This window comes from Mus musculus, chromosome 1 (genome assembly GCF_000001635.26).
Source record: "Mus musculus strain C57BL/6J chromosome 1, GRCm38.p6 C57BL/6J".
NCBI lineage: Eukaryota > Metazoa > Chordata > Mammalia > Rodentia > Muridae > Mus > Mus musculus.
The window spans coordinates 64331614-64475792 of NC_000067.6; the positions used below are offsets into that span (position 1 = coordinate 64331614).

Consider the following 144179-nt stretch of genomic DNA (forward strand, 5'->3'; position numbering starts at 1 on the left):
CTTCAAAATGCAGTAGCTGAGATCCTCTGGCACAGGGCTCCATACCCAAATAGCGACAGGAGGGAGCAAGCTTCCCAGGAGTGTGAATAGGCCTGTAAACACAAGTAAGACCACCACTTGTCTTCAAATTCCTGTCCCAATAGGGACCCTCTCAGAGCCATCAGGACACAGGAACCAAGAATCAGCAAGGGACAGGATTCTTCTGATCTCTGCCTGCACGCCAGAGCTGACCCTGTACTACAGCTCTCCATACCCAAATTCCTCCTAGAAAGAACTGCTCTCTCAGGAGTACTTACACACAGGCTTGCAGGAGGGACACACCAAAGTCCCAGACAGCAAGACCAGCAGACACCAGAGATAACAAGATGGCAAAAGGCAAGTGAAAGAACATAAGCAACAGAAACCAAGACTACATGGCATCATCAGAAACTGGTTCTCCCACCACATCGAACCCTGATTACCCCAACACATCAGAAAAGCAAGACTCTGATTTAAAATCACATCTCATGATGATGAGAGAGGAATTTAAGAAGGACATAAATAACTCCCTTAAAGAAATACAAGAGAACACAGGTAAACAGGTAGAAGCCCGTAAAGAGGAAACACAAAATTCCCTTAAAGAATTACAGGAAAACACAATCAAACAGGCAAAGGAAATGAACAAAACCATCCAAGATCTAAAAATGGAAATAGAAACAATAAAGAAATCACAAAGAGAAACAACACTGGAGATAGAAAACCTAGGAAAGAGATCAGGATTCATAGCAAGCATCACCAACAGAATACAAGAGAAAAAAGAGTCTCAGGTGCACAAGATATCATAGAAGACATTGACACAACAGTCAAAGAAAATGCAAAAAGCAAAAAGCTCCTATCCCAAAACATCCAAGAAATTCAGGACACAATGAGAAGACCAAACTTAAGGATAATAGGTATAGAAGAGAGTGAAGATTCCCAACTTAAAGGGCCAGTAAATAGCTTCAACAAAATGACAGAAGAAAACCTCCCTAACCTAAAGAAAGAGATGCCCATGAACTTACAAGATGCCTACAGAACTCCAAATAGACTGGACCAGAAAAGAAATTCCTCCTGTCACATAATAATCAAAACACCAAATACATTAAACAAAGAAAGAATACTGAAAGCAGTAAGGGGAAAAAATCAAGTAACATATAAAGGCAGACCTATCAGAATCACACCAGACTTCTCACCAGACACTATGAAAGCTAGAAGATCCTGGGCAGATGTCATACAGACCCTAAGGGAACAAAAATGCCAGCCCAGGCTACTATATCCAACAAAACTCTCAATTACCATAGCTGGAGAAAACAAGATATTCCATGACAAAACCAAATTTACACACTATCTTTCTACAAACCAGTCCTACAAAGAATAATAGATGGAAAACACCAACACAAGGAGAGATACTACACCCTAAAAAAGCAAGAATGTAATCTTCTTTCAACAAACCCAATAGAAGATAACCATACAAACATAAAAATAATATCAATAATAACATGGAGCAACAGTCACTATTCTTTAATATCTCTTAACATCAATGGACTCAATTCCCCAATTAAAAAAAATAAGCTAACAGACTGGATAAGTAAACAGGACCTAGCATTTTGCTGCATACCAGAAATGCACTTCAGTGTCAAATACAAACACTACCTCAGAGTAAAGGGCTGGAAAACAATTTTCCAAGCAAGTGGTCCCAAAAACCAAGCAGGAGTAGCCATTCTAATATAGGATAAAATCAACTTTCAACCAAAAGTCATCATAAAATAAAATAAAATAAAATAAAATAAGGAAGGACACTTCATACACATCAAAGAAAAAATCTACCAAGAAGAACTCTCAGTTCTGAACATCTATGCTCCAAATGCAGGTCACCCAGAATTCTCAACTGAGGGATACCGAACGGCTGAGAAGCACCTAAAGAAATGTTTAACATCCTTAGTCATCAGGGAAATGCAAATCAAAACAACCCTGAGATTCCACCTCACACCAGTCAGAATGGCTAAGATCAAAAACTCAGGTGACAGCAGATGCTGACAAGGATGTGGAGAAAGAGGAACACTCCTCCATTGTTGGTGGGATTGTAAGCTGGTACAACCACTCTGGAAATCAGTTTGGCGATTCCTCAGAAAATTGAACATAGTACTACCTGAGGACCCAGCAATACCACTCTTGGGTATATACCCAGAGATGCTCCAACATGTAAGAAGGACACATGCGCCACTATGTTCATAGCAGCCTTATTTATAATAGCCAGAAGCTGAAAAGAACCCAGATGTCCTTTAAGAGAGGAATGGATACAGAAAATGTGGTACATTTATACAATGGAGTACTACTCAGCTATTAAAAACAATGAATTTATGAAATTCTTAGGCAAATGGGTAGAACTAGAAATATCATCCTAAGTGAGATAACCCAATCACAAAAGAACACACATGGAATGTACTCATGATAAGTGGATATTCGCCCAGAAGCTCAGAATACCTAAGATACAATTCACAGACCACATGAAGCTCAAGAAGAAGGAAGACCAAAGTGTGGACCTTCCATCCAGGGGGGGACAAAATATCCATGGGAAGAAATACAGGGACAAAGTGTGGAGCAGAGACTGAAGGAAAAACCATCCAGAGACTGCCCCACCTGGGGATCGATCCCTTATACAGTCATCAAACCCAGACTCTATTGTGGATGTCAACAAGTACTTGCTAACAGGAGCCTGATATCACTATTTCCTGAGGGGCTCTGCCAATGCCTGACAAATACAGAAGTGGATGCTCACAGTCATCCATTGGATTGAGCATAGGGTCCTCAATGGAGGAGCTAGAGATATGCCCTAAGGAGCTGAAGGGGTTTGCAGCCCCATAGGAGGAACAACAATATGAACTAACCAGTTCCCCCAGAGCTCCCTGGGACTAAACCACCAAACCAAAGAATACACATGGAGGGGCCCATGGCTCTAGCTGTATATGTAGCAGAGGATGCTTTCATGCTGCTAAGCTCTCTACTGTGAAGCTAACAGACTCCCACCCTACATTCCAAACCTGCAAACATAAACCTCAATGGAAGGAGAGGCCCTTGGTCCAGTAAAGGCTCTATGCTCCAATGTAGGGGAATGCAGGGACTAGGAAGAGGAGTAGATGAGTTGGTGAGGAGGGGGATGGGGGAATGGATAGGGGGTTTTCAGAGGGGAAACAGGAAAGGGGAAAAGGGGATAACATTTGAAATGTAAATAAAGAAAATATCTGAGAGAGAGAGAGAGAGAGAGAGAGAGAGAGAGAGAGAGAGAGAGAAAGAGAGAGAGAAGAAAAACCCACAGTTGCCAATGACCTCTCCCAATCAAGTCCATGTGCCCATTCTCCAGGAATGCCTGATGCGTAGTGTAGTTGTGTTTTCAATAAAGATTGTTCCAGCATGTTGTAACCTTAAAAAGAGAATTCAGTGTTTGGTTCCAAGGGAACTGTGGCCATTAGGTCCCAGATTAAAGCAGCGGAGATAAGATGCTGGCAGATTGCAATTCAGCCCACAAATGCCATGGGAGAGTAGTAGTCACCAGCAAGTGTTCTCTCAGCAATCACTGAGTGGCTCCTTCTTTGCCATCAGTGCCCAGATCTCTTCTGTATTTAGGACACGATCCATGATACCTATGTAACTGGAAATGTGGCAGCTCGACCACTCTTTTGTAATGATATGTTCTCACAAGCAAAGCCTTCCACCATCTCAACAACCAAATCACCTCTTAGAGGTCCCACTTCCCAACACCACTATGACAGTGGTGTCACATCAGTGGAGTTCCAGAGGAAAGTCCATATGCAAACCACTGCATGAGGCTAAGCAGCAAGTGTCCATGGCCACCACAGGGAGCAAACAGGAAGCTGGGTTTATGCATTTATTCAAGAAACATTGTTTGGTTTTAACAGGTATGAAGTTGATGTATGGTTCAAGCAACTTTTCAGGATTATAACACAAAGAATTTTGAGACCTCTTTCTCACCCTAGTCAGAGGGTCATCCTTAACACAACAAATGACAGAAAATTCTGACAATGCTAGGGGGAAGAACACGTACTTGTTCATGGCTGGTGGGAATGTGAACTTGATGCAGCCTCTATGAAGACCTGCCTAGAAGTTCCACACACACAGCTAGAACCCTCATATGACTCAGCTACACCAGTTCTAGGCGTACACCCCAAGTCTCTAATCTACATGCCATAGAGGCACTTGCACATCCATGTCCGTGATTTCTCTATTCTCAATAGCTAAGACATGGAATCAGCCAAGTAAACGGATAAAGAAAATATGCTATATAAGAATGAAGGGTTTTTATAAGATACAATTTGCACAACACATGAAACTGAAGAATAATGAAGACCAAAGTGTGGACACTTTGCCCCTTCTTAGAATTGGAAACAATCACCCATGGAAGGAGTTACAGAGACAAAGTTTGGAGCTGAGACAAAAGGATGGACCATCTAAAGACTGCCATATCCAGGGATTCATCCCATAATTAGCCTCCAAACGATGACACCATTGCATACACTAGCAAGATTTTGCTGAAAGGACCCTGATATAGCTGTCTCTTGTGAGACTAGGCCGGGGCCTAGCAAACACAGAAGTGGATGCTCACAGTCAGCTATTGGATGGATCACAGGGCCCCCAATGGAGGAGCTAGAGAAAGTCTCCAAGGAGCTAAAGGGATCTGCAACCCTGTAGGTGCAACATTATAAACTAACCAGTACCCCGGAGCTCTTGACTAGCTGCATATGTATCAAAAGATGGCCTAGTCGGCCATCACTGGAAAGAGAGGCCCATTGGACTTGCAAACTTTATATGCCCCAGTACGGGGGAACGCCAGGGCCAAAAAGTGGGAATGGGTGGGTAGGGGAGTGGTGGGGAGGGTATGGGGAACTTTTGGGATAGCATTGGAAATGTAACTGAGGAAAATACGTAATAAAAAATATTAAAAAAAAAAAGAAAAAAAGAATGAAGGGTTTTATATAGCTGAAACAAAGGAGTGAAATTATAACATTCACAGGAAAGTGATGTATGTAGGTATAGCTTCATGTATATGTCAGACTCAGAAAGACAAACACCATGTTCTCTCTCATATGCAGTATATATGTATATATATATGTGTGTGTGTGTATATGTATATATGTGTATATATATGTATATATGTATATATATGTATATATGTGTATATATATGTATATATGTGTACATATATGTTGGAACAAGTAAATTCTAGACAAGTAATAGAATATATGTGAGATAAAAGCAGAAGAGAGGACTATTCTTCAGGGAGTAAGGGGACCCACAATAAGGGGAGAAAGGCAAGATGAGGGGAGAGGAAGGCAAAAAAAATACATGTATATCCGTTTATTATAGTCTAACTGTGGCTGTTTGAATAAGGATGGCCCCATAGCCTCACATGTGTGAATACTAGGTTCTCAATTGGCTGAAAGGTTTAGAAAGAATCAGGAGGTGTGGTCTTGTTGGAGGAGGTGTGTCACGGAGGCGGGCTTTGAGGTTTCAAATGATTTTGTGGACTGGGATGTGGGCTCTCAGCTGCTGCTCCAGTGTCCTGCTTGCTTCCATGCTGCTATACTCCCTGCCGTGAAGCTAACAGCTCCACCTCCACCTCCCAATTCTGCAAGCATAAACCGCAAGCAAGCCCTTCCTTCTCTAGTTGCCTTGTTCATAGTATTTTATCACAGCAATAGAAAAAAAATAGTAACACACTAACCAAAAGGCTAAAACAAGAACATACCTTCCCATCTCACAGAGAAGAAAACAGACAATAATGAAAAAGACTTAACTGGTGTTCTATACAAGCAAGTTCTCCTGCATTTGCAAAAACAAAGGTATCTCAAGAAACGATAAGAGACCTTGCCTAGAAAGACAGGCAATCATGAGGAAGGTGAAGGATGGACGGGAAAGGAGCATGCTAGTTAATGAAGAAAGCCCTAGAGCTGCGGTCTCTCCCCGTTGTAGCTGCTTTACAGATACTGGAGGGCAAGACATCGTCCATAAATTATACTCTGACCCCATTTTCTAAATTTCATTAAAAAACATTTTTTCCCTCTTTTATCTGAACATTCTCTTTCGACTTTCACAAAGACACTCCTGGGTCTGTGTTATTACCCAATAAGTTACCTGCTCCTGTGCGCGGTGACTGTAATCAAGCCTGTGCGGCTACTCTAACAATGCACCTAAGTGGGCCACAGACCTCGCTTGCTCGCCCTGTTGTGTCATTTCACTTAATTAATAAGCAGAACGAAGATTTCAGAAAAGGAGGAAATTTGATTACACAGCATTGTAATGGCACTCGAGTCTACAGTGAAGATGGAGTGGGGTCTGCCCCCTTAAAATTTCCATTTGCTTTACCATTGTACAGTGGAAATGTCAGCGTAGCTCCACTCCACAGCCCCTCCCAGGTGGCCTTTAGCCGCGTCTCTCGGTAATACTAAACCATTAGTCATGCCCGGGTCAGTGATGTGTCAATAACAGAATAATTATTAAAGGAAGCCTTAAGAGGAAGGACAGCAGCCTCAGTTTCAGAACTAGATAGACCACCCAGTCATGGCTGGTTGATTAAATGAATGGATGCTGAATAAAATGTCCCCTTTACATCTGGAGACCTAAGGACTGCTGATCCCATTATTCCAGGGTTTGTTTGTAGCTGCTAAACACCTTTTCAGACCAATAAGCCGCGCGGCTTTTACTCCTGATGATTGCAGCCCGCCCTTCCCAAGTAGAACAAATTTACCGGAGTTAATGGCTCTGCCGTTTTAAAGGAAGTCAGTCAGCGGAGCAATTCAGAGCGATTGAATCTTTGCAGAATGCAAGGTGCAGAGAAGACATGGACTTGAGAGCCTGAAATTGGGGATGCTCGCATCTTGGGCTAGACCTCTGAGAGAACCCAGCGAAATGCTAAGGAGAAACTCCGAGGGGGTGTTTCTGAAAGCCCTAAGCATTAAAATGAGGAACAGGGAAGAGAGGCGAGTATGCGCAGGACTCCCTGTGAGCATGGAGTCCCGCACCCAGGGCCAAGAAATTGTCACTCCAAGAGCAAGGCCTTCAGCAGAGCCCTTCTCAGGCCGTTCAGAGGAAGAACAACTCGGTTGACCTCTTTGATCTGAGACTTCCGGTCTTCAGACTTCAGAGAGAATGACTCTGGGCGGATTAGGCCATTTTCTTTTGTGGGTTTTATCATGACAATCCTAGCAGGCATGTGGGAAGCTCTAACCGCAATGTTTGCTGGTTGAGTAATCTTAGGCACGTTATTTAAACTTATGACCATTTACTTCTTGAAAAATGAGAACAAAAATGTATTGTTTATTATAGGAATCACATATTTATTATGGGAATTAAATCTGTATGTAAAGAATGGGCTTCAAATTCTAATAGAAGCCCAAAGGAGAGGGCTGGGCCAGGAAATGTAGGGGGATGTTCAGCAAGCCCTTTAGACAGTTTTCATCAAAAGCAACAATAAAATAGCATTTCTAATACTTCCTTTATGTGCATTGTGATTAGAATAAACCTTGTTGCCTTTCATCTCTCAAATTCAGTTGTGGCATAATTACATTTCAGACCAATAAATAAGTAAATAAATATCTAAGAAACAAATGTCTTTAAAGGGCAATTCCTTGATCTATACCATTGATGATGATATGCTGAAAAATGATACTTCCTGTCATGTTCTTCCTCCAATCATACAGCCTCCAGGTTAATCATAAGGAAAACATTGAATTTCCATGAAAGATTATCCTACAAAGTATCTCACTAGTGCCCTTAAAATTGGCAAGGTCACAAACAATAAGGAAAGCCTGAGTAACTGCCCCAGCCAAGCAGAAACCAGACCTATTGAGAACAACTGTAACAGAGATACACAAGTCCCCAGGAGAAGAGCCTAGAATACAAAGAAGGTCTGAAATAGAAACTACGGAAGTCTGAATTACTGGATGTTAATAATACACAGCATTGCTCCAGTAATGTTAACAAATGTGCCACACTAATGGTAAAGTGTTAACGACAGAGAAATCAGTAACTGGAGACTAGAGACAGGGAACCATCTTCTCATTATCCTGTAAGTCCAAAGCTAATCTGAAACACAAAGTCTTCTGAGGCTTGAGAGAGATGGCCTGTGTGGAAGCACCGGCCATGGAAATGTGGGGACCTGACTGTGGATCCCTGGGACCCATGCAATGTTCAGAGCATCAGTATTTTTATCCCAGTGCTACATTAGGGGAGATGGAAGGCAGAGCCAGAAACTCACCAGCCACTAGCCTGGCATACACAGCAGACAAACAAGAAAGATGCTGTCCCAAGCAACGTAGAAAACAAAGACTGATGCACTAAGGTTGGTCTCTGACCTCTACATGCTTGCATACCTTGGCACATGGGTACCCACATTCACATATAAGAATGCACACACATGTGTACATACACTTCATGTATACATGCCATTTACACAGTAAATAAATACATAAAATTAATTTTAAAAAGCCCAAATTTTCTGAAGAGTATTAGAGAAATTAAATACGTGACTCAAAAATACTTTATTCTAATGCTTTTTCCTCTTCACTGGAGGTGCTGCACCCATTGCACTATCACACCTCTACACACAAGTTCATATGTACACACACATACTCACACACACAATCACACACACAAGAACCGCCTTCTAGCCTCATTGATAGGGTGCCCTCCCCCACTGTCTCCGCACTTGACCCCAAGCCCTCCTTGACAAACGTCACTAACAACTACCAATCAGAGTAGTTTTCAACACCCAAATAACTCAAAAGTTCTTCCTTTGCTGCCCATAGAATAGCAGCATAAGACTCCCCTGAAGCAAGTATCCCTTCTCCAGCTCTGTTAGCATTGTCATAAGCAATCCTAGTAGGGAATTTATAATAGATAAAATTATCAGCCCCAATACATTATGACTATTTCAGAAATCAAAGTGTGTGTGCGTGTGTGTGTGTTCATTCTCTTGGTACTTAGATTTATACATTTATTTAATTTTAATCACAGTGGGCCATTGAGATGGTTCAGTAGACAAAGACACTTGCTGTCAACCCTGGCAATCTGAGTTCAATCCCTGGGACCTACATAGTAGAAAGAGAGAACCAAGTTCCTCAAGTTTTTTTTTAATCTCCACACACTTACCATAGCACAGTGGTGCATACATACTCTCTCACACACACAAATAAATGTAATAATTCTTTAAATGGCATTTGGGCCGGGCAGAGAGGCCAGTTGATAAAATGCTTGCCTTAAAAAGCCTGAGGTCCTGAGTTTGATCTCAAGAGCCTGCCTTTTAAAAAGTCAAGGTGGTATGTGTTTGCAATCCCAGTGTTGGGGAGAGAAAGACAAGCAAATCCCCAAAACTTGCTGATGAACTGGTTAGCCCACTTAGAAAGTGCTAGGTCACTGAGAAATCCTGTTTCAAAAAAGACAAAAAGGAGGAGGAAGAGGAAGACTATGAAGATAACGATGATGACAACACATGAGGAGTGAGACCCAAGACTGTTCTCTGGCTTCCAAATGATGGATGTATATACACATAAGCACAGACACACACACACATAAGCACACATACATACAAACCCACAAGCACACATACACACACACACACACACAGTGGCAATCTCAATACTACCTTCAAAACTTACACTATTTTGATGAATTACAAAGCACACAAAACTATGAATAGTAATGTTCAGACATGCCTGGATATGTAATGTGATAAAAATTGATTTTTTGAAAAGATAGAACAAGTAAGGAATGAACTCAAAATGTGTAAGCACTCATCTCCTGGAAAGCAGACGGGGTAGAAAGAAAGAGCACAATGCCTTTCAGTGGATGAGTGTATTTTACAACTTACTTGCATATCCCATGTTCTTTGGAATGTTATCAAATAAAACTATGGATTTTTAAAAGGATAATAAGAGCTTGTAATACTCGGTTCCAGCAGCCAAGGGCTCCAACTAGGGCTTATGTAAAGAGAAAAATAATTTATTAATATTTTTGGGTGACTCACAGACTAACCAGAAGGACCAAACAGCCAGGCTGCAGCTCAGCCAAGAACTCAGGCGTCAGAGCTGGGCCTCGGAAGACACCGTTGCATGCAGACACTGCGGCTTCCATCTCCAAAGCTACAAATAGTAGTGCTTTGCCAGGCTCCTTCTCGAGAGTGGACAGCTGCTGTCACAGGGTGTCCTTATGGCTCCCGTTTCTTCATGCTCCTAGCCTGGTTCCAGCTCTGAGTGGATAAGTCTGGTAGGGCCAAGTCATGTGCCTGTGTCCTTCCTCAGGAAGACTGGGAGAGTGTTGAGATTCTACCCTTTCCTCCAAGGATCATAGGGTTATAAATAGCTCACATGTAGCCAGAGACTTCATATGCTAAGGGTCCAAACAATTGATAAGTGTCCACTACAATCCACTTTTAACTGTTTAGCATCGACACACAGCCTTCCCCACATGCAGTTTTTTTTCCATTTTTTTCCAATTTTTTATTAGGTATTTTCTTCATTTACATTTCAAATGCTATCCCGAAAATCCCCCATACCCCCCCCCTCCTACCCACCCACTCCTACTTCTTGGCCCTGGTGTTCCCCTATACTGGGGCACACACATAAAGTTTGCAATACCAAAGGGTCTCTCTTTCCAATGATGGCCAACTAGGCCACCTTCTGCTACATATGCAGCTAGAGACACGAGCTCTGGGGGTACTGGTTAGTTCATATTGTTGTTCTACCTATAGGGTTGCAGACCCCTTTAGCTCCTTGGGTACTTTCTCTAGCTCCTCCATTGGGGGCCCTGTGTTCCATCCAATAGCTGACTGTGAGCATCCACTTCTGTGTTTGCCACATGCAGTTTTTTAAAAAGCATTTATACCTTACATACTTCAGCGACCCCTCACAGTGTTAATATGGTGGTATCCTTGTTGTCCCTAAACAGTGGGAACTCTCAAAGACCCAAGGTTTCAGGTCTCTACTCAGCTATACTCACGAGATCTCTGAGAATCCATTCTTCCATCAGAATCTATTCCTGATACTCTAGAGCTGCTAAACCAAAATACTATGCTGACTCCTCCCACCAAGTATTTTTTCTAGTAGAAACAGGGGGTAGGGAGAAATGAAAAAAAGAAAGGGGAAAGTTCAACTATAAAAATAGGTTCCATCCCACCAAAAATACTCAAGTGGCTATAAGTCAGTAGGTGACATCCATGGGTCCCTGATCCCATTCAGAGACCCTTCTGCCTTTGTCCAGAACCTCAGGGTTGACTCAATCTTATTCCTGGGAGATATGAACTGCTGGTAGAAAAAGGATCAGCCCCTCCACACACACATGACAGCTTATGTCCCAGGTGGGATGCTCTTCAAGACGCTCAACTATATTAAGGATTGATAAAGATTAATACTTCTATATTACTTATATTTGGAACAATTATTCTATTTTTACTTTAAAATAACTTTATTCTAATCCACTCACAAATAAAAACATCACTCCGCAAGATTAAGGTAGCTAGTCAAATAAAAAGTCACCCAGTCCCAAACTCTATGCACCTCAGTGAACTTTCATTCATTTAGAACAACCATTCTGAATGACTGCTTGGAATTAATACTTCGGTAATTTGTTGGAGACACAGGACTTTCAATGGGCTGGAGTATCCTCTAAATATCATTGACTACTTTGAAAATAAGCTTATGAATGGCTGAGGCCCTGTGTCAAGAACATGGATTTTCTGCTTCCAAATAAAACCTACTTCTATTACATCATATTAGTTCTCCAAATAGCCCCAGAGAAGGGGGGAAATGAAACCCGTCACAAAACTGTATGTAGGGTGACATATAAGTGTCACACGATGCACAGCGGACATGTTTAACCATACTCTTTGGTCACCCTCTTCCTTATACTCAGATTATTTAATTTTAGAAAGAAAAAATGAGACCAAGAGTAGGGCTGAGACCTTTTTTGTTCAATTACTCCTGAATCAGGAAGGCTTCACTGCCTGCCTCCTTTGTATTTCTTTCTTTCTTTTCCTAAGGAATTTGTCACTCATGCTGTTTCTCTGACAATCAATTCATTGATCTTCACCATTCCACTGTAGGAATATTTGAAATGCAAATGAGGTCACAGGTCTCTTTTCCATAAAGGAGGAGGGGTCAGTCATTGAGAAACAGTAAAATGGTATCACTCTAGAGATCCTCATCTTCCTATTATGTGAACAGAACAACCTTTCTCTCACATTATTATTTTTTTCTTTGTCAAAGCAGAAAAATAGATTACTTGCAAAAAGCACGCAGAAGTTAATTTTCCAAAACACAGGAAATCACTATATTGGAAGGATCTTTATTCATTTGACTGAAACCTGTCAATCCCTCAGACACTAAACATCAGCAGACTTAGCAAAGCTCTTTGTATCTATCATCTGCCTCATGCATTACTTGTGAAAAAGGTGACCTGCCTCCCATTAGTTGACTAGCTGATCTGAATCTTTGGGCTACTCAGATAAGTCATTTCCAGTGGCCCTCTTTTCAAAATTAATGAAATAGAAGAGAATACATTCTACTTAAAAAAAAAAAAAGCCCTGCTGGGAAATTCTCAGTGAACTAAGGCGAGTTCTTCTCTGTATTTCGCCTCTTTCTCACCCTTATTTTTGCTTTCATTCCAATGGACTGGGTTTCTGAATTTGTTTCAGATCCAGGAGACAGAAGATCAATGTCAAGGCCCCAGCTGGAACTAAACAGACATGAATCTCCGGTACAAAGCCACCTTCTTCCTTTTTGCTTCTAGACCTTGCTTAAGCCCATGAAAACAATGACCAAGTCACTCCTTGGAATATCTGTTGATCGGGGCCTATAGATAATCAAGACTTCCACCATAACACCCCACAGTGTTATTATGGTCATGGACTGTAACAGACATGAATAGTTGCTCATTTTCTTATTTTCCATACAACTATAGCTGATTTTAAGTACAGTTAGACCTTTATGTATGTGGGGGCTGGGGACTGTGTATTGAAAGACTTAACTCAGTGGTCACTATCTCATTTAAAAACTCCGCCCCACAAAGGTCAGCTCTATGTCTGGACACTGAAGCTAAACAAAGTCACCAGCAGGTCCAGCTGCCTTCCTTTCTGCCCTCATTTCCCACACTCTCTTCACGTTAATTTCTTTCCCCATACTGAGCAGCTTGACCTTTCTTACTGCAATATTTCTGATGTCTCTGATGCCTTCAGCCCTCCACCATCTCCATAACACGTTATCCTCCAACATCAGTTCAAACCTTACTGCCTGGGCTTCTTGCTGAGGCCCATCTCTTAACTAGATACATCTGTTCTTTATTCTCACCAGTACCTACCACACTGTCCCCCAGAAAATGCTAATTCCATCTCCTGTGTTCATTCAGAATATCTTCTTTCACGCATCAGTAAAAAAGTGTGAGGTTTGTTTATTTGTTTGCTTGCTTGCTTGTTTGCTTGCTTGTTTTTTTTCAGTTCAAATGTAACTGTCAAAGGAATGGCCATTTGCAACATCTAGCATTTAAATGAGGATGGCCAAGCTGATCAAGAATAGGAGTCGTATTTCTCAATACATGTCAAGTACTCCTTGTTCAAAATAGTTGGGGCCAGAGTGTATCACATTTTATATTTTTCCTAGTTTTGAATACTTGCATATAAATAATGAGATATGTTAGGTATAGAACCAAGTTTAGACGTGAAGCTCACTCATGTTGCATGTATGATTTATATACATAGCCTGAATGAAAATAACTTTATACGTTATTTTTAGTGGGCTTGGATTTTGACCATGGTCTACCATGTGAGGTAGTGGATTTCACCTATGCTGTCATGTTCACACTCCAACCCTTATGGCATTGTTTACATAGTACAGACTTTGGAATACATTAGATTTCAGTTTTGTTTTTTTTTTTTAAACGAAGATGTTCAATCTATACCCTCAATTACAGAACCTTTCAGTTTAAAGGGTTGATCATATGGTTTGGCCCTAAGACTAATCCACAGTTAAATTATTTATTTGTAAGATGCATGTCTTTCTGTATTATAGGTATAATGCTCCAACATGCATATTTTGGACTCTCAATTGAAGCTCTAACCAGATGCTCTTACCAGTGTTTCTATGTGAGCACTGCAGCCAAGTGCAGCACCATTGCCCTGCGGAGGGATTATTTCAGTATTCTTTGTTTCATGCTAAGATGTCTTTCTTATGTCTCTTGTCTCAACAGTATGCCTTGCTTCTAGCCCCCTCTACAACAGTGACCTTTCTCACCTCTACACTGGTTTCCTGCTCAATTTCCAACAGTCAGAATTCTGCTGCAACCATCAGAAAGCACACATCAAACACCTTACACATAGAAGCTATAAAAGAGTCAGGGGAGATTTTCCTGGGACATGGGACAAAAATTCAGGGCACAGCTAGCTGCCAGGAATAATGAAATGATGGCATCAGAAATCTGTCTCTACAGTCTTTGTTGACTTAGTGATAGGCAAGCTCTTTAACAAGAAGAGATGGCTCCATCCACTGCCCGGTCCCGACCTTGCTCCTTCAGCTGGAAAATTCCGTAATAACTGACCAGTTTCCTGACCAATAAAGCAAAAGAACTATGGGGAAGCTTACTGGCCCAGTTTGAGCTGCATGCCCTCCCTAAACCAATTGCTATGGCAAACAAAATGAGTTTCCCATTCAGACTGCTATTGGTGTGTCACCAGTGCCTGGCACAGAGAGTGCTCTGTCACATTAAAGATACAAGGCCAAACAAACATCACCACAAGACCGAGTTTCATTAGTAGAGAAAGGACAAGCTGCTGGTCAGACCAAAGCTAGACACAGATCCCATGTCTTCCTCCTCAGCAATGTTTGGAAAAACAAATATCTACTCCATAGAGCCATGCAAACATTTCTACTGAAAAGCTAATAAAATAAAGGTTTATCAGCTAGTATTCTAGTAAGATACACAACCAATCTATGGATATTACTAACATAATTGCATATACATATATAATATTCATATGTGAACATATGTAAATCACATGGATATACATTCATATTATAGAAAGAAAGAAAGATAGGTAGATAGACAGATAGATAGATAGATAGATAGATAGATAGGTAGGTAGGTAGGTAGTTTTAGTTAGAGTTACTGTTGCTGTGATGAAACACCATAACCAAAGAAACATGGGGAGAAAAGAGTTTATTTGTCTTATGGTTCCACATCACTGTTCATCACTGAAGCAAGTCAGGATAGGAACTCAAACAAGGCAGGAATCTGGAGGCAAGAGCTGATGCAAAAGGAGGGCCACTGAACTGGCTTTTTCTTTGTGGCTTGCTCTACCAGCATTTTTTATAGAACCCAGGCCTACCAGCCCAGAGCTCATAGGAATCATAGATAGTCATCTGCTGTACTACAATCCACCTACAATAGGCTGGACCCTCCCATACTAATTAAGAAAATGCCCTATAGACTTGCCAACAGCCCAATTTTATGGAGGCATTTTCTCAATTGAGGTTTCCTCTTCTCTGATGACTCTAGCTTGTGTCAAGTTGATGGAAAACTAGCCAGTACACTGTGAGTGTGTGTGTGTGTGTGTGTGTGTGTGTGTGTGTGTGTGTGAAACATAAATACGCACAGCTAGTTTTATTTTGGAAAATTGATGTACAAGCTGAGTATTGCCACATGAACTCTGTGAGTTGGACTGCTTTATGATAGAACTCCTAGATGAGAGATGGTCCTGAAATCCTTGAGAAGAAGAAACCTGCTTCACCCTTCAGTCCTTTCAATAGATTAACTAGAGCTCATAGGTATTATAGCTAGTCATCTGCTTTACCAAGTGTCAAATGATTATAGACAGTAGTTTCTCCCTCAGGGCTCGCCAGATGCTCAGTGTATACCTACTACCTGAAACCACAGGAAGTATAGAAGTCTAAATAGATTATGTTTTTTCCTATAAATATAGAACTATGATTAAAATTTTTATTTATAAATTATGTGCAGCAAGAAAGAAGCAAAAACAACTAATGAGTCAGAACGACTGGAACAATGCACTAAGATAGAAGTCATATGACCAAGGTTGCCCTCAATGTTAGGAGGTGATTCACAGAGAGAGTGGATACTCTTCACAGGGATGTAATGTGTGCTTGTGGTAGGACACATGGACGAGGGCAGTGTCTTATCACTGTGTCATGGCATGCAATTCACAACTGAAGAGTTCTTTTCTTCTGGAACATGCCGTTTAACATGGTCAGACTTCAATTAATTGCAAGTAACTAAAACCATGGAAAACAAAGCTAAGAAAAAGAGCGAGCTGCTGAATTAGCCTCTTCTACAAAAACCCTTTATAGCAACATGCAGGTTAGCGTTTAATTGCATAACTGAGTACCATTTCTTAGTCAGACTAACCAGCTCAGGGAATTATAACATAAACACTGGCATCTTTCAGGCCAGTTTGAACTTTTTTAAATTGTTAATTTTATCTTAATTTTTTGCATATTGACACACTTATTCGATAATATATCAATCTTGTTTTTCATAGGTAAACAGGGTGAAAGATTTCTTTACTCACTTCCCCACAGAATATTTTGAATAGAATTAATTATTTTTAGTACACTAATCAATGCTGTCCAGGTCTCTTCACTTCTGGCACTGCCCTTCCCAGACGCCCTCCCAGGGAGAGTGAGCCTGTGTCCCACAGTGAAAACTCTCAGCAATCTCTTTTATTTAGGTTTTTTTTTCCTTTTTCTTTTTTTCTTTGTTTTGTTTGGTTTTTTGTTTGTTTGTTTGTTTTTTCATTTTTCTTGCTCTCCATTCATTTCTGAGAAGACTGTCAAATATAAATAAATGTGTTATGCTTACACCTACAGCTGAGCAAAGGCCAAAGATAATGTGCATCTTGACTTGTGTCATCTGAACTTTTAGGCTGTGAAATTGCAGGAATTTAGAAACCTCCTCCCCAAACTGATCTTGAACTCCCAGGCAAGACTCAACTCTGATTTCAGTTGCAGTGCATAGAGGACCCAAGGTCAAGTTTAAAATATTTTCTGAGATAGTTAATGAAAAATAACCCCACATAGTCCACAGTTCTACTCAGCTTGATCATTAAGCTACCCACGCCAATTTACAGATTCTATATCCTTCCCAACCCACAGTTCTGCTGCTGCTATACCCACCCAAACACCTGCCAATCATTCCTGGACAGTCAGAAATTTTATATTTATCCTATAGTTCATGAGCCAATAGGAGAAATAAAACCAAAAGAAAAGCTATAGACAGGCAGGGACGGGGTTACATTAACCTGAAATATTACATTTTGTAAAATGATGCCAAAGCTGGGAAGCATGGCACAGACTTATACTCAGGACTCAAAGATGGAGGTAGGAGGGTAGTGGCTGGTTCAAAGCTAGCCTGTGATAAGCAGCAAGAACCTACCTCAATACCAAGTATTCAGCACTCTATAAAAGAATATGTCAGTCTATAATAGTATAGGCATTTCAGCAACTCATATGCTCAATATTATAGTCATAATTCCTATTTGAAATGAAGTTATGATTTTAATTAACCTGCAGACTTTCAGTAAGGTGCTCACTATGCAAATACTCTTCAAATAGTTTTATTAGAAGACTAGCGTAACAAGAAATGAAGACTGATTTAGTCTTGGTGCCCTGTAGGGTGGGTCATAGAAGGGCATGCATAAAAGCCAGCAGACGTTGGAAGTACTGTAACAGTCCAAGAATGAAGGAAGATGGTGATGCTGAAATTGGAAATGGAGAATGGATAAAAGGCGTTCTACGGAGGAGGTACAGAGACTTGGATTACCAGTTAGAATGTGTGTGAATGGTAAACAAGATAGTTCTCTACTAAGGCTGCACAGAGGACTAAGCTGAGAGGTTCTATGATGCACTGGCTCCGTGCACACCAAGCTCAAAGCTATGAAAACATCCAAGTTAGCAATGTCCACTAGGCAACTGAAAAGGGGGTCATGAGACTCAGAAATCATGACCAGAGAGTCAGACTCAGATGTAGCTCAGCGGGTATCAGCCAAAGTTCTGGTCTGCCCTGTGTGATTCTAGCTCTCTCCTAAACAGTTCCTCTGGCCTGTGTTCTTCTGGTTTACCTAAGAGACTGACTGTACTTCAACAAGGTGCAAATCAGGCAGACAGTAATTGTTCTTTTCTTTCTTTCTTTCTTTCTTTCTTTCTTTCTTTCTTTCTTTCTTTCTTTCTTTCTTTCTTTCTTTCTTTCTTCCTTTCTTCCTTCTTTCCTTCCTTCCTTCCTTTCTTTCTTTCTTTCTTTCTTTCTTTCTTTCTTTCTTCCTTTCTTCCTTCCTTTCTTCCTTTCTTCCTTTCTTCCTTCCTTCCTTCCTTTCATTTGTTTGTTTGTTTGTTTGTTTGTTTTTCAAGACAGGGTTTCTCTGTGTAGCCCTGGCTGTCCTGGAACTCACTCTGTAGACCAGGCTGGCCTCAAACTCAGAAATCTACCTGCCTCTACCTCCCAAGTGCTGGAATTAAGGGCGTGCGCCACCACGCCCGGCTTGTAATTGTTCTTTTCAAGACAACCTGTTTATTCACTTACCACTGTTTTGCACCTGCTGTTCAGCAGAGGAACATGTTCCTCTGTAGCCATGTCCACCTCATACATACACCATCTTCACCTCTATTCTAGCATGATGGATTCATTAAGTTGGGTCAATAGGCTATTTATTGAGCATATAATATGGTTCAGGAACTGCACTCACATGGCAGAAAAAAAGATGATTGAGATATGCTGTCTGCTCTAAAAGAATATGGTATTTATAAGGAAATCATAAATGGGTAGGTAAAAAAGTTATGGGATAAAGAATAAAAGATCTATAGACATGCCTGGGAGAGACCTATGAAATGCTCAGGTAGAGAACATGAGAAGAGTCATGCAGGCACAAGAGAGCCTAAGAAGGAGGCACAGGAGCTAATAACCACATGGTCAATGGTAAGGACCAAAAGAATTCAAACCTCAATTGGAGGTTTGCTTACATGTGTGATATAACACAGAAAATGGCTGGCGGTAAGGCTTAAGAGTGAAAATCAGAAGTGATGGTCTTGTTCTACTGAGATTTTGAATTGCAAGACATCTGCAGATGAGGCCAGCCCATCACCAGTAACTTTCACGTCTCTTAATGCAGGTTAAACTTGGAATAGCAATGCCTGTTTCTAAGCACTGGAGGTTTTTACAATTCTCGGGCCACAACTCATTCCCTCTAGACCAGTGGTCCTCCACCTTCCTAATGCTGTGACTCCCAATTTAGTTTCTCATGCTGTCATGACCCCAACCATGAAATTATTTCTAATGCTACTCCATAGCTGAAATTTTGCTAGTGCGATGAATTATAAATATCTGATAAGCAGGATCTGATATGTGACCCCTGTGAAAGGGTCACCTGACCCTCAAGGGGTCATAACCCACAGGTTGAGAACTTTGCTCTAGCCTAAGCCCTTGCAATGGCAATGACTATGGATCTCTTATTTATCTAATTACTCCCCTTCCCAATCAAGATTTCCTCAATTCTTGTGTGTTTCTTATATATCCAGAGACTCCCAACCAATATAAAGAGTAGTTAATAATCTGGGTGGCAAGACAAAATAGCAGATAAAAATACTTGCTATTCCAAGCTTGATGATCTGAGTGAAAAGGCGCCTTGACGTGCACACATCTATGTATATAATTCATACATGCATGCATACATACATACATACATACACACGTGTATCCCCCAAAGTCAAGTTTGTCATCATGTATCATGACCACTGTGTGTCATAATCACAAAAGAGAGTGGATCCAACAGATAGTCAGAATAATGTAGTAACAGCTATGATATATTTACTATCTTCAATATATTAGAAAAAAAGTTAATCTAAACAGCCTTGCTTTGCAACTTTAGAGTATATGACTCTATTTGTTACTTTTCCATTGCTATAATAAAATACCACAACCATGTCAACTTATAAAAGGAAGGGTTTATTAAGGGCATACAGCACATAAAGCTAAGAGCTCATCATCTTGGGGCAATGGGCAACAGGGCAGCAGGGCAGGAAGCAGCAAGCATGTTGATTGGAGCCGGAGAGCTGAGTGTTCATGTCTCAAAGCTCAAACATGAAGCAAAGAGCACACTGGGAATGTCAGGAGTCTTTTAAAACTTCAAACACACCCACCCCTACCTCCCCCACCCTCCCACCCCTCCCCACTCCCAGTGACATGCTTTCTCCAGTAAAGCCATGCTTGCTAACAGGGGATTCAAATGCACAGGTGCTTTTGGGACATCCCATTCAAATCACAATGATGACAGAGAAGAGATGTTCACCACACTCAAGGGGACCTTATTCTGCAGCAAGAACCTGACCTTTCTCTACCATTCTCAATTCCAAATCTACTAGGAAGTGACTTGGGTCCAGCCTGGGCTAAAGAAATTCTCCCTTGGAACAATCCCTATGACCTGAATGCCAAATGTTAGATGCCAACTGCACGCCATGGAAGGTGCATGCCTGTGGTCTCAGCACTTGAAAACAGAAGCAGGAGGATAAGAAGTTCAAGATCAGGCTAAGCAACACAAGAGAGACCCTGTCTCAACACAAAAGGAAAGAAGTACTACCATGAAGCCAGCCATTGTGACTGGGAGAGCTACTAGACAGGTCAGTCCTAAGCTGGGCAGATGTTAATGGAGGCATCCAGAATTGGGAACAATCCTGTTATCACTGTCACCTGAATAACCATTCAGGGAGATTCCCTAACTCCATCCCCTCAGACCTAGTTCTGAACAGATATCCTAACTTTCCTGAGCCTGCTCTGTCCTGCTAATTACTATGCCAAACAGGGTTTCTTAGTTTTCAACTTTAGCTGTCCACCTAATTGTGATCTTGACCTGAGGCCTTTGAGTTCCTACTCTGTTCTCTGTAGACCTTGTCCAGCCCAGAATTCTCATCCTCTATTATGTGTCTTCTTAGGCCAGCTGATACACACCTTTCATCCTAGGTGACAGGTTAGGATGTCTTAGAACATCCTGGGTACACCTTTTGCATTCATTTACCCATCAACTTTATTTTTCCCAAACAATCCAATGAATCTAAAGCTAACTCTAATTTGGAGGGAAAGAATCATTTTACAGCTGACTATGAGCTGTTCTCAAATTACATTGTTCTGTATTAATTGAGCGGCTCATATCAGAACCATGAACTTCCCCCTTCTTTTGTGCAGTTCCACAGTTGCAATCTCAGTTACCACTGAATGGAATAAAATGATAACATGGTTTCCATATATATACACAATTCGGTTAATACACACACATGTGTATGTGTATATATATATATATATCAAGTAAGAACTCCCTGCATTCTAATTGGATATTGCCCCATGTACTCATGCACTCATGCCTCCAACCACTTGAGTCCCCTGCTCCATTTCATTCCCATGGGGTTTTCAGCCCTTTCAGCCTCAGGACTCAGGCTGGTAGCCGGTGGGGCTAGGTGGTTTCCCAGCCTATCTTCCTTGCTCACTTACCCTGCCAATTTTCATTGTTACCCTTTTATTGTCATCAAGTTTATAGGAGAAAAAGATGGCATCGTATTAGGGCATAATTAGGATAATAAACGGGGGCTGCGGTTTGCTTTTGGCCTGCTTCCAGTCGGGTGGCATACATAACCACCTCTAGCCGCCTGTTCGATGGCTGTGACTTTGATAAAGTGGCATTATTTACTGCTAATGGATGAGATGATGATTTATTACTAATTACTCTCCCTTTCCACAAATTTTATATTATGTTAAATGAAGGATTACAGTGGGGGGTAATAAATATTCACTAGGAAAAATGTCTAACTACAAAGTTCATGAAACTAGAGTCTGGATAGAGGACTAGAGAGAGCTGTAAGCTGAAGAGTGACCACTACTCTCTGACCCGCCTCTGTGTGAATGACTCACTCCTGCCCCGAGCAGTCTCTGCGCACCTCCACTCCTTCAGAGCAAGCTCCATCTACCAACCCCTAGTTTCATCCTCCCTCCCTCTTGAAAACACACTATTAAAACCCCCAGGAGAGGAGCCCCAGTGGTAGCAAGACCTTACCCAGTCAATTTGGTCCTTAGGAGTCTCCTGGTGGTGGGGAGATGGAATCTCTGAAAACCGAGGATGACTTTAAAAACCAAGGATGTTTATACAAAAGATTCAAGTGACAGAAGGCATGTAAATGGATACAAATGTAGAATCCTAAGGCTATAAACAATGGTAATGCCTTTGGGGCAAAATAGAGTTTCCTTTACCAGTAAACACGTCCCTTTTAGAAGAGGCAAGACCTAGGGAGCCCTAACTGGAATCTTGGATGAGAGGAACAAATTTGAAAAGAAAAACTCAAGAGCTGTGTGGGTGTAGATGGATGTGTCAAAAGGAGGCCAGGAGGAAAGTCAGAGATGAACCAAAGTGAAGCTGGAGACACACTGGAAGACTCCCGAAGCCAGGGAAGTATGAAAATACCTTTCTAGACTTCTTTATACTTCTATAGTACCTGGTACTTAATGCTGAACAGAGGTATCTTCTGGTCTGGCTTGATGGCTGAGTTTTGGCAAATATACTAACAGAGGAGGAATCAACATTCTTCATATGTAGATCGACGAATGGCTAGTGTCTTTAAACCAACAACATTTATAAAAAGATGCTGTCTTATTATCAGGAGGTAAAGGATTATCAACCTAAACATTATTCTTTATTTCCATACCACCCGAGGTCTTTGCTGCAGGCTAAAATTTCATATCCTTCATTAAATAATGGACACAGAGCAGTATCTAATTTTAATGTATTTTTGATCAAATTTTATAGTTTAGTAAGTTGTTACTTAAATTAGTTTGTATTTTTTTCCTTCACTGAATTTGTAGACCTCTTCTTACACTCTGTGGTTTCTTCTAGCACTGGTTACAGTCTGGTTTGAATCCTATGTTCAGATTAACAATACAGAAATTGCCTTGTTGGTATAATATAAGTCAATGAATGGTGCTCGGCATTTCACAGAATGTGTTTGTGTTATCACTGAGCTGAGAGCAGAAGAACCCATCTTCTCTCACCCTTAGAAGCCACCAGACATGACTGTACTGCAACAACAAACATAACATTGAACCCTTGCCAATAGCTACCTGCTCTAAAGAAAATGGCCCATGGCATGTGTCCTTAAGGATGAGTTCAGCAGCAGAGGAGAGAGAGACGGATTTTCTAGATATAGAAAGTGACTTTTCAAGGTGTGAAGACTTACAGAAGACTGGAGAATGATAAAAATGTCAATGTAATAAGAATGGAAGGTGTGTAGAGTAGACAGGAAGAAACAGTAGCAAATGGGGTTGCTTAGAGATAAACTGTGCTGAGAATTTGCATAGACAAATTTTAACCTTTGAGAAATCGGAGGCTCTGAGGCACAGGAAGCAATGTACAGTCAGTCATTTATTGCTAACAAAATCTCTACCAGATGTCCAAATTCATTTATACTCGTTACCATAGATGACATATTAATAACTGATATACATCCTCCCATATACTTTAAATGATATGTTGATTGTTTATAATGCCTAATAGAATCTAGTCCTATGTAACTTTTTAAGCTTTGGATCATCATTGTGTTATCTTTCTCCTGTGAGATGAGCAACCGTCTATTCATTCCAGGCAAGAAATCAAGGACAAACGAAAGAAATCATTGCACCAAGTCTAACTTCCTGAATCAACAAGTATGACTAGGGCTACTTACAGAAGTGTGGGTGAGGGACTAGTCACAGGAACAACTGAATGAGTAGCCACACTGAAGAAAATATTTCCCAACAACCATAACAGCTTATAGCCTCAAGGAGAGACTGTGCTCTGGAAGTCCCTCCACCTCAGAAAGCATTCATTGTCTATATGTCCTAGGAAGAGGGCCTCATGAGCATGCTTCCACCCTTCCATGACTACTGAGCATTGGTGTGCCAAAACCAGTGTAGGTCTCTTGTGGATGATCAAAGCTGCCAAGAATTCACGACAATGACCATGCCAGGGGACAGCCTTTCACAATAGATGGCAGAGACATCTATGATACAGAACTTGCAGATAAAATACAGAGGATCGGCTTCTCTGTGATGTTTCTGAATTTTGGAAACCAAACGCTGACACTGGGTAAAGCATAGATGTAAGAGAAAACTAAAGGGCAGGTGGGGGAGGAACCCTGGGGAGAATGGAACAGTTGAGCTGTCCAGAGGGGACCGAGCAGCCTCCAAGTATAACTCAATAGACTCAGCATGGCTATGCTGATTAAATGAAAGGGAAAGAAAGACAGAGAAGACCTCAACTTTTTTATTTGACCCTGAGTATAGATGAAAAATTTTGAGTGAAAGTATTTCATAATTTTTTAACTATTGGCCCACTGGGCTTTCACTTCTAAAGAATTTTTTAACTAAATTGAATAGGAAAATACTTATTTGGCATAAAAGAAGAAAACCCAGCATCCTTTGAGTGCTGTTAAGTGTTAGATTTAGGCTAAGTTGTCATATTTAGTCTTTACAAAAGCCCTGTGATAAAGATATTACTTTCTTTTTGACAGAGTAAGAAGCAAAGGAGAAGAAAATATAATAACTGGCTCATGGTCACAGGATTATTAAATGGCAGACAAAAATATTTAAACTCAAGGTTTAGGGCTTTGAAAGAATTTTTTTCTACGTTCAAATACTGTCTCTTGGTAGAGTAAAATAATCTTCTGAGACTTCGTCCTGTGAGCCTTTTCAAGGCTTCAAATTTCCACACTGGAGACAGTAAAGAAGATAAATGGAGTAAGACATTCTGAAATGAAGATGCACAAACTCTAATATGGCAAATTCTCCATGAGAGTGAAGAATTTCTGGTAAGCCAGCCATGAGGACTGTCTGTGCTGACCCCTCTTCATTCCTCAATGGCACCTTGGTCTTAGTGTCTCTTCCCAGCAACAGAAAAGTAACTAAGACAAAGAGAGTAGCCAGGAAACACACTACTATGCACAGAATGGAGTTCCCTGAGTATGCATTGGGGTGGGGCAGAGAAGGTCCACAATCACCTGCAAAGATTCCTGGGAGAAACCCAGCATTTCAGCATTTCACCCAAAGATCCCTGACAGTCAATTACATGAGCAGCAGCCAAGTCAGAAGGTCTGCCTCCATCGAGCCCTCCTCCATAAGAGTTCAGAAGCCTGGTGAGCGGGATGAAAGGACAGTGAAGAAAACCAGACGGAAACTAGACCAGGCCTCCCTGTGCCCCAAGAGCTAGGATTCTGTGTACAAAATCTGCAGGGGAACTCGTCAGGGAAGGATCTTCAACTAAGTGGGCGATTGAAATTTTATATGGGACTGGTTTCTGATGGTGTATTTAATTCTCAAAAATGAACCTTTGGCTAATATTTTGAAGTTGCTTGAAAAGCTATGATGTCTACCGAAGTTGTCACCAACCAAGCAAGGAAGAAAAATCTCATCAAGTATTATGCACAGCAGATGTGGAAGACAAACCAAGGTCATTTCTTAGTTAACCTCTTCCAAGTCTAGCTCCTTAATAAACGACCTAGAGTTGAAATGATGGAAAATCTGCCAAAATGCTGAGTTCATCGTAAAGAATTTTGCAAGGTCAGAGCCCATACATCCAAGATTCCTTTCTACTCAAATCCACATCCAATATATCTGTGGGCGAAGTGAGCTTCTAAGATGGCCTGAGAATGGTTTCTAAACAATTTACATATTAATTATCAAAAATAAATTTGAGGAATTTTAGGGGACAGGGAGCTATTGCAAATGCAGCCTTGCCAAGACCAGGAGGCCGATGTTACAGGGAAAGCATATTTATGAGGTACCTTCAATGTGTTAAGTGGTGTGTAAAGCCATAAGACGAATTAGAAGATGTGCTTCCTATTCTTAGAACCAGCTGGATAAAATAAATCTGTGCTTAAAAGAAAACATGAGAAAAGAATAACAGGGCACCATAAGTCTAACGAAGCGCTGTAACGAGAGTGCAGGGAGATTGTCTCTGGCAGAAACATGCACAAAGTACAAGCAGAGGAAGAGGATTTGTGCAAAGACAAAAGCAAAGGATTTGGAAAGAGCTCTCCTCATATGGATGGCAAAGCTTGAATAGAGATCCACGGTTGCCAGTGGAGATTTCCACCCCACAATACCTGTCCGTAGTTTCACAGGGAATGCTCAAGTACCTCAGACATGGGTTAGTATATTCTTCCTGAGAATTTTGCTCCTGGAAAGCACTCCATGGGAAATGGTTCATAGCATCCTTTTTGTCCTGACCAGAAATGGAAATTCAGGTGATCATCATACCACAACAGGATGTTTCAGGGAAAGTGGTATTTAGGACTTCTAATAATGAGAGTTGATGGAGATAACCTGGGCTCTCAGGTCATCAGTATGCCTAAAGCTACATCCAAGAAACAGAGACTGAAAGGTAACAAATGCAGGCAAGCCCTTTATCTTGGCAAAGGATTTCTTTGAATTTAAACCTGACCAAGAGTCCCTTATGTCTCAGAACTTCAGTAGGTCCTCTGCTCTCAGCAGCAACACAAGGCATTGGTTTTCCATCTACTGATTAAGTCAGTCACTTGATCTGGAGTGCATGGATGAGTTTAGTGGTATGAATGGCACGTTTCTAAGACTGTCTGCCTATTCCTAGATGTAACTAATAACCCATCTGTCTGCTTGTCGCTGCCTGTGGAGAGGGGACCCTGAGTGTCTGAAGCACTTGAAAGGGAAGAAAATGTTCTGAGCATGGGGTTAGGGAAAGCCATCAGGTCAGAGTTTTGTCAGTAAGTGCACATTAAGATGTGCTGACCCAGATATTCGAACCTCGCTGTTTTCCACGTGCCCGAGAAAATCCTAAGCTCAGCAAGCGTGTGGTCTGGCAGGCTGGGAGGAGTAGCCTGCGGTCCCACCGGATTCTTCATCGTTTCAACACGGCCTTCTCTGTGGTTGGCAAAGCTGCACGGGTCTCTCGTTTCAGGCTGAGATTCTATTAGCCCTTCCACTTATGAGAGATGGACAAGATGCTCATAGCCAGGGGAAGACGGACTCTGACATGTTTGTTTATTTGTTTGTTCCATCTACAAATATTATTAAAATGTTTTGTCCTGTTTCACATGTGAAGGAGACAGGGTTGAGACATGAAGCGCTGTCCTCCATCTGACGCAAATAATATTGTTCCTCAGCAAAATTACTCTCTTCTTTTACCACAAGATGCAAGCTTTAGATTATCATGGACCAACAGTTTAAGCCAAAATTATAACTTCTGATTAAGCAGCATGGCCCAGCTGCTGGATCTCCAGTGCAAAAGCCTGACCCTGAAGAATGAGGTGCCTCTGATAGCAGCCATTGTTTGTAGACAGCCTATTTTATTTATTTTATTTTATTTTATTTTATTATTTTATTTTATTTTATTTTATTTTATTTTATTTTATTTTATTTCTCTTTATTGACTAACCTCATCCTCCAAGTTTCCCAGCTGAAGCCAAATCGAGGCAATCAAGGAGACAGGACCAGAGTCTGACAGCGACAGACAGCTTCTAGAACAATAGCCATCACTGTTTCATGGCAGAAGTGTTTGTGGCCACATTTGATGTGGCATGTGTTAAGAGAGCAGGACTGAGTTACACCTGAGCTAACCAAACTCGACAGGGGAATCTAATGTCTCTGGGACTGAAGTGCACTGACCCAGCTCCAGGATGACATCAGTGTTACCTCTATAATCACAAGACATTAACCCTTGAGTGACCTCCAATAATACAAAAAACGAATCAATGAATCACTTGGAATGATTTAGGCACTAGGTAATAGAAAGCCCGATTCAAACTACCATTATTAATAAGTTGAATTAATTGGTTTACATAATGGAAGGCTAAAAACGAAGTAGACTTTACCAAAAGTTTGGTTAGGACTCTGGCTCTAGTTTGTGCTGCTCTCTGGAATCTTCCTTTTGCCAAAAGCCAGTTTGACTTTCAGGCTGGCTTCCCTGTTAGTGAAAGATGAAAGCTACCCTATAGGGTTCACGTTCTTACAGCAAACCATGTGCACAAAGCAAAGGCATGACCTGAAGTTCCAGGGACAAAAGAAAAGGGATTTCACTGATGGGCTGAAGCCAGTCAGGATCCATGCCTGCACCTAGCAGTAAGGTATCTCAGCCAGACTTCTGCTCACTCTTCTAATGAAGAAATAAATACTGAAGGAGAAGCACAGCCCAGATTCAAGCACTCAGCTCAGCTATCCAAAATAGAAATGCAAGCTTCACCAAACACTTCATTTTTAGGCAGAGGAGTAGTGAACTGCAGAAGGCATACACTTATCATTGCTCACAAAAATAGCAAAATACAGAAACAGCTAAGGCGACACCCATTTCTCAATAACATTTCCCTGGGCATTTGGGGAAGGTGAGAGTTCTAAGACTTGTTTCCTAGAACCTCAAAGGGTTTTCCCACAGTCCCCCTTGATTGAGTTCTTCATTTGCAGGTTCTAATAATTTAATAAAGCAATCTTGAAAGTTCACCCATGGGAACGGTCCAAGCAAGAGGGTTCTGTTCTAAAATCAGCAATGAACTGCTTGGCCTGGGCTGCAGTCTAAGATGGCACTCAGCACTAAAAGTGCCCTCCATCCTGGGTAATGTCCAGTTAACCCTGTCTAACCTTTTTTTTTTTTTTTTTTGGAGTCTGAATGTAAGAACAGTGAAGAGATCTAATCTTTGTTGTAAACTAACAAATTATCCTGTCACAATTTAATGGATGCGAGTGCCACAAAATTCCCAGAATGGAGACAAATGACTTATGACATAGCAAACACAAGCTTCAAGTATGCCTGTTTCCCTTGTCTCCTCTCACACTGTTCCTAAGGGGTAACACTGACCAATCATGTGAGGTACTGCTGCATTTGCTGGACTTCATCTCTTTGGTGATACACTTGGTATGAATGACTTCAGGGAGGAAGGAGCTGAAGATGTCAAAGGTTCCAGTCTGTAACTGGCTGACTAGGATGTTATGGGTCTGAAGCAAGGCATGGTGGGAAGCATGTAATAAGGAAAAGCAGAACCTCATAACAAATAAATAAATAAATAAATAAAAATAAAAGAAAATCAAAGAACAGATAAAGGAACTAGGTTCTCAAAACATTCACCAAGGGTCTAACTTCTTCCAACAAAGCCCCACTTCCCCTAAAGAGATGAACTATGTATGCCTTAATAAGTAGGCAGGAACTTGACCTACACTTTATTTAAATGCTCCAAACTTTACCCCTTAAAGAGATGTTATCTTTATTATACATAACAATAAAATGGCTGCCCTTCACTCCGGAGGGTGATGTTATCATTATCTGCCAAGCCTGCTCGCAATGTAAGTACCCATGAACAGATAGTCCAGAGCAAAAATCTGTCAACTTCTTTGATCATTGTATATGCAGAAATGCAAGACACCCAAGGAGAATTGTCTTCCAACAACAGCAGACAGTAGAAAGTTACAGATACCAAGAGATGCATCTGGTGTTCACTAAATACTAACTGGAAGCAATAGAAATCACGAGGGAGAGAGAAGCAGAGGCACAAGGACTGCTTTATAGCAGTAGGAGGAATAAACAAAGAAGGATACCATGGTGGCAGAAGGGTATTGATATTTCTGAACCCATATAGAGAAGCATATTCATGCTTAGAAGAGGTTGCACAGTATTTACCTATACCTGAATTAACGAATGCGATATTATTTTGAGGGTGGACATTTCTCCCACAGCCCATTCCAGGCAAATGGGTTCTGTGAAAGATTTGTATTCTACAAACAAAGCTAAATGCTGCAGAGGCTCACCTCAGAGAGCAAGGTGTTCGGAAACTATCACTTCCACGATAGCCATTTCTGTTAAAGAAATTGATTTTGCAGTTTTTAGCTTCTTGTATATTCTCTCTCACTTTGTATCTCCACCCAACCTTCGTCTCCAGATAAGAGGTTGTTATTTATTGCCTCTTGCCAGCGATAATAATGGCAGATGATGCTGGATGTGCCCTTGTTAAAAGTCAACAGAACAATTAGCTCAAAGGGAATACACACTCATCTGAGAAGCTAACTTGGCCTCCATTTCCAGTATCTGGTTATAGTGAGTTCATTACCTTATCTCCAAAGAAATAAATATTCCAAGATTTTTTTTACATTAAGTATTCAGTCAAAGCAAGCGTCTTGTGATCACTACCTCGTATTTACATTGCATTAAGCATCTTATTCGTCCCTACAACAACAATGACTACAAAATAAAAGTCTTCATGCTCATTGATAATTAGATGTTTGCTTCATTTGGACTTCCTCCAACTCTCTTCTGCTCAGATACAGCTCTTTATAATTAATTATCCTCTTGCTGAACAACTCAAAGCTGAAGTCTGACCAAAGTACATCTCATCCCACACAGATGTCCTAGTTATTCCACAAAAGGTTAATTAATCATAAGAGGTGCTTCAGAGCAGGAGGCACTGGAAGAAATTCAGACCGAGTTGCTGGCAACGCAGAGAAACTACCAGCACGCCCCTAGTTATTGAGCTCACACTGAGAGACTCTTTCAGTGGAACAAAAATCCAACTGCACAGAATGGCTGGTGGGTATAATATCCTGCTCTACATAATGGAGCTTGCCACTTCCCAGTCACTGATGATTCAGAACCCCCAGCCTGCCCGTGGGGGAAGGTCAGCACTGTTTGTCCCCATTTAACAGAGGTGCCTGAAACTACCAAATCACAAGGGCAGAAGCAGTCTCCATTGTCCCCCTCCCTTTGGCTGTCTGTCATTTCATCACATGGATGAGCCCTCCTCTCCAACCAGCCAGTCTGCAGTCTGCCACCTCCCAAATGTTCCTTGTGCTCTCCCAACCTGGAGTTTCAGTCACCCTAGCCCCTATATCCTGGGACAGCCTTGCCTGCATTCACTGTTCAGCCAAAGCCTATAAGTCAGCCAAGACCAAGTTCCAATCACTTCATCCATAAGTCTGCATCCAGAACGCTTGAACTCACAGAAAGCATGTCTTCTTTTGATCAGGAACACTTCCTTGGAAAACAAAACCAGAGATGCTATTTGGCTCCTGTTGAATGTCTAACCTTGAGCAAGGTGTGTCGTGATTCCTGTGCACATCACTCCTTCCTGTTCAATACACCGTGAAGAATTTACTGAGTTTTGCTATGGATATTATCTAGAATGAGGTATGCAAATGCCTGTCACTTTGTTGCAACTTAACATATATTTCTTTGCTGAATAATTGGCTGCTCTTATGCTTCGGTTCTCCTTCCTTCTTCTTCTCTTAACAAAAGATGTGACAGTCACATCTGACTTGAAGTCATCGTTCTCTGAAGAGGAAGAAGGCAGTTCCATTTGTCCTAGAACAAGAGTGTCATAAATTGGGAATTTGAAAGATTTATACAGGGTTACGGCTGTGGCTCAGTGGTAGACTATATGCCAGGTGTGTACAAGGCCCTAGTTCAATTCTCAGGTGGGCAAAACTATAAAAATAAATAAATATAAATTAGTAAATAAGTAACTATCTATGACAAAATACAGGCTATGAGAAGAAAAATTTTGTGGGAGCAGATGACATCAGATATCAGATTCTCAAGCCTTGGGGGTTCATTTGTGGTCCTGGAGGTGGCTATGAATTGAACAATATATATATATCTAGCACACTGGTCCTTACTACCACATGTGGGTCTCCAGGAGATTGCTCTAGTTCTGGCTGCTCTCCCTAAGGCCGGGTGTCCCTCTATTGCCTGCATGATTTCTCAGACACTAAGACTACTCATCAGAGTCTCTCTACTCTGGAGATGGGTGGAGGTGATGTAGTGACTGCCAAAAGATTGCCTAAGTATAAAGTCTTACCATGGTCTTTCTACCCAACAGACTGTATAATCTGAGAGGACAAAAACTAAATAGAATTTTATAGTTCTCTTAGGAACAGACACTGTGGTTTGTGTCCATACATTTCAGCAGACGAACTTCTGTGTGTACATGTGTGCTTGCGTGCCTGCATGTGTGCATGGAGAGGCCAGATGACAACTTTAGATTTTGTTCCTCAGAGGAAATCAACCTCATTTTGTTTCTTGTTTGTTTGTTTGTTTGTTTGTTTTTTCCACTTTCTCTGAAATAGGATTTGTCACTGGCCTGGAATTTGTCAAGTAGACAAGGCTTACTGGAGAGCAAGTCCTGGGGATCCTCCCATCTCTGCTTCCTCAAGGGTAGTATTTTAAGTGCATGCCACCACACCAACTTTTTTATATGGGTCCTGGGGATTGAACCCAAGTCCTCACCCTTAGATGGCAAGTGGTTTGCCAACTGAGCGTCTCCCTGAGCCCTCCATTTTCTATTTTCTTTTTTGGTTTGTTTGTTTGTTTGTTTGTGTTTTGAAACAAGGTCTCATTAGGTAGCTCTAGCTGTCTTGGAATTCACCGTTTAGGCCAGACTGCCCTCAAACTCACACAGATCTGCCTGTCTCTGCCTCCCAGGTCCTGGGACTAAAAGCATGCACGACTATGCTGGTGTATGGAAATAAAGTTTAGTCAATGTTGAAAATCTCTCCTGGTTGAATGACTTGCTCAATTTCTCTTGGAATCCCTACTGAGAACAGAATTAGCAACCTTGTGGGAAGGAGACAGTGGGGAGGGAAGAGCCAAAATGTTAGGCTATGTGGCTGTGTTTCAGGAGCAGGATGTATAGCTTGCCTTTCAAGTCTAAGTTTCTGTGAGAAAGTCAAAAGTTCTAATTCAGGAAGACAGGCAGATAGAGATGGAGAGTCAAACCTTCCCACTGTCTAGAAGAAAAAAAATGAGACAAGATCACACAAGGTAGCCTAGGCTGGCCTGCAAATCACAGTCCTCCTGCCTCAATCCCTCAAGCTCTTGGATTACAGGTGTGCACCACCATGCCTGGCTCTCCCCAGCTTTCTGGTTTAACATGTTTACTTTTTCATTTGTAGTCTGTCAATATATATGAAAGTTTTTCTTCCCATTAAAGATATGAACCTATGAGAAGTAGAGAAATATAAGTAGTGATTTGCATTGGAAACACATTTATTCAAGGATTTAAATCCCTTTTAAGCCTGATTGCGTCCAGTCTTCAGAGATGATAAGGTACTTATCAAAATCATCTTCAAGATGGCAGCCTGAGTCATCGAGGCCAAGTAACAAGTGGAACAGAATTGGAACTTAATTCCATCTTGTTCTATATGGAATCGTTCTTATTATTATCATTCAATAGCATTTCTGATGCTGACACAACACACTGTGCAGAACTCAGGCAATGCCTGAAATAAAGCCACACTAGACGAAAGAATGGTTAGTAAGAACTAACCCTGAGACCACAGCACTCCTAGCCTTGAAAGCTTCATATCAATGCCAAATATATTCATAATGGAAATAAATTACAGAATCCATACAAAGTTGGATCTATGATTGCCCCAGCAAAACACTATCAATAGGCCTTGTCAACGTCTGATGATCCAGCCTACTTGGGTAAAGCTAATAGTGGTACTTAGTGTATTATCTACTTTCTTATTAGGAGGTGTTTGGAGCCCTGAAAAACAAAGTTCTCGAAGTTCTAATCTTATAGTGAGTGCTACACATGCAAGCTGTAGTCTACAGGGGACAGAGATAGACATGGGCCTTATTCATCTCTGTAACTAGATAGCGAAGTTGCTTGTGGAGTCTCACACACTAAAACAGTGGTTTACAACTTTCCTAATACTCCAACCCTTTTTAATACAGTTCCTCACGTTGTAGTGACACCCAACCATAAAATTATTTTGTTGCTACTTTAAACTGTAATGATGCTACTGTTTTGAATTGTAATGTAAATATCTGATATGCAGGACATCTGATACTCAACCACTGTGAATGTGGACTCCAAGAGGGTCACGTCCCACAGGTTGAGAACCCTGCACTCAAGTCTTCCCATACATAGTGACTTTCCAAATAGAATACCAGAGTGGGCGTTCTAATCACAGTGGTGTATTTTATAGCAGTTCTAGAGTTTAACACACCAAGACAGAAGGTGCGGTGCTTAGTTTTTTCTAAGGTCTTATGGCGCACGTAGATGACATCTTCTTGCTGTGTCTTCCATGATCTTTTCTCTGTGTGCTCACATTCATGACCTAATACCTCTTCTCTCAATAAAGGACATCAGACATGTTATATTAAAGTCACCCGTTATGGACTCATTTAACCTTGGTTACCATCCCCCCCCCCCCACGAAAGCCCTGTCCCCAAAACAGCCCATTCTGAGCTAGAGATTATGTCTCTAATGTGTCCACTTTGAAGGCATCATAATTCAGCACCTAACACTGCATTGCACAGATAGGTAATACTCATGGAGTGGTCAAGGAGAGGCCACCATATATACACATAATTGATGACTTAATATAAAGATACAAACTGATTCTGGGTGGGAGGAGAATAAGGGTTGGTGAAAACTCACCCCACCCCCACTCAGCAGCTCACCTTCCTGAGGCTCTGGCAAAGCCTCCCTGCTGCTGCCACTTCTGCCTCACAGGGAAGCAAGGCCTGAAGACCTGAGGGAGACTTCACTGAAGCGCCTGAGAGGTAATCAAAAGGGCAGGCAAAGGAGCAAGAGAAAAAAAAAATACTACTGTACTAACCTGCAAAGTATCGCCACAGCCCACAGTAAACGAGTAGGTGGGCTTTCTTCCTGAGTTTGTTGGTATTATGTGCCCTGGATGCTGCTTGACAGGCGCCTGTGTTGCGCTTCTGTCTCTCCTCATGTGTGTGAATTTAAGCACATTATTAAATCTCTCTAATTCTCACCTTCCTCATCTGTAAAATAGATGGATAGCAACTTTGTTGTGAGAATTGGATATGTTAATTCACTCCAAGTGGCCTGGCATTAATTGAGCATTGAATTAATGTTAATTTCTTTCCCTTTCAGACTTCCTGCTCCATCATAAAACTGCAGACTGGATAGATCACTAAATGACCCTGTCTCTCTGTGTTACAGTATACCTCCACTTATAAAAATTCGCCTACCTCCTTCGTTGTACAAAGGTTTGACATCCATATCTTGTTGAGATTTACAGCTTTGACCTCTAAGATGGTTTGGAATATTAAATAGACAATGCATGGATACTCCCCAGTCTCCAGGCCAAGGAGAGCACCGAGGAGCCCACATGTCTGGGGTTTGGGGGTCAGAGAGGAATTTTCATTTGCTGCTGTGTGGATACTTAGTTCCCACTGCAAGAATTAAATTATTCCCAGAGGTCACAGGCAAGGCAAGTCAGCTGTTTTATTTAAAGACACAAGATACAAGCTAAACCCACAAATGGATGACTGAGAAGAGAAGATGCCGTTGAAGGGACTGAACAATCACTGAAGTTCTTGTCAGAGTAGCAAGACAGGTCCTCACTGCCTGATTAGCTTCCAAGAAGAAATGCAAATGATCTCTCCATTTGTTTTGTAATTTATCTGCCAGCCATCTTGTTCAGTGCTTGCAAGCCTCTGCATTTGACTATTTGGCCAGTGTTAAAGTCCAGGGAGGAAGTGAAAGAAACATCCTTCATACTCCCTTAGCTACTGAGTCTGCCTGCATCCTGGCAGAAACCCACTAGGCCTTTATTTAAACGCATTACCTGTTTGTCAGACAAAGGGAGCCATGGCTGCTCCAGGCCCTGGGTATTGCACTATGTTAAGCAATAATAGGAGAACATTTCTACAATTATCTTTTAGTCTAGATAGACAAAAAGGAGCCAGCAAAGTTTGTGTGTAGCTTCCCTCCAAAGCAATCTCAATGGGAGATGCGGGGAGGCGGAATAAAAAACAGGATATGCTATGCAAAAAAGATTTTTTTCCTAAATGCAAAATAATTCCAGATCTCTGCAACCTGCTGTAGCTGCCTCTCCTGGGCTACCCCTTTCATATTCTGCAATTTTACTTGCTTGATCTAAGCTACATTCTTCTAAGTCAGTTTTGTCCAATGCCAATCACATAAATGCATGCATACAGCCACATCCAACGAGATTGAGAAATCTTTACAGTCAAATAAGATCTGGGCTAGTAGTGCACAGACTTCTGGGGGCAGCGCTCTAGGATTTACTACTTTCCTCTTTCTGAGATGTGCCATTATGACACACATAGGTCATTCTCTGGCAGAGAAAGCCGAGCTCAGCAAGGGCTTCGTCAGATGTCACAGTCATCAATTCTAGCGGCTCTAACCTATCCTAGGGTACCAAAGCAGTGCATCCAGACTTGCAGACGACACACTCATGTGAGTGCACACATAAACACATACTTTAGGATTCTGCTCTGTCAGCCTCCTCAGCCTCAGATCATCTGTGATTGTTTCTCGGGAAGAAAATAAATGACTCCATCTACATTCAGATTTTTCTGTCCCCTGAACAGTTCATGGGAACCAGAGTCTTGAATGTGCCTGTTATCCTAACACTGGGGGAGTAGAGGCAGGGGGCTCACCCCATGTTCAAGGCCACTTTGGGATACATAATGAGCCTTTTGCTTAACCTTCCTCCCTCCCCAGAGAATACAACAATTTCAATTGCTATGTTGTTTTTTGAAATGTCTTCCAAAGGACATCTTCCAGAAAGACATTTTACCTAGCGAGGGAAATGTAGAACAATGGCCAGAAGCAGATGCAGAGACCAAGTGAACAACACTCACCTTTAACCTAAGTTAAAGACAACAATAAGCAAAACTGCACAACAGAATGACTCCCTGTCACGGCCATGTCACCTCTCCATATTAAATGCTAAGAACAAACAGGACAGGCTCAGTCTTGCTCTCACAGAACTTACAAGACAGTGGCTATAATAAGGCTATATATACATATGGAAATATCACCAAACACTACTGGTAAGCACATTAAATATGTTAATAATAAAAAAGGCCATTTTGACCCTCAAGAGACTAGAGGCCTGAGGGAGTTTAGAAGTCAGGTGGGGTAGGGTGCAGAAGAGGCGTGGGATGTGGAACAGTCAGAGGGTGGGTGGGGAGGGGCAGGGAATGGAATATGGAATGTAAAAAATGAATTACAAATAAAATTAAATTAGAAAAATAAAAAGCAGAAGGCCATTTTGAGACAGGTTGATGACGGCTTGTGGAACCATTTGTCATATGGCACTTGTTTAGCCATGATAACAATTTGGGGAGCAAAAAGTCTTTAGAAGTGGAAGGTGAAATGATCAGATTGATTGTTTAAGAGATCCGTTCAGCTAGAGAAGAGAGAATGGATTTGGGGAGCAGTAGTTACTAGCAGGCAGATCTATTTTGAGGCAGTTGAAGTATCCAGCAGAGATACACCATGGTCTGGTTTACTTACCTATCAGTGGAGTAGAAGACAGAGGATTCAGTAGCTAGCTAAGAAACAGAATATGTCCTTCTCTTCCCAAGAGAGAACATGAATGGTACACCCAAGGTGGAGGGGGCAGACATTTTGCCTAATGCTCTTCAAATACAAATCTCATCCATGTTTTTTTTTTTTTTTTTTTTTTTTTTTTTTTTGTTCTCTTAAGAAATTGCCATCTGTCATGTATCTTCAATGAAATCCTTGGTAATTGAAAGAAATCCCAAATGTAGCATTTGTATTGAACCCAGAAATGTCAGACAGTTGTCCTGTATAACACAAACAGCTCCTTTTGAAACCACACACAGGACCTGCACGGACCCTGCCTTGCTGCTGGCACCCATTCATCCTTCCACTCTCTCCAACTGAATGAGTGAGCAAGTAGCAATCAATGCTCACAATAAAAATTTTAGGAGATAATTACAGCGATGGGAATAATGGATATAATAGTCTACTGGGTTTGTAGGAATGCTACTCATCAAACCAAGTTTCCCAATCTGTGTACACTACAGGTACCTCAACTCCTGTAGCAATCTATTAATAGATGATGTCATTATCCAAATAGCTTCTTCAAGTGTCATTTAAGAATTGCAAGTGATCTAAATCAGATATTTTAAAATATTAAAATAGCATAAAAGATATGAACCAAAAAATTATATCTTATTATATTTAAGGAAAATAATTTTAAATAAAACACTTGCAATTTACCCATTAAAAAGATGATACAAACTTCCAGAAGAAGCTCCATTCCCAGGCACTCTAACATGCCCAGGATCATAGGATCAGAGGTGAGAAGAACACAACATCTGTCCCAATACCACCAGGAGTAACTGGGACCAGTGGGATCCAGGGACACAGGAACCTTGACCAAACAGTGGCATGATTCCTTCTGGTCTGGGCAGGTGTCCTGAGCAGACCTTGGGCAACCAGTCCCACAACACCCAGAGGAAGCTCCACTCCCAGGAGCTCTAAAACTGCCAGGATCACAGGATCTCAGGATCCCAGGGGCTTGGTCACACCAGGATCTTAGGGTCCCAGAAACAGTTTTATACCCCTAGAAGCTTTGAGATACCCAGGATCTCAGGATCACAGAGTCACCAGGATCATAGGAAGGATAGGGTCCAATCAGATATATCAAGGGCAGGTAGCACTAGAGATAATAAGATGGCAGGAGGCAAGTCTAAGAACATAAGCAACAGAAACCAAGGTTACTTGGCATCATCAGAACCTAATTCTCCAACCATAGCAATTCCTGGATACACTATCACACTGGAAAAGCAAGATTCAGATATAAAATCACTTTTCATGATGGTGATAGAGGGCTTTAAGAAGGACATAAATAACTCCCTTAAAGAAATACAGGAGAACATAGGCAAATAGCTATAAACCCTTAAAGAAGAAATACAAAAATCCCTTAAAGAATTACAGGAAAACACAATCAAAGAGGTGAAGGAAATGAACAAAATCATCGAAGATCTAAAAAATGGAAATAAAAACAATAAAAAAAAATCACAAAGGGAAACAGCCCTGGAGATAGAAAACCTAAAAAAGATATAAGGAGTCATAGATGCAAGCATCACCAACGGAATACAAGAAATAGAAGAGGAAATCTCCGGTGCAGAAGATACCATAGAAAATATTGACACAACAGTCAAAGAAAATGCAAAAGGCTAAAAGTTCCTAACCCAAAACATCCAGGAAATCCAGGACACAATGAGAAGACCAAACTTAAGGATAATAGGTATAGAAGAGAGTGAAGATTCCCAACTTAAAGGGCCAGTAAATATCTTCAATAAAATTATAGAAGAAAACCTCCCTAACCTAAAGAAAGAGATGCCCATGAACATACAAGATGCCTACAGAACTCCAAATAGACTGGACCAGAAAAGAAATTCCTCCCATCACATAATAATCAAAACACCAAATGCACTAAACAAAGAAAGAATAATAAAAGCACTAAAGGAAAAAGGTCAAGTAACATATAAAGGCAGACCTGTCAGAATTACACCAGAATTTTCACCAGAGACTAGGAAAGCTAGAAGATCCTGGATAGATGTCACACAGACCTTAAGAGAACACAAATACCAGCCCAGGCTACTATACCCAGCAAAACTCTCAATTACCATAGATGGAGAAACCAAGATTTTTCCATGTCAAAAACAAATTTACACAGCATCTTTCCATAAATCCAGCCCTACAAAGGATAATAGATGAAAAACACCAACACAAGGAGGGAAACTACACCCTAGAAAAAGCAAGAAAGTAATCTTTCAACAAACCCAGAAGTAGATAGTCACACAAATATAATTCCATCTCTAACATCAAAAATGACAGGATATAACAATCACTTTCCCTTAATATCTCTTAACATCAATGGATTCAACTCCCCAATTTAAACAAACAAACAAACATAGACTAACAGAATGGATACATTTTGCTGCATACAGGAAACACACCTCAGTGACAAAGACAGACACTACCTCAGAGTAAAAGCTTGGAAAACAATTTTCCAAGCAAATGGTCCCAAGAAACAAGCTGGAGCAGCCATTCTAATATTGAACAAAACTGAATGAATGGAAACATGTATAAAAGTTGGGGTCATAGACAGATGCACTTAGCACTTAAAATGCACAGAATGCATAGAAACAAACACTTGTCTAGGACTAATTGGCTATTCTGTGTCTTTTGTTGTTCCATATCAAATTGAGGATTTTCTTTCTATTTACGTGAAGAATGAGATGAGGATGTTGATTGTGATTTCATTGAATCAGTAAACTGTTTTGTTAGGAAGCTCTTTTTTCACAATGTTAATTCTACCAAGATATATACTTAGGTGGTGTTCAAATTCTAGTATGTTTCTTAATCTCTTTCTTCCCACATTTAAAGTTTTCATTGTAGAGTTTTTTTTTACTTCCTTTGTTATGTATATTCTAAATATTTTTTTGAGAAACTGGGAAGAGGAGCGTGTCCATGATGTCTTTCTCAGCATGCTTGTTACTCATATATAGTAAGACTGGTAAATTTTGTAAGTCAATTGTGTATCATAACACTTTGCTGAAATTATTGATAATTTCGACAATTTTTCTAGTCAAATTTTGGGAACATTGGATATAAGATAATATAGTCTTCAATTGAGAATAATTTGGCTTAATATTTTTTCATTTGTATCCCTTCTCTTGCCTTATTGCTCCAGCTAATGCTTCAATTACATTATGGATGAGCAGTAGGGACAGTGGACAGTCCTCTCCCATTCCTGATGTTAAAGAGGCTTATTAATGGTTTTATTCATTTAGGATGTTATTGGCCATGGGTTTGCCATACATAACCTTTATTATGCTAAAATATGCTTCCTACAGTCCTACTTGTTCTAGGGCTTTTATTAAGAAGGCATGTTGAATCTTATCAAAGACTTTTTCTTTACTTTTTTTTTTTTTTGCTTCCATTGAGATGATCATATGATTCTTATATTTATTGTCCATGTATTTGGTTTATTACATTAATTTCTTATATATGCTAAAAATAAAAATAAAACAATGAAAAAAAACTAAAACAACTGTGGCTAAATGATTAAATATATGCATGTTTTCAGTTGTCCAATAAAATAGACATTTAAAATGCCCCATCATCTGAGATCCCATGCCTTCTTATCCCATGGATGCTTACACACACACACACTATCATGCTAGAATCCTCTTGTATGCCACCACTTATTCATCCTGCAAATATATGAATTTGCTGAACTTTACTAATCATCTACCTTGTGGTCAACAGTATGCTAGACCTCATGTACCCAAAACAATAGACCAAAGCTCATAGGATAGAAGGGATAGCAAAAATTCAAACAAGCTGGGCGTGGTGGTGCACGCCTTTAATCTCAGCACTCGGGAGCAGAGGCAGGCAGATTTCTGAGTTCAAGGCCAGCCTGGTCTACAAAGAGAGTTCCAGGACAGCCAGGGCTATACAGAGAAACCCTGTCTCAAAACAAACAAACAAACAAAATTCAAACAAATATGATACTGAATTCTCTGCCACATGCAGATAAATATAAGGCACTTTGGTGCTTTTAACACAATCCCAGAGGGCCTCCTAGAGGAGATGACTTTTAAGGTAGATATGATCAGAAAAGCAAAGTGTGGCAGACAATCTTAGTAAGCATGAAGATAATCTAGAAATAAAGGGTCAGTGACGACATAGGACATGGTATGATATGGGTGCCACCAGGCTGGAGCACAAGCTCCATCAAGGGAAGAATGAAAGAATGCACAAGTTTCAGTAGACTTCAGGAAGCCTGCTGATGCGTGGAAGAAACACAGATACATTACCTTTGGCTCATTCTTCAGAGAAAACTGCTAGGAAAACATCTTTGTGTTCAGTGTGTTGATGATAAAGTAACCAGGTTGTACAAACCATGACATGGACTCAGGTATTCCATCATAAACTAAAAACTGTGTCTCTCTGGTCCCTCCACCACTAGCAGCTTCAGAGTCACATACTAAAGCTTATGTCCCAATGGGATAGAATCTGGGAGGTAATTATGCCTAGATATAGTCTCGGATATAAGACTCCAGTGTGCGAATAAGACTCTGATAAAAAGAGGAAAGGCCAGGAAGATGGCTCAGTCAGTAAAGTGCTTACTTGCCTTGTAAGCATAAGGACCTTAGGTCAAATAATCCAGAACTCAGTCCAGTTATGGGGGTCAGAGAGAAGCAGGTTTCTTCGCTCTCTGGCCAGCTAACTTGGCCATGGTAAAGTTCCAGACCAATCAGAAACCTTGTCTCAAAAGGTAGAAGATGATGCAGAAGCAATACCTGAAGTTTCCCTTCAACCTGTGTACATGTACATACACACACACACACACACACACACACACACACACATATGCGCACACATTATACACAGATGGGAAGAGATACCAAAGCTTCCTCTTCTGCCATGTGATCATATATTGAGAAGGTAAGCCAGAAACCAAATGAGATAGCAGCTGATCTGAGACTTTCAGACTCCACAACTTGAGAGAATGTTTCTGTTGTTTAAGCCTAATCTCCAGGGGGTTGTTGCCATGCTGTGAGACTACTAAAGTGCTTCTCTTTCACTCCCGTTAGTCTTAATGTGGTGACTCAGGCTGGTCCTTCTGTCTGTGGCTTCAGCCTTCTTACTCTATTTGATGACCCCACATCCTTGCTTACATAAGTCATCCCAGCCATTACTAATGGCTTGGTCAGTGGCATCCTGAGTGACCTGGAAGATTATGATTAGGACATAGTAAGTCCAGGACTAACAAAGTCAGGGCTCTTCATAGTCTATTTGACTGATCTGGTGGAAGAAGGCTAGTAAGGATGTTGTCAGTAACAAAGCAGGAATAAAGCACGCAGGGAGTGGTGTTCATGGACAGACAGTGGGAAGAAGGGGAGGAAGCCCCACCCACAGAGCAGGAAGGTCAGAGATGAGAACAGAACGGATGGCACAGAATATCACCTTCACGGGTGAAGTGTTCCAGAGCCAATCTGACAAAATAATGCCCGAGAATTTCCTGTTTGAATCTGAGCTGCTCGGCTCCAGCAGGAAGCAGCACCCTATTTTCATATAGTCACATTTCTGCCACCCACGTGGCCTGTCAACCCTTGAAAGTAATACTTCCCACCCACCCACCCTGTGGAAATCTGCAGACTTCCCACAGGGCAGTTTCCAAATACCCAAAGCCCCACTCAATCAGAGTAGCACATGGCCATACATATTTAGGGATTTTAATCTTTCCACATAAATCACTCCCTCTGGCTACTTAATCATGTGTGACAACTTGCAGTGACTGCATCTCGTGCTCTGACTTCCCTGAAAGGTCTTGCAAGCTAAGCAGGGTTAAGCTGAGTCAGTAACTTGAATGAAAGGCACAAGATCCACACCGGAAATGCACGGAACGAGTCAACAAGCAGCACATCTTTCAGAACTGTGACCTCTCGCCACCAGGAAGTGGAGCTCTGGGTGACTCTAGAAACTATGTGACAACAGCTCACGGTGTCCTCCTCGCCTGTGGAAACTGGCCTCTCAGCATTAGCCCACTCTGTGGGTCTGTGCTCCTGTACTGGCTAGTTTTGTGTCAACTTGACACAGCTGGAGTTATCACAGAGAAAGGAGCTTCAGTTGAGGAAATGTCTCCATGAGATCCAGCTGTGGGGTATTTTCTCAATTAGTGATAAAGGGGGAAAGGCCCCTTGTGGGTGGTGCCATCTCTGGGCTGGTAGTCTTGGTTCTATAAGAGAGCAGGCTGAGTAAGCCAGGGGAAGCAAGCCAGTAAAGAACATCCCTCCATGGCCTCTGCATCAGCTCCTGCTCCCTGCCCTGCTTGAGTTCCAGTCCTGACTTCCCTGGTGATGAACAGCAGCATGGAAGTGTAAGCTGAATAAACCCTTTCCACCCTAACTTGCTTCTTGGTCATGATGTTTGTGCAGGAATAGAAACCCTGACTAAGCTCCCAACTCTTTTTGGAGGCAATTTGCCTTAATCGGAGGTATCGTAAAGCCAATCAAGCAAGGATGGCCCAAGGACTTTGAATCCAACCAAGAATTCTCAGACTTTAAGATTCCCAGGCCATAGCTGCTGGGAATATAGCAATGTCTCAGTTCTTTATTTTAACACTACCATAACCTCAAACTTTGAAGATCTCGATTGGTTAGACTCTGTTAATGATGCCAAGGTCCATGTAATTGTGTGTGTTGTGTGTGTGTGTGTATGAGAGAGAGGGGGAGAGTCGGCATACGTTATGAATAGGTGAGCATGTGGTCGTGGGTGCATATATGTAACTGTGCACATTAATGTTTATACATATGAGTATGGGAGCTAAAGGACCATTTCTGGTGGTATCCTCAAGACTAACTCTGGTGGTATCTATCTCCTTTGAGATACAGCCTTTTATTGGCCTGAAACCCACCAATTAGCCTAAACTAGCTATCCAGTGAGCCCCAGGGATGCACCTGCCTCTGGATCCCCAGCCCCAGGATTATAAGCACACAGCACATTACCCAGCCTTTCATGTGACTTCTGGAGATCAAACCCAGGCCCACATCTCTATTTTATCATCAACTGAGTTATCTCCCCAGCTCTCTTCTAGGCACTTTTCTCATAATGAATTATTCATTTCAACCCTATAACAAGAGAGTAAAAGCTTTGCCCATGGTCCTACAGAGAGTAAGAGGCAAGGTTGAGTTTTGACCCGTTTATCTGATTCCAGAATCACTTAAATAGCCTAATAAACACTTTGAAATTAGAGACATTTCTTCCACTTAAGGAAAATCAGGGCCTAGCAAGAATTTACAGGGAAGCTATGTTTTTCTTCCACGGGACCTCAGAAGAGCCTTCCTTCCTCCAGGCATCCAAGAGGAAGGAAGGCTATGACAACTAGCTGTTTACTTCCCAGTATGGAAGGAAATGGCTCTTTAAAAACCAAACAATGGAAAGGAAGTCATGCCATTGGCTAGAGAGCAGTTGGAGTGAGGTTTATGAAGTTAAGCTGGTTAAGGGGAGAGGATGGAGAAAGTCGGTGTCACAGGAAAGTAGAGAAATCAAGTGAGTGAGTGACCCTTACCCAGGATTATGTCACCTTGTCCTATGCATTAGAGGATTGAGGAAGTTAAGTAACTTTCCCAAGTTCACAGTGTACAACACAGTTCCTGCCCAATTGTCAACTTGACACAGTCTAGGGTAATATGTGAAAAAGTTTTGATTGTGAAAGCAGCTAAATCAGCCTGGCCTGTGGGCATGTCTGTGGAGTACCACTTGATTGTTAATTGATAATAGGAGGCCCCAGCCCACATCACTAAGCAAGTGATTCTTAACCTGTGAAGAAACCAGAGAGCCAGGCATGAAGTGGCTACCTTCATGAAATGGGCACACCGTAGGGCAGCCTGATCCAGAGACTGAGCTCCTAGCTAGGGCAACACTCTCTTGAAGCCTCCCTGCAGGGATACGTGGAAAGGAAAGAGATTCCAGGTATGGGTGACACCAGAAGTAGCTGGGAGCCTAAAGAAGGAAGAAGCTACTGAGTCTGGGTATGGTGTTAGCTTAAAGAAAGGTTGGGGTTTATGTTCCCCCTAAGATCTGAGAGAAAGAATAAAGCTGGGGGAGGCACACAAGGTCACTCTAGTAATAAAGAAGAGGGGAGGTGCTTGTGTTATAAGGTCACATTTTTTCTCAGCAAAAGACAAGCCATCCACCAAGTGTCAAAGCCTGTGTTGTGGGAGGGTAGGGCCAGAGGCAGAACTTAAAGCTTGCCATGTCTGGCACAGCTATTGTCATGGATTCTTCTCCAAGAAGAGCAAGCACCACCCTGTTTCCAGGGTCTTTTCTGAGCCTCAGTTGCTTGCCTTTGCAGTGGTTCCATTTGAGCTGATTTTGAGTCTTCTCTTGTAATGGCTAAAGTTTAAGAATAGGAACAAAAATGACATCTGGGGTTGGTCTTATACTCAGTAATAGAGACTTCCTACAAACCAGTAGAGAGTTCTGATTATTAAAATCTGCTTCTCCTAAGAAGAATGAAAAGAATTGAAGGCTGATGACCCATGCAGTAGAAGATCAAGGAATACTGGACATGTGCTCACCCTGATGGTTAACAGTCTAGAATTTGGCATCAGGCCATATAGATTCAGCTCCCATCAGTACTTGCAAACTTTGTTTTTTTCCTACAAAGGAGCATCTTATTTGAACTCACCTCGTATGGATGCTGTAAGAACTAAACAAAGTAGATAAAGCACTTGCCAGAGTATCTAAGGTATAACAAACGGTCAAACGAGGCCCTTCCTGATACTTCCCAGCTATTGAAAGTCTTTAGCAACCAGCATTCACCAGTAGAAGCATGGCCCCCAGCACATACCTACTCATGTGGCTGATTCCCAGGAGCAACTACAGTCTCCCAGCCATTGGTGGTGGCTCTCGACTGCCCAGCTGTAGAAATAGTGACTGGTTCCTGTTTCCAGAAACAAGCCAAGTGCTGCAGTAATGAACTCTGAGTTTGCTCCTGGCTAGAGTAGCCAACTCTTCCTTATTTAATGCCAACAAGAACCTGACCTTTCCCGCTTCCCATGTCAGCCTTTCGCTCATAAAGTAAACCCAGACCACAAGTCTAGCCAGAGAGTCGATATTAAATTAAACTTTGGATTTTAAGACACTGCCCATGTCTTTTTCAAACATCACAATCATCTTCACGCATGAGATTTCCTGCATAGGCCCCTGAAGAGCTGCAGACTACACCCTGATCCTGCAGTCCTCCCTCCACATCTCCAGGCTCCTCAGCATCATTTCTCTTTATATTCTCCCAAGGGTGACTAATGTCTGTCGCCTGGGATTGGCTCTTTAGTCTGCATAACAAAAAGATTGTCTTGGAAATATGAGCAGAATACAGATGTCTTATACACTTAGATGTGTTAAGTTGCTATCTTCTCAACCTCCTAAGAAGGCTCCTTCCTTAAACTATTTCTTTTATTTTTTCCTGAAAAAAAAAAGAATAGAACTAATAAAATTCAGAAATCTATGACTGAAAATGCTAGCGGCATTCTTGTTTCTGAATTCTTGGGTTGGTTTCTGTTTTCTTTCCAGAAAAGCACTCTGATTATTGAATGTCTCTCTCTTATCCTCCCTCCTCCTCCCCATCCTCTCTTCCTCTCCTACCCCTTTGTGGGTAAGAATATTTTTTGCTTCTTTCTGTGTACCTAACAAGTCCACAGAGATGGGGCAGTGACCTGATTTTTTTTTCATTAACTGATGTACTTAAAAAATATTTCTGCTTAACTGAGTTGTGTAGACTGGAGAGCTGAGCAGGTGACCAAATGATGATGCATGCTGGTTGTGAGACATTATGGAATCTTATAGACTGCTGTTATATGAAAAATGTGTGTCCCATTGTAGAACATAACAGAAACTCAGCTCCTACTCACTGTCTCCGTAGAGCACTGGCACGTGGTTAGCCATTCCAAGTTTTAAACATACTATGGACTTTTAAAATATGAATTCCTCACCTTTCATATGCTGGCAAATTATCAAAGAATAAAATTTTAAGACAAAATAAAATTTTTAATTAATACAGACCCAGTGTGGTATATAGTTCGAGCAGGTCAGCCAGGGACCGACCGTGCTCAGCCTCTTCCTAAAACATCATAGTGAGTAATCCAACATCTCTTTTATCCATCCTTTGCACTAGTCCCACCATGCTGATCTGTTGTGTTCTACTGTGGCAGAGGATGTGATACCAGCGTAATTTGGACCAAAGAGACATCTGTTGGTTCACCTGGAAGCAGAAGTTTGACATCAAAGCAGTGTTATCTAGTGACAGCCTTCTTGCTCTATTAAAATGGGGCAGGAGGAACCACAAGGCCAAAGGGCAAGAGAAGAGAAAGCACAAGAAGGGTGCAGCCTCCATGGCCTGAGCATCTCTTAAAACTCTCACCTATCAATACTGCCAAAATAGCAATTAATTTTCCAATGTGAGACTTGGAGGAGACATACATTCAAATCATGTAACCCACCTTCTAACAGCCTGGTGACCAAAGTCCACAATCCGGGTCTCTGCTTCTTGTCACAGCTAGAGTAGCATTCATAACCAGATTTGTGTCTAAGCCCATTAATAACATAATTGATAATACTGTGTAAAACTAAAGTGATCATCTAGAAATATATCCAATTTACAAACCTTTTTTTTAAGGTCTGAAAGATTTCATGATTCTATCAGAGCCAGGGACAAAGCTATTTGAGGACACAGTGTGGTAGGCTGGGAATAGGGCTGGGTAACAGAGTACTTACCTAGCTTGCATATGCCTCCTTCAACCCCTGACACCAGAAACAAATGAAAACAAAAGTGGATAATCAGGCATGCTCGTCAGATGTCAGCTGATTACCTACAGCCATAAGCACAGAAAGGGGCAGAAGGAATCTTCAGTGTTCCTCCCCCACCCCCTACCAGCCACACGTTAAACAGTGCTCACTTTGCCCTGAAACAGCAGAGACTATCAAATTCAGCAGTGGGTCTCCATTCCTGTCAGAATTTGTACATTCTTCCTTGTTATAAAACTTTTTCTTCATTTTTGGAGCCTGTATAAGGCCCCATGGTTTTCCCCTCCTAAAACAGAATATTACAAGAATTTCCTGAAGATGAATCCTGCCTGTATCATATTACCTTTTCTATCCCAAAACCTAACATAATACTGTTAATGAAGACCCAACAAATATTTTATTGGATTAATTAGTGATCAAATGATTAAAGTCAATCTGTGCTTCAAATGCTCTTGCTTTTATGCTAATGCAGGGGTGAAGTCGATCAGCATCTTTAAATGCAACACACAGTGTTGGTGTTTTAAAAGATACTTCAGAGAATCGCATGGTAATTTATCTAATCCACCCTGGCAGAGAGAATCTGAAGACAGAATCTCTTCTTCCCCGCTAAGTCTTAGCATGTGCTGATTTGAGGCGACTCCAGAAGTGAAGCTAAACAATTAATTGCACTATTAAATAAACACTTTATGTTCCCTTGAAAACCTTTAAAGAGGGCCTCTGTGTCACAAGAAAAGATGCTGAGACATCAGAATGGTGAGAGAGACATTAAATTTCTCCTGCCTGCAGCCCTATGGAAGCTGCGTCTGCTCCTCCTCCCTGCTAAGTTCATGGTCTTTAACATGACACTGAACTTGACAGAGAAATTGCAGGTCCTTGACTATGTATCTGCATTGCAACAGATGTCAGCCTCACGTTTAGAGGAAAATTGAATTACAGATGGAAGGAGCCGGGGAATAGAAAGCATCTGTTAGAAGAATCTGGATTCAAGACACGACATTTGACAAATAAGTCTCAACTTCCGAATGAACTGAAATTGTTTGTGATTCTCCCTGAGATCCTCTCTCCCTTCCTCCTGCCTCGTACAAGGACTGAGAAGAAAATGAAGTTCTTCTACACCTGCAAGGGGAAGATGAGCAGAAAACACTTCAGGGAACCATGGGTCCCCTGTGTCGACAGCACAATATCTATTGAAATGCTAGGATAGTCCAAAAATCCCTCACAAATAAGCCAGTGTCCTCAGGCTGATGGAAAGGCATGTTATCTGGGTAACCTGCCATCTTTGGTTTGTATAAAACATCTGGGACCTGCATGTGACCTTCCATGTTGTCCTTGTCACTTTGTTTTAGCTAACGTAAAGAGGGACCATTCAATCCAAGGAGTTACAATCATTTACTTCAGCAAAGAATTTGCTCTTTGAGCCAAAGAGCCTCAGAGGATGGTTTATGGTCTTAAGTAAAGTCATTCCTGATAAATATGGCTCTTAAACTACCCACAGGACACGGCTCACTCCTTCCCAATCAAGTTCTAACAATGGCTCAACTCACACCTGACAGAACCAGTTACAGTGATGGGGGCTGAAGGGCTGCAGGAGGGGGAGGGGAGTGCGTGCACACCCTCATTTACACAGCTCCACATACCAGCTGCCGGGCTCTCACGCCGTCAGTTATCTGCAGCCTAATCTGCACTGAGGAAGACAGATGATTTAAAGATTTAAATTGGTGGGACAGTGATCATCTGTGACCTTAGTGTTACCCTGGAGACCAGCTGGTGCCTGGACTGGGGTAGCTGAGCCTAGGAGCCCTTGCATGGTCACAGGACTTTAGTCCAGCTGCCCTGCACGCAGCTCTTCATCAGGAGTTTCCAGTTATTAACCCCTCAATGTCCTCTAAAACCTCACAGAGAAAAAAAGCCCCACCCCCCTGCCTCTGCATAGTTCTCAACGATGGCTGATGCCTGGCCCAAATGGAGATGAAGTGAGATAGGAGAAAAGTAACCTTACTTTCAAAGAGAAAGTCTTTGAGCAAGCAAAATTTTGGCCCCCAAGAGCAGGGTAGCTACAAGACTAGGGGTGGATGTCTAAATGTGGCAAGGCCAAGCCCTTTTTAAAGGACTTCCTAGAGGTGACAGGAAGCTAGTGTTTGGGTCAATTCTCCATTTAAAAATGAAAATCATGCTTCCTTGTACAGGACTTTGTAAAAGCCTTCACCATTACTCTCTTCCCTATAAGCAGACACTTTACTTAGGAGGGAAATTTCCTTAAATGCAAGAGCCAAGAAGCAGGATTGCTGGGGATGTGACATGGGACACTTTGCCACCACCTCAGCTCTAATGATGATGAATGTGATGGTTTGGGTACATCTGCCTAAAGTCAGAAGTCTGAGGCAGCCACATCTGGAGCCTGGTGCTATTTCATCTCTAATTTAATAGCCGTCTTCCCAGTTCTGAAGCTGACAAAGGACTTGAGAAGAGAAAAATGTAAGGATGATCACTAAACTTTGTTGGCTTCCAAGCACTCCCTCTTGCCTTGGGGAAATTTATATCCTATTCCACTGAAGACTCTGCTGAGGAAACAGTCATAACTCAATGATAGTGCTCACAAGATTTTCCAAAGATTGACGTTCTTCCTATTCCTTTGACCCGTGGTTTGGGTCAAACTTGTACTATGTATGGGAGTTTCTCTTTATGCTGCCAGTTCAAGGTCCGCAGGTCATCCAGGGGGTTAAGGCAAACACTGGCTGCCACGTTCAGATCTAATTCACTTCTGTCCCCTTTGTCTTTGTTGATTTTGCTGAGCCTCTCACATCACTGCACCAATCCCAAGTCATTGGTTTAAAAGTTATACCTATTTAGATCCTTTTTAAATCATCATTTTCACATAGCTGCTACCATTCAACACTTTTCTTGTTCCCATCTCTTTTGAACAATGTTGTCTACAAATGGGTCTTTGCTTCATGTATAACCCATATAAACATCTAAGGGACTCCTACCACGTTCAAATTAAGAGGCAAGGTACCAATGGCCTAAACAGGGACCTAGAGACATTCCTTGCTCTGTTAGTTAGCTTTTCCTGTGGTTAGAACCAAAATGCCTGACACCAATAACTCAATGAAAGAAAGCATTTGGGGAGGCAGGTGTGGTTTCTGAGAATTCAGGCTCTGGTTACTTGTTCACCTAGGCAAAATCTTGGCAAAAGAAACATGCTACTGAGTGGAGCTGACTGTTTACTTCCTAGCCAACAGAGCTCAGAAGAGTAAAACAGAAAGCTGTCAGGGATTATGTGGGAAGCCGCCCCCACATTCGCCGTCACAAGATGGCGCTGACATCCTGTGTTCTAAGTTGGTAAACAAATAATTTGCGCATGAGCCAAGGGTATTTACGACTACTTGTACTCTGTTTTTCCCGTGAACGTCAGCTCGGCCATGGGCTGCAGCCAATCAGGGAGTGATGCGTCCTAGGCAATTGTTGTTCTCTTTTAAATAGAAGGGGTTTCGTTTTTCTCTCTCTCTTGCTTCTTACACTCTGGCCCCAAAAAGATGTAAGCAATAAAGCTTTGCCGTAGAAGATTCTGGTTGTTGTGTTCTTCCTGGCCGGTCGTGAGAACGCGACGAATAACAATTGGTGCCGAAACCCGGGATGAGAAAAAACTCCGGACTGGCGCAGGAGGGATACTTCATTTCAGAACCAGAACTGCGGATCACGTTTATAAAGGTTCCCGTAACACAGACTGTTGAGAAGGATTCAACTGCCGAATTCAGAACTCATCAGCTGGGGAACGACGGTGATAAAGGTTCCCGTAAAGCAGACTGTTAAGAAGGATTCAACTGTATGAATTCAGAACTTTTCAGCTGGGGAACGAGAGTACCAGTGAGTATGTTTGGCCTTGAATTTTTTCTGGTGTTAGGAGCCCTTTTGTTCTTTTTCACATGCTATCAAGTGATTAAGATAGGGCTGAAAATTCTAGAGGAAATTCAGGACAATCTATCAGAAGTAAAGCGGGGAGAGAGAGTAGGAACAAAGAGGAAGTATGGTACACAAAATAAGTATACAGGCCTTTCCAAGGGTCTTGAACCCGAGGAAAAGTTAAGGTTAGGTAGGAATACCTGGAGAGAGATTAGAAGAAAAAGAGGAAAAAGGGAGAAGAAAAAAGATCGATTAGCGGAGGTCTCTAGGAGATACTCGTCACTAGATGAGCTCAGGAAGCCAGCTCTTAGTAGCTCTGAAGCAAGTGAAGAATCCTCCTCTGAGGAAACAGACTGGGAGGAAGAAGCAGCCCATTACCAGCCAGCTAATTGGTCAAGAAAAAAGCCAAAAGCGGCTGGCGAAAGTCAGCGTACTGTTCAACCTCCCGGCAGTCGGTTTCAAGGTCCGCCCTATGCGGAGCCCCCGCCCTGCGTAGTGCGTCAGCAATGCGCAGAGGGGCAATGCGCAGAGAGGTGCGCAGAGAGGCAGTGCGCAGAGAGGTGCGCAGAGAGGCAGTGCGCAGAGAGGCAGTGCGCAGACTCATTCATTCCCCGAGAGGAACAAAAGAAAATACAACAGGCATTTCCAGTCTTTGAAGGAGCCGAGGGTGGGCGTGTCCACGCTCCGGTAGAATACGTACAGATTAAGGAAATTGCCGAGTCGGTTCGTAAATACGGAACCAATGCTAATTTTACCTTGGCGTAGTTAGACAGGCTCGCTGGTATGGCACTAACGCCTGCTGATTGGCAGACGGTTGTAAAAGCCGCTCTCCCTAGTATGGGCAAATATATGGAATGGAAAGCGCTTTGGCACGAAGCTGCACAGGCGCAGGCCCGAGCAAACGCAGCTGCTTTGACTCCAGAGCAGAGAGATTGGACTTTTGACTTGTTAACGGGTCAGGGAGCTTATTCTGCTGATCAGACAAACTACCATTGGGGAGCTTATGCCCAGATTTCTTCCACGGCTATTAGGGCCTGGAAGGCGCTCTCTCGAGCAGGTGAAACCACTGGTCAGTTAACAAAGATAATCCAGGGACCTCAGGAATCTTTCTCAGATTTTGTGGCCAGAATGACAGAGGCAGCAGAGCGTATTTTTGGAGAGTCAGAGCAAGCTGCGCCTCTCATAGAACAGCTAATCTACGAGCAAGCCACAAAGGAGTGCCGAGCGGCCATAGCCCCAAGAAAGAACAAAGGCTTACAAGACTGGCTCAGGGTCTGTCGAGAGCTTGGGGGACCCCTCAGCAATGCAGGTTTAGCGGCTGCCATCCTTCAATCCCAAAACCGCTCCATGGGCAGAAATAATCAGAGGACATGTTTTAATTGCGGAAAGCCTGGGCATTTTAAGAAAGATTGCAGAGCTCCAGATAAACAGGGAGGGACTCTCACTCTTTGCTCTAAGTGTGGCAAGGGTTATCATAGAGCTGACCAGTGTCGCTCTGTGAGGGATATAAAGGGCAGAATTCTTCCCCCACCTGATAGTCAATCAACTGATGTGCCAAAAAACGGGTCATCGGGCCCTCGGTCCCAGGGCCCTCAAAGATATGGGAACCGGTTTGTCAGGACCCAGGAAGCAGTCAGAGAGGCGACCCAGGAAGACCCACAAGGGTGGACCTGCGTGCCGCCTCCGACTTCCTATTAATGCCTCAAATGAGTATTCAGCCGGTGCCGGTGGAGCCTATACCATCCTTGCCCCCGGGAACCATGGGCCTTATTCTCGGCCGAGGTTCACTCACCTTGCAGGGCTTAGTAGTCCACCCTGGAATTATGGATTGTCAACATTCCCCTGAAATACAGGTCCTGTGCTCAAGCCCTAAAGGCGTTTTTTCTATTAGTAAAGGAGATAGGATAGCTCAGCTGCTGCTCCTCCCTGATAATACCAGGGAGAAATCTGCAGGACCTGAGATAAAGAAAATGGGCTCCTCAGGAAATGATTCTGCCTATTTGGTTGTATCTTTAAATGATAGACCTAAGCTCCGCCTTAAGATTAATGGAAAAGAGTTTGAAGGCATCCTTGATACCGGAGCAGATAAAAGTATAATTTCTACACATTGGTGGCCCAAAGCATGGCCCACCACAGAGTCATCTCATTCATTACAGGGCCTAGGATATCAATCATGTCCCACTATAAGCTCCGTTGCCTTGACGTGGGAATCCTCTGAAGGGCAGCAAGGGAAATTCATACCTTATGTGCTCCCACTCCCGGTTAACCTCTGGGGAAGGGATATTATGCAGCATTTGGGCCTTATTTTGTCCAATGAAAACACCCCATCAGGAGGGTATTCAGCTAAAGCAAAAAATATCATGGCAAAGATGGGTTATAAAGAAGGAAAAGGGTTAGGACATCAAGAACAGGGAAGGATAGAGCCCATCTCACCTAATGGAAACCAAGACAGACAGGGTCTGGGTTTTCCTTAGCGGCCATTGGGGCAGCACGACCCATACCATGGAAAACAGGGGACCCAGTGTGGGTTCCTCAATGGCACCTATCCTCTGAAAAACTAGAAGCTGTGATTCAACTGGTAGAGGAACAATTAAAATTAGGCCATATTGAACCCTCTACCTCACCTTGGAATACTCCAATTTTTGTAATTAAGAAAAAGTCAGGAAAGTGGAGACTGCTCCATGACCTCAGAGCCATTAATGAGCAAATGAACTTATTTGGCCCAGTACAGAGGGGTCTCCCTGTACTTTCCGCCTTACCACGTGGCTGGAATTTAATCATTATAGATATTAAAGATTGTTTCTTTTCTATACCTTTGTGTCCAAGGGATAGGCCCAGATTTGCCTTTACCATCCCCTCTATTAATCACATGGAACCTGATAAGAGGTATCAATGGAAGGTCTTACCACAGGGAATGTCCAATAGTCCTACTATGTGTCAACTTTATGTACAAGAAGCTCTTTTGCCAGTGAGGAAACAATTCCCCTCTTTAATTTTGCTCCTTTACATGGATGACATCCTCCTGTGCCATAAAGACCTTACCATGCTACAAAAGGCATATCCTTTTCTACTTAAAACTTTAAGTCAGTGGGGTTTACAGATAGCCACAGAAAAGGTCCAAATTTCTGATACAGGACAATTCTTGGGCTCTGTGGTGTCCCCAGATAAGATTGTGCCCCAAAAGGTAGAGATAAGAAGAGATCACCTCCATACCTTAAATGATTTTCAAAAGCTGTTGGGAGATATTAATTGGCTCAGACCTTTTTTAAAGATTCCTTCCGCTGAGTTAAGGCCTTTGTTTAGTATTTTAGAAGGAGATCCTCATATCTCCTCCCCTAGGACTCTTACTCTAGCTGCTAACCAGGCCTTACAAAAGGTAGAAAAGGCCTTACAGAATGCACAATTACAACGTATTGAGGATTCGCAGCCTTTCAGTTTGTGTGTCTTTAAGACAGCACAATTGCCAACTGCAGTTTTGTGGCAGAATGGGCCATTGTTGTGGATCCATCCAAACGTATCCCCAGCTAAAATAATAGATTGGTATCCTGATGCAATTGCACAGCTTGCCCTTAAAGGCCTAAAAGCAGCAATCACCCACTTTGGGCAAAGTCCATATCTTTTAATTGTACCTTATACCGCTGCACAGGTTCAAACCTTGGCAGCCGCATCTAATGATTGGGCAGTTTTAGTTACCTCCTTTTCAGGAAAAATAGATAACCATTATCCAAAACATCCAATCTTACAGTTTGCCCAAAATCAATCTGTTGTGTTTCCACAAATAACAGTAAGAAACCCACTTAAAAATGGGATTGTGGTATATACTGATGGATCAAAAACTGGCATAGGTGCCTATGTGGCTAATGGTAAAGTGGTATCCAAACAATATAATGAAAATTCACCTCAAGTGGTAGAATGTTTAGTGGTCTTAGAAGTTTTAAAAACCTTTTTAAAACCCCTTAATATTGTGTCAGATTCCTATTATGTGGTTAATGCAGTAAATCTTTTAGAAGTGGCTGGAGTGATTAAGCCTTCCAGTAGAGTTGCCAATATTTTTCAGCAGATACAATTAGTTTTGTTATCTAGAAGATCTCCTGTTTATATTACTCATGTTAGAGCCCATTCAGGCCTACCTGGCCCCATGGCTCTGGGAAATGATTTGGCAGATAAGGCCACTAAAGTGGTGGCTGCTGCCCTATCATCCCCGGTAGAGGCTGCAAGAAATTTTCATAATAATTTTCATGTGACGGCTGAAACATTACGCAGTCGTTTCTCCTTGACAAGAAAAGAAGCCCGTGACATTGTTACTCAATGTCAAAGCTGCTGTGAGTTCTTGCCAGTTCCTCATGTGGGAATTAACCCACGCGGTATTCGACCTCTACAGGTCTGGCAAATGGATGTTACACATGTTTCTTCCTTTGGAAAATTTCAATATCTCCATGTGTCCATTGACACATGTTCTGGCATCATGTTTGCTTCTCCGTTAACCGGAGTAAAAGCCTCACATGTGATTCAACATTGTCTTGAGGCATGGAGTGCTTGGGGGAAACCCAGACTCCTTAAGACTGATAATGGACCAGCTTACACGTCTCAAAAATTTCAGCAGTTCTGCCGTCAGATGGACGTAACCCACCTGACTGGACTTCCGTACAACCCTCAAGGACAGGGTATTGTTGAGCGTGCGCATCGCACCCTCAAAGCCTATCTTATAAAACAGAAGAGGGGAACTTTTGAGGAGACTGTACCCCGAGCACCAAGAGTGTCGGTGTCTTTGGCACTCTTTACACTCAATTTTTTAAATATTGATGCTCATGGCCATACTGCGGCTGAACGTCATTGTTCAGAGCCAGATAGGCCCAATGAGATGGTTAAATGGAAAAATGTCCTTGATAATAAATGGTATGGCCCGGATCCTATCTTGATAAGATCCAGGGGAGCTATCTGTGTTTTCCCACAGAATGAAGACAACCCATTTTGGGTACCGGAAAGACTCACCCGAAAAATCCAGACTGACCAAGGGAATACTAATGTCCCTCGTCTTGGTGATGTCCAGGGCGTCAATAATAAAGAGAGAGCAGCGTTGGGGGATAATGTCGACATTTCCACTCCCAATGACGGTGATGTATAATGCTCAAGTATTCTCCTGCTTTTTTACCACTAACTAGGAACTGGGTTTGGCCTTAATTCAGACAGCCTTGGCTCTGTCTGGACAGGTCCAGATGACTGACACCATTAACACTTTGTCAGCCTCAGTGACTACAGTCATAGATGAACAGGCCTCAGCTAATGTCAAGATACAGAGAGGTCTCATGCTGGTTAATCAACTCATAGATCTTGTCCAGATACAACTAGATGTATTATGACAAATAACTCAGCAGGGATGTGAACAAAAGTTTCCGGGATTGTGTGTTATTTCCATTCAGTATGTTAAATTTACTAGGGCAGCTAATTTGTCAAAAAGTCTTTTTCAGTATATGTTACAGAATTGGATGGCTGAATTTAAACAGATCCTTCGGGAATTGAGACTTCAGGTCAACTCCACGCGCTTGGACCTGTCGCTGACCAAAGGATTACCCAATTGGATCTCCTCAGCATTTTCTTTCTTTAAAAAAATGGGTGGGATTAATATTATTTGGAGATACACTTTGCTGTGGATTAGTGTTGCTTCTTTGATTGGTCTGTAAGCTTAAGGCCTAAACTAAGAGAGACAAGGTGGTTATTGCCCAGGCGCTTGCAGGACTAGAACATGGAGCTTCCCCTGATATATCTATGCTTAGGCAATAGGTCGCTGGCCACTCAGCTCTTATATCTCACGAGGCTAGTCTCATTGCACGAGATAGAGTGAGTGTGCTTCAGCAGCCCGAGAGAGTTGCAAGGCTAAGCACTGCAATGGAAAGGCTCTGCGGCATATATGAGCCTATTCTAGGGAGACATGTCATCTTTCATGAAGGTTCAGTGTCCTAGTTCCCTTCCCCCAGGCAAAACGACACGGGAGCAGGTCAGGGTTGCTCTGGGTAAAAGCCTGTAAGCCTAAGAGCTAATCCTGTACATGGCTCCTTTACCTACACACTGGGGATTTGACCTCTATCTCCACTCTCATTAATATGGGTGGCCTATTTGCTCTTATTAAAAGAAAAAGGGGGAACTGTGGGAAGCCGCCCCCACATTCGCCGTCACAAGATGGCGCTGACATCCTGTGTTCTAAGTTGGTAAACAAATAATTTGCGCATGAGCCAAGGGTATTTACGACTACTTGTACTCTGTTTTTCCCGTGAACGTCAGCTCGGCCATGGGCTGCAGCCAATCAGGGAGTGATGCGTCCTAGGCAATTGTTGTTCTCTTTTAAATAGAAGGGGTTTCGTTTTTCTCTCTCTCTTGCTTCTTACACTCTGGCCCCAAAAAGATGTAAGCAATAAAGCTTTGCCGTAGAAGATTCTGGTTGTTGTGTTCTTCCTGGCCGGTCGTGAGAACGCGACGAATAACAGGATTATATACCCCAAGAACCTGCCCTAGTTACCTACTTCCTTCAGCTATACCCCAGTTCCCATGTTTCTACAACCTCTCAAAAATAACACCTGTGAACTAGGGACTAATGTCTTGAGACCCAGCCTCTAGAAGATAAGATTCAAACTACAACATGGTTGTGGTGCTCATGGGTGCTCATCATCAAGGGAAGAGCCGACGACACATCAAAAAGTATCAAAAAGCAGAACCAAGGCCAGAAGGAACTGGGTGGAGGTTAAGAGGGTGGCAGACTCTAAGAAATCAGAATGTAATGTAGAAGAAGATTGTATTGGGTGTGACTGCTCCAGCTACTGCCCCTAGAACCCATAGCCAGAGGAGCTTCCCACAGGCCTAAAGGTAGGAATAGTGAGCTGTTGGCTATTCTATCCCTATTTACCATATTAATTCTCCCTGGGAGAGAAGGAAATGCAGGCCACTCCTAGAAATTGCAGAAGAGCTCCTCCAAAGTCTACAAAATGCTCTGAAGACTCGGGGAACATTGCAGAAGTGGTAAGGGGGTGTAAGAGCCAGAGGCTCAGGAAATGGTGAGACTGAATTCCCTACCACCTACACCCATAAAATCTCACCAATGTGACTGCCCGAACATGAGCTAAACCAAAGATGCACTGAAAAGCAGGCCAAAATGAATGGAGAAAAGCCCTCAAGGACTCAACCCTACACAGAGAACCACAGGCTACTGAGTAAATCTGTGGAGCAAGAGAGATGGTCCTTCCCATGGAAGAACACACCAAGTGGTTATCCAATGCCAAATGATCTGCCCTAAAACATATATACAAACATTATTATATGGAATCAACAGGTTATATCTAGGAATGTATGTGCATATATGTACAAATATCCAACAACAATGAAAAAAGAGGCTATGAACTTGAAGGAGACTGGAGAGGGGTATATGGGAGGACTTAGAGGCATAAGGGAAGGAATAAACATTGTAATTAAATCACAATCTCAAAAATCAACAGCCACAACAAAAACCACCAACAAACAGAAATCAACTGGAAAATCAATGAGTGCAATTGCTGACACTTGCATTTTGCAAAACATCCAAGACTAAGTATCTGTCAATGTGTATGCAGTTTCACACATTCACACACATAATAAGGGGTGCTGGGGGCTCCTAGATCTGGGTATGGCTTGTGAAGAGTCAGGGATCCAGGAAGTCATGTGCCACACTATACAGGTGAGTAGATGAACAAGAGGCACCACAGGATCAGAAACCCACAGGCATCGCTAGTGACCTCCATAAAAGGCCCCAGTCCCCAATGGTCACTTTTCAGATACACCAACCCCTCCTGCAGCATCTCTAGCAATCCACTTCCGACTGCCTTTTTATGACTTAACAACACAGTTTTTCCTCGAATTTTATGGCATTTCATTAAAGCCGCCAGAAGGTGATACTGCCCCTTTTTCTAGGAGTGAAATAAATTCCAGTTTTATCGCTTCTGGAAATGCCGGAGCAGCTGTCAGGACATTTGATAGATTTTCTCAATTACATCTCTTGTGGAGCATTTTATACTTACATCTGCACCTCAGCCCCACGCGGAACATGCGCAGCTTTGCTCCTCTCTCTTGTGTCTTGTGCATCTTTTTTTGGTTTAATGACCAATTTATTATTTTTCCCTTTTATTTCTCTTTACTCCTTTTTTTTCTGCATTCTGTTTCTCTTTTTTGCTGTTTGGATTAGAGAATGTTATATTTCTCATAGAAATTAACATTCCTCATAGAAGAGAAGGGATGGAGAACTAACAAGAACCTATAGAAGAAAAGAAGAAAATCTGTTAAAATTTAAAAGCAAATCAATTTTCCCTTTGGGGAGTTTACTGTTAATGTAGAGCCCAGTTTGCACATGCAGTATTTATTAACGTGACATGACATATGTTGGGGTTTTCCCTCCTAATGGGATAGAAAACTCTGGTTGTGTGACTTTTCACACTAATAAAGCTCTTCGTTGGTGGCTTCATTATCAAAACAGAGACTATCATCTGTCTCAGATAACTTCGTGGATTATTCAGTACTGCAGAAGCATAGTCCTGGTGGATGTTAAATAAATAAAAGAGGTTAATGTGCAACAAAGACCAAACCAGTAGAATGTGCAGCCGGGCTATGGATGGGGTAGGAACCACTTCTTTGATCTAAGTGTATCTTTTGTGGTTGTTGGTGGTGATGGTGTTATTTTTGTTGTTGCTGCTGCTGCTGCTGGTGGGGAGTTTTAATTTGTTAGACATAGTTCCTTTTTGGTGCACTTTTGGTTTTGTTGTTGGGGATGATAAGTGTTCATGTGAGTACTAGTGTATGTGTGAGTGCTAGTGTGTTTGGAGGCCAGAGATAAACTTCAGAAGTTGCTTTTCAGTAGCTATCCACCTTGTTTATAGAGACAGGACCTCTCACTGTTAAGAGAGTCTCACTAATTAGGCTACTCTTACTGACCAGTGAGCTCCAGAATTATACCCGTCTCCTCAACTAAACCCACTCAGCATGGGTATTACAAATGCACACCATTATGCCAGGTTGTTTGGGGTTTGTTTGTTTGTTTGTTTGTTTTTGTTTTTTGGTGTTTTGTTTTGTTTAACATTGGTGCTGGAAATCAAAGTCACAACCTTAGGCATGGACAGCAAGCATGTTGTTAACAAAGCCATTTCTTGACTACCTGGTTTGGGTTTTTGACATGGAATTTTTGACAGCTATGTTGCCCCAGCTGGCCTAGAACTCACATGATGCCCTCAAACTCGTGGCAATCCTCCTGCTGTCACCCTATGAGCAAGAGTTACTGGTGAATAACAAAATCTTACTATACATGGTCTTGCCTGCATAGCATACCTACACTCAGAGGGCTGAATCAGGGACAAACCATGAGTTTGAAGCCAACTAGGGCCAACAGTCCTCCTGTATCAGAGGGAGAGGGAGAGAAGGAGAGGGAAAGGGAAAGGGAAAGGGAAAGGGAAAGGGAAAGGGAAAGGGAAAGGGAAAGGGAAAGGGAAAGGGAAAGGGAAAGGGAAAGGGAAAGGGAAAGGGAAAGGGGAAGGAAGAGGGAAAGGGAAAGGGAAAGGGAAAGGGGAAGGAAGAGGGAGAGAGAAAGGGAGAGGGAGAGAGGGAGAGAGAAAGGGAGAGGGAGAGAGGGAGAGGGAGAGAGGGAGAGAGGGAAAGAGAGAGAGAACTTAATAAATATGTGCTGAATGAATGCCCAGAACACAATGCAGTACTTAGGACCAGCTTCATTAAGTTTGCTGTCTTTTTTATTGAAAGAAGTCTAACCTCTCAGGTCCTTCTGGTCATTGACTCTTTTAAAAAGACAACAAATGACCTGACTTCTTCTACTATGAATTAGTTTAATCTGTTCCTGATCTTACATATCGACAGAGTCATGGGATGCTGGCTTACGTTATGACTTCTCAGAACCATCACTGTTGTAAGGTCAACACATGCTGTTACATGATGCTACAGTTTCTCATCTTGCTGTATAATATTCAGTAACACAAACACACCATCACAGTTAGTTATCCTACTTTTGATGGACACTGGGTTCTTTCTAAGCTGGAGCCAAATGAACACTTATTATGAAACTATATGTTTGTGATGTGAGAAGAATTCCACATGTCCTTTGTGTATGTCTTCTGTAATTGGAATGGTAACAAAAGGATAAGCAAATACACAGCTTAGAAAGTTTTACCAAACAACATCAGCAGCAATATTTAGATTCAGCCCCATGTCTTCATGATCATTATTGTTCTCCTTTTAGCATTCGGAAACAGGTGGAGAAATTCCACCATTGCCTTAATTTGCTTGTCTTCAATGGTTAATCAAGGTGATTTATTTTCTCTACTCTGGTTGCTCTGACAGCAACAGAAATTCATTCCTCATGGTTCTTGGTACTAGAATTCTGAACTCAGGGGTTAGCAGAGTTGTGTTCATTTCATAGGGTGTAGGAACAAATCCATTCCTTGACTCTTCTGGGCCCTGGAGACTGTTGGTTTTCCTTGGTCTGCGTTTGTGTTATTGATTTCTTATGACTTCCTTTATTAACCTTAATACAGATACATTGCCAGAGATACTTTCTGCAGTTCTTTGGTCTCTCTCTAACTTGACTTTCAACTCTTGTAATTGTCCCTGGCTCTCACATTTTAATCGATCAATTGGTAGGTTCAGGGAAATCCAGTGACTTTTCCAGATGTGTATCTAATTAGAAAAGAGGACATGTTCTCAACCTTACATTCATTTCCCAAAGTTTTTAAGTGAATGAATGAGCACCCATGGTGCTATAGAACCACTGGACATATGTCCTTTAGCACGAGAAATTTACATTAAAAATATTATTTAAAGGTTAAATCACTTAAGGGATAGCTCAGTTGGTAAAATGTGTGCCTTGAAATCACTAAGACCTGAGTTTGATCATCAAAGCACAAATGAAAATGTCAGACATGATAGCAAACCAGCAATCCCAGCAGTGGGAAGACAGAAACAGGAAGATTTCTGGGGTTTCGCAGATAACTAGTTCTTCCTAACCAGTGATCTCCTTTCTCAAAGGAAGTGAATGGCATTCCTGAGGATAACACCAAAAAGTTATTCTCCTACCCTTATGTACTCGTGTCTATGCAACTGCACATATACATACATAAAATGATGATAATTATAAATAAATAATACATTGTAATAGTTAATGACAATAAATTAAGATAATAAAATATCTTCAATAAGTGGTCAAAACCTGACTTCTCAAATTTCAGCTGACCTACTTTCAAAAAATTGATAATCTAGTCCAAAAATGTACATAAAATTCCAACGAACAGCACAAAGTGATTTTGAAATGAACAAAAAATTTAAAAAGAAATTACACTTCCTAGTCAGACTTAGTACAATATACAGGGCAATATAGGAAAAAACCATACAGATAAGTAAAATTAGAGTGCAGAAACTAAGCTACAGTTCTTGGCCAATTAATTTTGAACAAGGGCGCCAAGACCGTTCAAAGGGGAAAGAATAGGCTTTGAACAAACATTGCCAAGATACTTCTAGAGTCATGTGCAGAAAAGTGAAGAAAGATCACTACGTCACATCATACTCAAAAGCTAATTCAAAGAGGAGGGAAGGTTCAGATGTAAGATCTGAAACCATAAAATGCTTAGGAGATGCAGCATGCACATCTTCAAAAGCTTGCATGCAATAATGGCTTCTTATATAAGACCCTAAACAAACACAGTGAAATAATACACTGGGATTCTTTAAATATTCAAAAAGAGAGAGCTGGAGAGATGGCTCTGTGGTTGAGTGCCTACTGCTCTTGTGGAGGACACAGGTACAGGTGCCTAGACCGATAACTCCCTGTAACTCCAGCTCCAGAGATTCTGACGTCATCATCTGGCTTCCTCAAACACCTGTTCATAATGCATATACTATCCACACTGAGACATACATATACACATAAATAAAAGATAAAATAATTTTTAAGAGAGGATTTTTTTTCCAAAAATTGTACCTCGGAGGATACCATAAAGACAGCCCACAAAACAGGGCAAAATATTTGATAAGAGATATATAGGGAATAGGTAAAAGAATTCTCTCAGCCACAGAAGAAATATTCATTTTTCCAAAAGTTTTTCCAAAACTATTTTATTTCCCTCCCTCTTCTCCTCCCAGTCCTCCCCACCTCCCCTCCCCCATCTATTCCTCCTTTTCTCTTTGGAAAAGAGGAGGTCTCATGGGCATACATATGCATCCATCAAAAACACACCACTAAGATTTTTTTGTGTGGAGAAGAGATTTGTACATAGAATATAGAAAGAGTTCATATGACTCAGCAATGAAAAGACAAACTGGCCCCATCCAGCAATGGGCAAAGGATTAGAACAGGCATTTTCCCAAAGAAAATATGCAAATGCAAAAAAAAATTTATGGAAAGGTCACCAACACTACCAGGGGAGTGTAAATCAAAACTACATAGAGATATCCCTTCTTTCCCACCAGGACTGCAAGAATCAAGAGGCAGAAAGTAATGAGTATCAAGCAGTTCATGGAGAATGTGGACAATGAACACCATGTTGATAGAAATATAAAATTACAGCTGCCTTGGAAAAGACCCCAAGCACAGCTGTGCAGCTCGGGCTTCATGAGGGACTCCTAACAGCAGGAGCAGGGGCTGTGTCTGATTCTATTGCCTGCCTTTGGATCCCTTTCCCCTAACAGGGCTGCCTTGCCTAGATACAATGGAGAGAGGATACTGCCTAGGCCTGTTGCAACTTGATACACCAAGATGGGTTGACATCCATGGAAGGCCTCCCCTTTTCTGAGAAGAAGGAGGAGGACAGACAGGAGGATAGAAGGAGGGTCTGGGAGGAGAGAAGAGAGAGGAAGATACTATTGGGATATAAAGTCAATTTCAAATAATTTTAATGTGAAAAAAATCAAATCACATTTTGCTGTGACATGTTATTTAAAGGTAGTTTAAGTGGATATTAACCCAGAAACTTAGTATAGCGAGATATAAGGTACAATATATGAAACTGAAGAAGAACGAAGACCAAAGTGTAGACACTTTGCTCATTCTTAGAATTGGAAACAATCACCCATGGAAGGAGTTACAGAGACAAAGTTTGGAGCTGAGACAAAAGGATGGTCCATCTAGAGACTGCCATATCCAGGGATCCATCCCATAATTAGCCTCCAAGCGATAACACCATTGCATACACTAGCAAGCCTTTGTTGCAAGGACGGTGATATAGCTGTCCCTTGTGAGACTAGGCCGGGGCCTAGCAAACACAGAAGTGGATGCTCACAGTCAACTATTGGATGGATCACAGGGCCCCCAATGGAGGAGCTAGAGAAAGTATCCAAGGAGCTAAAGAGATCTGCAACCCTATCGGAGGAACAACATTATGAACTAACCAGTACCCCAGAGCTCTTGACTCTAGCTGCATATGTATCAAAAGATGACCTAGTCGGCCATCACTGGAAAGAGAGGCCCATTGGTCAGGCAAATGTTATATGCCCCAGTACAGGGGAATGCCAGGGCCAAAAAATGGGAATGGGTGGGTAGGGGAGTGGGGGGGGGGACTTTTGGGATAGCATTGGAAATGTAATTGAAGAAAATACGTAATAAAAAAAAAAGAAAAAAAAAGTAAAAAAAAAAATCTTAGTTGTGTGTTTTTGATGTATGCATATGTATGCATATGAGACCTTCCCTTTTCCAAAGAGAAAGGGAGGACGGGATGGGGAAGGGGAGGTGGAGGAGGACTGGGAAGAGAAGAGGAAGGGGAAACTGCAGTCAATATGTAAAATTAATTAATTAGTTAATTAATTAAAATATTTTTAAAAGACCCCAGCCATTCCTCAAAAGGTTGGTAATAGCAGGAATGTGTTCCAGCAATTTCAGCTGTAAGTGCACACCCAAGAGAAACGTGTCACACAGAACTTGCATATGAATGTCCATAGGTTTCTTATTAATAATACTTAAAGGGGGAAAACACCCATCGACTGATGTAGGGATTAATAAAACATGCTACAACCAGCCCATGAAGAGCTGCTCCTCTAGGAAGAAAGAAGGGACTGACATATTGGAGGATACTGATAAACTTTGAAAACACATTCATGAAATGGACAGTCACACAAGACCATGTCTAGAAGATTCCATGGATGTAAAATACCCAAGCAGACAAATGTGTGTATGGAGAGAGAGAGAGAGAGAGAGAGAGAGAGAGAGAGAGAGAGAGAGCACTCTGGCTACCTATGGCTAGAAGTTTCTAGAAGGAAATAAAAAGTGACAGCTACTAAGTATGGGGCTTTTGGTTAGGATGATCACAAATTTCTAAGGTTGATGATGGTGATGATTTTAAAAATCCATAAATAGACTCAAAAGTTACACGCTCTCAATACATAAATTACATGATGTGTGAATTCTATCTCAATTAAGCTATGTTGGAGGTAAAAGCTGAATTTTAATCTAACTGAAGGGTATTTTACTCTGTTTATTAATTCCTTAATTCTAGCTCCATGGTATTTTCTGACAAAGGAGAAAGCACTTCATGTATCTGAGTAGCCCTGAGAACATTATTCTGGGCATCTGGTATATTCCAGATAATGTTAGCGTAGTGCAACAGAAACAAAGCTCATAGCACATTGAAAGAGTGAACCATGGACTTGAGTTGATATTTAATAGCCAGGTACTTTAATAAATGGTTCAGCGTCTCTAGGCCTCTGTCTAAATAAAATAAAATAAACAATTAAAAAATAAATATCTTCCAAAGTTGCAAATTAAATGAGAAAATTACACATATCCAGTGAGAAAGCAGTAAGGGGAGTTTCAGGACGAAAGAAATGAGGGGTTAACTCCAGGCACCACTTTCTTACTCACTGGGACTTCAGCTGAGTTGTTTACCAGCTCTGGACCTTCATTTCAATTGTGTATGAAATGAAGATGGCAAGAGCTGCATGTGAGGCTTGTTAGAAAGACTGCCGTGTGTCTTTTAAGAGTCAGAGGAGAAGATGGCAGCAGTGAAACAGAGCTGGAAGGACATGGCAGTGAGGTTACTGAAGAATGGATACACAAAAAGTAACTCATTTACACAGTGGAGTACTATTCAGCTATCAAAAGCAAGGACATTAGGAATTTTGCAGGCAAGTGGATGGAACTTCAAAATCTCATCCTGAGTGAGGTAACCCAGACCCAAAAAGACATGTATAATATGCACTCATTGATAAGTGGATATTCGTCAAATATTACAGGATACACACACTACACCCCACAGACCCAAAGAAGTTAAACAAGAAAGAAGGCCCAAGCGAAGATGCTTGAATCTTAGAAAGGGGAATAAAATAGTCAGAGTAGGCAGAGAGAGGGAGGGAACTGGTGGGGAGGTGAAAGGGGGAGGGGATGGATGGGGCAGGATCAGGTGTGGGGAGAGACAGGGGAGAGGCCAGAGGGCCAGAAGAATGAATGAAAATCTGCAGCTGCCAGCGGTGGGGGAAATCTCTAGGAAGTCCCAGAGACCTGGGATGTAGGAAGTTCCCAGGAGTCAATGTGGGTGACCTTAGTGGAGATGCCTAATAATGGGGACATGAAACCTGAAGAGGCTACCTCCTGTAATCAGGCAGGACCCCCAGTGAGACCAACCAACCCATAAAACTTTTGACTCAAAATTTGTCCCATCTAAAAGAAATGAAGGGACAAAGATGGAACAGAGACTGAAGGAATGGCCAACCAGAACCCAGCTCAACTTGAGACTCATCCCACTGGCAAATATCAATCCCTGACACTATTAATAATACTCTGTTAGGCTTGCAGAGAGGAGCCTAGCATAACTGTCCTCTTAAAGGCTCTACCCAGCAGCTGACTCCCACAGCCAAGCATTGGATAAAGGTTGGGGTCTCTTGTGGAAGAGTTGGGGGAAGGATGGAAGACCCTGAGGTGAAAGGAACTCCACAAGAAAACCCATAGAGTCAACTAACCTGGACCCCTGGGAGCTCTCAGAGACTGAGCCATCCACCAATGAGCATATGTAGGTTAGACCAAGGCCCCTGGTACACATGTAGCATATGTGCAGCTCAATTTCCATGTGGGTCCCCCAACAACTGGAGCAGTCTCTCCCTTAAAGCTGTAGCCTGACTGTGGTATCCTTTCCCCAACAGAGCTGCCTTGTCAGGCCTCAGTGGGAGAGGATGTGCCTAGTCCTGCGGAGGCTTTATATACCAGAGTTGGGGAATACTTAGGGGGCCCCACCCTCTCAGAGGAGAAGGGGTCAGAGAGGGAGGGACGGACTCTGTGAGATGGGGAACCTGAAGGGAAGTGGCATTTGGGATGTAAATAAAGTAACCAATTAATTAGTCCATTAATGTTTCAAAGGACATGGTGCGGTTACATACATAAACTCCCAGCAACTGTGACTATGTGCACAAGACCTGAAGAAGATGATGCCAGCCAAAATCCAACCAGGAACAGGGAAGGGCTTCACAAAATCTCACCTTGGCTGAAGAACTATTGGCAACTGATGACTGTCAGGAGACAGAGAGTCAGTTTTCCTCTGGGAGCACTCCAGTCGATGGTTCCGCAGACATCCATGCACATCCTGGCAGCGCTAAGTGGGTTCAAAAAAAGCCAAGCACGTGAAGCTGGTAGTGAATCATGGTAGGGTGGGACTGGAGAGAAATTAGAGGGTAAAATACTGGAAGAGGTCGATTTAACCAAAATACATTCTATGCATGAATGAAATTCTTAAACAGTAAGAACAAAGGTTATGTCTCCAAGCCAGTACAGATTTTAGCTTTGGTAGAGATCAATGATTATTATCAAAAGTATTAGAACTCATAAAATAATGGTAACATGCATTGCTCTTCTGAGTCATCAAGGTGAGAGTGTGATGCCATAATCCTACCAAACTGCAATAGAGAATCCCTCTGCCATGTGGAGGGGTAAAGGATGCTCTGCTTGGCCTGGGGCCATGGTTTGCGGTTGGGCATGGGGGAAATTTAATTTTGCAATTTAAAGTGGTTTTTTTTTTTTTATGAATAAGAGTACACCAGAGCTGTCTTCAGACACACCAGAAGGGAGCATCATATCTCATTACAGATGGTTGTAAGACACCATGTGGTTGCTGGGTATTGAACTCAGGACCTCTGGAAGAGCATCCAATGCTCTTAACCACTGAGCCATCTTTCCAGCCCCAGTGTCTTTAAAAAAAAAAAAAGAAAGAAACAAACAAACAAACAAACAAACATCCGGTCCATGATATCTCTATTATTAAAACCCAAATACCCTACCTCCTTTTTCTCCCTTTCTTGAGACCAGATCTCAGCATACCCAGTCTGGCTGTGAATGGGCAGCCTATGCCTGAGCTTTCCGAGTGTAGAGCAACTGTAGTATCACCATGACTAATTTACTCCACCCCTTTTATCACACTGTATCAGTAATTATCTCATACTTATTAAATGGCATTTATAATGGAGTGGGGTTCTCAAGAAATTTGGTCCTGAAACTAGACAGACACATCCTGTCTTTGTTATTCTACACAACACCATCATTAAGTCGCAGTATACATGTTTGAAATTTACATTAGCAGTAGGACATTATCTGAGATAAAATATCACATTAATGAATTCTGTAAACATAGTTTGAAGAACCCTATTTATGAGCTTTCAGGATCTGTATCCTCTTGTACAGTTTACTCTTAGGTTCTATGGTAACCACCCATCCTTGTGTCTTCTCCCCTACATAGATCCCTTTTCCACAGAGAGCTCTGAAGTTACTTATTTTCATGTCTAGGGCCTACTGCAGGGCCTGCCATACCATATTCATTCATTCAATAATTATTTATCAAAGGCTTGCAGTTTCAAAGGACTGTACTCTGACTCTTTCTGAATCCATTTACTTAAAAGCAGCTAGCATGCACATCAAAAAATATTCTTTTCCATTTGATTTTTTAAAACAACTTTATTAAGAAAATCTTGCCGACTTTATTCTAGTTATATTTCTGTAAGCAATTAAATGTCACATCTGTAGTTCTTTACAAAATGTAGCATAATTTAGACTTTTCACTAACTCAGTCCTTTCCACAACACAGCCCAAACTAGTGAAGCCTCTTTGTGCTCTGAGACTCCACCTCTGGACTGGGCATTCTGATCCCAGAAAGCTCTTGAGATGGAAGCAAATTCAAGTAAACTATGGTTAAACTTAATGCTAGTGCTGCTTCTTCACAGAGAGAAGGCAGATGTTGCAAGTCTGTTTCTCCTGCACATTAGTTACTTTTTGAAAATTAGGAAAAGGAACATACAGATGAACCTTGGTGGTGATACCGAGGTGTACTGCACCCCATGGTGATGCTTATGGGGCAGTGGCCAGGAAAGTGAAGGACGTCTAGATCAAAGTCCAGAGAAGAAATCACAGAAACTGTGGTGGAATGAGCTGCATAAAGGCAGCTTTGAGCGTGCCTCTGAACTACCTGTCATAGGGCATTGCGATATTCTTCATCTGAATATCAGATGCAATCCTCCTTGTACTTTCTGAGAAATGACCAGAAATAACTCTTCAACCCAGTCTTGTATACATTCTCTCTTGTTTTCAACAGTCACAGATTTATTTATTTTTGTAGTAAGGCATGTAGGACATTTTATTAAGTAATGACTTTTATTGGATATTTTATTTGTTTACATTTCAAATGTTATCCCCTTTCCCCAATTTCCCTCCTCAAACCCTCTGTCCCATCTCCCCTCCCCCTGTTTCTATGAGGATGCTCACCCACCCACCCACCCACTCCTACCTCGCCGCCTTGGCATTCCCCTACACTGGGGCATTGAGCCTTCACAGAACCAAGGGCTTCTCTTCCCATTGATGCCAGATAAGGCCATTCTCTGCTACATATGCAACTAGAGCCATGGGTCCCTCCATGTGTACTCTTTGTTCAGTGGTTTAGTCCCTGGGAGCTCTGGAGGGTCTGATTGGTTGATATTGTTTTTCTTCCTATGGAGTTGCAAATCCCTTCAGCTCCTTAAGTCCTTCTCCTAACTCCTCCATTGGGGTCCCCATGCTCAGTCCCATGGTTGGCTGTGAACATCCATATCTGTATTTGTCAGGCTCTGGCAGAGCCTCTCAGGAGACAGCTGTATCAGGCTCCTGTCAGCAAGCACTTCTTGGCATCAGCAATAGTTTCTGGGTTTTGTGTCTGTATATGGGATGGATCCCCAGGTGAGGCAGTCTCTGGATGGCCTTTCCTTCAGTTTCTGCTCCACACTTTGTCCCTGTATTTCCTATAGACAGGAGAAATTCTGGGTTAAAATTTTGGAGATTGGGTGGCCCCATCTCTCAACCAGGGGGGGCCATGCCTAACCTGTGGATATGGTCTCAACAGGATCTTCCTCCCCTTTGTTGGGTATTTAAGCTAATGTCATCCCCATTGGGTCCTAGAAAAGTCTATACTCAACAAAACCAGAAAATCTGGATGAAATGGACAATTTTCTAGACAGATACCAGGTATCAAAGTTAAATCAGGATCAGATAAAACATCTAAACAGTCCCATAACCTCTAAAGAAATAGAAGCAGTCATTAAAAGTCTCCCAACCAAAAAAAGGCCAGGGCCAGATGGGTTTAGTGCTGAATTCTATCAGACCTTCAAAGAAGACCTAATATAAATACTCTTCAAACTATTCCACAAAATAGAAATAGAAGGAACACTACCTAATTTGTTCTATGAAGCCACAGTTACACACTGATACCTAAACCACACGAAGACCCAACAAAGAAAGAGAACTTCAGATCAATTTCCCTTATAATGAGTATACATTCTCTTAACAAAATAACAGACATGGGGGGGGGGGTAAAGAGGTGGCTCAGCTCTGAAGAGTTTGTTGATCTTACAGAGGACCAGGGTCAGTTGCCAGCACCACATGGTGGATCACAACTCTTGGTCACTGCAGTTCCAGGGATCTCATAGTTCCAAAAGATCCTGGGATCTTATACCCTCTGCAAGTACACACATTTTACACATACACACTTGCAGGCAAAATATTCATACACATTAAAAATAAAATAAATCTTTAGAATGAACAATAATCCCACCACCTTAGAAGCAGAAGCAAGCTGATCGCCCTGATTTCCAGTCCAGCCAGATCTACATATCGAGTCCCAGGCCAGCCTAGGCTATTAACTGAGTTTCAGTCTAGTAGACGACAACAACAACAAAAAAGTCAGACATGTTCATTAGATGGTCAGCTTTCCATACACCAAGCTAGAATTCATTCAAGCATTCCAAAACTTCATTCGCACCTGTGTTTCTTAAACCTTTCTGATGATACATTCTAAAACATTTACTCTGTTGAAGAAAAAAAACAGAAATTTCTATAATAGGCAGATAGACAGGACAATAACAAGCTAAGAGACAGAGGAAAAAATCCTTTCTGCTGTAATTAGTTTTTGTTCTTCACACACGATTGTATTACCCTTCTCTTGGCAGGCAGAGACTGCCCTTGTTCATAAATGTTATCCGACCCTCAGACAAATCCAGCTCTGGTAAGTAATTTGCTCCTTTCACAGTTCTGCTTTTTCCAACCTGCTCATTATTTTCATTTTCTATATTTTTTGCAATAAGCATTACAGAATCGCAAGTCTCATTACAAATTCAACATCTCTGTAAATGATACATCACTCACTCAATTCCTTGCCCACCCTGCATCAAAAGTGCTATCTCCCTCTGTCTTTCAGGCCATAAAATCTCTATTCAATAAAGAGTCGTTAATTTTTGATCAGCCAAGTGGGGGTTGTAATATTTTTACAACACTGGCAATATTACAGAAACAGAAAAAGCAATATTTTATTTGTCAATGTGGAAGGAAGGGGAAAGCAGCAGACTGGAGATCCGCAGAATTGGTAGCTATGTGACCTTGGCATGACCATTTTATCTTTCTGAGCTTGGGGCATTCATTAAATATCATCCAAATTCCCAGGTTATCTTGAAGACCAAAAAAAAAAAAAAAAGATCATAATGTAAATATTTGTAAATTGTAAAGAGATAGTAGGTGTGGGGTATTATTCTTTAAGATAGTACATATTTTAGAAGACCCACCTTACACTGTAAGCATGTATATAGGAAACATGCAAGAGCCTATACTATGGCCCCAAAGTATATCTTCCTTCTAGATCTTTGTGTCTTGCGGGAAAGGTTTTTATTGTTGTTTTGTTTTTGCTGAATTATTGATTTTTGTAGTTTTTCTCTCAATAAGAATAAGTGAAAAGTTTCATAGGTGGAAATTAATCTCCATACACGCTCTCATTCCATCGCCTCCTTGCGCTAACGGAGACAGCCTACAGAACCTTAAACCTGTTTTTAAAGACCTCAGTGATATATGGACATTCATTTCCAAGTGTTCCCACTGGAGTCATTCTAATCTGGGGAACTCTGGGGACTGTTTGAACGTGGTGTATATGAAGTCGTTTCTCAGGCACTTCTTCTCAATGTCATGTAGCCAACAGGCTGAATCAACCACATACAGTAATGAAAACATCCTGTATTTATAGCAGTATTTCTCCACGGAGCATCCTTCAGCAGGAGTGCCTGAGAGAGGTCTAAGAATTGAAGGACATATTTCAGACATGTCTAACCTGTCTCCGAACCCCTATAAAAATGGTCAGGATACCAAATTGTGCCTTTCCCTGCCTCGTGCTATAAAATGAAATGGGAGAGTTGTTTGGCTTTATGACTCTCCGTGTCATTGTGTCTTTTTGCTATTACATGGGTGTAAAAAATAAATAAAAATAAGCTATATTAAGCACTATGCTATGTCACCCTCTCACCAAGCAGCAACATAGCATTGGCTGTGAATTTTGCTTCACATTAAGAGAACTTTGGAACTATTGGTCTGTTAAAAAAAAAAATCTACAAGGAAATAAGTTTAGGTCTCCCCATATCCCTCCACCCCAGACAAACCTCATAACATCAAGAAATACTAGAAAATTCCTTTATGAGGAGGATCCCGCAATACCTCTCCTGGGCATATATCCAGAAGATGTCCCAACCGGTAAGAAGAACACATGCTCCACTATGTTCATAGCAGCCTTGTTTATAATAGCCAGAAGCTGGAAAGAACCCAGATGCCCCTCAACAGAGGAATGGATACAGAAAATGTGGTACATTTACACAATGGAATACTACTCAGCTATTAAAAAAATGAATTTATGAAATTCCTAGGCAAATGGATGGACCTGGAGGGTATCATCCTGAGTGAAGTAACCCAATCACAAAGGAACTTGCACAATATGTACTCACTGATAAGTGGATAATAGCCCAGAAACTTAGGATACCCAAGATATAAGATACAACTTGCAAAACGCATGAAATTCAAGAAGAACGAAGACCAAAGTGTGGACACTTTACCCTTTCTTAGAAATGGGAACAAAACACCCATAGAAGGAGTTACAGAGACAAAATTTGGAGCTGTGACAAAAGGATGGACCATCTAGTGATTGCCATATGCAGGGATCCATCCCATAATCAGCTTCCAAATGCTGACACCATTGCATACACTAGCAAGATTTCGCTGAAAGGACCCAGTTATAGCTCTCTCTTGTGAGACTATGCCGGGGCCTAGCAAACACAGAAGTGGATGATCACAGTCAGCTATTGGATGGGTCACACGGCCCCTAATGGAGGAGCTAGAGAAATTACCCAAGGAGCTAAAGGGAACTGCAACCCTATAGGTGGAACAACAATATGAACTAACCAGTACCCCTGAGCTCTTGTCTCTAGCTGCATATGCATCTAGTCGGCCATCACTAAAAAGAGAGGCCCATTGGACTTGCAAACTTTATATGCCCCAGTACAGGGGAACGCCAGGGCCAAAAAGGGGGAGTGGGTGGGTAGGGGATTGGGGGGTGGGTATGGGGGACCTTTGGGATAGCATTGAAAATGTAAATGAGGAAAATACCTAATTAAAAAAAATCTACAAGGAAATAAGTTTAGGTCTCCCCATATCCCTCCACCCCAGACAAACCTCATAACATCAAGAAATACTAGAAAATTCCTTTATGAGGTCAAAAAACATGTACGGTAAACTAAAGTTTATATTTTATTTTCCTTAAGATCTTTGAAGAGGAGTCTACCCAGATGCACCCAGGACACTAGAGATGTAGAAACAAAGAGCAGAGCAAACGCTTAAGTGTTTATGCTGGAAGACAAAGCATCTGCTCACTGGAGCTTTTCATCCCAGTCCATATTCAAAGTGACCTAAAAGCAGAAAGTTTCCCAGGACTTCTGGGATGCAGAATTATTGATTATTTTCTTAGTCATTGAAGGGGAAAAATAGAGGAACTCTCCCCAGAGGGAAGTGTTCAGACATCAATGGCCATTTTACAGGCCCGTATTTCAAGAAGTGGGCTACAACATCACACCCCACCTGGAGGTTTACACCGGCAGCTTCAATCCACTGGCCAAGGATATTTGGTCTAAGGATTTGTGTGGACCCAAATGATGGGATTTTTCAGCCATCACTTTTGCTGTTGTAGCAGGCTTAGAAATTCATAACTCTGAATTGTTTATTTACACATTACATTTAGGTTTTGGATGGTGCACACTTTTTCATCCCAGCACTCAGGAGGCAGAAACAAATGGATCTCTCTGAGTTCAAGGCCGGTCTGGTCTACATGGAGAGTTACAAGCCAGACAGAGCTTTTAGGTGGGAAAGCAAGTAGAGATAAGAAATGTCCTGAGGTCACTATCTGACACCATGAAGCACTCTGACTTGAGAACCTACTGTGTGACATACCAGAAACCCAAATGACACGTACTATCTTACTATATAAGCAGCAGAAAATGACTCATCTCTCTATCCCCTTATCCCTTCCTACCCTCACCAGGAGATGACTTCATCTCAGTTACTCAAAGTGATATTACAAGAAGCCGCAAAAAAGACAAAAGTTTGTCCTACAGATGCTCTCCTTAGAAGAATCTAGAATCTTCATGCTTAAGCCATGGAGAAGTGAAGAGTCAGCATCTGCATCTTTCCCAATGTCCCCCCATTTTCACCTGCTAAAATGAAGATGGGGCAAGGGGTTCTCCAACCTTGGACAAAACTTGTAATAACACAGCACTTGGCAGAGGCAGAGGCAGAGGCAGAGGCAGAGGCAGAGGCAGAGGCAGAGGCAGAGGCAGAGGCAGAGGCAGAGGCAGAGGCAGAGGCAGAGGCAGAGGCAGAGAGGCAGAGGCAGGTGGATTTCTGAGTTCGAGGCCAGCCTGGTCTACAGAGTGAGTCCCAGGACAGCCAGGGCTACACAGAGAAACCCTGTCTCGAAAACAAAACAAAACAAAAACAAACAAACAAACAACAAAAAAAAACCTTGTATATTGCAAATGGAGCCAGGACATAGAGGGGTGGATCATAAAGGCAGGAAAGGGGTATGTGAAATAAAATGTTGCTTGGATATTCATCAAAAGCTGGCATAAGAGACCTAAAGAGAACTTGATAGAGAACTTTTGCACGTCACTCTAGACTTTTGGATGCCAGTGGCCAGCTTTGGCTGAGTGCTGCTACACTCACACAGTTTCTCAAAGCTTCTTGGAGGTTTCTAGGTTATATGGTCTTTGCTGAAAATTACAAAATCCAAAAGAAGCAGCTGAAGACCAGGAAAGGGAAGTAACTTACAGCCAAGTACATAAAGCTCCCTAACGAGAGAGCAGAGCCAAGACTCCAGCCTTGTACTACCTGACTCCAGAGCCTGTGTTGTGGTTCTCATCACACACAAGCCTCACCAGTTCAAATCTGCTGTCCTTTCTCCATAATCTGCACCAATCACTTTATGTAGTTTTGTGTATATGAACATGGTCAACATCAGTAGTCACTCTGCTTTATATTTCGAGACAATGGAGCTTGCTGATTCTTCTAGTCTGGCTGGCCAGCAAGCCTCAGGGACTGTGCCTCCCTCCCACTTTGGGATTCGAGCTGTACACCCATGTACCTGGCCTTTCTTACCTTGAATTCTGACATCCAAAAAGGCCCTCCAGCTTGCACAGCAAACAGTTTACTGACTGAGCCAACTCCCCTGCCCTTTTTATATATTTTCATATCATACACGTACTGTATAAAAAGTCAATAGAATCCATTGCATTTAGGCAGTTCTTTGGGCTGATAGTGCACATATTCAGCTACCTCTGGGCTTATAGTATATGAATAACTATTCGCTCTACAATCTATTCAATGTTCCTGAGTTCCTACACCAAGCCAAGCATTGTGCTGCATGCCTCAGAAAGTCACAGCCCACTGGAAGAGATCCCATTAAAATGAAAATAAGCGCTTGGTTTCCCGTGGTACAGTAAGGCATAACCAAGAGATTAGAGCTTGCTTATTGAGCTGCAATCCAAAACCACATTATTGAGCTATAATTTCCTATTTGATTGACATGAAAGGACTGAGCAACTGGCCCAAGGTCAAGTCTCCAGTCAGTAGCAGTTCATTTCACTTATTTTATTGTCTCTGACATACCATGTTCTCAAGATCTGCTCTCTCTTAATAGTCTTATGTAATGTTCAAAACATATTTTATGTTTTACAGACATTTTAAAAAATTTAAGGCCAAAGAAGCAAATGTGTCAGCATTCATGTTGGGCTAGAACACATTTTGGCTGCCAACTCTCAGGACAGCAGAGCTCCTCCAAGGTCTGGCTTCCCCCCAAGCCTGTTTCCAGGCTATGGAAGCCGTTAATTCTGCCCTAAATGCATGCTGTCTCCTCATCTCCTCTGTAGCCTTCTAGCTGGGCTGAGACTTAATTGGTTTGGGTTGGATAATTCATAGTGCCTCATTAGGGCATCAAAACACATACTAGGCTCTCTAGTAATTTTCTCCCCTGAAAGAACATTGATTGGCTCCTTCACTGGGAAAAGAATTAGCTAAAGGATTCTTGGGTTTGTGAAGAAAAAAAAAAAAAAAAGAGAGAAAGAGAAAAGAAAGAGTCCACAACAGATAATTTCAAAGTGTATTGTGCAATCAGATTTCTTTGAGGCTATCTGTCGATCAGGTACCTCTGCTCTTGCAAAAGATAAAAATTAAAAAAAAAAAAATTCTCAAACCACACCAAGGGTAGCTACCAGTTAACTTGCAGAATTTATAGAAAAACTGGCTGTTCTAAAGTTCCCACTTGCTGGCTTCCCACTGTTTTCTCTTGCCTGGAGATACTCTTTATTAACACACTAAGAGGGAAACCCTGAAAGATGGCTTCTTTGCACATCTGACCGGCTGGCTACTCCACCTCCCACTCTCCCACTGTAACAGGTTAGGGCAGTGTCCCCTCCCCTCCCACTCCTCCTTAAGCAAGAAAGCATGCTAACTGTGAATACCTATGGTTCTTGGCTCTGCTGCTTCTCTGACTACGAGAGCCCACTTCGGATGGATGGATGGATGTTCTGCAGCAGGCAGAGGGATTGTGCAACCAAATAGCCCAGCTCCAGCCAGGTGTGGTGATACATACCTATAATTGCAGCACTCAGGACACTGAAGCAAGAGGATCTTCAAGGTGAGCCTGTACTACTTGAGTCTTAGGTTAGCCTCAGAAATGTACAAAGACTCTGTCTCACAAAAGAAAAAAACAAACAAACATTTCTTCTTTCTCACCTCTGAGTTGGAATAAGCCTGAGCTATGTATGGGTTTTGTTTTGGACTTTTAAAGACTTATTTATTTTATTTTATGGGCATGGGTATTTTGCCTGCATGCACATTTATGTGTACCATGTATATGCCTGGTGCCATACATGATCCCCTAGAACTGGAGTTACAGATAATGTGAGCTACCATATGGGTGCTAAAAATTGAACACAGGGCCTCTAGAGGTACAGTAAGTGCTCTTAAACACTGAGCCACCTCTCCAGCCCCTGACTTGTGTCTTACCCTCTCTCCCAGAGAGTCTAGGAAGAATGAATAAGAACATCTGGGTAATGTAATCTTTGTTAGCCTCCTCTTCTTCCTTATCCCATTTCCCAATTCCATTATGAGGATTTCTTGTCGCCTCCAAAATATGATGCTTCCATTTTACCCTCCCCCTCCCCCACCCCTTATCCCAGAGGAGCCTAAAGAAAAACATAGTTCAGTCAACCTTTAATCTTCACTGGAGCTTGGTCTTAGCCCTCAAGGTCACTCAACTTCCCATCATTACTGCGATCCGGAAACCTCTATCGTTAGGTCTGGGGGCCAATGACATGGACTTACCAAAAGTCTTAGTTCATCAAGCTTTAAAGACCTTCATCAGATGGCACTTATTATAAAAGAAGAAAAAAGGGAGACCTACCAACTTGGCCCAAGGACTTCAAACTGGTATTCATAGGAGAAAAAAAAATGTTTAGGGGAAACACTCAGTGATGATTCAGTTTGTCTTCCACATGATCTTATGCAAGACATCCTCATGCCACTGGGAGGGTCTTTTGAAGGTTCTCTAGTGTAGAATGGTGGGGCTGAGGGACAGGAGAACAATGAGACAGAAATAGTGATAAATCAATCAGGATAAATTCAGCAAGTGCTTCTTACAGACACCAAGAAGAACAAGACAAAGATTTGCTGTAGCTTTGCTCTTTACTCTTATTTTCAGACCGGTCTGTCATGAGGAAACAAGCTCAGTCTCACCAGCATCTCAGACAGATGCAGGCCTTCCTTGGTTCAGTCAAGAACTCTCCAGGCACGGTGCTACTGCGAGTCGTGGGGTGGGGGTGGGGGTGCTGACTTATCACTTTCTTTCAAATGTGATAGGACCCTTAGCGTCAGCATGAATGAAACTGTGCATGGGACCTCCTTGGAGGAGTATGGATTCTGAATCCTCCAGGACTGTCCCATAATGCCCCTGTCAGTCGGTTTTGCCTTTGGGCATCTAATTTAACTGACAAATCTGGGGAATCACACAGAGGCAGCCACCTCCCCAGTGACTTCACAGATGGGAGTCCCGCAGTGAGTAAGTTATTTCAGCAAGTTTGATGTTACCTTATGTTGAACATTCTCCTGACAGGTCTGCTCATTTGTTAATGGCATAAAAAAACTCACCGTTATTAGGCACGATTTTCCTGACTTGATAAATACCACAGCCTCCTTTTTGGCTGTTTTAATGGATGTCCTAAAGGCATCTGAATATGGCATTTTGTTTGATAGAAGCATATCAACAGCAATGTTTTTGTAATTAGTTTTGGAAGCCCCAGCCTTCAACATACAAGGTGAAGTATTCCAACGAGCAAAATATACCCACTGCAAGGACAATCATCTTTTGAGAGTCAATTGAGTCTGGGTGGGAACTTGTGCTGCCTAGTGTATGTGAGTATACTTTGCAAAATCAACTTAGCTGCATATATAAGCAGAAGTCAAATCATATCTTGGCGTGATGCCTAGCAGCCATTATATATTCGTTAGCTTCAGTCACAAGAACAATTAGTTCAAATTTTCATACAGACCAGTTTTTAAAGTCCTCAGGACAGCAAATTCTTCCTGGGATACTGCTAGCTACAAAAATCAGTACACAAAGGAAGTATATACTTTATATCTTCATCTTTTATTAATATTTTGTCAGTCAATTTGACCATAGTCAGAGACCTGGCACTACACCAAACACCATGTGTATGGTGCCAAGAGAGCACAAATTAGTGAAAAAGACATGACCCATAGGTTCAGAAAATTTGAAGTCTACAAGGAAAGTCAGACTATATTAAATAATGCCCCAAACTGAAGAGAAAATACAGGCTTGCACATAAAGAAGAGATTATACATGTGAAGCACTTGGCTCCATAGCAAGGAAGCCTGCGGTGGACATTAAATAAGGAGCAACCATCACAGCCTTACTAGAGAATTTACATTCATAAACACACAAATACTGAAAGGGAAGAAACTCATGTTGGGGGGAGCTGAGTTCTGCGTTCAGTTATAAAGGTTTTCAGAGTGAGGTTGAAGCAGAGAAGCACAGGGACCATCGCCATCAGAGAGCGGTACTGAAGCCACAACCCAGTGGCAGAAGTAGGTCAATTTCACGCAAGAGAAGCAGGCCTGGCCAGCTTAAACAAAGACTCCATCAAAGAGAGATCAAAGGAAGAGGCTGTTGAGATGGGGAGGCACACATTCACCTTAGTTGCCTGCCAGAGAAGTTTAGATTTAATAACCTACTGTTAGCTCTTTAAGAGGTATAGCTGCATAATTGGCAGGAACCATGGAACAACAAACATTCGGGCTCTTTTTTAATTATTAATAATTTTAAGACAGTGATGGAGAAACATGGGGTCAATTCTGAAGACAGGGCCCTGTGGAAATGCATAAGCCAGATGCTCGTGGGATCCGCCCTGCTCTCTCTCGGAGTGTGCTGGAGAAAGCGCTTCCTGCCGGCTATGTCTGGCACCAGCTCATGAGATGTACTGAAATGCCAAATATTTGGAGAAAAAGATCCACACAATAACTCTTTATGATAATTTGCCAAGAGATATTCCTAAAAAAAAAATTGAGAAGCAAGCCATATCTGAGATGTAAAACATCAGGGAGAAAGCATTTCGGAAGACGTCAGGCAAGCAAAGAGGTTTTAAGATGGGAAAAGGGAGTAAGAATTCTTTGAAATGACCATCTCATTTCATTAACTGATGGTGTTATTCCCTCTGCAATATGTGCTGACTGGTATCCCAGTGCTGAAGTGCGCCAGGACCAGATGGGGGCTCCAGAAGGACAAAGGTTTTTGTCAGTCTTGTGCATTTCTATATACCCAGGTCCCAAACAGTGTCTGGCATATAGTAGTCACTAAATAAATAATGAACGTGTGCATGCATGAATGAATGAATAACCTTGCATCAGTAGGTTCCCAAGATCCTCTGTGATTCTCTTCCCATAAACTGAGTTCTTTAAAAAAAAAAAAGTATATAAACCAACATGAAGGGTAATTTTTTTTAATTAAAATTTGGTTGAATCCTTGCAAAGACTTAACAGTGAGTTATTGGGAGAAATGATATCAACTAGATGTGGATAAGATAATGTAAAGAATTAGGCAGAGTAAATAAAATCCCTCACTCAAATTGCTTTGCAAGTGTCTTTAAGCTCTTATTGCACTTTCAACAGACTAAAAATGAACGCTGTGGACTGTAATTGATGTGTTTCATGTAGGAACCGTGACACAGACTTCACAAGGCAGACCCATGCATAAAGAGAAGGCCTCAAATCTACATCAGGAGATAGATGAAGGACTATCATTCATGTGACAGAATCCATTCATCACTTTCATATAACTTCTTCTTTGACTGAATATTTTAATGAAGTGACCAACCACAAGATCTAACTAAGAATGAACTAGAGTAAAATTCAGTAAATTAATGGATGCATGAACCAAAGTGAAGGAAATCTAAAATGTCAGCAAGTTAGGCCATTGATTTCACTACAGATTATAATTAGAGGTAGCAGATATATACATTATATAGTTTTGTTTCATATTAAATTACATTTAATTTTTTCAAGTTTCAATCATTCCAACTATTTGTATTTCTTATCCTATGAAGGCCTTTCCTCATATTGCCTAGGGAAGTAAGTTACTCTGTGTGTGTGTCTGTCTGTGTGTGTGTGTGTGTGTGTGTGTGTGTGTGTGTGTATACACCTTGACACACATCTGGAGGTCAACTTGTGAGAGTCAGAGTCAGAGTCAGTTTGGTCCTACCACTGTGTGGCTTCCAGGGATAGAGCTCAGGTCTTTGGGCTTCAGGTGGTAGCAGACAACACCCTTACCCGCTGAGACATCTCATCTACCTAAGAACTAAATTTTAATCAGGATGTTGGTTGTGATCAGAGAGTAAAAATTTATTTGGGAGGATGTTTTATGTAAGCCTTAGAAAACTTCCTCAAAATATCCCCCAACCAAAGAGATCTAGTATCTAATCTCAGATCCTAGAGTCCCCAGCAGCAGTGTTCTTTAACACCCAAACCGTTCATGTCTCTGGGGCAGAGACAGCAATGAGAAATGAGATTGATGAGCTCTTTGTGATGGGCCAACTGGCCCTCAGAGATGTCCAAGCCTTTATCCCAGGAACCTGTGAGGATGTCACCTTGCATGTCAGAATGCACACTGCAGATGCAATTAAGGTGATGGAATTAGATTATCCAGGTGGACCTAATCTAATCACATGAACTCTTAGAAGCAATGAATTGTATTTCCTGTCGACTATCCCTGACAGCAGGGTTTAGGCCACTGGATGCCAAAATACAGTATCTTGGCATTTGAAGAAAAAAAAAAAAAAAAACAGACTCTTCCTTTTTTTATGGGGGTTGGGGGAAGGGTGTTTGAGACAGGGTTTCTCTGTGTAGCCCTGGCTGTCCTGGAACTCACTCTGTAGACCAGGCTGGCCTTGACCTCAGAAATCTGCCTGCCTCTGCCTCCCAAGTGCTGGGATTAAAGGTGTGCGTCCCAACTGCCCCACTCAGACTCTTCCTAAAGCAGGTCATAAAAGCTAACTATCCTTTCCCTGGACAGAGCATCCTATCCCTGAGGAATGAAGTACTTTTATCTTAGAAGGCACAGGATCACAGAAACCAAGCAAATGTGCCTACCTAATGTTGCCCACCTGGTTTCCAGTTATTCTTCCCCACCACTAGCCACTAATGCATCAAACAGCATAAAAACATACAAATGCCCCATTCTTTAGTCCTCCTTTCTGAAGGCTCCTATGTCACATAAGATTTATAATCATCAAATATATGGATTTTTTTTCTTACGTGAGGAGGAAAAGATTCCCTAAGCTGGACATGGTTGTACACATCTATAGTCCTAAGTGCTTAGAAGGATGAAATGAAGTGGATTGATTTTGCTCAGGAGTTCCAGACCAGCCGAGCCAGCAAACTGAAAAAGTACAAAGGAAAACTTTCTTCCTAAACTTTCCCAATATCTATAACCTTGTTCATCTATTATAGACTACTCTGTACATTGACATATGACACACACATGCATTTTACTGTCCCAGGAATGTGAGAAGAACTCTCACAATGTATAAGTAAACTAGCACGTGTGGGAGTCAGCACTGCATAAACTCTGCCCCGGGCAGCAGCCAGCGGTTGAGAACAGGTGAGCAATAAGCATCAATAGACTCAGAGAAAAGCCTCCTCTTCCTTCCTTCACCATCTCCCAGTGTGTAAGCATGGCTGTTCACTGCCTCCCTTGTCACCATAGCATAAGGAGCAGCTCCGTGTCCTAGATCTCTGACACCTGGACAGTTCTTCCCTGATGAAAACCCTAATGACGTTGATTTTCCTCCAAATGTGTGCAAAGCATATTACACTACTCTGATCAAAATTATGCAAAAAGCCAGATGTTTGCTTTCATTATGTCCTACGGACAACAGTTGGTGTTGGATGACCTAGCTCAAGCGTTCGAGCCTTCCTGTCCTTTGAATTCTGTGTGCCTTAGAGAAAGATGCATGACAAAGGTGTATTTTCCTTGTTTGAATCTTTTCTTAGGCTGAACAGGAACCTACAAAGATTGCATTTCGATTCTACTTCAAGGCTGAAAGCCACGCCTGTCTAGTGTTTTGTCCCATCCACGTGTCAAAAGAGCCTGGCTCCACCATTCCATGTCCCCAAATACCAAATCAAAGTTGCTGGCAGAGCTATGTTCTGGTTTTGGAGATACTGGGAAAGAATTTGTTCAGAGGTCATGGAGGCTGTTGGCAGAATTTCCCTCTTGTGCTCATACATTGACATTTCTGTTCTTGCTAGTTCTCAACAGAGTAAAGCCCATCACTCCTAAAGGGCTCTTGTCAGACCTTGCAGGTGGCTGACATCTCCAAGCAGATGTTTTAAATCCTTCTCACTATTGGGTTTCTCTGATTCCCTCTCTGCCTCCTGATCTCTCCCTGGCTCCAACAAAAGGAGGATCTCTGTTTCGAAGGGCGTGCGTGCTTAAATTGACCTTGCCTGGATAATACAACCTGCCGTCCAATGTTGCATTTCCAACATGCAAAGTCACAAGTGCACAGGTTCCAGAGGTCAGGACTTGAGCAGTTTGGGGACACCAGCCTGTCCCCATAGTCAGCTATGAGTCTTGCTCCTTCCCTGTCACTGTCTCTGTTCCAATACAACCCATGCTAGCCATGGTTTTACAACCTAAACTTTCCCAAATACTTATAACTTTAAACTTGGGGACTCTAGTATCTTGGCCATTAGTGTAACCTATTCAGCCTTGGAGCATTTTATTAGGCTTGTATTTTCTTTCTTTCTTTCTTTCTTTCTTTTTTTTTTTTTTTTTTTTTTTTGGTTTTTTTTTTTTTTTTTTTTTTTTTTTTTTTTTGGTTTTTCAAGACAGGGTTTCTCTGTATAGCCCTGGCTGTCCTGGAACTCACTTTGTAGACCAGGCTGGCCTCAAACTCAGAAATCCGCCTGCCTCTGCCTCCCGAGTGCTGGGATTAAAGGCGTGTGCCACCACGCCTGGCTTTATTAGGCTTTTCTAAAGTTTACATAAAACTTCCTCCCAATAAGGTTTTTTAAACTCTTTGTTTACCAAACAAGATTTGGATAAAAATTCACCTCTTGTATAGCCTAATATCAGGAAGGGATTGAAAATAATGGGCAATACAATCTAGAGGATGGTGGTTTGGCTCTGAAGTTAAGAGTATTTACAGCTCTTGCAGCACACACAGGTTCAGTTCCCAGCACCCACATCAGGCAGCTTTACAACTACCAATAACTCCAGTTCCAGGGGCTCCAACACTTCCTGGCTTCCACAGGCACCTGTACACATGTGGTGCACATAAAATCATGCTGGCACATACATGCAACATAATATGAGGATAAATAAATATATAAAATAATTTATTTGTATATATATAATATAGATATTACATATATATGAACTTCTCAACCTGTGAATCACAACCCCTTCAAGAGCCAAACAACCCTTTCACAGGGGTCACCTAAGACCATCAGAAAACACAGACATTTATATTACAAATCATAACAGTAACGAAATTACAGTTATGAAGTAGCAACAAAAATAGCTTCATGGTTGGGGGGGGGGGTCACCACAACATGAATAACTATACTAAGGGTGGCAGCATTAGGAAGGTTGAGAACCACTGCTCTACACTAAATATAAGTATGTCTTAGCCCATGTTTGATGCTATGACAAAATACCTGACATTAGGTCATTTTAAATACTATGATTTTATTATTAGTTTTCAGGGGGCTAGGAAGTCCAAGATCTGGTAGTTGTTGTCTACTGAGTATCTTCTTGCTATGTCTTCCATGGCACAGACAGAAAGGCAAAAAGGGGGGTGGGGGAGAAGATAGATAGTAGCAACAACTGTTTAAGAACATCCATTCATGAGGGCAGAATTTTCTAACCATCTCCTAAAGGACACACTTCTCGATATTGCATGTGCTTTGGATGGGCAACCAACAGTCAAAATCATAGGAATTAACTAACAAATTAAATTTATATTAACATAGATACTAATTAAATTTAGATAGGTAGGTAGGTAGGTAGATAGATAGATAGATAGATAGATAACATAAAAGCATCCTTTCTTGGGCAATGTTTGATTCTCTGAACCTTCTATTTTCTGACCACTCCATGGTGGCTGTTTAAGGTTAATTCAGTTATTCCATGTGTCTGCACCATATTCCCCCTCCCTGTAAAATCATGGAAAAGTGGATATTGGAAAATCATTTTATATAATTGCTAATTCATATAACACAAGCATATGAGCTTTTCAAGACTGCCTATCAGGACAGAAGCTTGAATTCCAGGATCCTGTGAGAGGATAGCAGTAATTAATAGACCCACACAAAGAGAAGGAAAATGAGCCAGGAAGGAATAAGCCATCTTACAAGAGGTACCACTCGTATCCTGCCTCTCAGCATCTTGACTTGCAACTGTTTATGAGATTCACTCAGCATCTCAATTTCCAGAGGCATTTTTTAATTATGGATGTTACAGGATAGGTAAAGGCTCTAACATGGTGGGGCTGGAGAAATGGCCCAGCAGTGAAGAGTGCCTGCTTCTCTACCAGAAGACTTGAGTTTGGCTGCCAGCACCCATGTCAGGCAGTTTACAACCACCTATAATTCTAACTCTGGAAGATATGGTGCCCTCTTCTGGCCTCCCCAGGCATTGCACAGACCCATACACAGACACACACAAATATCATTAAGAATAAAACAGATTTTAGAAAAAAATTCAAGCACTGTGAAATGAGAGCCATACCTATAAACCCATATTTACCTATACACACACATACTATACATATGCACATATTAAATCTGTGTGGGCTTAGTGGACTGCATACTAATGCTGGCATATGTTTACTGGGTTATTGTTTGAGCCACCATAATTTTATAATATCTTCTGACACATACCACCCGTCCTTCTTCTTGCTGAAATAGCTGCCTGCCTGCGTCCACTGTTCCACTGCCTGACATCAGGAGTCTCAGAATTATCCTTTTATTTATACACTACATCCTTCTTACTTTGTCCGTTATTATTACTGTGTCACTTTGGTCACTCTGCTAGGATGTGTATCGCCTCCACAACTCCTTAAATTACCAGTGTAGGAAAAGAACTTGAGATCAGTGAGGAATGAGGAAGCTACTCATCACATTCCAGTCTGGGCTAGACACCATGAATACATTATAGAACAGGTCAATTGCTCAGGACTTCCATGAAAGTTTGATTGCCATTAGATTCCCTTTCAACGGTCTCATAATCTCGGCTCTCTGCCCTATGTTGATTAGGTTTCTGACCCAAAACCAACAAGCTAAGAGGCTACATGTTGAGATGGAAAATTCACTGGACCAGATGCCAGAAATTGTGAGATTCTGGGCCAACTCTGGAGCAAACCAGCTGTGTGACCTTGAACAAGTCACAGCATCCCCCACAACCATTTCCCCCTCTTCTTCAGCTGATAAGATTATGTCTGCGATTTCTCCCAGGCCCCTGTCATGTCATTCTTCCACCATGGCTTGCTTTCTTCTCACAAGTGATATACTATGCATGATGACGTAGCTGACAATTCTTATGAACCCACTGTTTTTATTATCCCTGCTTATTAATGTAAATTGCTACTCGGGAGCTACGTAAATACCGAACATGAACGCTATATGCAATTTCAAAAACAATTTGGTTAAATTATTTGAGGTATGATACAGCAAATGGGGGTATTTAACACTTCGCTGTGCGAGTAAGCCTTGGCTCTAAAACGTAACAAATAAAACTTGGAAATGAGCTACGATTGGCTGGGATCCATCATCTTCATGAGGGTACAGGGATTTAAAAATATGCCATTTGTCTGAGAACTGACCACATGATCTGGAACAAGAGGGCAGGGGGTGGTAAATTGGTGGGAAAATTAAAGATCCATTTTCCTCAGCTATTTGGCTTTCCATGCTGCTGAATTTTGAGGTTAGAGCATGTAACCAGAATATGAAACATCAGAAGGAAGGGAAAACTCATTTAATATTATGTTAGTTGTAGAATTATAACTAGGTGCAAAGCAAAGAAAGTAGTTATCTATTATTCATTCCTTCTGAATAGACGTTTCCTGTCTGTGAATACAGAGCATGATTGGAATTCACTTGCTGACACTCACAGATGCTCAGAGAGAACATTTCATTTCCATTTGATCTGACCTTGTGTATGATAATGGATCCTCTTTAAAGCAGGGACACTTGTCGTCCTCCTTAGACTGCACCCCTGAGAACTAGTCCCACAGGGTTTTAGTGCCTTGCCAAAGGTCACCCCAAGGTCTCTTTCAGCAATCCTAAACAGATCTGATCACATCATTTGTAGAGTGTGCTATCTTTGTATCTATATATGACTCCACATATTCTATGAAGGATTTTTCTTACTGTTACCTGAGCATCCTAAACTCAGCATATGAGACTGACCAGACAGGAACATGCATCCTTATTCATTCCAAGTGACTCCAGCTGCTGAGTGGAAATGCTGGTTTCTTGGCATGGTAACAGGGGAAAACAAAACAAAACGCAGATATGTTAGATATAGGTGGGATGTGAATGGGTCACCCTTGTCCTCCACAGCCATTTGCTTTGCTTCTGAGGCTGGTTTCTTTGCCCCAAACTAAAGCCTGAACAGAATCAACTTCAAAATTCAGACAAATTTGAAATAAACTCTATTCACTTTCCAAAAGTACTGAATCAGAACATCCTGATATATTGATATATCACTTAGTCCCAGCCCTCTAAAAGTTGCTAAGTACATGGATGGGCAGCTGAAAGGGGACAAGAAGCATGCATTTCTCTGGATTAGAATCACTGGCTCCAAGCTATAAACTACCTCACACAGACCTTCACCTAAATATCCCTTGCTGAACCCCCTGCACTGACTCAAAGTGAACTTAAGAAAATTTCTCTGATGAGCTTTTTATCACATTCACAAGAAGGCGCCATCTGATATAGAGTAGGAAAACAAAAATAAACAGACCTGTAATTCTGAGTTACAGCTCCAGGGACAATAACAAGGTTTTCCAATCTCCCAGGTCATAATTAACCATGTAAAGAATTAAAGAGAGGTCCTGGAGGGAGTGCTTAAACCTTTTTGTAAATTTTTAAAACAAGTAATGATCTCCATCGCTGCTCTCCAGGTTTATTCAAATTTGGACAATTAGGAAAATTAAACATAAAACAGAGACAGTTCTGAAGGAGGAGCCGCCACAAAGCAGAGTAATTGCTGGTACAGGCTATCAAATTTACATTTAAAAAGATTTTTAAAAACTGATTTGCATTTAAAAACCAAGATCGGGCAATATCTAAAATAGATAACACAAGCCGAGGAGTAAAGCTTTTCATCAATAAAGGCGAAGCAAAGGTGATTCTAAGAAAGAAAACTAATCTGCAAGATTGCCTTAATCACCTAAAGCCACTTCCACTGCTTACTCGGGAACTGTTACTTCTTTTCTTTTCTTTCTTTCTTTCTTTCCCTTTTTCAGGTTGCCTTTAAAATGTCTACTCTTCACACTGCAATAAAACATCACCATGAAGACCATCAAGACTGTCCTCACTGGGGCCCTCTTCTCCACATCTGGACTCGTCTGAGGTCAAACTCCTCGGGAATGGCAACCCCATCCATTCTGAAACATGAAACTGTGCTGCATCGTTGATATTTGCTCCAGGACTGAGGTTTTCTTTACTATGACATTTCACACACATGTTCTCCCAAAGCTGATTGCAAAATCTTTTCTAGTTAGAGGATGATTTTAATTTTGTTTTGGGCTTTTTTATTTGTTTTGGTTTATTTCCCCAAACAGAAAAAGAGCATAATAGCCTGATTTTTACTTTTGGTTTTTAACATTTATAGTAGGAAAGGAAAAACATGCTCCTCCCTCTATGCACCTCAGGTTCCCCAGATGGGACCCCTCATGGTAGGTTGATAGATTAGCAAAGTGGGGGAGAGGGCATGCACAGATTTATTTGCTAAGTACTATGTGATACCAAACTTCATTCAAAAAAAATGTTTTGGTTTTTTTTTTTTTTAATGGCTAAACCTACATGGTTTTGTAGGTTTAATAAAGATCATTGGAAAACATAATTGGCCCGTAGAGTATGAACTAAGAATAGCAAGTGCAAAAAGTTTTATTAAAAACCCCATTCACTCCTCTCAGTATCACCCCAGCTTTGCAAATAAGCATGTTTTCCCTCTAAGTAAAGGAATAGACACCACCTGGAGAGAAGAAAGTAAACAGAACTTGGACTTAAGACCCACTCTTGGGACTTTTACTCCATAATAAAGCTCAACAGAGAGTTGGTAGGTTGACCACTGAGCCCTCGTGGGTAGCAAAAGGGAACTGGTACCCAGAAAAAGAAGCCTCAACCCATTGCAGCTCAACAACAGGGAAACTGGACTCCATATAACCTACAAGGACAGGAAGAACTCAGAAGACAGGGGCTTACACTCAACCTAACACAGTGCCAGCCCTGATGGCTGAATGATTGCAGCCTAACACCCATGAAGTCTCACCAATGTGATTGCCTAAACATGAGCTGAGCAAAGGCAATAGTCATGCCAAAGTCTCTGAGTCCTGCATGGTCATGGAAGGGACATGGTTCCCACTCATGGAACAGAACCAGCAGCTGGGTATGAGGCTTGTTTGTGTTATTTTTTTTCTTCATGTTCCTCATTTGGAAATATTCTCCCTGCTAATGTTATTAGAAAATGTCCTCTCTGACAAGGTTAATGAGTCCATAAAAATTCGAGACAGCACAAGTCTAGGAGGCTAAGGTGAGTCTGTGTCCTTAGCAAAAATGGTAAACACGTTGACCTTCAGGACAGTCCTTAAGGCTGTGGGGAAAAACTCTGAAACTCTGAGTGTAAGAATATATCATTTCCGGGAGGCAGAGGCAGGCAGATTTCTGAGTTCAAGGCCAGCCTGGTCTACAAAGTGAGTTCCAGGACAGCCAGGGCTACACAGAGAAACCCTGTCTCTAAAAACCAAAAACCAAAAAAAAAAAAAAAAAAAAAAAAAAAAAAATATATATATATATATATATATATATATAATTTCTCAACTATGCAAAATATAAGGATACAATATGAATTATATGAGAGGCTTCAGGGACTTAAAAGAACAAAGGCAGTTATACAATAAGCCACTTCATCAGAAAGATACAAAGGCAGGCAGATTTGGCCAAGTTCAAGGTCAGCCTGGGACAGAGCAGATTTAGGCCCAGGCATGGTGGGAGTGGTGATCTCAGCCAGATCCCACCCAGCTAGTTCATAGTCTGTGCTTAGAAAGGCAGGCAGATCTCTGAATTCATCTGCAATGTTAATAAAAATGTGCTTGCTGCCTTTTGCTAAGAGTCAAGGGGCTAAGGTCAAAAAATGCTGATTTGTGGGATAATCAAAGGGGAACCTGGGATGGATTGATATGTAAATAAAAGACTGGGCTTTGATCTGCAAGAGCTGAGCTGTCTGGTGATCTTCAGAAAGCTCCTAGAGAAGAACACAGGTTCTCAGCTTGTACCCACGATTTGATTTCAAGTCCTTCTTTTTGCCACTCATGAATACCCCTTCCTCAGAGCCCTTCAACCTGAGGCTGGTCCTTGGCAAAAGTGGATAGGAAAAGAGCGAAAAGCTTCAGCCCCACACAGCTAAGGAGTGCTCAGAGCTAAATAAATAGTCTTTCCTAGAAAAAAAGCACACCAAGTGGTAAGCTCTGAAAATATACATACAAGTAGCATTATACATGAGCAGGTTATATTTAGGAATATATATATATGTTCATGTAACAATAATTTTTAAAAAGAAGCCATGAATTTAAAGTAGACAAAGGAGGGTATATGGACTGAAGGAAAGAGAAGGGAGAAATGAGATTATATTTTGATTATAATTATTATTTATTATTATTATTTATTTTTTATTAGGTATTTTCCTCATTTACATTTCCAATGCTATCCCAAAAGTTCCCCATACCCACCCACCCCCACTCCCCTACCCACCCACTCCCCCTTTTTGGCCCTGGCGTTCCCCTGTACTGGGGCATATAAAGTTTGCAAATCCAATGGGCCTCTCTTTCCAATGATGGCCGACTAGGCCATCTTTTGATACATATGCAGCTAGAGTCAAGAGCTCCGGGGTACTGGTTAGTTCATATTGTTGTTCCACCTATAGGGTTGCAGTTCCCTTTAGCTCCTTGGGTGCTTTCTCTAGCTCCTCCATTGGGAACCCTGTGATCCATTCAATAGCTGACTGTGAGCATCCACTTCTGTGCTTGCTAGGCCCCGCCATAGCCTCACAAGAGACAACTATATCTGGGTCCTTTCAGCAAAATCTTGCTAGTGTATGCAATGGTGTCAGCGTTTGGATGCTGATTATGGGGTGGATCCCTGGATATGGCAATCACTAGATGGTCCATCCTTTCGTCACAGCTCCAAACTTTGTCTCTGTAACTCCTTCCATGGGTGTTTTGTTCCCAGTTCTAAGAAGGGGCAAAGTGTCCACACTTTGGTCTTCATTCTTCTTGAGTTTCGTGCGTTTAGCAAATTGTATCTTATATCTTGGGTATCCTAAGTTTCTGGGCTAATATCCACTTATCAGTGAGTACATATTGTGTGAGTTCCTTTGTGATTGGGTGATTATATTATTAATTACATTGAGATTATATTATAATCTCAAATTCTAAATAATTGAGACGAAGATGAAGGAGAAGGAGGAGGAGGAGAAGGAAAAGGAGAAGAAAGAGGAGAAGGAGGAGGAGGAGGAGAAGAAGAAGAAGAAGCAGGAGGAAGAAGGAGAAGAAGAAGGAGAAGGAGGAGGAGGAGAAGAAGAAGAAGAAGCAGGAGGAAGAAGGAGAAGAAGAAGGAGAAGGAGGAGGAGGAGGAGAAGAAGAAGAAGAGATTCTAGCCTAGTACAGTTCCCACTATGGCTTAGGACACCCCTAGCACTATAACATTTACAGGGATCAAGGGCCTCTGAACCACAACAGATGCTGTAATAGCTAATCACAATTATCAACTTAATGAGATCTAGAACTACCTAGAACACAGGTCCCAGAATATGTCTGTGGGTGTCTTAGTCAGGGTTTCTATTCCTGCACAAACGTCATGACCAAGAAGCAGTTGGGGAGGAAAGGGTTTATTTGGCTTGCACTTCCATACTGCTGTTCATCATCAAGGAAGTCAGGCCTGGAACTCAAGCAGGTCACGAAGCAGGAGCTGATTCAGAGGCCATGGCTTGCTTCCCCTGGCTTGCTCAGCCTGCTCTCTTATAGAACCCAAGACTACCAGCCCAGGGATGGTCCCACCCACAAGGGGCCTTTCCCCCTTGATCACTAATTGAGGAAATGCTTTACAGTTGGATCTCATGGAGGCATTTCCTCAACTGAAGCTCCTTTTTTTTTTTTTTTTTGATAACTCCAGCTGTGTCAAAACTAGCCAGTATAGTGGGGGATCATCTTGATTAGGTCAATTGAAATGGGAATGCCACTTGAGTTGTCATTTCTTGGAATTGGATTCTAGACTGCATAAAAGGGAGGAGGAGAGGTAGGCACAGGCATTAACCACTCTCTGTCTCCTACTTCCAAATGCAGTGTGAAAAGCTGTTTCCTTTCCCTCCTCACCTTGACTTCTCTCCCATGATGGACTTTATCCTCCAACTATGAGCCAAAGTAAGTCCTTACTCCCTTAAGTTGTCTTTGTCAGGGCATTTTGCCACAGCAATAAGAAAAGAAATTAGCACAGAAGCCCTGCCTAGAATTTCTCAATGGGCTTACTTCTGGAATAGATTCCCAGATGAAACCAGACTGCAAAGTAGTTCTTCAGTGTACAGACACTGATGCATGGCCATCCGTATTAGAACAATAAAACGTGTTGTTGCTAAAGACAAATCAAGGTACCATTGACTGCCAGTAAGTGGACGGAGTCATATGAACTCTCAGATGAACAAAGAATTCAAGATAGTTATTTTGGAAAGCTCAGCAAGCTTCACCAAGAAATATTTAGACACTTACAGTGAAATTGAAGTAATACTTAAAACACAAGTAGGAACTGTGGAACTGAAAATTATAATGGGCCAATATAAAATGTGACACAGAACATTGACAATGGAACTGATCAAGTAGAAGACTCTATGAACTTTAAGACAGGGTACTTAAAAATATATGTGCATGAAAGTGTAATGGATAAGAGGTAATGAAGAAAGCTTACAGGACTCCAGGGATGATGTCAAGAGAGTAGCTATATATGTCACCAGTAAACAATAGGAAGTAGAGGTAGAAAAATGAGGATTTAAGAAATAATATGAGAAGGTTTTCCAAACCTGGAGAAAGATATAAATATCCAAGACAAAGGCAGAAGAAGGACACCAGCAAGAATGAATTGAGGGAGGGCTACCAGACACATAGTGTAAACCATCAAAAATGAAAGACCAAGAAAGGAAAGCAAGAGGGGAAGAGGAGCGACTCCCGTATGACAGAACTTCAGGATGTCTCCCTGCAGACTTCTAACAGAAACCCACACATCAGAAGAGAGCTGAAGAAATCTGCCTGCAGAGGACACTGCACTCAACAGAGCTGCCCCAGCACTGAAGAAGGCATGCCCAGACAAACAAAACAGCCAGGACCTCCTTACAGCCAGACATGCCTTACAAGAACTACTCAAGAGAGCCAGTGCTTCCCTGTGAGAGAAAAGGACACAAAAAAAGGCAGCATAAAAATGTCTGAAAGTCACCTCACACCAGTCAGAATGGCTAAGATCAAAAATTCAGGTGACAGCAGATGCTGGCGAGGATGTGGAGAAAGAGGAACACTCCTCCATTGTTGGTGGGATTGCAGGCTTGTACAACCACTCTGGAAATCAATCTGACAGTTCCTCAGAAAATTGGACATAGTACTACTGGAGGATCCAGCAATACCTCTCCTGGGCATATATCCAGAAGATGCCCCAACCGGTAAGAAGGACACATGCTCCACTATGTTCATAGCAGCCTTATTTATAATAGCCAGAAGCTGGAAAGAACCCAGATGCCCCTCAACAGAGGAATGGATACAGAAAATGTGGTACATTTACACAATGGAGTACTACTCAGCTATTAAAAAGAATGAATTTATGAAATTCCTAGCCAAATGAATGGACCTGGAGCATCATCCTGAGTGAGGTAACACATTCACAAAGGAACTCACACAATATGTACTCACTGATAAGTGGATATTAGCCCAAAACCTAGGATACCCAAGATATAAGATACAATTTGCTAAACACATGAAACTCAAGAAGAATGAAGACTAAAGTGTGGACACTATGCCCCTCCTTAGAATTGGGAACAAAACACCCATGGAAGGAGTTACAGAGACAAAGTTTGGAGCTGAGACGAAAAGGATGGATCATCTAGAGACTGCCATATCCAGGGATCCACCCCATAATCAGCTTCCAAACGCTGACACCATTGCATACATTAGCAAGATTTTATCGAAAGGACCCAGATGTAGCTGTCTCTTGTGAGACTATGCCGGGGCCTAGCAAACACAGAAGTGGATGCTCACAGTCAGCTATTGGATGGATCACAGGGCTCCCAATGTAGGAGCTAGAGAAAGCACCCAAGGAGCTAAAGGGATCTGCAACCCTATAGGTGGAACAACATTATGAACTAACCAGTACCCTGGAGCTCTTGACTCTAGCTGCATATGTATCAAAAGATGGCCTAGTCTGCCATCACTGGAAAGAGAGGCCCATTGGACACGAAAACTGTATATGCCCCAGTACAGGGGAACGCCAGGGCCAAAAAAAAAAAAAAAAAAATGGGAATGGGTGGGTAGGGAAGTGGGGGGGAGGATATGGGGGACTTTTGGGATAGCATTGGAAATGTAATTGAGGAAAATATGTAATAAAAAATATTTTTTAAAATGTCTGAAAGTCATGATATGTACTCACTGATAAGTGGATATTAGCCCAGAAACTTAGAATACCCAAGATACAAGATACAATTTGCAAAACACATGAAACTCAAGAAGAACTAAGACCAAGTGTGGACACTTTGCCCCTTTTTAGAACTGGGAACAAAACACCCATAGAAGGAGTTACTGAGACAAAGTTTGGAGCTGAGGATGGACTATCTAGAGACTGCCATATCTGGGGATCCATCCCATAATCAGTCTCCAAACGCTGACACCATTGCATACACGTTTGCTGAAAGGACCCTGATATAGCTGTCTCTTGTGAGGCTATGGCGGGGCCTAGCAAACACAGAAGTAGATGCTCACAGTCAGCTATTGGATGGAACACAGGGCCCCCAATGGAGGAGCTAGAGAAAGTATCCAAGGAGTTAAAGGGGTCTGCAACCCTATAGGTGGAACAACAATATGAACTAACCAGTACCCCCCAGAGCTCGCGTCTCTAGCTGCATATGTATCTGAAGATGGCCTAGTCAGCCATCACTGGAAAGAGAGGCCCATTGGACGTGCAAACTTTATATGTCTCAGTACAGGGGAACACCAGGGCCAAGAACTGGGAGTGGGTGGGTAGGGCAGTGGCGGGGGGGGGGATGTTAAGGGGGGTTTTTGGAATAGCATTTGAAATGTAAATGAAGAAAACACCTAATTAAATTATAAAAAAAAGTCTGAAAGTATAAAGCTGAACCAGTCAAAGTAAGTATACAGTAAAATTCAGGATAATAAGAGATGGGATGTGTGTGTGTGTGTGTGTGTGTGTATTTACTTATATTTATATATAACATATAATTACATATAATATGTATATATGATATATATGTATACACACACACATATTATGTCCTTTTTTATTAGATATTTTCTTTATATACATTTCAAATGCTATCCTGAAAGTTCCCTATACCCTCCCTCTGCCCTGCTCCCCTACTCACCCACTCCCACTTCTTGGCCCTGGCATTCCCCTGTACTGAGGCATATAAAGTTTACAATACCAAGGGGCCTCTCTTCCCAGTGATGCCCGACTAGGCCATCTTCTACTACATATGCAGCTAAGAGATATGAGCTCTGGGGGTACTGGTTAGTTCATATTGTTGTTCCACCTATAGGGTTGCAGACCCCTTCAGCTCCTTGGGTGCTTTCTTTAGCTCCTCCATTGGGGGCCCTGTGTTCCATCTTAGAGATGACTGTGAGCATCCACTTCTGTATTTGCCAACATACTATGTCTTTAGCTAAACATTAAAAGACAAAACAAACCAAACAAAATACTCCAGCATCTGTTGGGATGCAATCATGGCCTAGGCCTTCAAAATGTGGAGGAGTGAAGTTCATTGTTAGAGTGTTGTGCTGGTGGGTTTTTTTGTTTTTTTTTTTAGGTTTTTTTTTTTTTTACAACTTAAGTTAATATTTATCAGCTTTAAATAATCTGCTATAACTATAGGATGTAATTTGTAAGCCTCAGGGTAACCACAAAGCAAAAGCCCATAATTGATGTGCTAAAAGGAAAAGAAAAAAAAAAAAACAAGACAAGAAATCAAAACATACCCCTGGAGAAACTTGCTTTAGTACAAAGGAAAATGATAAAAGAAAAAGAAATTATTGTTGTCTTTATATGACCTCAAAAGCCAAGGCAACAGAGGCAAAAACAGACAAATGGGGTCACATCAAACTAAGACATTTCTACACAAGAGAAACAACTAGAAACAACCAACAGAGTAAAGAGATGACCTATGGATAAGCAAAAATAGCTGCAAGCTACAAATCTGATAAAGGTTTAATTTCCCTAATTTATAAGGAATGTAAACAACTCAATAGCTAGGGATGAAATAACACTATCAAAAAAGAGACAAAATTCATGGATACATATTTTTCAAAAGAAGATATACAAATAGGCAATAAAGTATAAAACATCCCCAACCAGGAGAGAAACGTAAATCAAAACCACATTAAAATGTCCCCTCCTATTTGTTAGAATGTTTATTATCAAAAAGTCAGTTGATAACAAATGTAGACCAGAATGTGGGAAAGGGGAAACTTTACCCAGTACTAGAGAGAATACAAACTGGTACAAACATCTATTACACACACAAAATGGAAATTTGACAAAAATATTAAAATAAAGCTATCAGATGTCAAATAACCCCACTACTGTGTATCTATCCAAAGGAAATTTAATTAGTGTGTTGAGAAGATTATCTGAATTCTTGTATTCACTATAGTACTACTTACAAAAAAACAAGATATGCCTACATCAGTGAATAAAAGAAGGAAGGAAATGTGGTAGATACATATAATATTTACCATTATTCCATGGTTCTACATGTATACATATATTTGTATGCTAAATAGACATATGTACTATATATATGTATACATATATATTTATTTATATAGACACCATATATGTGTATACTTTACATATCAATAGAGTTCACTATTCAGATATGAAAAGAACAAAATCCTGGCATTTATGGACACATATGAGTGTTCTACTGAACATCATTTTAAGTGAAAAAAAACAAGTACAGAAGGATGGGTATAACCTAGAAGCTATAAAACTTGATCTCATGGAGTGAGAAAAGAATGGTGGTCACCAGATGCTAGGTGGTTAGGAGGGAGGAGAGGGGAAGACTGGTTAAGGGATACATAATTACAGCTGGGTAGAAGGAACATCTTTTAAATATCTAGAAGACAGAACGTAGGAAATCCATTGGAAGCAGCGTCGGGGAAGAAAGGATAGAAGCTACTGATATGTGTAACACTTCTTCTGGAGTCATGAAAATATCCTAACGTTGAGGAGGGACACAGGTCTGTGAGAGAACAGGAAGCCCTGGGCTTAGACATTTAGGGAAAGTGAATTGTATAATCTTAATTCAAGAAAGCTATTTTAGCAACAGCCATAAGAAGAAGCAAGCTATATCTATGTCACTCCGTGTGTAAGAAAGCAATGTGCTGGTGATACTAACCCCCTTCACTATACCAACTACAGATTACACAAAGAAACTGAAAACTCAGACTTGTAACAAACAAGGTGATCTTGAGTTCTTTTACAAATTATGTCACAATGTGTCCATATTCTTCTCTAGTGGCCATGTCTCTACATCTTCATGTAATCTTAGGGTTTCTATTCCTGCACAAACATCAACACCAAGAAGCAAGTTGAGGAGGAAAGGGTTTATTCAGCTTACATTTCCACATTACTATTCATCACCAAAGGAAGTCAGAACTAGAACTCAAGCAGGTCAGGAAGCAGGAGCTGATGCAGAAGCCATAGAGGGATGTTACTTACTGGCTTGCTTCCCCTGGCTTGCTCAGCCTGCTCTCTTGCTCTCTTATAGAACCCAAGACTACCAGCCCAGGGATGGCACCACCCACAATGAGCCCTCCCACCCTTGAGCACTAATTGAGAAAATGCCTTGCAGCTGGATCTCATGGAGACATTTCCTCAACGGAGGCTCCTTTCTCAGTGATAACTCCAGTTTGTGTCAAGTTGACACACAAAACCAGTCAGAACAATTGACCCCTTGTCAACTTGACACACAAACACATCACTATTAAGCTGCAACCCTTACTTTCTCATTTATTCCCAAGATCTAAATAACTTTAAAAGTCCCACAGTCTTTACATATTAAAAGTTCAATCCCTTTAAAATATCCAATATCTTTTAAAATTCAAAGTCTTTTTACAATTCAAAGTCTCTTAACTGTGGGCTGCACTAAAATACTTTCTTCCTTCAAGAGGGAAAAATATCAGGGCACAGTCACAATCAAAAGCAAAATCAAACTCTAACCATCCAATGTCTGGGATCCACTCACAATTTTTTGGGCTCCTCCAAGAGCTTCAGTCACTTCTCCAGCTCTGCTCTTTGTAGCACACACCTTGTCTTCTAGGCTCCAGTTGCCTGTACTCCACTGCTGCTGCTGCTGTTCTTGGTGGTCATCTCACAGTACTGGCATCTCCAAAACACTGCTGTCTTTCACTGCAACTAGGCTTCACCAATAGCCTCTCATAGGCTCTCTTCATGATGCCAAGCCTCAACTCCTTTGCATGACCCCTTCAGTCCTGGGCCATCAACTGCAACAGAGACTGCACCTTCACCAATGGCCTTCTATGGCCTCTCACAGTACCAAACCTCACCTACTCTTCATAACCCCTTCATTCCTTTAAAACTGGTACCACCTGGGTGACTCTTACACATTACCAAGTACAGCTGCAGCTCGAGGTACAACCTTGGCTATCTCTGGAACACAGCTTCTTTGTGTTCTCAGAAAACACATCCCAGAAGATTTCACTTCAGTGATGATGGTCTCTTCTTAATCGCTAATTTCTTAGATCATGCTAACCAGCATCAATAGTCCCAGTAATGCAAAGTTTTCGCTTTAGTAGTTCTAGTATCTTGTTAATTGCAGCTGATTCTTCAGTCCCAGCTAACCAAAACCACAGAATCTTCACAATCAAATCAGCAAAGGCCCTGAAAAGAATCTTTAATCTTCCCTCTGAAATTTCACAAGCCAGGTCTCCACCATTTTCACTGTTCTCAACATTATCTTCCAAGCTCCTACAGAACATCCAACAGAGGTCTTAACACCCAATGGCTCTTCTAGCCCAAAGTTCCACAGTCCTTCCCAAAATATGGCCAGGTTGTCATAGGAATACCCCACTATGGTGGTACTAATTTGTTTTAGTCAGGGTTTCTATTCCTGCACAAACATCAAGACCAAGAAGCAAGTTGGGGAGGGAAAGGACTTATTCAGCTTACATTTCCACATTACTGTTCATCATCAAAGGAAGTCAGGACTAGGACTTAAGCAGGTCAGGCGCTGATGCAGAGGCTGTGGAGGGATGTTAACTATTGGCTTGCTTCTCCTCGTTTGCTTAGCTTGCTTTCTTACAGGACCCAGGACTACCAGCCCAGAGATGGTAGTCCTACCACCCACAATGGGCCCTCCCCTCCCACCTTTGAGCACTAATTGAGAAAATGCCTTACAGCTGGATCTCATGGAGACATTTCCTCAAGAGAGGCTCCTTTCTCTGTGATAACTCCAGCTTGTGTCAAGCTGACACACAAAAATAGCCAGTACAGGTACCTACTGACTACTTATACAGAATGCTTCTAAATACATATGTTTAATAATCAACTGAATAGCTGGATCAACAGCTCAACAGTTAAGATAAAAGATCCAGGTTTAATTCCTACTACCCACATCGTGGCTCACAATGGTTTTTGACTCTAGCACAAAGGAGTCCATTGTCTTCTTTGGGCTTCTGGGGACACTGTCTGTATGTGGTGGACAGACATACAGGCAGGCAAAACACCCATGTTCACAAAATAATAAAATACAAATTTAAAAATAAAGAGAATCAAGTCAAGGGCTAGGGAGAGTAAAGGCTACTGCAGCCAATACTAACAACCCGAGTTCAAGTCTCCCATGGTAGAATAGGGAGCCAACTCTAGCAAGTTGTCCTCTGACATGTGTGGCTACACACACACACACACACACACACACACACACCTAATAATAAGTAATCAGTAAAATATAATAAATTTTAAAACAAAAAAAATTAAAAAAAATATTTGAATACTTCTATATCCTAGGAGACCAAATATCTGGACAAGTTCAACCTTATTTTTTTTCCTTTTTAATAAAATCAATCCTGTTTTGTCATGCATTTCTATCACATTTCAGAAATGTCCTCACATAGAAAGCAAAACTAAGAGCTTATGAAATTCAAGAAAAAAATAAAATAAAATGGTAAGGGAACAGTACTGTGACTTTTCTAGACTTGTTTGTTGACCCTATATGCTGAGATCCCCAGAAACTCAAGCTGCCACAGGCCTGTCCTGTGGGAAGGCATTCTTTAGTACTCTGCTTATCATGTCCGAGCATGCTCAACCTCCTACTTAAAAGTAACACCTACAAGAAGTTTCATAAAAGACAGGCAATAAGATGCATGCGACAATGAACTCTTAGCCCTTCCATGCACATAACCCTGCACACACAGAATCACACACCATCCCAGGAAGGAGTCACACACTTGGGAGTCCCAGATTCCCACCCTCCTAATACTTGAGGCTGTACTATCACATCTTACTCCACAGGAGTGATCCTTAAGTGCTTCGTAGCGGTGAGACCAGTCTGGGATTGGATCCAAGAGAAAGATCAAGCTAAAACCACAATGCATCTCCAAGGTTGCCACTAGAACTTGGGGTCAATGGCTTCTCCTCAGAATGTCTTCACTTCCCCAGTAGCAAAAGCTAAGCTTTTGATGCCTCTCCTACCAAGAACAAAGAGAAAAATGAAAAGATGAGTTAGAAAACTGAAAGTCACTCAGAATCCATTTATCTATTAGGTTAAGAGTCCTAAATATCTATTACTGTGGCTATCGTGCTGGTAAAACAAGCTGTCACCCTGCAGATGTATGTGTGTATATATAAATATTTGTATTTATAATAATTTTTTATACTTCTTTGTTTATATTATTTTTAGAAAGGAAGGAAGGAACTGAAGTGGTTGGCAACACTTAAGCACTTAAGGATCACTCCTGTGGAGGAAGATGTGTTAGTACAACCTCAAGTTTTAGGAGGGTGGAAATCTGGGACTCCTTCCTGGGCTGTTGTGCGATTCTGTGTGTGGAGGCTGTGTGTACAGAAGGGCTAAGAGCTAACTGTTACATTGTTGGTGGAAGACCAACAGTGTCAGTCAATCTCCAGGAGCTCTCCGAGACTGAACCACCACTAAAGAGCGTACACTACTCAGGCTGATCCCTGGCTCCGTGGCACATATGTAGCAGAGAGATGCCTTGTCCTGCCTCAGGGGGAAAGGATGTGCCTAATCCTGTAGACTTGATGCACCGGAGGAGGGGAGGAGATATCTGGGGGGCACCCTCCAAAGGCAAAGGGAAGTGGGGAAAAACTTTGTGATGGGAACTGGGAGGTGGGGCATGTAAATTTTGGTAATTAATTACCAAAAAAGATCCACCCGCAGCATAACCAGGAGAGGAGGTGGAAGCTCCCTTAGGTATGAACTGCAGTCTAGTCAGCACCCACCTGTGGAGTAGATAACTACAATAAGTTACTATGTGAAACACACACAGAAGCCTGTACCTGAACAAGTATTCAAGGCAAAAACGGGGCTGGGCAAGAGCATACATGATCATTGAGAAAATACATAACAATAAATACTCTCTCCCTAACAAAATACAAAATATCTAGAGATAAGAATGACTCGTGTGCATGAAGCTTGCAGACATCACAATGAACCAAGGATGGAAAATAAGAAAGGAATGTGTGTCAGCCAGGCCTGGTGACTCAAGCCTTTAATTCCAGCACTCAGGAAATGGAGCCAGGTGGATCTCTGAGTTCGAGGCCAGTCTGGTCTTGAGAGAAAGTTCCAAGACAGCCAGGGCTACATGAAGAGATCCTGCTGGCAAAATGAAATAAATTTTAAAAATGACGTCTGCTGTATGATTCCATTCATAGGATAAAGAATGTAGACCCTGAGATCTGGAAAACCTACTGTTAGGCTTCTGCTTGGTGAATAGACAGGCCTTTAAAAGCAGGGTTGGGCAAAAGGCATGAAACAATCCTAACAGCCTGAGAGACCGGTTCACACTCTTCCCAGACTCTGTTTGGAGCATTCCTTTGGAATGAAGGCATTTAAGGGAAAAAAAACGAGAAGAGAGAACATAACGTTTCTAGGTTTTGTGGCTTGCTTTTATGGGTAGAAGGGCTCAAGTGTCCATCTCACCTTGAGGAAGATGAATTCTGGCTTGAAGGACCCTACAGTGGGGAGAAAGGGGTAGAACTAGAGAGTCAGGCAGGAAGGCAGGAAAACAGGGAGGCCTTGCTTCTGAGGCCTCCTGGTCTCCTTCAGCTCAGAGTACTCAGGACACCAAAGGGTCTCACATCATGTGCTGCCCTGACAGACCAAACACAGCTCTGTGGAACTGTAATGGCTGAAGGTCAGAGGGTTGCAAAGATGATTGGAGCAGCCAGAGAATAGAGGTTCCCTCAGAGAATTTTCCAGGAGGGGTGCACGTGGAAGAGAAAAATTATTTCCCCACAAATGAATAGAAATTGTCACCATATTGTCACCAAGCTGCTTCCAAACTCTCAAAATCAACAGGAACTGCTCCAGCAGGCTCAAGGATGGAAAAGCTTGGGGGGGGGAGATTGGAGGGTGCTCCCTGCAGAACAATCACACATATTGTCTACGTCCCGAGAACCCTGGAACCCCTTATACATAAGTGACTCTGAGACTGTTTCAGGTCAGCATATCCAGCATCTTTTCACGAGTGGTAAATGTCAGAACGCAGAGGACCATTCACATCATTCAGCCATATCCCCTTATTCCAGGAAGGCCTGGGAATCCACCACAGACACATCAACTTCATGTAAACAAAGGAACTACATCAGTCTGTCTGCCTCGCACTGAGTATTTCAAGGGTATTGTAGTGGCTATTCCTGGTTGTCAACTTGACAATATTTGAAATGAACTACAATCCGGAATTGGAAGGCTCACCAGTGACCCTTATCTGGAGGCTTGGAGATCCTTATCTGGATCTTGGTTTGAAGATCTTGAGCCATAGTGGCTATGGATTCCAGAAGATTGAATCTCCGAGTTTAAGGAACACACCTTTAATCTGGGCTACGCCTTTCATCTGGGATTAAAGGTGTGGTGGAACACACCTTTAATCTGGGCTACACTTTCTGCTGGAGACAATATAAGGACATTGGAAGAAGGGAGTCTAGCTCTTGCTCTAGCTCTTGCTCTTGCTCCTTCGCCTGCTTGCCGTGTGAGACTGAGTAACTGCTAGATCCTTGGACTTCCATTCACAGCTGCGACTGAACAATTGTAAGGAATTGGGCTGCCGACTGTAAGTCATCAATAAATTCCTTTACTATCTAGAGACTGTCCATAAGTTCTGTGACTCTAGAGAACAGGTATCAAAGTGGGAAGGTATCAAAGTGGGAAGGGCCAGGATCCACAGAAGCAAAGCCTGAGATAGGGGTTCAGAACACATAGTTTATTAGGGGACATTCCAAAGAACAGAGGGGTAGGGACTGTAAGAAGGTAAAGGAAATAGGCTGATGAAGAAGAGAGGATCCAGAGGAAACTCCACTTCCAAGTGATCTAACACACCAGGATCATAGGATCAGAGTCAGTCCCACAACACCCAGAGAAAGATCCACTCCCAGGATCTCTAATGCTCCCAGGACCACGGGATCCCAGGTTCCCAGTGTCTCAGAATCCCAGGACACCAGTTGCTTGGTCGCACCAGGATCTCAGGGTTCCAAACACAGCTTGACTCCCAGGAGCTCTGACACACCCAGGAGCTCAGACATACCCAGGATCTCAGGATCACAGGATCACAGAATCAAAGGATCACAGAGACGCTGAACTCCGAGGAGTTCTGACACAACAGGATCACAGGAAGGACAGACCCCAACCAAATATATCAAGGACATGTAGCACTAAAGATAATAAGATGGCAGGAGGCAAGTCTAAGAACATAAGCAACAGAAATCAAGGTTACTTGGCATCATCAGAGCCCAATTCTCCCACCATAGCAATTCCTGGATACACCATCACACTGGAAAAGCAAGATTCAGATCTAAAATCACTTTTCATGATGGTGATAGAGGACTTTAAGAAGGACATAAATAACTCCCTTAAAGAAATACAGGAGAACATAGGTAAACAGCTAGAAGTCCCTAAAGAGGAAACAGAAAAATTCCTTAAAGAATTACAGGAAAACACAATCAAAGAGGTGAAGGAAATAAACAAAATCATCCAATATCTAAAATTGGAAATAGAAACAATAAAGAAATCACAAAGGGAAATAACACTGGAGATAGAAAACCTAGGAAAGAGATCAGAAGTCATAGATGCAAACATCACCAACAGAATATGAGAGATAGGAGAGAGAAACTCATGTGTAGAAGATATCATAGAAAACATTGACACAAAGGTCAAAGAAAATGCAAAATGCAAAAAGCTCCTAACCCAAAACATCCAGGAAATCCATGAGAAGGTCATGGACACAATGAGACACAATGAGAAGACCAAACTTAAGGATAATAGGTATAGAAGAGAGTGAAGATTCCCAACTTAAAGGGCCAGTAAATATCTTCAACAAAATGACAGAAGAAAACCTCCCTAACCTAAAGAAAGAGATGCCCATGAACATACAAGATGCCTACAGAACTCCAAATAGACTGGACCAGAAAGGAAATTCCTCCCATCACATAATAATCAAAACACCAAATGCACTAAACAAAGAAAGAATAATAAAAGCACTAAAGGAAAAAGGTCAAGTAACATATAAAGGCAGACCTGTCAGAATTACACCAGAATTTTCACCAGAGACTAGGAAAGCTAGAAGATCCGGGGCAGATGTCATACAAACCCTAAGAGAACACAAATGCCAGCCCAGACTACTATACCCAGCAAAACTCTCAATTACCATAGATGGAGAAACCAAGATATTCCATGACAAAATCAAATTTATATACTCTTTCCATAAATCCAGCCCTACAAAGGTTAATAGATGGAAAATACCAACACAAGGAGGGAAAACACACCCTAGAAAAAGCAAGGAAGTAATCTTTTAACAACCCCAAAAGAAGATAGCCACACAAGATAGCCATTCTAATATCGAATAAAATCAACTTTCAACCAAAAGTTATCAAAAATGATAAGGAAAGATACTTCATATTGGTCAACAGAAAAATCTACAAAGATGAACTCTCAATTCTGAACATCTACGCTCCAAATGCAAGGGCACCCACATTCATAAAAGAAACTTTACTAAAGCTCAAAGCACACATCACACCCCACACAATAATAGTGGGAGACTTCAACACCCCACTCTCAGCAATGGACAGACAGATCATGGAAACAGAAACTAGACAGAGAAACTAAACAGTGAAACTAACAAGAAGTTATGAACCAAATGGATCTAACAGAATTTATAGAACATTTCATCCTAAAGCAAAAGAATATACCTTCTTCTCAGCACCTCACAGTGTCTTCTCCAAAGCTGACCATATAATTGGTCACAAAACAGGCCTCAACAGATACAAGAAGATTGAAATAATCTCATGCATCCTATCAGATCACCATGCACTAAGGCTGGTCTTAAACACCAACAAAAACAACGGAAAGCGCACGTATACATGGAAGCTGAACAATGCTCTACTCAATAATAACTTGGTCAAGGAAGAAGTAAAGAAAGAAATTAAAGGCTTTTCAGAATTTAATGAAAATGAGGACACATCAACTTATGGGACACAATGAAAGCAGTGGTAAGAGGAAAACTCATAGCTCTCTAAGTGCCTCCAAAAAGACACTGAAGAGAGCTTACACTAACTGCTTGATAGCACACCTGAAAGCTCTAGAACAAAAAGAAACAAATACATTCAAGAGGAGTAGACAGCAGGAAATAATCAAACTCAGGGCTGAAATCAACCAAATAGGAAAAAAAAAAAAAAAAAAGAACTATACAAAGAATCAACAAAGCCAGGAGCTGGTTCTTTGAGAAAATCAACAAGGTAGATAAACCTTTAGCCAGACTAACCAGAGGGCACAGAGACAGTATCCAAATTAATAAAATCAGAAATGAAAAGGGAAACATAACAACTAAATCTATCTTAAAATAATTATTCTGTTTGCTGAATATTAACAGTTGAAAATATTAAAATCATGTTCTACAAACATCAAGAGAGAGAAGAGAGGATCCAGAGTGACAAAGAGAAGCCTCTCTGGGCAAGGAGGTCCACCTTTGGTCGTCTCCATTTAGCCCTTTACTCCAAGCTGGGTCAAGTGACCACTGCCTCCTCTGCATAGAGGCTGCTGCTGGCCTACAACAGTTCTTTAAAGAAAGAAAAGCTGGGTGGAACCAGCACCCGGTACTCCCCATAGCTGGATGGTGTGCCAGTCAGTGACAGGTTGAAGCTGGGCAGTGTCCACTACACTAGCCATTCAAATCCTAGATTCATCTTTAAGTGAGCAAGCAGTTCTTGTTGGCAATAACATTATTGACTTCCAGAAAAACCGTCATACTTTCAACAACTAATCTTTCCAATCATCTATTTTCCTACAAAAGAAACGTCATCTTTATACCAGAGACCCAAACTGAGTTTTATGAACTATGTGTCCCATGCATAGGCAGCAATGGCTAAAACAACAACAAAAATGTAATAATTGTCAGTAGATTATGGCAATGGTCATTAGAAATGAATTTCCTTTGAATTCCCTGATATTGGGGGGAGTAATAAACAAGCAGAAAGTTGGGGAGGAGGACAGAAAGACTATTCTCTTCAGCCATAAATCACAGAAATTGAATTAGATCATCTTAAATCGAGGGACAAAAAGCCAGTTATAGATCCATTTCAAGGCACTGGCTGACATGGGCTCCATCTGTGACTCACTGGACAGCATTACTTAGCCTGAGTGCTTCTCTGACAATATAAGCACTTAACACGAAGACAGGCATAACACTACCGGAAGCAAAGAAGCAAAGGCAAGCGCAAACAGAAACAACCTGCCTGGAAAAGAGACTTCAGGCATCATGCCTTCTGGAAGTCTGCTCTCACTTCCGCGGTTACGTTCCACGGAGCTCTCAATCTCTGGAATCACGCCCTCTTTCCAGATACCATCAACGCAATCAAATCTCCTGTAACTTAACCTTGGAAAATCAGATCAGCACTTGAAACCTGACTATGCTTCACCCGATGAGCCAGGATTCGGACGAGGTCACTGGTGAGACCTGTGGGTAAGGATAGGGTTAAATGAAACCAACAGAGATTGGGACAGACCCTGGTTTTGCACTAGCGGAGCAGATTATTGTCTAGAGACAGCTATGATTTAAGAAAACACAAACCAACCAGTTAGGACTTGAGAGTTGTGTTCCCCAAAGGAAAACTGCACCCTGTAGTCAAAACAAATAAGTGGGGGGGGGGGGGCTGGAAAGATGGCCTACTAGGTAAAGTTCCTGCCACACAAACATAAGGACCTGAGTTCAACCCCCAGCAAACACAAAAAGACAGGCATAGGAGCACTCACGGAATCCCAAGCTGGGGAGGCAGACACAGGAGGATCCCGGGATTCACAGCCAAATCTGGCTAAACAGATGAGTTAGCACCACCCAGCAAGAATACCACGGAGGCCAGGACAGAGCCCCACACTCTGATCTTAAAGCATATTTTCTCTCCTTTTCTATAACAAGGTCTCTTCCATTCTTCAAAATGCCTCAGAATACCTGTGTGCTGTCACGGGGCTTGTGCAACACTTACACACTCCTCTTTTAAAAATAAAACTTAGTTGCACTACTTTACAGCCACACTTTTCTTTTTTATCTAAAAGACAAATTTAATTCGCCCCCAATGAGCTCAGCATATTAAAAATAAGTTTTGAAATCAAAGGAAAAGTTTTCCATCTCAAAGAAAAAAAGAGAGAGAGAGAGAACTCTCAAAAACAACATCTGTAATGTTGTTAGGACCTGGGTCCTAACTGATACCTTTTGGACCAACCTGGGTCCTCCCACTCAATATGCCCCAGCCTCCAAAAGAGGCCAGCTCCTTAGTTACAAGAGCAAAAAACAAACAAAAAAGAAACAATCTAAATCTCTAAAAACAGAGCATCTCTCGGGCTTCCTTGAGCTTGTAAGCCGCCCACCCCACTCTAGCCTTCTCAAACGGAAACCAATCTGGGGCTGCTTCTGGCTTCCCCATACACCTTTGTGCACGCGCCTGGCTCACGCTAACTCTTCGGAAGATAACCATGAATGAATGAAAAGATAAAGTCCCTCTTCCTTCCTGGAACACAACCCTATGGAAATAACATCTATCTTCCTATACTATTTCGAAGGAAGAGGAACTGGAGATGATGTTCCCTCATAAATGAGAGCAGAAAATGATCTCCAAGATTATCTATGAAGGAAACAAATAGGCCCCCACCCTCATCCTCTCCACCCAGACACTAGCTTCCCCTCTCTCTCTTTCTCTCACTTGAATGTCAAACAATCACTGGGTACCCTTGGCAGACATCAAGCATCTTTTTCTTGCGAATCTATCCAAAAAAATAATGAATATTATTATATCTTCTTCACAGCCACATAATTGGCTAATACTAAAAGTGCTAAGAGAGATGGCGTTTTTGCTGGTTCACATCTAAAATTTAGACAATCAACCATGAATGCCTCAGGCTGACCACATGCTGAGAGAAGCAATAATAATACGTCTGGCCAGATTTCCCTGCCAACTGGAAGGCCCAGGTTTGGGAGCAGATGTGCTGTGGAGGAGTGATACATTTGGTGTTCAGTGGGGAGGGTCTGTAGGTCTCATCTGTCTTCTGGACCCCTACTGGTCAGCTCCAAGGGCAGTACCAGCTGCCTGAGGACCCGCTCCTCTATGAACCATCCAGGCATGGGGGAAAGAGATACATCCTGAGGAAGTGCAGCCCCCCAAAACATCCTACAGCCTAGGGACAATGCCAGCTCCCTTCTTAATGTCATCACAGTTCAGTGGCATTGCACAAGGTGATTTTGGCATCGTCCTCTTTCCCACTCCTCCCCCAAGCTCACTTCTGCCTCTGTATATAGAATCAGCCTACAGATCACATGTCCGCTAGAAGCCACAGATGACCAACTGCAAAATCAATAACCTCTGTCGCTGCTGCAGCGGGCGACCCGGGGCTTATCAGCAGCATCATAAGTACCTATTTGCCTGACATCTCCTAAATCAATAACTTTGTTATTGTTTGCATTATCTGACTATAAGTTTGGTCAATAATATACCCAGCTAATGGATAACATGAGCTAGGATTGTGTTTCTTTCTTTCATTTCTTTTTTTCTTCTTCTTCTTTGTCTTCTTTTTTAAAAATTTAACTCTCCCTATATTCACTAAGTGACCCTTACAGGCCCTGTTTCTATCTGCCTTTGCTGAGTTTTATCAAACCCTTGTAAGATATGGACTGCATTGAGACAAGGAAATTAATGTTGCCCAGGTCTAAACCAAATTGAATAAACCCTGTCTCTCTTTGCCATTACTTTTATTAGGTTTCCACAAGGATGGCAGATGGGCCTGGCCTGGCGTGTGTGTGTGTGTGTGTGTGTGTGTGTGTACTTCCTTTACTTAATATGCTCAAAGGAAGAGAATAAACTTGCTAGCAGTCCGATCTAGATGCACAAAGTTAAAAAACAAAACAAAAAATAAAAAAACGAATGTATACAGGGCCAGTGAGGTGGCTCAGAAAAGTTAAGCCCAACTGGCTAATTCAATCCCAGAACCCACACAGTAGAAGGAAAGAGGAGAAATTGCTCCCTTAAGTTATGCTCTTACACACTTACGCACACACACACATACACACTAAATAAATAAATGTAATTTTAAATTTTTAAGCAAAGTGTATGAAGTGATGAAGTTTTGTAGCCCTGTACATCATTAACCTAAAATATATGTATGATAACATATGGATAAAAATAGACAGTTTTAAAATAACGTGACATGTCAGCTCCCTGCACTGTCTAGTGGCACACAAGGATGTGGCAGGGCACAGATGGCGCCACCTGCCACTCACCTTGCTTGCGATCACACAGGATGCTTGCACCCTATAAAGTCAGAAATATTATAGCTAATAATTAAAAAAAAAGAAAGGAAATAAAACCTGGGAGTAACAACGGCATGTGATGCGCAGAATGCTTTGATTTTTCTGTCACATTAAAAATATTTACTGGTTTCTCTGACCCAGCCTTAGCGGCAACCCTGAGTCCTGAAGAGATAAGCAAATGGCTGGCTTACCAGAATGAGCCTGGGAGAATCATTGCCCGCTTCATCCTTCTCCCCTTAGCTGTTTTTTTAAATTGGATCTAATAAGTTATTCATATATAATGGCATTGGTAATGGGGTATAAATATATGGATCACAGGAAGAATGTTGCTGTTGTTGTGTAGTTTACATAAATTAACTTTAAAAGCATGCTACCGGATTTTCAAATTGTGGACTGCTGTATCTTAGCTCATGAGTTTAGAGTGCCCCGGAGCCAGCCTTAGTGCCAGACAAGTCTGATGCTTGACTTTTGCAGTGGAGATAACTAAGGCTTAGCCAGCTGGAAGACTGACTGCCAAGTCAAAGGCCTAGTTCACCCACTCCTCAATGGGAGGTGAAGCCCTGCCCCCTAACGCTGCCCCACAAGGGCCCCTAGGACACACCTTTCTCCACTCCTAACCTGCTCACGTGTTTGCTGTCCATTAGAGACATCATAGTGATAAAGACAGCTGCTTCAGGTGTGTATTGGTATCCGGACAGCACCTGCTGGGACTTCCAAGGTCCCTGTGTCCTGGATAAAGGAGTTGGATCAGGGATACACGGATGAGGATAGAAACTGAGAGAGTTTATTAAGGAAGAAAAGAACTTCAGGAAATGGAAATGGGCCAAAGCTTGAGTAAGGTCAGAGCTCAGTGACGCCTGCACTGGGTGTCCCAGAAGACTGGGGCACTTGTACTGTGTGCACACTATCTGCACAGGCTCAATTAATGTGTTAGCATTGGTGGGGGAGGGCTCTCTCTCTCTCTCCCTCCCTCCCTACTTTTCCCTCTCCTTCTCTCCTGCCTCCTTCCTCACCTCCCCACTCTGTCCTCTACCTTACCTCCCCTCCCCTCCCCTCTCTAATTCCTTCATAAAGCCTCTCCCTGCCCTGATCTACCTTCCTAGAAGGAGGAGGGAATGGTTCGACTGCCTAGTCTTTCTGGCCCTCTTTGATTTGAAGGAAACTGGAGAACAGTGAAAATACATCAAGTTCCAGAAAGGGGGAAAAAAATCACACACACACTCTCACATATACTCACACACTCTCACATATATTCACACACTCTCATACAGACACAATCACACATACTCATACACACTCACTACTCTCTCTCTCACACACACACACACACACACACACACACACACACACACACTGTATCATGCTAAGTTAAGAATGGATCTCGCTAACAGACGTGACAGACTAATGGTATTGGTATGGGTGAATTGCTGGATAGAGCATCACAGGAAAATTATGAATGAAAAGTGAAGGCGATCCATAAGTTATGGACATGGTGGGTTGGGTGATGATTCAGAGGCCTAGACTCCTGTCACCTGGTGACACGCATGGGACCATGTGCCCTAGGGTGGGCCATACAGCCACTCTTGCAGTTTCAAGGACCATGGACACCAGCTGGGCTAAGTTAAAGGTACTTCTAGTTTGTTTGTCCCAAATGTAGCCAAGATCACACATCCAAGGACGACGTCTCCATATTTATGTTCTGCTGGCTTTCCTCCTGTCACCTCATCCTATCTTTACACTTGGGGAGGGCTAGAGAGAGAGGGGTGACCCGAAGTGGCAGTTGACAGACAGACATGGTGTGCTCAGTGACTCCCCAAACTCATGAGCCACGGAGAGAAGACTAGAGCAGACCCATTGATGTGTGCCAAGCCTTCCTGCACAGCACAGCGGGCTGAAGGCCCAGAGGCCACGATAGCCTGTTCCCTTCGTCCTTGGCAGCCATGTTTTCCTTTCTGACAGGCTCCTCTTGGCTGGTACCCTGTTTGAGACCCTAGGTCCTAACTGGCTGCCTCGCTCATAAACAGGTGTCAGCCAATGGCTTACCCTTTGCACCCAGTTCTGGCGGAGGATTCACTCACACCGCCCAGAGTCCCTTCAAATAACAAGAATCTTTAGAAATAAGATGTTTTAAGAAAGCCTGTACTAAAACATCACAATCCGACACAGCGATTTGGCCTCGCTGGCTGTCTTCTTCTGGTTTTAGTTCACAGGATTAAATTGGAAGGTCAGAATCTTCCCTTGTCTGCAGACTAGATGGGATTTCTCTCCTTACAATGGGGCTGGGAACCGGCTCCTCTGAGCACATTTACATTACTCCTGCTAACACATTTTGAGGTTCTCTGGCTGCCACGCTACGTGAAACAGGTCAAGTCTGGGAGGGAGAAGGGGGCTTTCCCTTCCTGTGACCTCAGGACTGATTTAATTAAGCCTCTCCTCCATCCCCGATTTATAGTCTGCAAAGTGTCCTCGCAGAGGCCCTCTGATGTGCTCTGCCTCTCAATGAGCAGATAGGCAGTGACAGGGCCGCGCCATTCTGAGCGGCTGCTGCCCCCACGAGAGCACTTGGAACAAGCGCAGCCTCTGCAGCCCTCGATCCAAGCCTCCTTTGGTAACACCAGACGTGGGTGAAAGCTTCGAAGCTCTCCTGGCTCCCTTAGGCACAAAGCTTTCTCCTGAGACTCCTACTGTGAGGAGGAAATAACATTTGGAACCCTTCTCAGAAATCGGATTTCTTCTCTAGATTGAAAATGAAAATAAGAAAAGCCTTCACGTATCTGGATAGGAAGACAGACAGAGCTAAGAAAGGAGGAAAGGGAGGGAGGGAGGGAGGGAGGGAGGGAGGGAGGGAGGGAGGGAGGGAGGGAGGGAGGGAGGGGGGAGGGAGGGAGGGAGGGAGAGAGAGAGAGAGATCCCCAGGGCCTTCCCCTGTTGCCCATCAGGCTGCAGCTGTCCTTCACAGTTTAACAGCCCTGCCCTTTCAACCTGCCACCTAGGAATGAATGAAACCAAATGTCCCATAGGACATGGCCCCTCCCGGCCCCTCAAAGACTTCTCCCTGAAGATGAAATCTGACAAAAGAAACAAATTAGATTAAAATGTGGTACCAAGGGCTTTGCGTTGCTCAGATAAGAGAATCTGCAGAGTCCTTAGGACCCAGAGCGGTCAGTCCTGTTATACAGTTTGCGGTGGGGAAGAGTTCAGCTGACTTCTACCCACAGCTGTTCTTGCGCACCACCTCTCAGGCTTCACTGTCCTTGGCTTCAGATGGGGAGGAGCCAGTGGGGAAGGGAAGAAGAGCCTAGAACTGGCCCTAGGGACCAGACAAGTAATGTGAATAAAGAAACTGGCCATGTGACTTTTATATAAGTTAGGCTTTTATATAAGTTCTCCAGATTTTTAAATGTCTACCTCTCAATTTAAGAAAAGCACTCTCCCTGCAATATTTATATTGTGCACTTTCTAGACAGCAGGCCCACTAAGAACCATATGAAGTAAATGCTGGTATTGCTTCCTGTTCCCTAAAGAAGAGCAGTGTAGTAACACCTGCCTTACCTCAGAAGGCAGCCAGCCACCGGCCTGCATCTGTCCACTGCACTGGACTGCCTAAGGGCTTCACCTGGGGAGACAGCTCAGACTGGGAAATTGCTTACCAGAGAGACAAGCAAGAATGCCAGAATTCAACCTCCAGAACCCATATAAAAAGCAGGAACCTTTATGAAGACCAAGCTACACATCTGCTACATATGTACAGGGAGGTGTAGGTCCAGCCCCTGTATGTTCTTTGTTGAGTGGTTCATATCCCAAAAGCTGTTGCCTGTGTGTGGGATATATTCTTCTGGCTGGGCCACCTCAGTGGGAGAGGAAGTGCCTAGCCTCACAGAGACTTTAAGTTCCAGGGTGGTGGGGATACCCAGGGGCCTTACTCACTGCTCAGAGGAGAAGGGGGAAAGGATTGTACGAGGAGGGACTAAGGCAGTGAGCAGGATGTAAAGTGACTAAGTAAAAAAGAAATCAAGAACATTGAAAAAGAAAAAACAAGGACCTTGTTTACAGTCTTAGTGCTAGAGAACTTACATACATACATACATACATACATACATAGGTAGATGAAAGATAGATAGACATATATACAGATACATATATACCACATACATACATGTATAGACAGACAGACAGATGCCAAGGTGGGAAATGTCAAACAACACCCAAGATTGACTTCTATGTGCATAACACCTACACCCTCATCCATGAGTGTGCGTGCACTCACACACAGACACACACACATATGGCTGGATCATAAAAGAGCGTTATCATATTCTTAAAACAAATAATAAAGCTACAGACATTGTCTGCAGAATATGAAAGAAGCTTGCTTGGAAAAGAGAAAAAAACACAGTGGGGGAGGAAAATAGATGTTGTTATATAGACAGAATTAGACTTGTCCTAATGGTGAGCCAGACCTAGAGACCTAAGTTCCTTATTGAAAAGAATGCAAATGTAAGCATAAATAATGCTGCTGCTAATATTTTTTTTCCCACGTATTTGAAACCAAATGGTGGCTAAGCCATACAACCTTGGCATTGGCCTGTGATTCAGATTTGTGTAGACAATGCTGCCCTCTCGTGGTCAACCTTCTAATAGCATGATTTTGTTTAAAATCTCGTTTTCCAAAAGTATTTCATAGAATATTGCATCCATTTTGTGTAGCATAAGCACACAAAGGAAAATATGCACATAGCACAACACCATCTTTACGTTTCAATACGGATTTAGGATTTACCATTTTACATAGGTTTTACAGGAGGGCAGAAGAAATTACTGGATATTAAATCATGGCATTACTGGGCCCCTGAACTTTCAGAACTCAGATCCTTGGAGGAAGAAATGTTTTTCCCATGGCGATAAGCTCAGAAGAACTCTCAAATGAACAGGATCTGGCAGAAGTGACTGTCTTCCGTTCCAAGGAAAAGCATTTGTACATGTGAAGTAAACGCAAGACCAGTTCATAAACAGTTAGGTAAACGTAACGGTCTGTGGTTGTTGATTAAAAAAACCAACCACTTCCTGGCTTCTTAAAGGGACTGATCATTTATGATTTCAGTAAGTCAGGTAAGTTTCTGTGGCCCAGGACAGTGCACAGCTTAGACCTGAGGACCAGCACTCAGAGCTGCCGGGCTAGTCCACAGAAGGCAACCTGTGTGGGAACTGTGGAGAGGCAGAGGACAGACATCAGCTCTAGAGAATGGAGCAGACTGCTGCAGAAACGGGGGGTGGGGGGAGGCATTTCATAACTCCAACAGAGTCCCGCCAACTCGAAGAATATTTCAGTAGAAAAGGAAACCCTCACTACTTAGCAACCTGAAACTCTCTAGAGATCAAATTTCACACGTGCCAAGGCTGGAGCCTGAGGCACAGTTCACTTGCAAGCATCATTAGTGTGGTCTATAGTGTACTTTTTTAAAAATTATCATTTTACATAAAAATCTCCTGGCTTTGGTCCTCAGCAGAATGAGAGGAGTTGACAAGGCTGAAGAAGGTTTGGGGTTTGTTTTTTGTTTTTGTTTTGTTTTGTTTTTTGTTTGTTTGTTTTCTGCTAGATCTGAGGAGGGCCAACACCTGGAGGTGGAAGGTGCCCTCTCTGGTTTGACAATGCCACCACTCCCTAACGTGCCCCCATCGGTCTCTCTCATGTTAACAGGTGTCTGTGTTTTGTAGGCATTTGTGTTGAATGCCCTCTGTTCTGTCTCTAAAAATTGTGATACACACATTTGTTCAACAGCCACAGACTTCCACAAATGTAAATTCTTGCGAGTTTGCAAACACTCATTCTGACTTAACTCTTCCCTTCCTCACTTCCCTCCCACTTCCCCCATTTTATCCCTTCGTTAATGGAACTACCTATGAGAATTTAAAGCCTTTTTTTTTTTTTTAGAAATTACTAGTTATCTCTAAAGCACTGAAGTGTGGATCTGCATTTGAAATAATTAAGCCAGGCAATAAGGCTACACTGAGATGAACAAACAGAAAACCTACAGTCATATTCAAGTCTTCTCCTTTGATAGACTGTCGCGCTGAGTCACCCACAGGAAGACTCTTTACCTCTTTATAGTCTTCAATGGATACTTACAGTAATGGCATGTCCCTCCTACCTCACTGGGATTCTGAAAAATAACTGTAGACCAGAACATATCTGTACAGTGTCCCTAGTCTACAGAAGGCACCGAACCTGTAAGAACCAAGCCAGTGTCACCAGAAGACCATACTGGATCTACAATAAACTACAGCTCAATTCCAAGGAGATGTGATTGAAAATGAGGCAAGATGATCAGGAGTTCAAGGTGACCCTTGGCTATATAGAGTTTGAGAGCTACATGAGACCTTGTCTTAAAAACCCAAAGAAGAAGAAGAAAGAAGAGTGGGGTGTGGGAACCCCAGCAGCAGCTGTTATAATATGAGCATATTTGGAAAACACACAACAAAATATTAGTAATAGCAGTACCATAGTCACTGTTCTATTGTTGTGAAGAGACACCATGACAAAGGCAGCTTGTATAAATGAAAGCATTTAAATAGAGGCCTGCTTACACTTTGAGAGGGTTAGTCCATGATCCTTATGGTGGGAAACAGAGCCATGAGGCTAGAGATGTAGCTGAGAGCTTAGCATTCTGACCCACACACAGCAGGCAGAGAAACACTTTTGAAAGCTCAGAGCCCACCCCTAGTAACACCTCTCCTCCAACAAGGTCACACCTCCTGATCCTTCCCAAACAGTGCCACTAACTGGGGACCACACATTTGCATCAATGAGCATGCAGGAGCCATTCTCGTTCAAACCACCACAAGTTACACCGAAACAGTGGGACTCAGGGTGAGTCTTCTACCTGCCTACTGTTTTCAAACTTTCCCTGTGGTGAACCCGTCTTAGCTGTATACCAAACATTCTAGCAGAAAATGATTTTGAAAAAGACAGACACTGGTAGAAATGAAAGCAAACCTGTTACATTCTGACCTTCACAGGTTGAATAATTGCTAGCTGCTGTAGCAGCTGATTCCAAATTTCTGTTTTTATACTTAGAATTGTATATGCATGAAATTGGAGCTCAGGAGAGGCCACGAGAGTGTCTTGTGAGAGGCATATGCTCTGTGCCTGGAGACAAGAGTAATTCTGGACAGAAAAAGGAATTTGCATGAACAGGCTATTAAAGTCCCATCCTCCCCAGTTTATTCTGTTTCATTTCTCTTCTTCTTTCTCTGCTTCTTTCTCCTTCTCTCTCTCTCTCTCTCTCTCTCTCTCTCTTTCTTTCTTTCCTTTTTTCTTCCTTCCTTTCTTCCTTCCTTCCTTTCTTTCTTTCTTTCTTCCTCTTTCTTTCTTTCTTTCTTTCTTTTTCTCTTCCTTTCTTTCTGTGGTGGTGATTTTGTCTTACTTTTTTGGTGGTTGGTTGGTTGGTTGGTTGGTTGGGGTTTTTTTGGTTGTTGTTGCTGCTGCTGCTGTTGTTGCTTTTGGTATTATTTGAAGGGGTGGTGTTGCTTTTGCAGAAAGGAGGAAAGGCCTTGCATATGCTAGGAAACAATCTACTTTATCTACCATTGAGCTACAGCCCCAGAATCTATCATCTACCCATCTATCTATCTATCTATCTATCTATCTATCTATCTATCTATCTATTATCTATCTATCTATCATCTATCTATCATATATATCATCTCTTGTGCGCGCCGGACTCGACCAGCAAGAACGACGCTGCAACAGGATCCTTTTGCACACATTTATTGGGAGAGCTTGATTGCAGAGGCGAAGAGACCCCGAGCCCAGAACTGGTGCTGCTTATATAGGCCTAGGAGAGGCGTGTCTCACACCTGGATTGGTTATGCACTAAGCCTCATTTGCATGTTCCTCATCTGATTGGCTACTCTCTCTCTGTACCTCACAGAGCCTCATTATCATACCTCATTTGCATGTCTCACATTGGATTGGTTATACTCTCAAAGCCTCATTATCATGCCTGGGCCAGGCAGTGTCTTTGCAAAAAACTTTACTGCATATGTACACATTGGTTGTTTGTCCAAACTTATGCGTGGTGGCCAGCAGTAGTCAGTGCCACTCTGCAACGGCACATGTGGCTTCCCACAATCATCTATCTATCACCTATCTATCACCTATCTATCTATCTATCTATCTATCTATCTATCTATTATCTATCTTTCATCTATCATATATATCATCTATCTATCATCTATCTATCACCTATCTATCATCTATCTATCTATCTATCTATCTATCTATCCATCTATTATCTACCTATCATCTATCATCTATCTATCATATACATATATCATCCATCTATCCATCTATTATCTATCATCTATCATATACATATATCATCTATCTATCATCTATCTATCTATCACCTATCTATCTATTATCTATCATCTATCTATCTATTTATCTATCTATCTATCTATCTATCTATCATCTACCTATCTATCATCTATCTATCTATTGTTTCTGAGGCACTGCAGCCTATAACTCATTATGGACCAGGCTGGCCACAAGCACATTTCAGTCCTTCTCTCTCTCCCTCCAGAATGCTTCGATTGTAATCATGTCCCCTACATCTTTCTTATCTTTGCTTTCCTGTGGTGCTAGGTTACACTCAAAGCCTCATACATCAGAATCAAGCACCTCTAAGCCAGATCCCAAGGCCTATATTGTCCTTTTTCTGTTAAATTAAAATACTTTAAATAAAAATCTAATTTTGGGTCTCTCATTAAAATTTTAAGGTTTGGGATTAGACTCATTTTTATGCTATAACTGACTGATGGGCACTGAGGTGAAATTTGCCCTCCATGGTTTGTTGCAATCCCCACCCCTCCCTAACACCACTCCATTCACCTCCACTAGGTTTACCAGTTGTTCCCTCCACTAGGTCTACCAGTTATGCTTTAGACTCTATTGTTCCTCGGCTTTCATCAGAACTGGGAAGGGGAGGGGGAAATGTTCAAGTCTTCCCCTCTCTTGGGATGGGGAGGATCTTAATTTTCTCACAAAGACTCTTCTATCACATATAACCTGTATTAGGTAGTCTACACTTTGCTCTTGTTAATCTGTCTTTTGTTATAGGGCCCTTGGTTACAAACGTAAGTGACATATGTAGAAAAAAGATGTTTTGCCTCCAGTACAATTTGAAACACAAAAATATTATTTATACACACACATACACACACACACACACACTACACCAGTCACCATGGGATCTGACCAGCTGTTCTCTGTCCTCTTTTCCTAGTGCTCATCTGATCAGAGTTTCCTAGATCCAAGCATGGTAAGAAAAACCTGGTTCTCCCAACCCTTTGTCTTGCAAACCAGCTGTGTGTGAACTGTACCCAAGGTACCTCACTAGCGATGTGGGCTCTCTCCATCCTGACAACTCCAGTCATCCAGCTCTTTGCAGAGACACTACCACTGTCCTCCTGGACTGAATATTACTGTGGACAGTGGTTCTCAGATGGTGACACTATTGTTCCCAGGGACCTTGGCCATCTCTTTACATGATTTTTCCCCCCTGTCACTGTAAGAGAGGTACCTACCAGATGCTTGGAATGTCTCTTAGCATCCTAGACAGAACTTGCCAGAGGGTACCAGTGGCACTAGGTAAGTGCTACTTAAATGAGCCATGTGTCTCCTTCAAATTGTGAAGATGAAAGTCCATGTCTTACAGTGTGTCATTATGAAAATATCTCTTACACTCTAAGAGACTGGAATTTTTGCTGGATCTCACAGCCAGAGTTAATAATACTCCCTGAGGTCACTTAAGACTGCTATCCTACCGTGTACTCATCCTGTTTTTTTAACCTTCCTTTAAGACGAGAATAGAGCAATCAACCTGACCTGCCTTGGATTTGCCGTGTAATCGGCTTTTACAAGCTAAACTAATGCATAACTGCATCTTAAATCTTGTACTCTCCCATGCCCCTGACCCACAAATAATGCATATTTGTCTGTCTGCTATGGTAATAAATGCTAGGAACGGCAAAGGGGCAGAAGTGGTCTTATAAAAATGATTAGCCACCATAAATGCTGGATGCTGTAATGTGGATATGTCTTGGTGGCCATGTTACAGCATGTTTGTTTGTTTTCTGGGTCAGTAGGTTTAGTTAGAGTTAAAGATTTCTATAAAGTATTTATTCCTCATTCCTTCACCCCATGTAATGCTTGAGAGTAAAGCCCATTGTGAGGGACTCACAGACACAATGACAAGGACAGACAGACTCACAAGACTGCTTAGGAAGGTGAATTCAGACTCATGCAGTAATCGGGAATGAACAAATCAACCCAAAACAAACAAGCCAACTAAGAACTAGCCCAGGTCAGGTTTCTGGAGAAGCTGGGCAAAAATGGAATGCCAGAACACGGGGAAGATCTAGGTATGTCTTTCTCCTAACAAAGCCTGACTGTGTCACTGTGTCTTACAGGACTTCCTGAAACCTCAAAGCACAGGTACACCCGTGGCTAACGAGGGGTAGGGGTGGAGGTGGGGGCTGGGAGATGGACATTCCCAACTCAAATGAGCTCAAGCCTTCTGGGAAGGTCCCTGGTTTTCCAGTGAGAAGCATTCTTGAAATCACCAGAAACAGTAACGGAACCTTGATGTCCAGCAGGTGAGCTCTGGGTTCCATGCAGGGTTCAAGAGCCGAACAGTATGACCATGAACACATTCCACAGGGTGGTGAAGATCCGGAAGTACCTCAGGCTCACTAGGAATTCCCGGATGTTGTCTCCTGTGCTGGGTTCCCTCAATTCCTCCCCCCAAAGCCTTGCATGTCCTTCTTTTTCAGTTTAAAGTTGAGCACAGCCCCCAACGTTCATCAGCAGCATCTGGAACAGCAGTATGTCTCCGATCATCCATACAGTCAAGTCTTCCATCAGAAGACAGGGGTCAGAGAAGTAGAGTATTCAATTCCAGGCCAACTCTTAATTAAATTGTGCCAAATGGAAGTGTTTCTTAATTCCTTTCCTTAATGTGACACCAACACATTATTGGAAACTGAGTTTATCATTAATGTGTTCAAACCAGTACATTTTAGTGCCCCGAGTGAGCACCCAGGATAGCCTGAGCTCATATGGGTATTAGGAAGACCCCTTGATGGGGATGTAAACATTGGACATCTCAGATGCCAAAAGTCAATGGAGCTTGAGACTCTCCCAGTGCTTCCATCTGGTCTACCTGCAGTGGTGAATGGAGGGGTCCCAATGAAACAGAAAATGTGAATGTCTCAAGTCTGCTAAGCCAGTAGGTGGGTCTGAGGAGCAGAAGCAGTGACTACATCGCCTTGCTCCTTTTTAGCAAGTCCAGTGCGATTCTCCTCCAGCCTCCATCACAAGAAGCTGGCCTGACTCTCCAGGGAGCATGCTATGTCTCACTTACGCTCTCATCTGATGAGGATCACGGGGAATTCTCTGTCTCTTGCGGCTGGCTCAGGGCAGCTCAGCGGTTGATTCTTTATGAGCCAACCCACACCAGGAAGAAAGGGTAGGTTTAATCCATATGGCCATTTGGCACTTCACAAAAATGGCAGAGTCCTCATCATAGCCGCTATTGCTATCCAATGAGGTCAGTTCCTCTTAAAACCTTCTCATTTGAACTCTGTGAAAGGCAAAGACCCAATGGGGAAGACTGAAAAGCTTCCTGTTTACAGTTCTCTGTCTTTGGGAAGAGGAGGGAATGAGACAGTTTCCTGGGATTAAATAAAACCACATCCGCAGCACCAGGCATGCTGACGAGACACCACTCCCCAGGAATTCAGAGCGGAAAACATTCTGAGAGATGTGAACACTCAATTTCCCAGTCTTGTTAAAGTAGAACAGAAGCAGGACAATAATTGAGCCACAAAAGCTGACACTCCCCTCCACAAGCCCCTCCCCTCTTTAAGTCCCTCCCCTCAGTCAAAGGCAGGCTATTACAGGCACTCTTAGGTTTGCTTATGGGTGTGGATATTTCCTTTTTGTTTGCAGTTTTCTTTTCAATTTTTTTTTTTTTACATTTAGTGTGTGCGTGCGCATGCGCGCTCACGCATGTCTACATGCCATAGCACATGTGAAGGTCTAAGATCATTTGCAGGAGTCCGTTTTCTCCCTCCACCAAGTGGGTTCTTGGTAGCCTGATGTCTTTACCCACTGAGCTATACCACCAACCTGGAAGACTTTGAAAAGTCCTATTGCCACTCCAAATAGGAAAAAAAAAAAAAAAAAAGCATTGAAAAAGGATGGTAAGTGAACGAAAAGAGACACAAGGTGCCTTTGCCTTTACTGTCTCTGAACTGAGTTCTTGACATTCATTATTAATGTGTTATGTTCATAATAGATGTTAGAATCAAAATCATTTGCCTGATTATTCACTTCTTGACCCATGGGTCAGAAAACAGCCTATTTATAATTCTGCTTCAGGAAAACATTTAAGAAACGAACACAAAGGTAGCCCACCACTCCATTAATTCACACGCTGAGTTGGGCCTCTGAACCCTGGACTTCACTTTAGATTTAGTGCACGAGAGAGAGAGAGAGCTGGGCATGTGAAAGGCCTGAGCAGAGCACCCAGCAGGCGTGTGGTACTGGCTCTCGTGTGCTTTAGATACCAAGATGCGGGGGCACATAATGAGAGCTTAATAAAATCCATTTCACACCACCACAGGGCAGAGTCAGGAGTCCCAAGGAGAGTCTATGGGGAGACATCATGACAGCTGAAATTACCATCACCCCTGGTGGCATATTGCTTTACCTCTGACAGGCACCCAGCTAAGAAGCCCTCCCCAGTGCTTTATAGTATTCAGCTATAGGGTTTTCTACCAGTCACCAAAGGCATCTGAGCTGTCCCCATGGTCCCCTGTGCATTCTTCTCTGGACCAGAGAGAGAGATCAAGGCAAACACAGGCAAAAGACGTTTTTAAAGAAGGGTGACAGGAAGAGAGGAGACAGTGAAAATGGATGCACTTGAGAGAGTAGGCGTATAGAAAGCTGGCCTGCACTTCTCAACTACTGGAAAGCATTGTACGTAACTTCTACAGTGTTTCAGTGTTTCCTATGTGTTGAACTCTTACCAATCACTTTTCAAACAGTCACTCAATTGATTGTCGCATCAGCCTCTGTATTTAACATCATCACCAACCTTACTGGTCAGGTAGAAGTATGGAGCTGTACCCTTGGCTACACAGTTGGCGAAGAACAGAGCTGTAAGCTGTAAGTGGAGAATCTGATCTGGGACCCGTGCACACCCCACAGTCCTGTGGACTTCTCAGCCAGGCGGTTCCTATGCTGGACTGCCATGGCTGTAGCAGAAAGTTTATGCTGCTGGGCTTCAGGGTTAACCTAGATGCCGTCTCTGCGTGTGCTGGTGAAGGAGCGGGTCCAATATGGAAAAGAAATGCTCCAAAGAGAAGAGCTTTGGAAAATTATGAAGAAAGCGAAAGACACATGAAAGGTAAGGAGAGAAGGACGGGTGAGGACACGAAGGGGAACAGCATCAGCCACACAGCAGCCTGGTGGAGGGAGCGTGACTCAGTTTCCTTTCTATAGCCACTTAAACACCACGAGCAAAAGCAAGTTGGAGGAGGGAAAGTTTTATTTCAGCTTATACTTTACAGTCCATCCCTGAGGGAAGTCAGGGCAGGGACCTGGAGCCAGGGATGGAAGCAAAAACCATGGAGGAACACTGCTTACTGGCTGCTACCCATGGCTTGCTCAGCCTGCATTCTTATGTAACTCAGGCTCATCTGTCCATGGGTGACACACATGTGCCCTTGTGTACATGTGTGGCTGGGCCTTCCCACATCCATTATTAATCAAGAAGATGCCCTCACAGACTTGCTTACAGGATGGAGGCATTTTCTCAATTGAGGTTCCCTCTTCTCAAATGACACTAAGTTATGTCTTGTTCACACACACACACACACACACACACACACACACCAGCTCCTGAAAGGTAACACAGAGGCAGCCTTGCCCTTAGGACAGCCCATTGTCCTCATAAATCTATAGATTTTGGTAATACCCTGGCTCCAAAGCAGTCAGCAGTGGGGAGAAACCCACTCTTTCACTTTGTGATCCAGGGGACAGTGACCAGAAACCATACTGAGAGAGAAATTATTGTTTAAAACCAAGCGACCCTGGGAGTCGAAGATCTTCGAATGACCTCAGGTCGGGAGCCTGAATTTCACCAGCCATAACACCTGGGGGGGGGGGGGGGGAAGGAAGGCCCAGGAAGACATTCGTGAAGATTGGAAAAGCTGTTCTACCCAGGTCAGGTGGTGGCCCCACCATTGGTGTCCAGGGGTGCCCTCATCAACCAAGAATAGCCCTGAGCCTTGGCCCAGCAGTAGATCCACCTCTGGAGCCCCCTGCTGCTCACTGCTGTGAAAGCCAAGAACGCTGAAGTTCCAGCAGCCTGCTTGACGCATAGCTAGGTGTCCTCCATCGGGGTGGTGAGTACTAAGGAGACCTTTAAATGACAAGATAGAAGACAGGTCCCCACATACGCAGCTCTCATTGCCATGACTGCTTCCCAAATTCCTGACACAGTCAAAAGAAACCTCCAGATTGAAGAGCTGGAAAGTCGTACGAGGCTGAGGGGCTTTTCCAGTCCTCAGACTAGGAAGCTAGTGTGACCATCAGAGGCTGGTGGTGCCAAGAGAAAAAGAGCTGATAACGTGAAGACAGCTATGGTAGACTTCAGACACTCACTGGCGGAATACAGAGTCAACACCAGCAAAAAGCATAGAAAAGACAAGAGCAGAGGAGCCTGACAGCCCTGCTCCTGTATGCATTTGACCAGCAGTCTCTGATGTTTTTATTATTAATGTATTTTTATCAGTGCTTTTACTTTATGGTACTTTTTAAATTATGTCTTTTTAAAAAATTTTTCCCTTAGTGCATTTTTCATTACTAAGCCATCTTTTTCTTTCTTCTTTCCTATCCTTTTCTCTTCCTCCCTTCCTTCCTTCTTTCCTTTTTCCTTCCTTCCTTCCTTCCTTTTTCCTTCCTTCCTTCCTCCTCTTTGAACTTTGCTGTTTTCTTTCTACTCTGTTTTAAGTAGTAGTGTCCCGCCATCTTGTTAGAGTTTGTCTGTCTGTTTACCTGTCTGCTCCCTTTGTTATGCTTGACTCTTTAAAAACTCATCTCTAATTTTCCCCCACCTTAGATTTATTTAATTCTGCTTTCAAACTTTCTCATTATTATGAATCCCCCCCCAAAAAAATTCCTTGCCCTATTCCCTCTACAACATTCTCCATTCCTTTTCTTCATTTACTGAAACTCGCTGGCCCTCACTAGTCTTCTGTTTTTCCATTCCTACATTCCCTTCCTTCATCTTATCCCTGTAAACGTTTCCACATTTACTTTAATCTGTAACTTTATGGCACACTCTGCCTTACTGTTTCTATTTTATGACTTGTAGTTATTGGTGCTTTAACCATTTTAGAGTGTTTTTTTGTACCTGGTATGGTTTGATGTGGTTATATTATATTAGTTTTTTCCTCGTCACTGTGTGGAACTGGGGTTTGAGCCCCCAAAAATAGGCTTATCAATAACAAATCCCCAAATAAGACCAGAAGTGATAATCAAACTAACAATTGTACAGATCATGTTACAGAAGACCAGTGTCTTAGGGTTTTACTGCTGTGAACGGACACTGTGACCAACACAACTCTTATAAATACAACATTTCATTGGGGCTGATTTGCAGGTTCAGAGGTTCAGTCCATTATCAGCAAGGCAGGAGCATGGCAGCATCCAGGCAGGCATGACATAGGAAGAGTTGAGAGTTATACATCTTCATCTGAAGGCTGCTAGGAGAAGACTGGCTTCCAGGCAGCTGGGACTAGGGTCTTAAAGCCCATGCCCACAGTGACACACCTACTCCAACAAGGCCACACCTACTCTAACAAGACTTCACCTAATAGTGCCACTCCATGGGCCAAGCATATGCAAACTATCACAACCAGGAATACAAAAAATAAAACAGAATAACTCCTTTGAAATATCATAACTGTAAGTGACTTTCTAAAATAAGTTGCTAATTTCCCAGCTAACTGCTAAATAATTGAGACCAGACTAATATATTGATTTAAGGAGCATTAAAGGCACAGCAACTTCTCTGCTAATCTGGCTACCTCCCAGCCAAAACCCCAAGATCCTTGCATTTTCTGGCTTTCTCTGCTCAAGCTCTTTTCTCATTCTCTCTCCTGGACTTTCTCCCTGTGGCTCATCACGCACTTCCTCCCTCTCTCTCCCCCTTCACTGGCTGGCAGGAAGTCCCGCCCTATTCTCCCCCCTGCTCAGTCATTGGCTGTTAAATTTTATTGATTTATATTTCAGGGAACAATTAGGGAACTGGTGCTTATACAAGACTGAGCCAGAAGATTCTCAGAATTAGGATTGCAGCCAGGTATAGGAGAAATAGATCAGCATTTGAATTACACAGTATGCAATAATATTATGCTTACACATAAACTCTTCTGCATGACCAAAGTCAAAGATACTTAAATAGGTAATGTACCAGGTGAAGATTTCAAAAGTTTATTAATAAAAATGATCTGTGACCTCAAAGGGGATACAAACAAGATGAATTCAACACAGGACCTGGAGTCTAAGGTCACCAACACAGTGGGTTAAGGCGTCAGCAAAACAAATGAGAAAATCAGCAGCATGAGTAACAAGGGGACCAATGTAGGAAAAGAGTTCAGTAAGGAAATAGGATTTTTGAGAAACAAAAATAGAAATATTCGCAATCAAAAATTCAATGTCATTTTTTAAAGTGAAAAACCTGACCAGTGGACTCAACCAAACTGAAGAATGAAAATCAGAGCTTGCAGACAAAGTCAAGGAAGTACTGCCTTCAAATATCAATAAAGAAACAATAGCCAAGCATGATGACGATACCCATGACCTGTAGGATACCATCAGGAGACCAACCTGAAAATCCATAGGATGGAGGAAAGTTCTGAGATTTAAAACTAAAGACAGAGATTCTATTCAATTAAATTATAGCAGAAACGTTCCAAAACAAGAATGAAATAGATATACAAATGCAAGAGCTTCAAGCTGGCATAATAGGTGACAAACCTCTCATATTCCAAAATCAAGGTTTCAAAAATAAGACTGGAGAGATTGTTCAGCCATTAAAAGCCATTTCTGCTTTTGCGGAGGACTTGAGTCAGTTCCCAGCACCCACATCAGATGGCACATAACCACATGTAACTCAAGCTCAGGGGATCCAGCATCTCTGGATGCCAAGGGCACCTGCAATCACAGATACATACCCACACAGAGATTGTAAAAAGCAAAAGGATGTCAAAAGCACAAAGCAAAGAAATAACATTAAAATTCACAAGAGGAAAAGTGCTAACAAGTCACAAAGGCAAACATATAAAAAGAGCATCAGACCTCTCGTCAGCACTGTAGAAGATGCTTAAAGGAGTACTTTATGTAGAGGTGAAGTAAAATTGCCTCAATTGTCAAATCACAAAGGAGAATAAGCTTCGTGAGAGGGAAAGATGAACAATGGAGAGCTGGGAAGCATCATCATGATCACACAGTAAACCATCAACTCTCTACTATCAATAGGAGAGAGAGTAAAGAACAAAACCAGTGCAAATAGAGGAAAATTACAGAAATAGTAAGCATTCTCAATAACAGCTTCAAATGCTGTGGTGATTTAAATAGGCGTGGCACCCATAGATTCATGTGTTTGAAGGCTTGGGCCACAGGTATGGCCTTGTTGGAATAGGTGTGGTTTTGTGAGAGAAAGTGTATCATTGTGGGGGCAGGGCTTTGAGGTCTCCTATGCTCCAGCTCTGCCCAGTGTGGAATTCTAATCTCCTCCTGACTGCTCAAGATCAAGACGTAGAACTCTCAGCTCCTCCAGCAGCATGTCTGCCTGCATGCTGCCATGCTTCCCGTCATGGCGATAATGACCTAAACCTCTCAAACTGTTAAGCCAGCCCCAACTAAATGTTTGTCTTTATAAGAGTTGCCTTGGGGGCTGGAGAGATGGCTCAGAGGTTAAAAGCACTGGCTACTCTTCTAGAGATCCTGAGTTCAATTCCTAGCAACCACATGACAGCTGATAACCACCTATAATGAGGTCTAGTGCCCTCTTCTGGCCAGCACACATGTGTGCAGGCAGACGGCTATATACATAATAAATAAATCTTTGTTGGGCAGTGGTGGTGCATGCCTTTAATCTCAGCACTTGGGAGGCAGAGGCAGGCAAATTTCTGAGTTTGCGGCCAGCCTGGTCTACAGAGTGAGTTCCAGGACAGCCATGGCTATACAGAGAAACCCTGTCGCGAAAATAAATAAATAAATAAATAAATAGGAGATGCCTTGGTCATGGTGTCTCTTCACAGCAATGGAAACTTTTAACTAAGACAAACACAAATAGCCTCAAGTCACCCGAGACGCTAACTGCATTTAAAAACTATCTCTATCTGTTGTCTCTGAGAGTCACATTTTATTAGTAAAGACATACACAGCTTGAGAATCAAAGGATGAAAACAATCCAGCAAGTGAATGGAAGTTAAAAAGAACCTGGCATAGGTATTTTAACATCTAATAAAGTTGTTCTCAAACCAAAATCAGTCAAAAGATATAATGAATGCCACTGCATACTAATAAAGAGATCAACCCACCTAAAAGACTAAACAACTGGATGTGCACCAAATGCTGGAACACCCAATTTAATAAAGCAAAGACCAATAGATATAAAAGGTCTGACAGGTCATGCTAAAATAATAGATGACTTTAATACTCCAAATAAAAGTCATAAAAGAAGCTTCATAGCTATATACTATATCATAGACCAAACATACTTAACAGATATATCTGAAAACATATATGTGTGTATATGTGTATGCATATATGTATATGTGTGTATGTATACATTTATATACACACAGTATATATATATATATATGCATATTATATATATAGAGAGAGAGTCCATCCATCAAACACATATACACATACACACACACATACATACAGTCCATCCATCAAACAGATATAAAATACATACTCTCTAAGCATCCTATAGAATATTCTGTAAAACAGACTGCATTCTATATCACAAAGCAAGTATTAACAAGCACAAAAGAATCAAAGTTATTTTTTCTATCTTATCAGATCACAGTGGTCTAATACTAGAAATCAATTGAGAAACTATAGAAATTACCTGAATATTTGGAGATGGAATAATACTTTGTTGAATGACAATGGTTCAATTAAGAAATCTGGAAGAAAGCTTTAAAGAAAATCCTAGAAACACATGAAAATGAGAAGTACAACATACCAGGACCTCTGAGATTTGGCTAAAGTAATTCTAAGAATAAAGTTAATGACTAAGAATGCTTGTGTTTAAAAGGAAAAAAATTAGAGTGATCTCAAATAAATAGCCTAATGATGCACCTCGAAGGCCTCTGCTCCATCCATTTCTTTGGGGCACAGGACAAAGCCTGGTTAGGCAGCCACACAAGCCATGGAGAAGTAGGAAGGCAGCCAGTCTTCACTGGCTTCCCCAGGCTGAGTAGCTACTCTGGGCAGCCCACTCCAGACTCACATCACGTAAGTAAATCACCCACCTTCCCCACTGAAGCCCAAGAAGCTGCATCCCTCTGCCATGAGCTGAACCCAGGCTTGTTTCTCTCCCATACTGACTTTGAAAAGCACCTCTTTGAAGTCTTGGTGAATGACTGTGGGGAGAAATATGAAACTGGGAGGAGGAAGAAAACACTGAAGGAAATAAGTATCACCAACAGAACATTGCATAATATTTACAGGTTGGATTATTTTGAGAAATTACTTGGAAATTAGACAGATTTGCTACATTTTTTTCCCTGCAAGTTCCCATCTTTTTTAAATGAAATCATTGATCATGTTTTCTCCTCTTGTCGTTATTTTCTTCTCGAAGATCATCTAATAGGTAGCTTTTGAATAATCTTCCAGTAGACTTTTTCTAGTTAATTTTAGTTAGCATTTCTTACTCCAAAATTAAACTCTACTATGACATCTAGAATCTTCCAGACAGTGTTGGGTTTGAAACATTATGTAGTGTGTTCTTAGAGTTGGAAAAGAAAAGAAATTTTAAGACACTCTACAGAGCCTGAGCCAGTCTCAAACTCACCACCCCACACACACTCCATACCCACACCCACACCCACAACCTCCCAAGTACTAACATTATGGACATGTGGCACCACACCTGGCTAAGTCAAAAATCTTCTTCACTCTTAAATCATAGCTGTGGCATAGAGAAGTCTTTATGCAACTTCTAAGGCATATAATTGGAATAGCCGTTCTGAAAATGCTAAAGGGATCAACTTGTTCTTTCAGATGCTGGGAGTGTCCTGGTTAGCACAGCTACAGCGTTAATCTTTCAGTCAGAGCAGAAGCAGAAGTATGTAAGTCGGGCTTAATATTTTTAGCACTTCTCGGATAGTTTAACTTGAGTGAACTCCCTTGAAATGTTGATGTGTCAAACTGCCATCTGCTACAGCTACAGCTACGCTCACATTCAGACATCCAAGGAAGAAGCAATTCTCTCCTTGCTTAACTATCCTGTAATTAAGTCTGCATTAGTTGGTGACTTAGTGGAACAAGTGTTTTGTTTACCACCAACCGTCAACACCCATCACCTTTGATTGTGAGGGTTTCATATTTAACTCAGTCACTGGGGGAAAATATTCTAAAATAAACTTATTAAATGAAAAGCCAAACTTACCAAAAAAAAAAAAAAAAGAAGAAAGAAAAACAAAACTTGCTTGGCATTTACTCAAGATCTGCGAACTCATAAATAACTAAGAGATGAAGTTTAGGACCGATGAATTGCTGCCGAGCATGGGAAATTTATGTTCTAGGGAGTCTCTGGCTCACAGATACGTAAATTGTATGCATCTCTTAAATACAAATGACTGTGCCAGCCAGTTGCCCCCACCTATGTACCGACCCAAGCTACCCCTCCTGCTCTGCTGTCATGATTATGTATCTTTCCCCCCTGATTTCTCTCCTTCTCTTCCCCAGCTACCATCTTGGATTAATTAGCAATGAATCTACAGGGCAGTAATGAAGGGAAGTGTGATAGAAGACAACCCAAGTCCTTCCTGTCCCCAGTGCACCTGTCCTTTCAAACATTCCGCATTGCCCACGTTCCAGCTGGGTGAGCCACCTTATCGTGGCATATAAAGTCCTCCAAGACTGGGTTTTGGCACCTTCTCTATTACCTTGTTTTAAACATTGGCTAGTTTGCAGGGAGAACTCCTACCCCCTTTGTCTTGAGCATCACGCTCCTTTTGTACTCTTTCCCAATTTAACATCTTCCGTTGTACAGATTGAGCAACCTCAGGGGGAAAAATGTCATTCCTCCGTATCTTCAGTGCCTAAGTTCTTCCAAAGTGTCTGGGCACTAAACTGACTTTTTAAAAACAGTGCTGACCCCCTACAAAGAAATCTGATAGTATTATTAATAAATGGCTGGGACGCTTTTCACATGCTTCATCCTGCTCAAGCCTGCTCTTCACTCTCCATGCTCCAAGAGCTACTGACATGATAAGGAAAGAGCCTGGAATCCATTACGTTTCTCTAAATGAAGCTGCCTAGGTCGTTCTGTCTTCCTGTCATGCTGAGATGCAGTTATCAGCTAGGAGAACATTTGTCTCTAAGTAGAAAAGAGATGTCAGGTGCCACTGGAGTGTCCCATGTTTTTGTTAAATAGACTGAGCACCTTATACGCAAAGAGAAGACTAGGTTATGGAGCCAGCCTTTACATATTCTACTACAAATAGCTATAGCTACTGTCCCCTTTCACTCTTGTAATTATGTTCTGAGGTCTTGGTGTTGTCCCTAAGAGCTCAGAGCACAACTTCTCTCCCCCATTAATGACTATACAGTATAATGCTACCAACCAGAGTTAAACATAACTGTGACTGGCCAGGCATAGTGATACATGCCCATAACCTCAACTACTTGGGAGACTGAAGCAGTGGGACAAGTTCAAGACCAACCTGGGCTAAACCATGAGACCCTCAAAACAAACCCCGCAGAAAGTGTAAACACAGAATAGGCACCTGCAGAAATGTGTACATCCTTAGCAAAAATACTAAAATTGGTGATTAGGCCCCAATAATATACAGCTGCATGTCAGTGTAACATGTACTGAAGAACAATAGCCTAAGTTAGGAGCAAACTTGGGTGAAAATAAACAGTGTTTCTTCTATGCTTTATCTTTATTGAGAAAATGTGAAAAATCATTTAATGGGTGTCTTGAACAAGCTGTATGTATGTTCTAATGCCTATTAGAACCAATACATACCACAGGTTTAGAGATGGCTTCAAAGGATTTTTTCTTTTTAGTCCCTGATGAGTGCTTGTGTCAGGCCCTGAGGAGAGCAGAAGAAAGGAGGGGAGTTAAAAAGAAAGTCAGCTCAGAAACAGTGCAGCAGTAAACAAGGAGAAGTTAAAGGGCTTTTCAAAGTCAATGAGGGATGACTCTACAGCTAAAAGAAGCTCAAGAACCAGTCCTTCTCAGAAATCTGAGCTGGCAGGTTTGATGCCCCCACAACACCCCCAAATCCTAGACCATCAACCCCCGCGAAATAAAAGCCCAAGACTGCGCTCCTGAGCTGAGAATCTGACTCCAGCTGACCTTGGCAGGCTCAGAAATGTGGCAATCCCTTGCTTAGTCTACTTTGCTTGCTCTTACAGAAGACTCAAGACTAGGTAGCTTTAAGGAATAGAAGTTATCTAACACATAGCCCTGGAGGCTGTGAAGTCTAATCCTGAGGGTTTACATCTGGCAAAAAGCCTTTTTGCTAGGCAGTAACATGTCAGAAGATTATCACACAGAGAGTTGAAGTTAGGTTTATAGGAAACCCTCTTGCAATAAGTAGCCTTCTCCACAGCACTGAGAACAGCATAAATCCACTTCTGAAGGGAGACCTCTCAGGACCTAACATCTATTAAAGGTCCCACGTCTCAGCCCTGCTGCATTGGAGATTAAGTTCCAGCACTTAGACTTCGGGATACATATTCAAACAATTAGAACCCCCTTTCCTACCCCTTGTCAAGGAAGCTAGAGGGGATATCAGAGCAACACTACGGGGTAAGGACATACGTCCAGTTCTCCACGTCAGAAGGAAGTTTCTCAATAAGCTGTTCTCAGCCCCAAGCTTTCCCCTTCGCTCTTAGGTCCCTGATAAAGTTAACAAGTTCTGCAAGACTTGCTGGTGACACTTTTAATCCTAGCACTTGGGAGCATAGGCAGGCATATATATCTCTGTGAACTCCTGCCTGGCCAGCTTGATCTACATAGAACCAGGGCTACATGGTGAAACCCTGTCTCAAAAAAAAAAGGGGGGGGGTGGCGGGGAAGGAAGGAAAGAAATAAAAATTAACAAGGTTCCTTGGGACCAGCAGACATACCTTATATCAACCTTTAGGCAAGGTGTTAATCTGTTTCATGGGATGTCCATGGTAAGCACAAAATAATTTCCTACAAATGAGTATTTTGAATCCATCTGCCTATAACTGAACCTGTCCATAGCCGACAAGAGTAAAGGAGCTAGAAGTCTTTTTTGCAGCGAGTTTTGAGTTGCTATCATGGCCTGTTTTCTTGTATATCCTCTTCTACTGGAAAATAAGAGCTCAAGCAGACAATTTTTAAATTCATATTTTTAAGAACAGATAAAACATTGCTGATGTGAGTACATCTTCTAAGCCTTCTGGTTATGTGTCTTCATTCTTCAGAATGAGGATAAGACCAAAGGTCCCCATTACCCTGAGTGTGATATTTCTCATTCTGGGCATGATCGTAGATTTCCAGGATGGGAGGATACCCATCAATGACATATAATTTTTTTTCATGTACTTCCAAACATCATGTAAGCGGAACAGTAGACTTGAACCTCTGTCACTGTTATTATATGGGATTATATGGTTTCAACTTCTAGGCTCCTGAACTGCTGGGAATTGATTAGTTCACTTTTAACTGCAGTGTTTAGTAATGTAAAATATATTACTTTCATTGTAGTGTTCTATAACGAGTAATGTTCATTATAGTATTAATTGTAACATTCAGTTATGTGCAATATCAATTTGTCTCTTAGTTCTCCTAAAGAGTTCAGCAGGATGGGTAAACTATAAGCCTTCCTAGTTCTAAAAATACATCTAATAATACTTCATAAAGTGATAGAGCATCTTATATTCTTTTGGCAGAGACTGGCATTGCACACTCCCTGAGATGCGGTATTGCTTGTGTTTAATTTTGCCCATATCAAGTTGGAAGTGATAGGCAATCTTAACTTATGATATATGTACCCAGATTGAAATACTATAAGACAGTGGTTCTGGAAGAGTGTTCTGGGTCCCCTGAGACTCCTTCAGGTCATTTGTAGACAAAATAGGCCAAGATATTATTAACGTTTTACTCATGGTAAAATGCATGGTAGATTTTTTTCCAGAGCCTCCCTGGCCTGTGAGACTGTCTCTCTTTCTCTCTTTCTCTCTCTCTCTCTCTCTCTCTCTCTCTCTCTCTCTCTCTCTCTCTCTCTCCCTCTCTCTCTCTCCCTCTCTCCCTCCCTCCCTCTCCCTCTCTCCCCCTCTCTCTCCCTCTCCCCCTCTCTCTCCCTCTCCCTCTCTCTCTCCCTCTCTCTCCCTCTCTCTCCCCCCTCTCTCAAGATTTATTTGTTTTATTTATATAAGAACAGTGTCACTCTCTTCAGACACACCAGAAGAGGGCATCAGATCCCATTACAGATGGTTGTGAGCCACCAATGGTTGCTAGGAATTAAACTTAGGACCTCTGGAAGAGCAGCCAGTGCTCTTAACCACTGAGCCATCTCTCCGGCCCCCCAGTGGTCTCCTCTTAAGCCAGATGTTGACATTTGCAGATATATCACTTGAATAATTTATATTGAAAAGAAATAAACTTCATTTATAGACATGTTAACATATAATGGGTTTATCGCTGTCTTGCATGAGCTTAGAAATGTTTTCAATATTTCAGTTTTGATTTCAAATGTGGTAAGTATCACTAACTATGGCATGCACATAACAAATGCTCCTTGGGGCACTTGGGAGCATTTAAGAGTATCAGAGGCTCTCTTAACACCAAATGTTAGAAAGTAACAGGTCATACTCGCTCATCATCGTTGCTGTTCAAACGAATGCTGGGGCACTTAGAGTGCATGCTGAGGTGGGGCACAGGACCAATTGCTTGAGGACCACCTTTCTGTTCATCTTCAGGACAATCTTTTAAAGTCAATACTGAGATGGGTCTATTCCCAGGAGGCTAAGATGAGGTTTGAGGAAGTTGGGTAGAGTGCAGCAGCTCTACTGTCATCCTTCCAGGATCTAGTAACTATTCTCCAAGTCTGCCAGCTTTGAAGCACGCACTCGCTTTTCAATCGTCCTTCCCAAGGCAGCAGAGGGACTCATGCGTGCTGGAGTTGGAGCTGCTCATCAACAGGACCAGACCCAGAAGAGCTGGAAGTCAAGGAGAAGTGCAGGAAGCACACCCTCCCTTAGGATAGGACCAGGCAAAATAGCTGCTAGAAGGAATGGTTGCTGACATCGTAGGACATCCTGGTGGATCTCTTTTCTCTGGGATCAAGTCCACAGGTGAGAAGGAAATGCTAAAATGGAGCATTAGGAATTATATCTACAATTTAATCTCATTCTGCAAATATAAAGGTGTTGCTTAGAAAGCTGTGATGGACTAATATGAATAGTTTATTGTGTACTTGCTTCATAAAAGGCTATGTTAATTCATTGAGTCACTTAAACCTCATAATAACCCACATTACACATGGGGGAAACTGAAGCACAGAAAGTAACATCAACATAGATAAAAGTCATATAACATGATTTTTGGGAGAAGGAATAGATTGTCATCTATATAAGTTTCCTGTTGCTGCTATAACAAATTAGCACAAACTTAGTCATTTAAGACAATTAACATTTGTCATGGATGTATCATCTTACACTTCTGTAGGTAGGCAGGGGAATGATTTCACTTGTCTGAGGTCAACTGTTGGCAGGAACATTCTCTCCTTGGAGACTCTAGAGAACAATTGGTCATAGCGTGTCCACTTTCTGGAAATTTGACTCCCGGCTTTTATAGTTGTAAGCACAGCATTATCTCTCTGACCTCTACTTCTTGTCTCCTCTTCCTCAGTCCCGTGCTATTGCCTCCCTCTTATAAGGACCCAGTGATTACTTTGAGCTCACTTGACAACCAAATATATGATTCCCAGATCTAGATTCTTAATTTGAGCACAGCTCTTAGCTTTGTTAGGCACCATCATCATGGAGATCTGAATGTAGGTATCCTTTGGATGCAGGATAACCATTCTTCAGTCATCTATCTTAAATTTAGCCAATTATTCAATAAAGATTTACTAAGGGTCCAATATAAGAATCTTTCTAGGCACTAGGTAGACGATAATAGGCACATTCTAAAGACCACACGGGAGTCAACCAGATGAAAAGGGATGAGGGGACAGTAATGCCTCAGTAATGCAGAGAGGCCCAGTTAGAGAGAGAGAGAGCAGGAAGCAGGCCCTTCGACTGTTCTGCCCAGTCTTATCTGTAACAAAATAGCTCTGAACCTTGGCCATTCATCAGAATTTGCTAGAGAGGGCATTGTTATTGTCGATGGTGGTGTTTTCAAAACTTCTGCTGGCTCCTGCCCCCAAGGTTCTAATGTCACAGGTGGAACTTGGTCATCAGGAGATTCTAACACGCAACCAGGAAGTTAAGACAGTGAAGTGTACAGGTGTCCAGACATGGGGCTAAAAAGGAAAAAGAGCCAGATCACAAAGGACTTTGTAACCCAAGAGCAGGGACTTTATGAGAAGGGCTCAAAGAGGTGTGATCAGACTTTTCTCTTTACAAAGATCTAGCTATGCAATATAGAGGAATGAGGAGGTATACAATAATGGAGATTAAAATTGTAGAGCCTGAGCTTAGCATCTATGGGGATGGATGAAGTCAAGTAGTAGGGAGACAGGATAGCTTGTAGGATGCTTCAAATCATTAGCATCACTTCTTGTATTAATGAGGTTCTTAAGAAGAACAGAACTGATAGAATGAGTGTGTGGGGAGAGAGGGGGAGGGGGAGAGCGGGAGAGAGGGGAGGGAGAGAAGGAGGGAGAGAGAGAGAGAATGGCTTTCAGCTGTGATCCAAGTAATACAACAACATCTATCTCGTGACCAAAAAGCCAAGAATCTGGAGATTGTTCAGTCCATGAGACTGTAGTCTCAGCAATCTGGTTCTGGAATCCCAGGGAATTCCTAGAGAGCTGTTGGTCTTCAGTCTATGTTGGAATACTGAAGAAACAGATTCTAATACCAGCAGAGAAATGCCTCTGCAACAGGATAGCTGAATTTGCCAGTGAAAGTGAGAGGAAGCAGGCGAAATCCCAAAGCTTCCTTCTTCCATGACCTTTATGTGGGTTGGCACCATGAAGTATGGCTCAGATTTAGGATGGGTCTTTCCAACTAAAATAATCCAATAGAGAGAATTCCCCTCAGGTTTGCCCAGCCTTCTGGGCTTTAGCTAATTCCAAATGTAGGCAAGTTGACAACCAAGGTTAGCCATCATACTTCCTAACTAGATTTCCCAGAACCATTTTTCCTATTAACCCAACATATCATCACCACACAGCCACATCATATCCACAGTCTAGAACAGAAAGAGTTAATGGATGCATACTCATTTGCTTATTTGCTTGTGCTTGGCTCCATTGCTCCATTCTTATACAATTTAGGAGACCCAGCCTAAGGAATGGTACCGCCCATACTGGGCTGAGTCTTCTTTTTTTTTTTTTTTTAATTTTTTTTAATTAGGTATTTTCCTCCTTTACATTTTCAATGCTATACCAAAGGTCCCCCATATCCACCACCCCCCCCTGATCCCCTACCCACCCACTCCCCCTTTTTAGCCCTGGCGTTCCCCTGTACTGGGGCATCTAAAGTTGGCAAGTCCAATGGGCCTCTCTTTGCAGTGATGGCCGACTAGGCCATCTTTTGATGCATATGCAGCTACAGACAAGAGCTCCGGGGTACTGGTTAGTTCATATTGTTGTTCCACCTATAGGGTTGCAATTCCCTTTAGCTCCTTGGGTAATATCTCTAGCTCCTCCATTGGGGGCCGTGTGACCCATCCAATAGCTGACTGTGATCATCCACTTCTGTATTTGCTAGGCCCCGGCATAGTCTCACAAGAGAGAGCTATATCTGGGTCCTTACAGCAAAATTTTGCTAGTCTGTGCAATGGTGTCAGCATTTGGAAGCTGATTATGGGATGGATCCCTGCATATGGCAATCACTAGATGGTCCATCTTTTTGTCACAGCTCCAAATTTTGTCTCTGTAACTCCTTCCATGGGTGTTTTATTCCCATTTCTAGGAAGGGGTAAAGTGTCCACACTTTGGTCTTCCTTATTCTTGAATTTCATGTGTTTAGCAGGTTGTATCTTATATCTTGGGTATCCTAAGTTTCTGGGCTAATATCCACTTATCAGTGAGTACATATTGTGCAAGTTCCTTTGTGATTGGGTTACCTCACTCAGGATGATGCCCTCCAGGTCCATCCATTTGGCTAGGAATTTCATAAATTCATTTTTTGATAGCTGAGTAGTATTCCATTGTGTAAATGTACCACATTTTCTGTATCCATTCCTCTGTTGAGGGGCATCTGGGTTCTTTCCAGCTTCTGGCTATTATAAATAAGGCTGCTATGAACATAGTGGAGCATGTGTCCTTCTTACCAGTTGGGATATCTTCTGGATATATGCCCAGGAGAGGTATTGCTGGATCCTCCGGTAGTACTATGTCCAATTTTCTGAGGAACCGCCAGACTGATTTCCAGAGTGGTTGTACAAGCTTGCAATCCCACCAACAATGGGGGAGTGTTCCCCTTTCTCCACATCCTCGCCAGCATCTGCTCTCACCTGAGTTTTTGATCTTAGCCATTCTGACTGGAGTGAAGTGGAATCTCAGGGTTGTTTTGATTTGCATTTCCCTGATGATTAAGGATGTTGAACATTTTTTCAGGTGCTTCTCAGCCATTCGGTATTCCTCAGGTGAGAATTCTTTGTTCAGCTCTGAGCCCCATTTTTTAATGGGGTTATTTGATTTTCTGGAGTCCACCTTCTTGAGTTCTTTATATATATTGGATATTAGTCCCCTATCTGATTTGGGATAGGTAAAGATCCTTTCCCAATCTGTTGGTGGCCTTTTTGTCTTATTGACGGTGTCTTTTGCTTTGCAGAAGCTTTGCAATTTTATGAGGTCCCATTTATCGATTCTCGATCTTACAGCACAAGCCATTGCTGTTCTATTCAGGAATTTTTCCCCTGTACCCATGTCTTCGAGGCTTTTCCCTACTTTCTCCTCTATAAGTTTCAGTGTCTCTGGTTTTATGTGGAGTTCCTTAATCCACTTAGATTTGACCTTAGTACAAGGAGACAGAAATGGATCAATTCGCATTCTTCTACATGATAACCGCCAGTTGTGCCAGCACCATTTGTTGAAAATGCTGTCTTTTTTTCCACTGGATGGTTTTAGCTCCCTTGTCAAAGATCAAGTGACCATAGGTGTGTAGGTTCATCTCTGGGTCTTCAATTCTGTTCCATTGGTCTACTTGTCTGTCACTATACCAGTACCATGCAGTTTTTATCACAATTGCTCTGTAGTACAGTTTTAGGTCCGGCATGGTGATTCCACCAGAGGTTCTTTTATCCTTGAGAAGAGTTTTTGCTATCCTAGGTTTTTTGTTATTCCAGATGAATCTGCCGATTGCCCTTTCTAATTCGCTGAAGAATTGAGTTGGAATTTTGATGGGGATTGCATTGAATCTGTAGATTGCTTTTGGCAAGATAGCCATTTTTACAATGTTGATCCTGCCAATCCATGAGCATGGGAGATCTTTCCATCTTCTGAGATCTTCTTTAATTTCTTTCTTCAGAGACTTGAAGTTCTTATCATAAAGATCTTTCACTTCCTTAGTTAGAGTCACGCCAAGGTATTTTATATTATTTGTGACTATTGAGAAGGGTGTTGTTTCCCTACTTTCTTTCTCATGGGCTGAGTCTTCTTATATCAATTAATTTAATTAAGACAATTCCCCACAGAGGAAGCCACAGGTTAACCCAAGGTAGACAATCTCCATTAAAAATTTTTTCCCCAGATGTTTCTATGTTAAGCTGATAGTTAACCTAACCATCACAAACTGTGTTTCCATCACAGGGTTGCTGAGAGTGTGTGGACCTAGGAGATGTTATATCATTACCTGTGTATGGTAACCATTCTTCCAAGTTCATTAAAGCTACATCATTCTTCTAGACAGAAACCTTCAAGAAAGATTGATGGGTCCATTGGCAAACGATCATGGAAACTTGAGTTTGATCACCTGAGCTCATTTGGAAAGCTGAGCACAGCAGCCCACACCCATAATCCCAGTACTGGGGAGATGCAGTGGGGAAGTCTCTCTAGCCAGTGAGTATAGCCAAATGGCTACATTGCAGGCTCAGTAAAGAAACTTTGTCTTAAAAATAAAATGAAGTGTGATTTATAAGACATAGTCAATATAACCACACTGACCTCTGACCTCTTTGGCACAGACACACACACACACACACACACACACACACACACGTACACACATACATACAGCTATACCCACCAAATAAATAAACAAACATAAAGAAATTTAAAAAAAATACCATTCATTTCCAACTGCTCCATTCAAAGGCTACCTGACCAGACCCTTCATTTTCCGTATCTTCCAAGCCCACCCTACTACCGAACCTCCTGCCCCCAAACTATGTCTCAGAAACATACCGGTTAGGGTTCTTTTGTGTCTAGCCATGCTGGTCCCCTCAATTTCAATGCCTTTCTTGACTCCCTTCCCTAATTCTCATTCCCTTAAATGTCTGTCACCACTGCTGGCCAAATGACTTCAAATATACTGGCTGGTGACAGTGTCCTATGTAATCATCTTTCCCTCTAGCAGGACAGCTGTCATTCCTACTGGGATGCTATCATTGCTAATAACTCACAAAGCCACTCATGCATATAGCTGTCACATTTGTGTAAATGCTAAGTATTCACAAAGCAATCCTCCTTCACTGGGACAAACGTGTCTCAGAATCAGAAACTCAGACAACAAAACAGATTCTTCCTTTCATGTTTATTGCTTTCTTTTTCAATTAGTATTCAAAACAATGCATTTCATTATTTTCACATGTGTGGTCACTCAACTTCCGCTCACACTGTGTGTTCCCGCCCCTTCCATTCTAGGCTCCTCCCTCCTCGCATATGCTCACTTTCATGTCGAAGAGATTTTTTATATGAATTATAGTTTGCATTGTATTTGTTTCTGCAGTACTAAGAACTGAGCCCAGGCCTCTCACACGCACATCTACCTGATGGTCCCTTTGGCCACCAACCTTGCCACTGTCTGTGTAGGAATGAGGTCAGTCTAGCCAAAGCCCCCTAAATAGTGGGAACAGAGGCTAGGATGTGTATCCCAGATCCTGTATCACCACTGTTTAGAAAAACCCATTGTCTTCTCTGTAGAACTCCACAGACCTCCCTGACTAAGTTCTGTGAACTCTTCCATTGGGTATGTGTAAAGACCCCCCAGAAGCAAAGGAGATATTTAGAAACACAGATGGAGGCATTAACAGCAGTTGAGCCCGGAAGATGTCAGGTAAGCATTCTACTCCCAGCCTTGTAGTTTCTGTACTGAGCTTTCTGGTGTCTCCTCTGTGCCCCTCCTCTGTGCCTCTGTTTGCCCTCAGGCTTTAATTCTGTCTCACTTTTCAGTTTCTACCAGTGGCTAACCTTCCTTTCTTGGCATCCACCCAGATGACAAAATCCAGGGAAGGACTGACACAGTGTTTTAGCACATCCTATTAGCCTGATTAACCAAGGAGAAGGGGGTACCTGTCAAGCACACAGGTGTCAAGGAAGTCCCTGGTCTCTAGAGCAAACACAGCTCCATCAACCAAAGTTTTCTCTAGGAAGATTAGGTACTCCGAGTCCCTGAGACTCAGGCAATTGGTCCCCTGG

At 42.0% G+C, this 144179-nt stretch overlaps 1 pseudogene; it reads right to left on the reverse strand.

The window, feature by feature from the left end:
* Nucleotides 1-122745: 122745 nt before the first annotated feature.
* On the reverse strand, nucleotides 122746-122995 carry Gm28980 (annotated as a pseudogene).
* Between the last annotated feature and the right edge of the window lie 21184 nt (nucleotides 122996-144179).